The sequence below is a fragment of the Theropithecus gelada genome, chromosome 2, assembly GCF_003255815.1.
Source record: "Theropithecus gelada isolate Dixy chromosome 2, Tgel_1.0, whole genome shotgun sequence".
NCBI classification, from domain to species: Eukaryota; Metazoa; Chordata; class Mammalia; order Primates; family Cercopithecidae; genus Theropithecus; species Theropithecus gelada.
In genome coordinates, this window is record NC_037669.1 from 50,627,206 (window position 1) to 50,769,895 (window position 142,690).

General features: G+C 44.4%; 5 protein-coding genes across 13 annotated transcripts; 2 read left to right on the plus strand and 3 right to left on the minus strand.

Moving 5' to 3' along the window:
- Positions 1-20,704: 20,704 nt before the first annotated feature.
- On the minus strand, positions 20,705-40,377 carry LSM3 (LSM3 homolog, U6 small nuclear RNA and mRNA degradation associated). The gene is made up of 4 exons (XM_025375353.1): positions 40,112-40,377; positions 37,102-37,212; positions 34,725-34,820; positions 20,705-21,023 (listed from the first exon to the last, which is right to left on the minus strand). The coding sequence occupies exons 1-4, from the start codon at positions 40,130-40,132 to the stop codon at positions 20,943-20,945; spliced, it is 309 nt and encodes a 102-aa protein (XP_025231138.1). The 5' UTR covers positions 40,133-40,377; the 3' UTR covers positions 20,705-20,942.
- Positions 40,210-73,877, plus strand: XPC (XPC complex subunit, DNA damage recognition and repair factor). Of its 7 annotated transcripts, none has more exons than XM_025375345.1 (17): positions 40,210-40,521; positions 44,588-44,590; positions 45,972-46,167; positions 48,506-48,618; positions 50,627-50,750; positions 51,770-51,854; positions 53,439-53,596; positions 54,091-54,211; positions 59,471-59,560; positions 60,376-61,257; positions 62,730-62,890; positions 66,393-66,474; positions 70,078-70,212; positions 70,295-70,464; positions 71,008-71,101; positions 71,639-71,728; positions 72,856-73,877. In XM_025375345.1, exons 1-17 carry the CDS (start codon positions 40,422-40,424, stop codon positions 73,072-73,074), a joined length of 2,823 nt encoding a protein of 940 aa, XP_025231130.1. In that variant the 5' UTR covers positions 40,210-40,421; the 3' UTR covers positions 73,075-73,877. The 7 variants fall into 7 exon arrangements, with proteins under 7 accessions (XP_025231130.1, XP_025231136.1, XP_025231132.1 ...); XM_025375348.1 differs by lacking the exon at positions 44,588-44,590 and adding an exon at positions 42,356-42,358 and having other exon boundaries at positions 40,408-40,521; XM_025375350.1 differs by lacking the exon at positions 44,588-44,590 and adding an exon at positions 42,356-42,358 and having other exon boundaries at positions 40,408-40,521; positions 60,376-61,017.
- Positions 73,878-75,334: 1,457 nt separating this feature from the next.
- Positions 75,335-93,945, minus strand: TMEM43 (transmembrane protein 43). Its single transcript, XM_025374752.1, has 12 exons — positions 93,687-93,945; positions 89,380-89,529; positions 88,001-88,135; positions 87,289-87,383; positions 86,379-86,428; positions 86,039-86,108; positions 85,162-85,232; positions 84,110-84,231; positions 83,768-83,842; positions 83,094-83,195; positions 79,723-79,840; positions 75,335-77,440 (listed from the first exon to the last, which is right to left on the minus strand). The coding sequence occupies exons 1-12, from the start codon at positions 93,696-93,698 to the stop codon at positions 77,238-77,240; spliced, it is 1,203 nt and encodes a 400-aa protein (XP_025230537.1). The 5' UTR covers positions 93,699-93,945; the 3' UTR covers positions 75,335-77,237.
- A 68-nt stretch (positions 93,946-94,013) lies between these two features.
- Positions 94,014-106,762, plus strand: CHCHD4 (coiled-coil-helix-coiled-coil-helix domain containing 4). 3 transcript variants are annotated; one of them, XM_025376284.1, is made up of 5 exons: positions 94,015-94,228; positions 96,787-96,955; positions 99,555-99,723; positions 102,321-102,419; positions 105,630-106,762. In XM_025376284.1, exons 3-5 carry the CDS (start codon positions 99,651-99,653, stop codon positions 105,935-105,937), a joined length of 480 nt encoding a protein of 159 aa, XP_025232069.1. In that variant the 5' UTR covers positions 94,015-94,228; positions 96,787-96,955; positions 99,555-99,650; the 3' UTR covers positions 105,938-106,762. The 3 variants fall into 3 exon arrangements, with proteins under 3 accessions (XP_025232070.1, XP_025232069.1, XP_025232071.1); XM_025376285.1 differs by lacking the exon at positions 99,555-99,723 and having other exon boundaries at positions 94,014-94,228; XM_025376286.1 differs by lacking the exons at positions 96,787-96,955; positions 99,555-99,723 and having other exon boundaries at positions 94,020-94,228.
- Positions 106,763-140,158: 33,396 nt separating this feature from the next.
- On the minus strand, positions 140,159-140,716 carry LOC112619305 (putative protein TPRXL). Its single transcript, XM_025377343.1, has one exon. It carries the CDS (start codon positions 140,714-140,716, stop codon positions 140,159-140,161), a length of 558 nt encoding a protein of 185 aa, XP_025233128.1.
- Positions 140,717-142,690: the final 1,974 nt, after the last annotated feature.

Consider the following 142,690-nt stretch of genomic DNA (forward strand, 5'->3'; position numbering starts at 1 on the left):
CTTAAGCCCAGGGCTCAAGATCAGCCTGGGCAACATGGCAAAACCCTGTCTCTACAAAAAAATGCAAACATTAGCTGTGTGTGGTGATGTGCACCTATCATCCCAGCTGTAGGTGCCAGGGCAGGAGGACCACATGAGCCCAGGAGTTTGAGGCTGTGGTGAGCTGTGATTGTGCCACTGCTCTCCAGTCTGGGTGACAGAGCGAGACCTTGTCAAAAAAAAAAAAAGAAAGAGAGAGAGAGAGAGGAAGGAAGGAAAGAAGGAAGGAGGGAGGGAGGAAAGAAGGAAAGGAAGGAGGGGAAGGGAGGGAGGGAGGAAGGAAAGGAAGGAAGGAAGGAAGGGAGGAAGGAAGGAAGGAAGGAAGGAAGGAAGGAAGGAAGGAAGGAAGAAAGGGAAGGAAAGGAAGGAAGGAAAGAAGGAAGAGAAAGAAAGAAAGGAAGAAAGAAAGAGAGAGAGAAAGAAAGAGAAAGAGAGAAGGAAGGAAGGAAGAGAGAGAGAAGGAAGGAAGGAAGGAAGGAAAGAAAAAGAAAGAAAGAAAGAAAGAAAAAGAAAGAAGGAAAGAAAAAGAAAGAAAGAAAGAAAGAACCACTGTGAGATATCACTGCCCAGCCCCTCGGATGGCTATGATTTGAAAAACAAAAAACAAATGTTAGCAAAGATGTTGAGAAATTGGAGGCAGGAATGTAAAATGGTGCTGCTGCTGGGAAAAAGAGTTTGGCTATTCTTCAAAAAGCTAAACAGAATTACTATATGAGCCAGCCATTCTGCTCCTAAGTACATACCCCAAAGAACTGAAGACAGGTGTTCAAACAAAAACTTCTACAAGAATTTCATAGCAGCACTATTCACAACAGCCAAATGAATAAACGTAATATTGTACATACACACAATAGGACATTATCCAGACATAAGAAGGAATGAAGTACTGATTGATACTTCAATTTGGATAAAGACATTTTGCTAAGGGAAAGAAGCCAGACACAAAAGGCCACGACTTGTATGATCCCATTTATACGAAGCGTCCAGAACAGGTGAATCTATACAGACAGAAAGCAAATTAGCTGTTTCCAGTGGCTGAGGAGAGGGGAAAATGGGAATGACTGCTGGATGAGTCTAAGGTTTCTTTTGAATGAATGAAAATGTTCTGGAATTAGATAGTGGTGATGGTTGCACCATCCTGTGAAGGCACTAAAAGCCACTGAATTGTATATTTTAAAATGGCTGAAATGGTGAATTTTATGTTATATGAATTTTTTCTCAATAAAAAACAGTATAGCATGCCAACCTTGCCGGGTATCTCCCCTAGGCAGGCTTCTTAGCTGTGCTTCTAGCAAAAAGTCAGCAAGCAGCTTCTGGTGATGCCTTCCTTGGAAAAACCTGTCTGTTCTGTGGCTATGTGCCCATTTTCATACACCTTTTGCCATGCAGTGGGTCCCTTGGTGTAAGAAGAGGTGATATGGAATCCTAGGAAGGTAAATCAGTCCCTCTGTGAGTTCTTAGATGGTGGTGCTGGTCAATGCACTGTTGGTGGGAAAGTCAACCAGAAGGAGAAGGAGGGCCTATATGGCCTGAACTGTGAAGGCCTGAAGGGATAAGGCCAGGTGTCAACAGTGCAAATTTCAAAAAAAGAAGTTCGAACTCAAGAAAAATTTCCCGGCCGGGTGCGGTGGTTTACGCCTGTAATCCCAGCACTTTGGGAGGCCGAGGCGGGCGGATCATGAGGTCGGAAGATCGAGACTCATCCTGGCTAACACAGTGAAACCCCATCTCTACTAAAAAAAATTTCAAAAAATTAGCTGGGGGTGGTAGTGGGCGCCTGTAGTCCCAGCTACTCGGGAGACTGAGGCAGAAAATTGGCGTGAACCGGGAGGCGGAGCGTGCAGTGAGCCGAGATCGAGCCACTGCCCTCCAGCCTGGGTGACAGAGCGAGAGTCCATCTTAAAAAAAAAGAAAAAAGAAAATTTTCCTGAGATGCTCTAGGCCATACAAGCACTTTTGGGATGGGGCCCCTGGAAAAACAGCATGACTTTCCACCTCTGTTAAAAGCCAAAGCCTCTGTTTTTGGTGCAGGATGGTGACCAGTTTACGTATACTGTCTCTATTGATTCTTTCAGCAACTCTTTGGGATACACGTCCTCATGTGCAAATGGGAGAATTGTTTCCTGTAAAGCTAAGTAACTAGCATGTGATTGCAGAGCTGAGAGGCGGAGGTGTCTGTGAACAGGGCTGCTGCTTTCCGTGATCCATGCTCTTTCTGCAATGAAGTTTGGAAGATACACCACAAGTCGGCCACCACTGACTGCTCCAGGGCTCCTGGCAGACATTATTAATCAATCACAGCTTCTTTTCCCTCTGAGTCTGGACTTAGCTTCACCATCATCTGCAAAACAGCCCTCGGGCAGCTGCTGTTAACCGTAACTGGCACATCAGATGAAAACTCCTAGGCCATCCCAGCATCACACACGACTCTGTCTCCCTCTATCTGAACTGACATTTCCTAAATCTGCCTTTAAGGCAACGTAAGAGTTCAAGTCAACGCAAAAGGCCCCTGTAGAGGAGGTAGCCATTTCTTGCCAGAGGCCTAACTGAGGTGTGGTTTTGAGAGCCTGGGGAGCAGTGGGCCAACAGAAGACGAACGGACAAGAGTCAGGAAACTGAAAGAACGCAGGAGACCAGGGTCCCAGCCCCCTGTCTGCTTCATCTCCAGAACTGGCCAATCAGTGCCAGTAATTGGAAGGGGCACATGACCTGGGCTGGGCCAACCATAATGAATCCTGGGGCTTCGGTTGGCATTTTGGGAATGAGGTGGGTGACTGAGCTGCAGATGTCCACTAGGGGCTGCTGCGCCATCCTGTCACCAGGAGGGGAACGAGGGGAGCGTCTGACTGAGAACAGAGCCAATAGCAGGGTGAGCAGAGCCAAAGGACAGGGCAAGACTGATTCTTGGTGGCATGGCTTGAACTCCCGAATGCAGCCATGTCTACAATCAGCTCCCGCTGCTCTTTTTTTTTTTTTTTTTTAAGCCAGTTTGAGGTTTTATTTTGTTGTTGTTAATTGCTAATGAAAAAGTCCTTGATACTGTCATCTATTTGTCTCCCATAATTGTTCTTTGCCTCAATTTTCATTAAAAATTATGCCCTTGGCCCAGTGCAGTGGCTCACACCTGTAATCTGAGCACTTTGAGATGCTGAGGAGGGAGGATTGCTTTTGAGGCCAGGGGTTTGAGACCAGCTTGGGCAACATCGTGAGGCCCGTCTCTACAAAAAGTACACACACACACACACAATTAGCCAGGTGTGGTAGCACACATTCGTAGGCCCAGCTGCTTGTGATGCTGAAACTGGAGGATTGCTCAAGCTCAGGAGGTCAAGGTTGCAGTGAGCCGTCATTGCATTGTTGCATTCCAGCCTGGGTGACAGAGCGAGAGACCCTGCCTGAAAAAAATTTAAAAATGCCCTTCATCATTGTGGACTGAGCATCTCTCCCTTATCTTTACCCAAGTTATTACCCCTTTCTCTGCTCTTCCTGGTTCATGCTGGCCTAAAGGACCTCCTGGGCTACCTGCTCCAATCGCCCCCGCCGCCACTTCAGGTTTATGAGAGGGAGGCACCGGGTGAGCCTCTGAGTGTCTTTTAGAAAACCTCCTTCTATGTCAGGAACTTTGTATTTATTACCCCATGTTCCCTATGAAGAAATCATGGCATAAACTTCTCTGAGAGAGCAGTGCCAGGAAAATGTAGGTGCCATTATTATCCTATTTTCACAGTAGGAAGCTGGGGCCCTGACAGATTAAGTTGCTTATCTACGGTCATGCAGTTGTTCTGTTGGGCCAGGATTTAAGCCTGGAGTTTCACCGCTGCAGTATCCTGTCCCATTCAGTGAGGGGCCACCATCACTGTAGTCAAGCAGCCACTCCAGCGGGCCGATGTGTGATGGCCTTCTCGTCCCTGACCACCTGCCCTTCCCGCCTTCCCATCTTCCAGCAACCCCAAGTCTTCTTTATAAGGAGTCATCTACAGCTGGAGAAGAGGGAGGGTGGCCGAGGGAGGGTGGCCGTGTTCAGCCCCTCTGCTCTCAAAGGCAGGTGTGAAAACAGTCACCTGGGATGACTTGAAGTGAGCTTGCTCCACAGTTATCTTTTTCAGCACACTCAGCTTCAGAATCAGCAAAACCTGGTGCGATAAAACCTGGGTCAATCTGCACGTTACTCTCCTGCCATCTCTGTTAACAACCATTTGGCAGTCCTACCTGGGAGGTGTGGCTGAGAGGAATCGTGAACATGGAGTTAAGACACATGTCCCAGGCCTGACCTATGGACAACTTCAGGCCAATTTCTTCCCTTTCCTCCTCTGATCATCACTTTCGACAGCTGTAAAATTGGGAAGTGGAGGGGTGGGGTCTGATGAAAGTTTTATTTCCCAAATAATTTTCCATAAATTGAAAAAGAAAAATAAATCGAAAAAGAAAGAAAAAATAGAAGGCTTCCCCGTCCTGGGCCAGTAATTTTGGGAACACAGTGTAGAACACAGTTAAACAAAAGTATATTTCCTGCAGGACTTGGACACCCCAGTCTGCTCTGACGCATTGTGAGTCCTAACAGGGAGGTAGACCACATAGCAGTTCCCACACTTCCGCAACAAAGGAAACCTTCCTGGGTACAGTATCCTGGGGCTGTGTGGTGTGAAACAGACTTTGGGAAAAGTTAGATGTGGTGAAAGGATCCCTTTCAGCTCTGAGAAGTTACAACTCAAAGTGCATTATTCTGACTTAGGGCTCTCTGAGATGCTGAACTATATCCTGAATGATGAACAACCACAAAAATCATGGTCAGTAAAGTTAGATGAAGTTCGGTTGTAATTGTAGAATTGTAGTTGCTGTGTGGCATGGGTGGTAATGACCCAACAAACAGAACATTTAATGGACTTGGGCCTTGCTGGGCAACAGGGTGCTATGCAGTGAGCCAACCTCATGATTCCTTTTTTGGAAATCTGAGGATATACAGATGACCCTTTCCACACCCCCAAAGCCTGGGTTGAATATAAAGTCAGAAACTCATGGCTTAAGGAAAGTGCCTTAGAGACTCTGTGTTGCAAAATCAAAAAGGCTTTGAACTTTTGGAGAAGGACTGGACACAGAAAAACAAAGGTCTGTTGCTGTCCATGTTGTCCGCAGGAAAGCCAAAAAGCAAAATGAGCTAACAAGCATCTCTGTGAATCCTCCTGAGGAAGAAACCAATTCCACAGCAGCCCTGATTGCTAATTGTAAAAATGTGCATAATGTCATTGACACTCTATTTGGCGAGTTTTCTTCATTGTTTTATTTTGGTGAGTACAGAAAGTACCCATAAAAGAGAAATTAATGGATTCACTCTTGATTGAAGTCCTCCAAGTCAATTTTTACTCAAAATTGAATTTTCCCACCATGAGAGTTCCCAGGAAGCAGAGGGGTATAGGGCAAAGGATGTGGCTTTGGAGTCAGACATTTATTCAACAAATGTGTATTCCAGTGGCCACTATGTGTCTACCACTGGGAATACAGCAGCAAAAAAGAGTGAGAAATCCCAGCTGGGTGCAGTGGCTCATACCTGTAATCCTAGCACTTTGGGAGGCTGAGGTGGGAGGACCACTTGAGTCCGGGAGTTCAAGACCAGCCTGGGCAACATAGTGAGCTCCCATCTCTACAAAAAATTTTAAAAATTAGCCAGATGTGTTTGTTCATACCTGTAGTCCTAGCTACTCGGGAGGTTGAGGCTGAGGTATGAAGCTTGCTTAAGCCCAGGAGGTTGAGGCTACAGTGAGCTGTGGTGGTGCCACTGCACGTTAGCCTTGGCCACAGGGCTAGACCTTGTCTAAAATTAAAAAAAAAAAAAATCTCTATCCTAATAGAGCTGCCACCCTGGCTCTGTTGCTCATCAGCTGTGTGAGCTTAGGCAGGTCACCTGATCTCTCTGAGCCTTAGCTCGTTACAGCATGGTCACAGGATTGTTGGGAAAGCTAAATGTCAGATCTTATTTGTAGCGTGTCGGGCCCAGGGCCTGGCACATAACCAGCCTTCTAGTAATGGTAGTCAGAATTCTGACTCTTGCAGCCAGAGGAGGAAAAGGGAGTTTAGATGGTTTCAGGAGGTTTCTCTCCAAAGGCTGAGCCTTTAAGGGAGGTATAGGATGAGCAGGGGCATCTGAGAACAACAGTATGCCTCCATGAATAAAGCCCTGCTTTTGCTCTCTGCACCTCACCTGACCCCCCCTCTCTCCCAGGTTCACTAGCATAGACAGGTGCTGGGCTGCTGACCCCTAGGCCCCAGGCCCCTGTCCAGTTGGCTGTGTTTTCACACAGAGACAACTTCCCAATCACAAGGTCAACCCCACCTGCCCTGACCTCCTGGGTCCCCTCCAAGGTTGTAGACATGCCTCCATCCCAGCCTGGGGCAGGCATCCCTGCAAGGCACACAGAGGCCATCAGGAGGCAGGTAGGACAGATCTGTTCCCACTATAGCCCAGAGCAGCTCAGTCACACCCCTGGGAGGCTGAAGACAGGGACTCTGTGCTTGGCCTGCTGCTCTCTTGCCTCCTGCCATGAGCTGCTTACCTCTGTCCTGAGTCCAATTCTCCCTCTGTAGACAGAAGGGGTTTGATCAGGCCACCCTGTGGTCAGTCCCCCAGTTTCATCATTCTGCAAGGTCCAACTGCTCCTCACACAAAACGCCTGGCAGAAATGTGGAACCAGTCAAACCTCAGTTTGTTCAGTGTTATCTCCACTGTATGAGCTCAGTTTTTCTGTCTGCACAGAAGTGGGGTTTATAATCCCCACCTTTAAATCAAGACTATTGACACACTGGAAGGAACATGGGTCTTGAGTCGGATAGGCTTGAGTGTGAATCCTGGTTCTGCCATTTGCAAGGCAACTCACTTTCTCTCTCTAGTGAAACTGAAGCCTCAGTTCCTTCATCTGCAAAATAGGCCTGTGGCATCTCCCTTGAAGAATTGTTGAGGTAAATGAAGCAAGCCATGCATCACACCTGCACACAGCAGAGGATTAAGGCTGGGGAGCTGTTATTATTGTGGTTGTAATTTACTCTAAAATGAGGGCCTGGCTAAGCTGATACCATCCCCAATTTCCACCACTATGCTCACCCTCTCTGGGTTTTTGGTGCTTGGGTTCCTCCAGTCTCTCCTCAGTAACAGAGCTTCCTGTGGCTGAAGGAATTCAGAGGGATTCCAGGGGCTTCTGGGATTCCTTTCAGGCTACAGAGTCCATGGTCCATGCAGTCCTTGCTGTTGAAAGTTATATTCTCAAATACATATGATGTGTCCTCAAACATATGATAGCCGCCCTCCCTGTTCTCCTGGCTCATGTGCTGGAGCAGACATAAATCCTTTTGGTGCGTCATTCCAATCTCACATTTTCTCACCCCACAGAGCCCTTTGTCCCTGCACACTGCTGCACAGCTTGGATTGTCAATTCAGAAGAGGATGTGGCACCAAAAGGGACTAGAAGCTCTGAATCTTAGGGTTGGAGGAAAATGAGTGGTACTTAGTTGAACCCCTCTTCTGATTGAACTTTCTCTACCCCACTTTTTGACGAGGGTCTATTCAGTCTATTCTTACTTCCAAGGAAGGGGAACTCACTGAAGAGAAAGGTGGGGCATATCATCACCCACATAGTTGCCAGTTAGCTGACTGGCTTTCTTGGAAAAATGACATTCAACAGTGACAGAAAAGCTTCTATCATGGGCAAGCTGTCTGGGAACAATAGCTCTAGAGAACAATACTGTTTTCTTGTCCACCCTCTCCTCAACTCTGCACTTTGTGGTCACAAAAAAATGAAGATATGACATTTTTTTTCTCTAGAATAACACAACTTTGTTAATGTGTCTCTTTTATTCACCCACCCACTAAACATTCCCGTAAGGAATCTACTTCAGATGCCCACAGAGTATGCATTTCAATTCCCAACATAATGAGCCAGCTTCCAGAAGAAGGAGGAGAAGCATGTAGAGGCACGGATAAATCATACCCTCTGCCAAATACCCTCTTCCACCTTCCAGTGGGGAGCTCAGAACCATCCTAGGACATGACTCAGTGGGGAACATTGTTTTCATTGTGCAGCTTCAGAAACTGAGGCACAGAGAAGTGAAGGTCACGCTTGTGAGGCACAAGCATGCACTAAATCCCAGGAATCTAAGACTTCCCAGCATAGTAATTCAGCCCCTAGGATAAATGTTTGTCTTGCTAGTCAGGGAAATTTACTGTGGCCTTTACAGAAGCCTTCTTCAGGCTCAAGATTATAAACAGGGAAACAGGACCTGGCGATTAGTTGAGTGAGTAACTGGCAGAGAAAGCTTTCAAGTAGGGAAAGGATCAATGAGTTGAAAAAAAAAAAAGAAACATCTTTTCAGAAGTCTTGGCCTCCCACCCCCAACTCCCTTACATTGTTTTAATTCTTCATGCTCAGTGTCTTCATTAAATATTTTTGAAGTGGGTTTTTATTTTGTTACTTTGTTTTGCTTTTTCTGTCAAGGTTATTTGATCTCATCTCCGACTTAGATTACTTCTCAGGTTGAATTGAACACAACCTTTGCCCAGTGAAACAGACAGCCTTCTTGCTTATGGGAAGTGTAAGCTTATGGTGCATGCAACCCTTCTTGTTGAAAGTTATATTCTGAAATACATATGATGTGTCCTCAAACATATAATACCCTCCTTCCCTCTTCTCCAGGCTCGTGTGTTGGAGCAGACATAAATCCTTTTGGTGCGTCATTCCAATCTCACATTTTCTCACCCCCACAGAGCCCTCTGTCCCCTCCAAGAGGCTGTGAAATAATAATAAAACAGATAAATGAGATAAATAATGAATGATAAAATAATAAAAATGATAAATAATAAAAAAGAGATAAAACGATCGAGAGGCCATGGAATAATAAAAAACACAACCGGAAATGGCTGAGCTACAGCATGTTCTGTTTCGCTGCTGTGTTGAGGCCATGGACACAGGTGGGCGTGGCAGCTCCGAGGGAGCCACCTGAGGAGTGGCCAACTCAGCAGTTTCTCTCCTTTACTCCCCTTGTTACCAGCAGTGGAGATAGCATGGGCTTCCCAGTTCTGCCATGTCCTTGCTGCATCACTTCAGCAAGTTGGGCAAGCTTTCTGAGTCTCGGTTTTCTCAGCCAGTCCTGCTCACCCGGCAGGCTCCGTGGGGGTGGGGCTGTACCTGTGGTGCTCAGCACTGTCTTCTTAAGTGCCTAGCAGATAACAGGCATTTGACACGTTTCTGCTACATGAAGGAACGGAATAAGGATACTCTCACTGCTGTTGCTGGATCGTGGTGAGGATTAAATGGGAAATTGTAAATAAAAGCCTAGAGTGTTTTAGATGTGCATGACACAGTAGCTCTTCCATTGCCAGATGCCTTCCTTCAGTGTCAGCACGGGGAAAGGATCCAGATGTTGCACCGAAGAGCCCCTTGTTCTGCAGATGAGCAAACAGAGCCTCAGATCTGTAGATTTGTTCATTTGTGCATTCATTCATTTCACATAGAGGGGACTATCAAGACAGAAAGTCTCCATGCTTATGAAGCTTACATTCTAGTGGGAGGAGACAGTAAATGAGTAGACAAATATATAAACAAGAATCATGTCACATACTAACACAGTGCTATGGCGAGCAAGAACACAGGGGAATGTAATGGAGGGGGGCTGGGAATGGGGGGGTACACTGGATGGGGGAACTAGGTGTGCCTCCCTGTAGAGGAGGTATAGGATATAAAAGTGGACCTGAATGACCAGAGGGAGAGAGTCGTACCAAACTCAGGAGCAAGAGTGTTCTAGAACACTGCCTTTCGGGTGTTTGCTCTCATTGGTCTTTTTTGCAGGAAGGGGGGACATGACTTTTATTTTGACATAATTTCAGATGTACAGGAAAATTCCAAGCATAGTACAAGGAACTCTCATCACTAATTGTTTATGTTTTGCCTCATTCTCTGTCCTCTCTCTCTAAATATACAATATACACATCACACATACACGCACACACACACACACTTTTCACAGAAACATTTGAGAGTGCACAGTGCGAACATACTGCCCTTTCACTCTATACTTCAGTGTGTGCTTCCTAAGAATAAGAACATTCGCTTACATAACCACAGTCCATATCTAATCTACAGCGCATGGTTAAATGGTATCAATTGCTCCAACAATAACCTTTTTAAATTGCACATATTTTTCCAGGCTAAGGGTCACATATTACACTGAGACCTCATGTTTCTTTAGTTTTCTTTAGTCTGGAATAGTTCCTTAGCCATTCTTTGTCTTTCTTGACCCTGACATTTTTAAAAGAGTGCAGGCCAGTTATTCTGTGGGACGTCCTTTCATTTGGGTTTGCTGATATTTCCTGAGGATTAGATTCAGGTGACACCTTTGTGGCAGGAACACCACAGAAGTGATGTTGTGTCCCCCTCAGTGCATCACAGCAGGAGGCATGTGGTGCTGTTTGTCCCTATGTTGGGGACATTAACGTTGGTTAATTGGTTTAGGTGGTCTCCTCCAGGTTTCTCCATGAAAAAATTGCCTTTTCCCCCTTTTTAATAAACGAGTAATTTGTGGGGAGGCACTTTTAGAATATAAGTGCTCTGATCCTCAATAATTTTAGCATACTCCATCTTCTACAACTTATTAGTTGCCATTGTACTGTAAGGAAGAGCTTTTCCTTCTCTCCCATTTACTTTATTTATGTATGTATTTATTTATATTTATTTTTTTGACACAGTATCTTGCTCTGTCATCCAAGTTAGAGGGTGGTGGTGCAATCACAGTACCCTGCAGCCTTGACCTCCTGGACTCAAGGGATCCTCCCACCTCAGCCTCCTGAGTAGCTGGAACTACAAGCATACCACCACGCCCAGCTAATTTTTTGATTTTTTGTAGAGACAGTATCACACTATGTTGCCCAGGCTGGTCTCAAACTCCTGGGCTCAAGCGATCCTCCAGCCTCAGCCTCCCAAAGTACTGGGATTTCAGACATGAGCCGCCATGCCTGACCCTACCCATTTATTTATATAATCATATAATTCTTTACATAACTATGAACTCATGGCTTTTTATTTTTTTCACTAGGTTATAATCTACTGCTATCAGACCACCTCAGATTTGACCAATGAGAGCCCTTCAGACTGGGTTCTGTGTCTTTCTGACATAGCCCCACCATTCTTCAGTCATTTCCTTGCCTTCTGGCACAATAAGATGTTTTGGGTTCCTCTGGTACTTTCCCTGCCCCAGCCCTGGAATCAGCCCTTTCTCCAATGAGCCTGGTTCTTTTGGTGTTAAAAGATATTTAGAATCCAAGATCTGGGGGCTGGGTGGGTTCCTGCCACCAGGTGTGTTACCACTTCCAGGATCTCTCTGGGGATAGAGCTAGAAAGCTCCTTGAACTCTGATGTGCATATGAGTGACTAGGAATATTGGTGAAGTGCAGATCCTCATTCACTGGGTCAGATCTGCCCGTGGGGGTGCATTGAAGACTCTGCCTGTCTCACAAGCTTCCAGGGCGTGCAGATGATACTGGTCCACAAGGCTCATCTTGAGCACCAAGTATGTAGGACAATGGTTCTCAAAAGTTGGTGTGCTTGGGAGTCACCTGGAGGGCTTGGTAAAATACATATTCCTGGGCCCTACTCCTAAAGTTTCCAGTTCAATAACCTTGAGCTAGGACCTGAGAATCTGCATTTCTAACAAGTTCCCAGGTGATCCTGGTCTTGCTGATCTGAGACCACACCTTGGGAACCACAAGATCTAGGACACTGGTTCTTAAAAGTGACTACACATTGGAATTCTTGGGGAGGTTTTGTTTCTGTTTTTGTTTTAAAAATGGATCTTTAAGGCTCCAGAGATAATTTAACTGGTGTAAGATGTGGCCTGGGCTTTGAGAGTTTTATGACCTCCATGAGTAGTTCTGTTGCTCAACATGATTTGAAAAGATTGTTCTAGGAAGAGGTAGGAGCAAATGCAAAGGCCTTTAGGAAGAAATTAGCTCAATATTTTCAAGGAATGGCAAGGAGGCCAGAGTGGCTGGACAGAAGGAGTTGAGGCCAGAGAGGCCAGGGCGGATTGGATCAGGAGGCGGAGAGATGGGTCAGGATTGTGGGTGTTACTCTGGTGACACAGGCAGCCACCAAGGGCTTTACACAGGGTGATGTGATCTGAAGGCCTTCACCAGGGCCTTCATCCAGCAGTTTCAAGGCCAGCTCTCCTCCTGTCAGTCAAGCGCTTTCTACCCAGAGCAGTCTGGCTTGTGATGAGTAAAGGACGAAATAGCTTCACAGCCTTCTCTAAGTACTCCCCATACTTTAAATCTTGCCCATGGATTTTGTTCAGAGTTACTGTCCAAGGCTTTGAAATCCCTGAAGGGTAAGTTTAGGCACAGTAATAAAGTATTACATCATGGGAGAAGGACTTGCAGATGAGGGATATTCAGGAGTGCTTTGCTTTAAGAAAACTTAATATATGTTGCACAACTGTGAATATACTTAACAGTACTGAACTGCACACTTATAAAATGGTTAAGATGGTAAATTTTATGTTATGCATTTTTTACTATAATCAAAAATAAAAATTAAAAAATATATAGTCACAATACTTTTACAAATATCTACTATACTTCACTAACACGAAAGTGACAGAAAAAAATATGCTGATAGTATAAAGAAGCTAAAATGTAAGTTGATCAAATGATGCACATCATTTACATGTTGAACAATTCTCAAAGATGTCAAGGGGCAGGAATGATCCTTCAAGGAAAAGTAACTTAGACCAAGAGGATTTTAAAGCTTCAGTAAAGGCTGATGATATTCATCATGTATATGAAGATAAGCCTGCCAAGCACTGTGTTCTCCAATTTGTTCATTTTTCCTTGTTCTTCAGGAAAGTCAGCATGGGTATTTCATTACCATATGGAAAACTATGCCATACCATTAAGAATAATAAAGAATTTGGCAGGGCGCGGTGGCTCATGCCTGTAATCCCAGCACTTTGGGAGACTGAGGCAGGTGGATCACCTGAGGTCAGGAGTTCGAGACCAGCCTGGCCAACATGGAGAAACCCCATCTCTACTAAAAATACAAAAATTGCCGGGCGCGGTAGATCATGCCTGTAATCCCAGCACTTTGGGAAGCTGTGGTGGGTGGATCACGAGGTCAGGAGTTTGAGACCAGCCTGGCCAGCATGGTGAAACCCCGTTTCTACTAAAAATACAAAAAAAAAAAAAAAAAATTAGCCAGGCATGGTGGCACACGCCTGTAGTCTCAGCTACTTGGGAGGCTGGGGCAGGAGAATTGTTTGAACCTGCCAGGCGGAGGTTGAAGTGAGCCGAGATTGCGCCACTGCACTCCAGCCTGAGTGACAGAGGGAGACTACGTCTCAAAAAAAAAAAAAAAAGAAAAAAAAATTAGCCGGGCATGGTGGCAGGCGCCTGTAATCCCAGCTACTCGGGAAGCTGAAGCAGGATAATTGCTTGAACCTGGGAGGCGGAGGTTGCAGCAGTGAGCTGAGATTGCGCCACTGCACTCCAGCCTGGGGGATATGAGGGAGACTTCGTCTCAAAAAAATAAAAAGAAATAAATAAAATAATAGTAAAGAATTTAAGCCAAGCCTGAAAAAAACAAAGAATGTATAAAAGTACGAGCTTGGGAAATGGAAAAAGTTGGGGACAACGATTCACTTTAACAAAATAATTCTTTCTGTGAGGCTTTGCGCCTGGTTTCACCTATGAAATAGTGTCCTTCTAGAGCACAAAAGCACTCAACACACAGTGTTGCAGAAACATGACAAGCCTAGAAGAGGCCGGCTAGAGGCCTTCTGCAATGCCAGGTCCAACAGTGTGATAATAACTTGGAGATTTTGCTTATCTGCTTTATCTTCCAAAGGGCATTGCACAATATCAGTGTGCTTGGATTGGACAGGATTCCAGTGACACAGTTCATGTTCTATTTTGATTCTGGCAGTTGGTAACCTTTCTTCTAGGAAAGGGGAAATAAAACACCCCACTGGTGATATTCCGTTGTTCTGAGCATACGAGGGTGGTAAGGCTGCCGGGGGCAACTGACCAGAGGCAGGTGTGGTCCCTGGGTCATTTTTAGCCACACTCCCAGGCCCTGATATCTGGCGGGGAGGTCTGCAACTAGCTCTGTCAATCTGCCATGAGGATGACCTGCCCTTTCCCTTGGTTATTCAAGTCCCAGGTTTTTCCTGAGCAGAAGCTGACAGTGATGTCATTGTCTCGTGATGTTGTTGGGGTGACCTTGTTCATGGAGCTGGTTTCATCCATTTCTCTTCTACCTTGAAGCTGAACTGAGAAAGACATTGCTGAGAACCACAGAGTGGGAGGGCAGAGGACCCTGCAAAGGGGAAGCTCCCCTGTCCCCTCATCTGATTCCCAAACCCTTATCATGACCAGCTGTTATCCAACCCGGTTTCTAGCAGAACTCAGCCTGGAAAAGTCATACAGGAAAAACAATGCAAGGAGAGATGGAAGAAAACTTTTAAAAAAAATGTTGTAGTAGACTCAGCAAGGCAGAAACTATGGATTCATGAAGAATAGATTGGATCCTTGTTATAAAGACAGATAAATATTTATGGGTGGTCTTTTCAGAAAGGCATTCAGGAGGAGACAAGAAGCATCTTATTGAGAGCTGCTAGCCCCATTCCCAATTAAGGGAATCAAAGATGCCCTGAGCTCCAACTCCACGGCAGGACCTGAGCTCCATCCTTGATGGACATCTTTTCATCCTCAGCCCTTCTTCCTGAGGGGCACTGTCACTATCCTCATTTACAGAGGAGGAAACTAAGGGTCAGAGAGGTGGAGTCTGTTATTCAGTTGGGAAGCAGCAGTGCTAACGTTCACACGCATGGCTTTTTCACTCCAAATCTGTTCACTTTTCCTAGCACACACCAATGTCGGCTTTCAGATACTGCTACCAAGAGTTTTTCAAGAACTCCAAACCTAGGCTCTTTTAATCAATAGCAGTGATTGAGCCCTTTTCCTGAAACTCACATTGTTCAAGCTCAAAGGACACTGTATAGATGAGGACTCTAAGGCTATGAGCAGGAAAAGGGATCTGCTCAACAGGATGGCAGAATTCGGCCTCAGGCCCCAAAGAAAGCTCTCTCCACCCATCATTCAGTCATGTGCACAGAGCCAGCGCAGCAAAACCCACCACACCTGGATTGCGGCTTTGTTGGTGATCTCAGTTTAGCAGGATATGGGCACCACAAGAATGGTATTTTCCCTTACAACTTTCTCCCTGGGGCCTACATATTATGTAGCTATTGTAGGGTTGGAGTTCCACAAACGATCTGAGAGCTTGCTGGCCAGTATTAGTTCATGTTGATTGCAAAGCGAGGACTGAAGTGGAAAAGCAAAAGAGCACAGCACCACCTGGTGTTGCCAACTAAGACATGCAGGTTTAGGAGTAAAAACAACTCCCTGCATTTCCCTTCGTGTGAGGAGTGGAAGCCCAGAATGGGTGAGGAGCTGGCCAAAAGTCACAGAGCACACAGTGATCGAGCTGAGTCTTGCGGGTGTGATTTCCAACTCTGTGCTCCTCCCACGAGGCCTGGCCAAGGGGAGGGAAGCAGTCTTCCCCCTCCTGAATACCAGCTCACGCAGGGTCCCCATAGCACCTGTGAACTCAGAAGGAAGAACCTTTCCTTCGAAAAGAGAAAGGATGGTGAAATGCTGGCCTGTGATCGGAAGAAGGGAACCATGTAGCTGCAGGAGCGGCACACTGCACGGCTCCAGAGGCTACAGTATGAGCGGCACCACTGGAGCTGGGGCACACAGTGGCCTTTATTTAGGCTTTAGAACTAGATTAGCCTGGACTCACGGTGGCCTCAGGCAAGTCTATTTCACTCTTGGGCTCTTCATCCCCTTCTGTGAAATGAAGGTGCTGAATGACACCTGGACTTCCCAGGTCTCAGACTTTTGGCTCACTCTTCCCATGCCGACTGGCCTCCTTGCCGACCCTCCACCAGGAAAACCCTCAACTCAGAGCCTCTGCACGGCCTCCAGTTTCTGGAAGAATGCTGTTTTGCCAAATCCCCTCGGGGCCTGTTCCCTCCTGCTGTTCAGATGTCCACTCAAATGTTCTCTGCTGAGACAGACCTCTGCCTGAGCCCCATCCTCCCCACCCCCGACAACACCATGTCACCTCCCATCTCCTCACCCACTTCAGGTCCTTTCCAGCTCTTACATCGTGCACATAGTTGGTCTTGCTCAGGCCTCTGTGGACAGATCCTGGCACAGAGCAGACATCTGAAAATAACTTTCAATGGAACAAATCAAGTTATTTCAAATTCATCATTCTCCTGAAAACTATCTGGGAAAGGAAAGAGCAGGCACATTTGGAATAAGCTGAAGGAGTGGCCTCTCAGTGCCCCTTCCACCTCTGTGCCTGTGACCCTGGTGTCAGTGATTTGGCAGTAACATCCCAGCACCACCCTAGCCTGCTCCTAGGGCCACTTTCCAGCCCTTACAACTGACCTTAGGACAGGAGCTATTTGCCTAGCTGGTACGTGACACAGCAGGAACTCACAGCCAGGTTTCTCTGACCCCGCTGCACTGCTAGACCCTGTATGGTCAGTTCTGCACCTCACTAAGGGTCACTCTGGGGCTTGTGTCAACACTCAAGCCCAGATCCCTGCAGCACTGCAGGTGGGTGGGATGAGCACCAAGAAAACATTCCTCTGGAGTAATCAATATCAGAAACTGCAATGGGGCATGCTGCCTCCACACCCAGGATATTTCTAGAAGCAGCCAAGGAAATAAGAACCTACATGCTCTGGTTTATTAAAATTGGGCAATGCATCTAAAGGAATTTAAAGCATTTGGCCTTATCTTCCTTGTTTCTTCGTATTAGTTTTCCATGTAAATTAATAACTAGTTAGGTATCTGGAGTTGGCAAATACTGATATTTTCAGGTAAATGGTACTCGGGAGGATGGCCACGAGGGTAAAAAATGGGGAACATTGTCCTCTTGTAGGAAGGAAACCACAAGTGTCTGGAAAACAACGTGCAAAGTTCACCTTCTTTCAAACTCCCATTTGAACCTTCCATCCACAGTGCTGATCACAAAGCCCTGTTGCACTAGTCTTCTTGTCATTTAAATATTCATTCAACATTTATTGAAGACAAATTCTTGGTCAGGCCCTGTGCCAGGGGTTGTGAATATGGTCTCTGTCTGTAAGTAGCAATTTGTCTCATGGAGCTTAGTGTTCTTCAGTCCACTCTGTTCAAGTACCCTGCCCTCCCCGGAAGCTCTGAGGACCCCGATACCCACCCCTAGCTTAACAGCCCTCTTGTGTTGCCCATCTCCTACCTAGACCCCTCGAGAGGACTCAGGCCCAGTCAGCCAACAAATCTGAGCTCCACCCATACTGATCCCCACACAGGTTGCTCCAGAATCTCCCGGATTCCAGAGCAATAGCTTAAAGTCAAAGTGTCAGTCTGAGGTGTGTTCTAAGAAATTTGTTACTAATAGCAAAGTACCAAAGGGATTTATTTTCCTATAAGTTGGGGCAGACTAAAAGTTTTCCTCTGTAATAGGCATTGTGTCCAGCTCCATTCCCCCTTCCCTCTGGTTTCCTTTAGAGAACAACCCCTCCCTCTACACTCAGACCACACAGTTCAGGTGGGGATAACCTTGCTCTTAGTTCCAGGAATGGACGTGTGACTAAGGCCTGACCAATCAGAGTCCCACATTCTCAGGGCCGTAAAAACCAGCCCACAGCTGGGCACAGGGACCAAGCAAGGAGGATGAGCCCACTGCAGCTGGAGGGCAGGTAGGCTGGAAGTCTGCATCTGCTACAGGGAGGAGCTTGCCCATGAACGAAATCCACGTGGTTCAGCAGAGCTGAGTGACAGAGAAACATCAATTGTGCTTCTTGATCTAGCCAGGATGACTCCTGAAACTTTTATTAATTTTCTACATTGAACATAGCTGAGCATTACTCACACCTGACATCTGTTCAAACAATGGAACATTCCTCGCCTCCTGGCAGCAGGCTAAAAGCAATATGGGCAATAGCTAAGTATTATTTGAGACAGGGTCTTGTTAATGTTGCCCAGCCTGATCTCCAACTCCTGGGCTCAAGTAATCCTCCCGCCTCAGTCTCCTTAGTGGTTGAGTTTGCAGGTGTGCCTCACCGCACCCAGTTTAACTAAGTAATATACACAAAATTAAATTAAAGGGTGTGTGAAACCACTTTCTGCCTCTTAGTGTGTAGAGGGATAGTAGTCTAGTTTGGGCAAATCTTCAAAAATCACATTTGAAATTTGAAAATCGTCCATTTGTAGCTAATGATTAAGTTTAACTTGGGATACTCAAGTTACTTTTCATTTTGGGTACATTCCATCTCAAATATGTGGTCCCATATTTTGTCCATTTTTCTTTGTGGAAGGCAATGGCAATTCATATCAGCTTCTTTCATAAAACCACCAAGACAGGGATCCAGGCATGACACCTGCTGGAGAGGCTCCCCTTAGGCTAATCTGACACCTCGTTGCAGAAACCACCAGTCACCAGCTCGTGACCACGGCCATCCAGCTGGCTGGAGCCGAGTGCTCTGCAGACTCAGAAGCCCAAGGTGTGGCTCCCAGGGGCCCTCACAGCATAATCCCTCAGTGGACAGCACCCCTGCAGAGGAAACCTCAATGTGGACCATGGCAGGGTCCTGCTTGAGCTGTCTCTTGTGGATTGAGTCCTAGCTCTAAAAGGACTCACACATTGCCTCCCCTCCCTCCATTTCCTAACACACAGGTGGCTATTCTGCTGTTAACCTTTTATTGTCCCTCCCCCTGTATCTTAGCAGCTAGGAAATGAAGTGGGTTGGTATGTTGTAGTTGGATGTGCATGTGAGAGTAACAATGTCAGATATTAAGGTTCATGGGTTTTAGAAATGTGTATAATCAAGTCCTCATAGCCAAAAGTTTTAGTGTAAACCATCAGTTCCCAGAGAAAAAGGAGAAATGTAACTAAGAATGAAGAGAAGAAAGTGTCCAGAAATTCAGTGTGACTATCAGAAACCACTAAAAATGAATGTAGCGCTGGGGAGAACTGCAGACTGGCAGAGCGAGGCCAGATGGCCTGTCACACCACACCGTAGTGAACACTAGGAGCCAACAGACTGCCCAGAGCCAAGGCCTTGGCACCACACCCACACCACAGGCTCACACAGGTAGGAGGAGGCAGGCAGGTTCAATCTTGCTGCCATGCACTAATAACCACAGGTGGCTTGAGGTCTTTGAGGTTGTTTCTTCTAACATTCTGCAGGAGGGAGTTCATTTTTCAATAGTGAACGGGCTGCTGTAAACAGGTCACCTCCTGGGACCACTACAGTTTAAGGACAAAGTGTGGGGATAGCACAAGTGAAGGGAGGGTGTCTCTCCTGCCTCCTCACCTAAGATGAAACCTCCATCAGCTCACCCACACTTGTTTTTCTCTTCTCCATGAACTTGCAGGGGCATGTACCACTAGTAAGGAAAATAAAACCTTTTAAATATGTCTACTGAAAGCATCTTTCTTGCACAAGGCTTAAAGTACCGTGCATTTGTGAGCATACTGTGCTTGATAATGAACACACACACACATTCAGCTCATTTACGGACAAACCATCCACAAGTTGGATTTTCTACATTTCAAAATGGAATGACCATAGTGGAGAAGGCCAGGTTCTAAGTCCTGTCTTGATAAAGTTGGAGAGATTGTAACATGCTTTTCCTTTTCTCTTTAGGTTTTAAGCATTATGTGCTGACTGAAGCTAGAAATAAAAGTAACTTTGCTTTTAGCCAATTTCTGCTTTACTGTGCCACTGAGACATGTTGTTTGAGACCCCTCATCATTAATGGCCAATGATCCAAGAGTAGAAAAATGGTTTGAGTCATAATTATAAGCAGGTATGACCAAGCTGAACCACGTCTGACCTTAGAATTAAATCCGGCCAGAGAAAAGAGAAATCGTGGTTTGTTCTGTCTTCTATTGCAGGGTTAATGTTTACAATGTCCGTCTGCCCCTTTCTCCCATATTTGGGTGCTCTTCCCCATGCTCCTATGGCATCCTGCATGTGCATGATTCTATCAGCACTAATCTTACTGCCTGCAATTGTTGGTTTAAACATCTGCCTCCCCAGAAGATTTGAGGGCAGAATTTTTTTTTTTTTGGACACAGAGTCTCGCTCTTGTTGCCCAGGCTGAAGTGCAATGGTGTGATCTTGGCTCACTGCAACCTCTGCCTCCCGGGTTCAAGTGATTCTACTGCCTCAGCTTCCCGAAGAGCTGGGATTACAAGTATGTGCCACCATGCCTGGCTAATTTTTGTATTTTTAGTAGAGACAGGGTTTCACCACATTGGCCAGGCTGGTCTCAAACGCCTGACCTCAGGTGATCCACCCGCCTCCCAACTGCTGGGATTACAGGCGTGAGCCACTGTGTCTGGCCCAGACAGCATTTTGGTAAAACTCTGGTTGCCAGCACTCAAACCTGGTGCCTGAAACACAGTAGGTGCACTGCAAATGTGTGCTAAGGTAAGACGTGGGCTCACCTTAAATCATTCACAAGACAGAAGACGGCACTGAAAAAAATCTACGAGGAAACACCAATTTAAAGAAAAAAAAAATGAGAAAAATATCTGTGAGAATAATGGAGCAAACAAGTCCTGAATAAGAGTTCTGCATCTTGGTGGTCATATTTATTGGAAGAGCTTAAGAAAAATGAAAATACCATTTCACTTAAGAAGTTGTGAGTTATCTGCAAATCAACTCATTTCAGGCGTGGAAGAATCCCCATAATTATTTCTTAATATCAAAATGTATGCAGGTTTCTCTTTTGAATGTTTTGTACATTTAGAAAGGCCACTGTACAAAGTCTCCTGTTTTCCATACAGGACAAATTCTTTGTTTCAGCCAACTCTCAATGGAGGGGCAACCAGGACAACGCCATCTCCCCGAACAAAGAGCATTGGAATATTCCGTTTCGTTGACTAGAAAAGAAAAAAAAACAGAACATATTTATACAATTGTGTATTACTGCTTATTGTTTGTGACAGAAATGTTAAAAAATGGATTCATCATGACACAAAAAAATTGGATTAAAAAACCTGATCACTTACCTTGGTAGCACCAAGAACCAATTTATCAACTGCTTTCTTTCGACAGTCGTGGCAGAGACTGGAGCTACCCATTAAAACTCACTCTCCTCCTCCTGGGCACACAGCTGGACTATGTTTCTTATTCTTCCTTGCAACCAGATGTAGCCATCGGATTGCTTTAACCAATGTCAAGTAAACAGAAATGGCAGGACTATATCCAGACTGACCCAGAATGCCCCTCTGCGATCGTTCCTTTAACGCTAAATGAACTAAGATAATGGCGAGAGCTCAGGGATGGCAGAGCCACTGATAGGCAAAGCCTGGGTCCCTGACTTACCACCTGGAAGAAAGCTATTGTGCAGACCTAAACCCCACCAGGGCTGTCATGTGGACAAGAGATCAACTTCTACTTTGCTGAGTCATTATGTGTTACTTCTGTGTGCTATTGTGGTCACACATATGGAATGGATACCTTGACACGTTAGCTTAGTGGTCAGGCCTTGGGCAGCAGAGAAACACATCAATGTTTGAAATCCTAATATTATGCCTTGGCAAAATATTAGATAAAACTTGGAATGTAGCCCAAGGGGCTCCTAAACTTACGAGCTCTGGGAGAAGAGGCTGGAAAAGCCAAATGTTAGTAGGTGTTGCTGTTAGCCTAATGCATTTAGCAGGGCAGTAGAAAAAAACAGAAAAGCTCAGGCAAGAACTAGTTGGCTTTCAAGCAGAGATGAAAAGAAACAGGATTCACAGGGTTAGAAAACCCACTGACTTTTAGACCACAAGTTACAGAAGTAAGTATGAAAAAAGGCTTTGAGAAACAAGGCCCAGTAAAATTCCCCAGGTAAACAAACTCAGCTCTGAGGCAAAGATCAGATTAAGGGTGTTGTCTTTCCACCCAAACTTTTGTAGCAAATGGCCTCAAGGTAGTCAACATTAATTTCAGAAAGCAGAACAGGGGTGAGAAACTGAAGAAATAAAGCAGTCCTATAAACTATGCCTAGGGAAGAGCTTAGACAGGTTACTGGCCCTTTGAATTGTTTGGATGTAAACAGTTCAGAAACCTATGTTCCAAGTTTTTAAAGAAATTGCATTGCCAAAGAAACCATCAGCCTGGCCAAAAAACAAAAACAAAAACAAAAAACAAAAAACCTTTGACTCCTTGAGTCTTCCAGCATAATAGAAGTTGGCCCTGAAAGCTCTGCAGACCCCATTTAGGGTTGCCATATTTTGCAAATCAAGATGTAGGACGCACAATTAAATTTAGTATAAGTTCCAAACACCGGATGGGACATATTTCATCTAATCGGGGGATTTCTGCTGCTACCAGGACAGGGAGCATTCATGCCCTCCCAGTGGGATTCATCACTGTTAGGGACCAGTAACTGTCTTATGTTTCTCATTTCTTCCTTCTCTGAAAGAGAGTTGTTGTGGTGGATATCCTGTCCCTGCTGTGTTTATCATGAATGTTGGAGGGGTAAAATTATTCGTCTTCTTTGGGGTATGGGTGTCTGTACAAGTGACCACATGTAGTCTGACAGAGAAATGAAAGTCACGTGGCAGTCCTGCACCCTGAGCTGGATATCCTGCTTGCATCCTTTGGGGTAGAGATGTGTTCTGTTTGGGAAGTAGGATTCTGCAACACCCACTATCGTTGATCTCTGCAGCAACTTGGCCCTCAAACTGACAAAGCTCAAGACAGCCAAGGGCACACAGCTTTATACAAAGGAAACACAGCACATGCCCGCTGGGCAGCGGCAAGTGTCTCAGCAGAAGTCTTTACAGCATTCCAAGGATTCTTATCTAGCTACCCAAATGACTTCTTAGTTAGCAGGTAGGTGCAGGAGCCATCCTGGCTTAACTGCCCCAAGCTCCACACCAGAACCAGTATCTTTTATAACAGTTCCATAAATGTGGCTTCATAGTCACCAAGGAGGGGGCACACTCCACTCCAAGGGTTGCATTGCTCTCAGGAAAAACCATTGCTATGGGCTCCTAACAGTATTCAGAGCTCATTCACAGTTCTCTCAGTTCAGATGCAGTTTACAAACCAGGGGCCTCTTTTTAAAATATAGCAATATTTTTTATTAACACAGCTGATATTCCAATTTTATCTGTTTCTAGGGAAAATGAACTGGTAAGTTAACCCATGGTCATTTTTCCATAAAGAATTTTTTTTTAAAGCCCTTTGCTCACAGGGATATATAGACACTGGTTGCCACGGGGGCAGACTATGGCAGAAACTGCTAGCTGTTCATAAAAATTCCTTCTTCCTTCCTAGGCACACAATTCTACTGTATTTCCCAGGCTCCCTTACAGTTGGGTAGGGTCATATCACTGAGCTCTATCCTAAAAAATTTAAGAGGTGTAGTACTTCCAGGCTGATTCATAAACTTCTCATGTACACTCCTCCACTCCTTTTTGCTCCCGCTGGCTGGATGTGAAACGATGACAAAAGACTTAGGGGTTGGAGGAGCCACAAGACACAAGGAGTCTGGGTTCCTGAATGACTGCGCGCAGGAAACCTACCTAGAATAATTATGTCATTGAGAAACAAACTCCAGCAGTGCAGAGCCACTGCACATCTGTGAGTCTGCTGAGCCAGTACATGTTTAGGGGGTACCTGTTACCATAGTCTAGCCAACACAAACTAATATGCCCACAACAGTATACTTTCAACAACCCATGTGTGAGGACTCTCCCCTGGGCTGTCTGGTCATAACACCCAGGCAGGAGATCTGGCTACAGATAAATAATTCCTGAGAAAGAAGGGGACTCTAGTACAAGGAGTTCAGTGTGTAAACTTAAGTGCTCTAGGTTAAAAGAAAAAAAAAAGAAAAAAAAAGAAAAGGATGCTATAAACTCAATATCAGAGAAAAGTATTAAATGTTCTAGTACTGGTGATGAATTTCACCCAGAAATTTTTTTTTAAGTGTGCATGTGTGTCCGATAGGTGACAAGGCTTGGATCTGCAGTCCTTGCAATGAAACAGAATCCTCTGTTTAAAACTTAGAGTCAACCTGCAATGAAATCTGAAGTCCACTCATACAAACATTTGCAGTGCCCATTATGTGTCAGGTACTATGATAGGCATTAGACACAGGGAGATGAATAAAACATGGACTGTCCTCCTAGAATCCCCATTCCAGAAATAAAAAGAGAGAGTATGAATTTATTCTGCAGGTATACTCTCACATTAAGAAAAGGATAAAATTGAGATTTCTCCTCTCTGGACAGGCTATCTCTGTAAAAAAGGCAGCAGCCCCAGTCAGGAGCTTATAGCAGACTTAAACGTCTCTGCCTGATGGCTCTGAAGAGAGCAGCAGACCTCCCAGCACAGCATTCGAGCTCTGCTAAGGGTCAGTCTGCCTCCTCAAGTGGGTCCCTGACCCCATGTATACTGACTGGGAGATGCCTCCCAGTTGGGGCCAACAGACACCTCACACAGGAGAGCTCTGGTTGGCATCTGGCAGGTGTCCCTCTGGGTTGAAGCTTCCAGAGGAAAGAACGGGCAGCAATCTTTGCTGCTCTGCAGCCTCCGCTGGTGATACTCAGGCAAACAGGGTCAGAAAACTCCAGCAGACTGGCCACAGAGGGGCCTGACTGTTAGAAGGAAACAAACAAACAGAAAGAATTAGCACGTCCACCGAAAGACCCCATCCGAAAGTCACCAATATCAAAGACAAAAGATAGATAAATCCACAAAGATGGGGAAAAACCAGCACAAAAAGGCTGAAAATTCCAAAAACAAGACCGCCTCTCTTCCTCCAAAGGATCACAACTCCTCGCCAGCAAGGGAACAAAGCTGGACAGAGAATGAGTCTGACTAACTGACAGAAGTAGGCTTCAGAAGGTGGGTAATAACCAACACCTCCGAGCTAAACGAGCATGTTATAACTCAATGCAAGGAATCGAAGAACCTTGAAAAAAGGTTAGTCAAATTGCTAACTAGAATAACCAACGTAGAGAAGAACATAAATGGCCTGATGAAGCTGAAAAACATAGCACGAGAACTTCGTGAAGAATAAACAAGTATCAATAGCTGAATCGATCAAGTGAAGAAAGCACATCAGTGATTGAAGATCAACTTAATGAAATAAAGAGAGAAGACAATATTACAGAAAAAAGAATAAAAAGGAACAAACAAGCCTCCAAGAAATATGGGACTATGTGAAAAGAACAAATCTACATTTGATTGGTGTACCTGAAAGTGACAGAGAGAATGGAACCAAGTTGGAAAACACTTTTCAGGATATTATCCAGGAGAACTTCCCCAACCTAGTAAGACAGGCCAACATTAAAATTCAGGAAATATACAGACCACCACAAAGACGTTCCTCAAGAAGAGCAACCCCAAGACACACAATCGTCAGATTCACCAAGGTTGAAATGAAGGAAAAAACGTTAAGGGCAGCCAGAGAGAAAGGTCGGGTTACTCACAAAGGGAAGCCCATCAGACTAACAGCGGATCTCTCTACGGAAACCCTACAAGCCAGAAGGGAGGGGAGTGGGGGCCAACATTCAATGTTCTTGAAGAAAAGAATTTTCAACCCAGAATTTCATATCCAGCCAAACTAAGCTTCATAAGTGAAGGAGAAATAAAATCCTTTACAGATACGCAAATGCTGCGGGATTTTGTCACCACCAGGCCTGCCTTATAAGAGCTCTGAAAGAAGCACTAAACATGGAAAGGAACAATCAGTACCAGCCACTGCAAAAACATACTACATTGTAAAGAATATGGACATTATGAATAAACTACATTAACTAACGGGCAAAACAACCAGCTAGTATCATAATGACAGGATCAAATTCACACATAACAGTATTAACCTCAAACATAAATGGGCTAAATGCTCCAATTAAAAGAAACAGACTGGCAAATTGGATAGAGTCAAGACCCATCAGTATACTGTATTCAGGAGACCCATCTCACATGCAAAGACACACATAGGCACAAAATAAAGGGATGGAGGAATATTTACCAAGCAAATGTAAAGCAAAAAAAGCAGGAGTTGCAATTCTAATCTCTGATAAAACAGACTTTAAACCAACAAAGATCAAAAGCGACAAAGAGGGGCATTACATAATGGTAAAGGGAACAATGCAGCAAGAAGAGCTAACTATCCTAAATATATATGCACCCAATACAGGAGCACCCAGATTCATAAAACAAGTTCTTAGAGACCTACAAAGAGACTTAGACTCTCACACAATAATACTGGGAGACTTTAACACCCCACTGTCAATATTAGATAGATCAACGAGACAGAAAATTAACAAGGATATTCAGGACTTGAACTCAGCTCTGGACCAAGCCGACCTAATAGACCTCTACAGAACTCTCCACCCCAAATCAACAGAATATATACATTCTTCTCTGCCCCTCATTGCACTTATTCTAAAATTGACCACATAATTGGAAGTAAAACACTCCTCAGCAAATGCAAAAGAAAGGAAATCTTAACAATCTCTCAGACCACAGTGCAATCAAATTAGAACTCAGGATTAAGAAACTCACTCAAAACCACAAATACATGGAAACTGAACAACCTGCTCCCAAATGACTACTGGGTAAACAACGAAAAGAAGGTAGAAATAAAGATGTTCTTTGAAACCAACGAGAACGAAGACACGACGTACCAGAATCTCTGGGACACATTTAAAGCAGTGTTTAGAAGGAAACTTATAGCACTAAATGCTCACAAGAGAAAGCAGGAAATATCTAAAATTGACACCCTAACATCAAAATTAAAAGAACTAGAGAAGCAACAGCAAACAAATCAAAAGCTAGAAGACATGAAATAACTAAGATCAGAGCAGAACTGAATGAGACAGAGACATGAACAACCCTGAAAAAATAATCAATGAATTCAGGAGGGTTTAAAAAAAAAAAAAATCAACAAAATAGACCGCTAGCCAGTCTAATAAAGAAGAAAAGAGAGAAGAATCAAATAGATGCAATAAAAAATGATATAGGGGATATCACCACTGATCCCACAGAAGTACAAACTACAATCAGAGAAGACTATAAGCATCTCTATGCAAATAAACTAGAAAATCTTGAAGAAATGGATAAAGTCCTGGATACTTACACCCTCCCAAGTCTAAACCAGGAAGAAGTTGAATCCCTGAATAGACCAATAACAAGTTCTGAAATTGAGGCAGTAATTAATAGCCTACCAACCAAAAAAAGTCCAGGACCAGACAGATTCACAGCCGGATTCTATCATAGGTACAAAGAGAAGCTGGTACCATTCCTTCTGAAACTATTCCAAACAATAGAAAAAGAGGGAATCCTCCATAACTCATTTTATGAGGCCTGCATCATCCTGATACCAAAGCCTGGCAGAGACACACACACAAAAAAGAAAATTTCAGGCCAATATCCCTGATGAACATTGGTGCGAAAATCCTCAATAAAATACTGGCAAACTGAATCCAGCAGCACATCAAAAAGCTGATCCACCACGATCAAGTCAGCTGCATCCCTGGGATGCAAGGCTGGTTCAGCATATGCAAATCAATAAATATAACCCATCACATAAATAGAACCAGTCACAAAAACCACATGATTATCTCAATAGATGCAGAAAAGGCCTTCAACAAAATTCAACACCTCTTCATGCTACAAACTCTCAATAAACTAGGTATCGATGAAACATATCTCAAAATAATAAGAGCTATTTATGACAAACCTACAGCCAATATCATACTGAATGGGCAAAAACTGGAAACATTCCCTCCGAAAACCGGCACAAGACAGGGATGCCCTCTCTCACCATTCCTATTCAACATAGTATTGGAAGTTCTGTCCAGGGCAATCAGGCATAAGAAAGCAATAAAGGGTATTCAAATAGGAAAAAAGGAAGTCAAATTGTCTCTGTTTGCAGATGACATGATTGTATATTTAGAAAACCCCATCGTCTCAGTCCAAAACCTCCTTAAGCTGATACGCAACCTCAGGATACAAAATCAACGTGCAAAAATCACAAGCATTCCTATACACAAATAACAGACAAATAAAGAGCCAAATCATGAGTGAACTCCCATTCACAATTGCTACTAAGAGAATAAAATACCTAGGAATACAACTTACACGGGATGTGAAGGACCTCTTCAAGGAGAACTACAAACCACTGCTCAAGGAAATCAGAGCGGACACAAATAAATGGAAAAAGATTCTATGATCATGGATAGGAAGAATCAATATTATGAAAATGGCCACACTGCCCAAAGTAATTTATAGATTCAATGCTAACCCCATCAACCTACCACTGACTTTCTTCACCGAATTGAAAAAAAATACTTTAAACTTCATATGGAACCAAAAAGAGCCTGCATAGCCAGGGCAATCCTGGGCAAGAAGAACAAAGCTGGAGGCATCACACTACCTGACTTCAAACTATATTACAAGGCTACAGTAACCAAAACAGCATGGTACTGGTACCAAAACAGATATATAGACCAATGGAACAAAACGGAGGCCTCAGAAATAACACCACACAGCTACAACCACCTGATCTTTGACACAAAGATCTGACACAAGAAATAGGGAAAAGATTCCCTATTTAATAAACGGTGTTGGGAAAACTGGCTAGCCATATGCAGAAAACTGAAACTGGATCGCTTCCTTAAACCTTGTATAAAAATCAACTCAAGATGGATCAAAGACTTACATGTAAGACCTAGGACCATAAAAATCCTAGAAGAAAACGTGGGCAATACCATTCAGGACACAGGCATGGGCAAAGACTTCATGTCTAAAACACCAAAAGCAATGGCCACAAAAGCCAAAATTGACAAATGGGATCTAACTAAACTAAAGAGCTTCTGCATAGCAAAAGAAACTATCATCAGAGTGAACAGGCAACCTACAGAATGGGAGAAAATTTTTGCAATCTATTCATCTGACAAAAGGCTAATATCCAGAATCTACAAAGAACTTAAACAAATTTACAAGAAAAAAACAACCCCATCAAAAAATGGGCAAAGGATATGAAGAGACACTTCTTAAAAGAAGACATTTATGCAGTCAAAAGACATATGAAAAAATGCTCGTCATCACTGGTCAATAGAGAAATGCAAATCAAAGCCACAATGAGATACTATCTTATGCCAGTTAGAATGGTGATCATTAAAAAGTCAGGAAACAACAGATGCTAGAGAGGTTGTGGAAAAATTAGGATGCTTTTACACTGTTGGTGGGAGCATAAGTTAGTTCAACCACTGTGGAAGACAGTGTGGCGATTCCTCAAGGATCTAGAACTGGAAATAAAATTTGACCCAGGCATCCCTTTACTGGGCATACACCCAAAGGATTGTAAATCATGCTACTATAAAGACACATAAACATGTATGTTTATTGCGGCACTATTCACAATAGCAAAGACTTGGAACCAACCCAAATGTTCATCAATGATAGACTGGATTAAGAAAATGTGGCACATATACATCATGGAATACTGTGCAGGTATAAAAAAGAAGGAGTTCATGTCCTTTGCAGGGATATGGATGAAGCTGGAAACCATCATTCTCAGCAAAATATCACAAGATCAGAAAACCAAACACCCCATGTTCTCACTCATAAGAGGAAGTTGAACGATGAGAACACATGGACACAGGGAGGGGAACATCACACACCAGGGCCTGTCGGGAGCTGGGAGGCTAGGGGAGGGATAACATTAGGAGAAATACCTAATGTAGGTGACGGGTTGATGGGTGCAGCAAACCACCAGGGCACGTGTATACCCATGTTACAAAACTGCATGTTATGCACATGTAACCCAGAACTTAAAGTATAATTAAAAAAAAAAAAAGATAAAATTATTTACAGCAGAATAGGTTTAATTAGCAAAATATTGGAAATGGCTATCTGTCCATCAATAGGAAAACAGTTAAATTATGGTACATCTATACAATGAAGTACCATAAAGCTAAAAATGAAAGCACAAGGAAGCTATGTATGAAAGGGAAAGAGCACTGAGATAAAAAAACAGGGGAAGGGAGAATAATTAACATTCATTAGCATATGCATAAATACATGAGAAGATTCTCAAGAAACCAGTAACAGCGCTTATGTCTGGGGGTGGGGTGTAAAGATGATGAACAGAGGATAGGGTGGAAGACTTTTTACTACACTGTGTTCCTTTCTGCATTTTGTGATTTTAAGACTGTGTGAGTCTAGCATCCATTCAAAAAGTTATATTAAAATGGAAGCAACTTAAAATGAGTAAGAAAAGAAATATGTGTTAAGTACTATAGGGTGATATGGACCATGTGGTCTCAGCATGGACCATAAAGAGTTAGCTCTGTATAAGGGAGCAGGTCTAGAGCTGCTCTAATACAAGTGCCACTAGTCAAAGGTGGCTCATTAAATTAAAATTAAATAAAATTAAATGTTCAGTTCCTTAGTCACACCAGCACCCACATCAAGTGCCAAAGAGCCACAAGTGGCTCACAGCTCCTGTAATGACAGCTTAGATAGAAATTTTCACTACTGCAGATAGTTCTATTATTACAGTGCTAATCTACAGAAAGGTCTAGAAGAGCCATCTGATGCTGTAGAAGACTTTCAGGCAAGCAGAGGGAGCAGAGGGCTCAGTTACAAAAGGGTGCAACGTCCCCAAGAGAAACTGTCTGGTGAACCAAACTATGAGGTGTTTGGTGAAGGAAGGTAGTACACATGATGGACAGCCGAAAAAGTAGGCTGGGTCAAATAACACAGACTGTTCACAATCTGTAAAATGGAAACTCCAATTATGGAGGACCAAGAATCAGAAGAGTAAGACTGACTGCTTTCCATCTTCCCCTTTATAAGTCAGCAGTCAAATTAATTATTTAGAAGTCAATTATGTAAGTTATAGGTGGAAAAAAACCCAACAACCCTATGGTTTATGGGTCCCCCATACTGTTTTGGTGATAACGTTGATGTTCATTAGTTATTTCAATAGACGAGAGAGAGAGCAACATGTAAAATCGGTCAAGGTAAGAAACCATTTAGTCTGGTTTCCCATCTTGGTTTCCCATCTTGGAGATGAGTAACAAGAGCGCACAGGACAGTGAAGTAGTTAGTCTCCATGGCACTGAACCAGATGCAGACACTCTCCATAATATCACTGTCTTTCCTTTCTAAGTCTATTGTTAATACACATTTACACACTGAAGTATTCTCAGTCATCCAAAGATTCCATTTTAAATGTTTTACCCAATACATCATGGCAATGTGAAAAAAACTCATTAACTTAACAGACTTGGCTGACTGTTCTGCAGCTGCAATTCTAGGCACAAGAGAGATCACATGCACGCCAGCACACAGCGTTCAGGAGCTAACTAGTCCCAGTAGTAAAGGCAGCAATTAATCTTAATGGAGGTCAGTAACTACTGAGACTGTTATAGACACTCCACCCAGAGAAATGCACATGTGCACAGACACATAGCACCTTCAAACAGTTTCAGGAGGAACCGCACTTGGAGCAGACTACTAGGGATGACAGAGGTGGACCTTGCTGTTGGTTCACTGCAAACATGGAGTAAGTGGCAGTGTTCCCTTCTCTGTAAGAATAGACACCACAGTTGAAGACTCATTTCTGTCACAAGCAGAATTCAAGACAAGAGCATTAAAATGCTTATGAAGAGTCTACTCCCATGGTAAAATTCTTACGTTAATAATGTTACATGAATAAAGCAGAATATTAAAGCTGCACAGTCCATATTTTATCACATTTAAGATATCATTTGTAAGCTTAGTTGAACCGAAAAAGGAAAAATTTTGCCAATTAAATTATGACACAATTCTTTTTTTTATCACATCACCTGTAAGATGCAATCAGATTTTTGAGATGCTAAAATTTAAGAAAAAGTGCATCTTAGAATTGGTACTTATGATTGTGTCCATGTTAAGAAAACAGTAACAACCACCAAACAATAGTTACTAAATGAAATTCCTAAAGGGAAAAAAATGCAGATTTTAAAAAATACTATTCTTTCTTGGAGAAATAAGCCAGCAAAAATACATAAATAAATAAGTAAAAATTTAAAAAACAGAAAAAAATGTGAAATGTTTACACTTAGGAGAAAGAACACTAGCAAAGGAGTCAGGTGTGGTCAGAGAGGAGGAATGCCAGGATAAAGCAGAACTACAAAATCCAATGAAGGCTAACAGTTTAACAGTTACAATGTGCCTGTCACTAATCTGAAGGCTTTTCATGTAGCCCTCAATGAATCCTCTACGGTTATATGAAGTGGGTCCTCTTATTATTCCCAGTTTACAGACAAGGAAACACATTCACAGACAGGGTAGGTGAGCTGGCCCAATTAAAAAGGTGGTAAGCAAGGGAGTCAAGATTTGAATCCATGTAGTCTTGTACTCTGAGCCCACATTTTAACCAGTATGCCCCGGCAGGCTCAGAAACTGGCTTCCCAAATCTTAAAGATCTCTCTGCTACGGCCTGGCACAGTGGCTCACACCTGTAATCCCAGCACTTTGGGAGGCCAGGAGTTCAAGACCAGCCTGGCCAACATGGTGAAACCCTGTCTTTACTAAAAACACAAAAATTAGCTGTGCGTGGTGGCACATGCCTATAATCCCAGCTACTTGGGAGGCTGAGGCACAAGAATTGCTTGAACCCGGGAGGCGAAGGCTGCAGTGAGCTGAGATCGCCATTGCACTCCAGCCTGGGTGACACAGGGAGACTCTGTCCTAGGGGAAAAAAAAAAAAAAAAAAGACCTTTCTGACAAGATCATTGGTGATACTAATAAATGTGATTTTTTTTAAACATTGAACAAATAAAATGAATCTGCATAGCTCAGTGAACTATTTTCTAAAGAACCAGTGCCTGATATAACCAAATCATGCATGAGTAAAAGATCCATTTGAAGTGCAAGGCAGATTAATGAATTTTCACCTAACAAGAGTACAAAAAGTTTACTGTTATCGTTTCAGATTCCAGACTGCAAATAACCCTTGACTGACTACCACTTGTTCAGTTTGGGTGTAGTATCAAAGGTGGAACATCCACAAAACATACTTCTTCCTTTCCAACTACTTATCTGTGTGGTCAGATTTGCTTCATTTACAACATCTCATGATACATTTAATGCAGAAAAAAGATATAAGAATCTTCTAGCTGTCATTGATTAAGCCGAGCATTAAAGAGATTTGCAAAAACGTAAAACAAAGACATTCCTCATTAGACATTTTGTTTTAGAAAATATTTATTGTTCATAAAAATGTTACAGTAACATGTGATAGGTGTTTTGGTTTTGTTCTGAGAGAGTCTCACTCTGTCCCCCAGGTTGGAGTACAGTAGCACGATCTCAGCTTACTGTAACCTCTACCTCCCGGATTCAAGTGATTCTGCTGCCTCAGCCTCCCGAGTTGCTGGGATTGCAGGTGCCTGCCGCCACGGCCGGCTGATTTTTTGTGTTTTTAGTAGAGACAGGGTTTTGCCATGTTGGCCAGGCTGGTCTCAAACTCCTGAACTCAGGTGATACACACGCTCTGGCCTCTCAAAAGTGCTGGGATTACAGGTGTGAGCCACCGTGCCCGGACTTTTTTTTTGAGATGGAGTTTCACTCTTGTTGACCAGGCTGGAGTGCAATGGCACAATCTCAGCTCACTGCAATCTCCACCTCCAGGGTTCAGGCAGTTCTCCTGCCTCAGCTTCCCAAGTAGGGGGGATTACAGGCATATGCCACCACACCTAGCTAAGTTTTTGTATTTTTAGTAGAGACAGGGTTTTGCCATGTTGGCCAAGCTGGTCTTGAACTCCTGACCTCAGGTGATCCACATGCTTCAGCCTCTCAAAGTGCTGGGATTACAGGTGTGAGCCACTGTGCCCGGACTTTTTTTTTTTTTTTTTTTTGAGACAGAGCTTCACTCTTGTTGACCAGGCTGGAGTGCAATGGCACAATCTCAGCTCACTGCAACCTCTGCCTCCAGGATTCAAGCAGTTCTCCTGCCTCAGCCTCCCAAGTAAGTAGCTGGGATTACAGGCATATGCCACCACACCCGGCTAATTTTTTGTATTTTTAGTAAAGATGGGGCTTCACCATGTTGGTGAGGCTGGTCTCAAACTCCTGACCTCAGGTGATCCATCTGCCTTGGCCTCCCAAAGTGCTGGGATTACAGGTGTGAGCCTCGATGCCCAGCCAGGTTTTTTTAATGAATAAATATTTAAAAACTTTTTCAGTTTCAGTTTCTAATAAATTAAGTATTAACAGATCAAATCCATAGAAAATGAAAGAACACTGTCCACTATTACTGTTACACACTACTATACATAGCCACCTTGCATTGTTGTATCTCACTGAATCTGGGAACCCTATGAGGTAAGTGGTAGTATTCCTGCTTACCAATGAGAAGTCGGCTAACTTAATTCCCTTGCCCAAGGTAGCCCAAGTAGGAAGTGGTCAGGCCAGTACTGGCAACAACGTCTGTCAGATGCCAGAATCCCTGCATTTAATTGCTGTGCTCTATTGAGTCCATAAGTAGGTGTCAAAACATGATGCGCTTCCCATAAATATGAGTTAAGCTGTTTGAAAGAGAACAGGTGATATTTGCAAGCAATGAATAGAATTGCATGACTTACTTTATATATCTCTTCATATGTTTCTTCATCAATTTCTATAGTAGTCACAGTTTCTTCCACGTCTCCCAAGATCATATTTAAATGTTGATCATAAGCCTCAAGTGGGAGGGTAAAGAACCAAGAAATTTAATAATCAAATTATGAAAATGATCAAGGCTTAACAATATGCAAATTGCTCAATCACAACTAAGGCATTTGATACTTACATCACAAACTTTTACATGCAAATAAAAAGTAATCCTACTGTACTAATACACTGTTTCTTTACAAGTCATTTTAAATGATTACTTAATTGACCTGATAAAAATATAAAACTGCTCATATGGCCAAAAATAAATTTACTCAAAATCACTTGAAATTATTTTTAAAGTCTCCACCCCACTTGTTATCTAAGGCAGTCACATCATTTATAATATTTAATTATGAAAAACAGCAGATCCATCTTCATCATTTATCAGTAGACATCCTTCAAATTCACCTATAACAATGTGACAAGAAAAATACAGTAAAGAAGATAAAATCCTTTGTTTACTGGTAAGATGATGGCATTGCAGTCTTCTAAAGGCACACGGTAGACTACATGTTGCAGAGAGAAAGTAAGTAGAGCAACACCCTGCCCATTTCTAACCTATCCAAAACTTAAATGCACCTGTGGGCTCAATCAATAAATGTTGCAGCTAAGATATTCAATCCAAGCTCCAAAGTTCATTCATTTTACTAAAAGGTGCACTTTAAAGCTGGGACTTTGTTCAGAACTCAAGTTTACTTCTAACAACGTGTTACATGGTTCACCTGCTCACATCAAAATAAAAGTCACTTGTCAGCCACGTGGGGAACTGCTTTAAGCAGGGCACACTAACAAGAGCAAAAATGTATAACTGAGGGGCACAAAACAAACAGAAAGTTGGGGCCATTTAGGATAGAGACCATCAAGTTTACACAAGGAACTGAAGAAGCCTCCAAGGGCCACAGACTTAAGTAATTAAGCTCAATTCCATTTGTATTCCCGAAGTTACCACTATTCCTTTCCTGGAGTCTCTCTTCCTTTAAGGCCAACTGTAGATTGTCTCCCTGGGTCCCTATTTCCTTTCCAAGCCCAGAGGTTCTTTATCGTTAGGTTTTGTGGAAGGTGGAACCACAGTACTTAAGAGTGTGGCTCAGGTCAGACAATCTAGATTCAAATTCTAGCTCTCCCTTTACTGGCAAGTGACTGTACCTTTCTGAGCCTGAGCTTCCTACAGTGCAAAGCAGGAATAATTAGTATGTATCATCACAGGGTTGTTATAAAGATTAAATCAGATATCACACACAAAATGCTTAGAATAATAGTAGCTGGTCTATAACTAATGCTCAATAAATGTTAGCTATTTTTAATCACTTTAGGGTAAAGTAGCAACACTAAAAACAACACACTTAGGAAAGCAACAAGTCATTAAGGAGAGGCAAAACCTTGAGGGTACTCTATGAGCAAATGGGATTACTTCAAGGGACCAATTCTACAGATATTTTGCAGATATGCACAAATAAATATGTAAAAAAAATGCTTACTGCAAGTATTTATGTAAGTATTTGCAGCAAGAAATGAAAAAAAAATCGATCACTATCATATACAGAATCCTAGGGAGTCATTAAAGAGAACAAATGAGAATTAAATGCACTAATGATCAATAATCTTGAAGAAAGATTAAGTGAAAAAAAAAAGGTGCTGAAAAACGTGTATAGCAGGATCCACGTTTTGTAGAGGTAGGGTGTACATAGTGCAAGTATGTGCATATGTACATATATGAATGTATGTGTGTAAACATACAGAAACAGTAACCCAATTTTTAATTTTTTTATTTTAATTTTTTGTAGAGACAGGATCTCTCTATGTTGCCCAGGCTGGCAACACAGAGAACTCCTGGCCTCAAGTGATCCTCCTGCCCCAGCCTCCCAAAGTGCCGAGATTACAGGGATGAGCCACTACACCCGGCCAAGATAATCCAATTTTTAATAGTGGTTACCAGTAGAGGAAATGGGATTTCACTTTTTACTCTATATATTTTTGTGCTGTTTAACTTTTCATAATAAAACACATATTTGTGTTTTAAGTTTAAAAAACATTTAAGAATGGAGGACAAATAAATGTTATTTACAAATAAACAGAAGGGAAAAATGAAGGGAATAAAAATGTTCTATAATAAACATATTTCTATTAAAAGAAAAAATATTAAAAATGTGAATACATGCAGCTTCATCTGGCTTATGGAAACATGGGTGATTTTCCACTACCCTCTCTTCCTTCAAAATACCTTTTCACTCTGGACAAATTTTACATTTCAAGGGAGTGGGGGTGGGAAGGAATCTGATTTCAAGGTAACTTGATAAATTTACTCACATGTAATCTGCCTCGAAGCTCTCGGTCATTTCTCATCTTCACATAAATTCGCTCATCTAGGCTGAGCCTGATAAGATCCAGGGGCTCCTCTACAGTGTTGGTAGTTTGTTGCTGATAACAGAAACAGGTTTAGTAATATAGTACTAGAGATAAAGTAGTGCTTAAATCACTGCTATGCTGTATGACCATGTGCAAGTTATTTAACCTTTTTCTGCCTCAGTCTCCTAATCTGTAAAATGGAGATAATAGTGTCTACCTAATACTGTTTTTTTTTGTTTTTTTGTTTTTTTGTTTTTTTTTTTTGAGACGGAGTCTTGCTCTGTCGCCCAGGCTGGAGTGCAGTGGCCGGATCTCAGCTCACTGCAAGCTCCGCCTCCCGGGTTTACGCCATTCTCCTGCCTCAGCCTCCCGAGTAGCTGGGACTACAGGCGCCCGCCACCTCGCCCGGCTAGTTTTTTGTATTTTTTAGTAGAGACGGGGTTTCACCGTGTTAGCCAGGATGGTCTCGATCTCCTGACCTCGTGATCCGCCCGTCTCGGCCTCCCAAAGTGCTGGGATTACAGGCTTGAGCCACCGCGCCCGGCCCTAATACTGTTTTTATGAGGCTTAAGTGACATATATGAAGGCTTAGAACAGAACTTTTCACATAGTATGTGCTATATAAATGTAGATTAAAACACGCATACATAAGAAGGAGTTACACAGCAAAATAATCATGACTATACTTTGTTCCCTCAAAATCCAAACTGCCTGACCCGATTTCAGGGTATAGGGTCTTAGGAACTTTAGCTTTATCTCAAATATTATGTAATCATAGGAAAAACACTCACTTAATGCCTACCATGTACTAGTCAGAATGCCAAGTAGAGGTGTAGGTTTATGGGAAGATTATGAATTCAGCACAGGTTGAGGTTAGGCTGCCAACTGGCCAGTAAGATGAATATTTAGTAGCCAGAATAGAACACTGGTTCAAAGCACTGGCTTAGTCGGGCATGGTGGCATGTGCCTGTAGTCCCAGCTACTCCGAGGCTGAGGTGGGAGGATTGCCTGAGCCTGGGAGGTGGAGGTTGCAGTGAGCCAAGATGGTGCCAGCAAGCAAGCAAGCACTGACTTTGGAGTCAGGCAGTCCAGGTTCAACTCCTGGCTGTGACCTGACACTTATGAACTGAGATTAAAAATCATGCCATCTGTAATTCTCAGATTCTTCATTTGTAATTGAGAAAGCCACAACCTTCCTTCTGGATTCTTATGAGGATGAAACTAGTTAATGCATTTAAAACAGTGCCAGGAAAGCAGAAAATATTAATACTTAGAAATGGTTCCTATTGGCTGGGTGTGGTGGCTCACGCCTGAATTCCAGCACTTTGGGAGGCTGAGAAAGGCAGATCACCTGAGGTTAGGAGTTTGAGACCAGCCTGGCCAACATGGTGAAACCCCGTCTCTACTAAAAATACAAAAATTAGCCAGGCGTGCTGGCACGTGCCTGTAGTCCCAGCTACTTGGGAGGCTGAGACAGGAGAATCGCTTGAACCAGGAGGCAGAGGTTGCAGTGAACTGAGATCACGCCACTGCACTCCAGCCTGGGCGATAGAGTGAGACTCCATCCAAAAAAAAAAAAAGAAAAGAAAAGATTCCTACTAATATTATATTATTAAAGAACTGCTGGAAACACTGGTTTTAGAGGTCAGGGCTAGGATGACTTGGGGTCACCCACATGGAAGAGAGGGTTGCAGCCATTAAAGAGTTAGATGATTCAAGGAGAGCTTCTTTAGTAAGTACACAAGGCCAGTGGAGGAAGGTAACTGAATTCGTAACAGGCGCTAAAGATTCAAAAGGCCCGATGAGAGAAAAAAAAATAACCTAACTCAACTGGTCCCTATGTCCCTCAGTTCAACAGGTGTTTGTTAAAGGATCAGATAACCAACTGTTAGATTACAATGATACAGAAGTCACAATCTCCACCCTCAAGGAGCTCATTCTAATGTGGATAGGCATATGGATAATTATAATACTGTAAGAATATGCACATGACAGAGCTCTACTACTACCTAAGCCTCTGTCTGGGATGCCCACTTTCTGTTCTTTTCATCCTGTAGCTTTATACGTTGGCTTTTAAAAGAGGCCTCCTCTGATCATCTAACTCATTCACTCAAATATTTGTTGAGTATTTCCAGCACTGTTCTAAACCCCAAGGACAAAAGAATGAACAAAACAAAATCCCTACTGTTATGGCACTTACATTCTAGTCAGGAGAGATACACATTAAACAAAGATGCATACATTTAATATGAAAAAATAACGTTCTATGAAGAAAAATGAGGCAGGGTAAGCAGAGTAGGGGGAGTGCTATTTGGGCAGAAGTCCTCTCTGAGGAGGTGAGATTTCAGTAGAAAGTTTAAGTTGTAGCATGATCTCCAAAGATATTTGAGGAAGAAAAAGACCAGGTGAAAAAGCTTCTAGGACCATCTGTTATTCTGCATACCAGTTCCTTGTTTTCTTCATAGCACATCACAGTTCCTATAAATCTTACATATTTATATTTACCTGTTCTCCTCGCCAATATAAGCTCCAAGTCATGACAAGGATCACTTATATATCGATGTCAGTGTCCCTGGCTCTTAGAACAGTGTCTAACCATACAAAGCTGATGTTCACTTTCTCTGCTGAATGAGTAAATAATTGTTGTGCTCAGTAATGATAACAACTCCTAACTTTATTATCTGGCTTTCTATTGGAATCCTGACAGCTCCGTGAGGTAGGCACGCATAATAATTTACAGATTTAAAAAAACGAAGCGAAGAGTGTGATGAATAGTCATCAGGTGGCCTTCTAACGGAAAAGACCTCAGGGCCTGCAGCAAAATTCGGACAGGGGTGTTTACGGAAAGGATGGGGCGGATTAGGCCGTGTGACTTGGAAAGAAGAGGCGCGACTGGCCATTTTTCCTGAGTTTGGAAAAAGCAGTTTAGTACAAGAAGCGGCTCCGAGCCACCGCCTTAAAATTCACTCACCTGGTCTACGTCGTCCGCCATGTTTCAAACCCTGCGCCCTTTCCCGCCTCTCGCGAGAACACAAGAGCAACGCCGAGCTCCGGAAACGTGATGCTACAATACACCGGAAATAGAAACCTGCTGTGCTCTTGCCTGCTTCCCGCGGTTTTTTAGTGGCCACGGGTATGGGGCGGAGCTTCCTTTGGGGGCGTGACTAGGCCTCCAGCGAAGGGGCGTGGCGAGACGCGCCCGCCCCGGGGCGGGGCCTGCGTTCTAACGCATCGCGGCCTGGTGCGTCACTCGCGAAGTGGGTTTTTCCCCGACAAGCAATATGGCTCGGAAGCGCGCGGCCGGCGGGGAGCCGCGGAGACGCGAAACGCGCAGCCAGAAGTCCAAGGCCAAGAGCAAGACCCGGCGTGAGGAGGAGGAGGGTGAGAGCGTGGCCCAGCGGGCTTCGCGGGAGACTCTGCCGGTGGGCGGAGGAGGCCCAGAGGCAGGGGCGGCGGGAGTCCAGACGCGGAGGCCGGGTGGAGGTTGCTGCGCGCGTTCCGCGCAGTGGGGGCAGCACGGCAGGCCGCGGCCGGCCCTCCCCGCTGTCCCTGCGCCTTTGTCCTCTGCACCCAGAGCGGCTTCCCGTGAGCCTCGCCCGACCCAAGCTCCTGCGTAGCTTCTTTCCCGCTCCCCGTTGTCCAGAGGATACAGCGCAGATGTTCAGGGTTGAACGCGGAGAAGGCAGTTATTTGTGTCCCAGGAAAACGGACGGACGGACCAGGACGTAGAGTGATGCAGTGTGCTGACTCCCGAATGATAACTTCAGCTGAGTCTCGCCCAGAGTTCCACAGTGGGATCCCACCTGACTTCCCCTCGTGGATATTGGATAGGCTTCTTACATTTGTCATGGACAGTGCAGAGCTCATGGTCTTCCCCTTCAAATCCATGCTTTCCTCCGTTTTTCCAGTCCCAATACTTGTTATAAAGCAAAGTCCACCTTTTTCTTATGTGCACACATCCAGTCCCGTCAGCAAGTCCAGTTAGTTCAGCCTCAGACTGTATTTCAGATTTGTCCACTTCTCTTCATTTCCATGGCCACAACCCCTGTCCAAGTCACCATCACCTTTCAGTTGAGTGACTGCAGTTTCCTCTTGACTGGCCTCCCAGCTCTGCATCTAGCAACGCAAATAATCTTAAAAAAAAAAAAAAAAATCATGCCATGCTCCTGCTTTAAACTCTCCTTGGTTTTCCATTGCTCTTAGTTTAAAATCCAGTTGTCTTATCCTGGCCTGCAAGATGCTACGTGTTTTGGCTCTTGCTACCTCTCCTGTTTCTCCTACCACTTGTTTCCTTGCCAGTTACCCTCCTCATTGGCCTCCTTTCTCTTCCTCAAATATGCCAAGTTATTTCTTGAGCCTTTTCCTTTGATATTCCTTCGGCCTAGAGTGACCCCCCACCATGGCTTTTGCCAGGGCTGATTTCTTCAAATCTCAAGTCAGACATTCCTTGAGCAAACTAAGGTAGTCCTTCCCAGATACCCCGTGGATACTAAAACCTGTGATGCTCAAGTACCTTGTATCAAATGGCCTAGTATTTCCATGTAACCTATGCGCATACTCCGACATACTTTAAATCATCTCTAGATCACTTGTAATATCTAATACAATGTAGATGCTATGGAAATAGTTGTCATACTATAGTTTTAAAATTTGTGGGTTTTCTTTTTCCCGAAATATATTCATCTGTGGTTGGTTGAATCTGTGGATGCGGGGCCCGTCGATTGGTAGGGCTAAGTGCTAAATAAATATTTTTTATTTTTTATTTTTTTCGAGATGGAGTCTCACTCTGTCGCTGAGGCTGGAGTGCAATGGCATGACCTCTGCCTCCCAGGTTCAAGCGATTCTCCTGCCTCAGCCTCCTGAGTAGCTGGTATTACAGGTGACTGCCACCATGCCCGGCTAATTTTTGTATTTTAGGAGAGATGGGGTTTCGCCATGTTGGCCAGTCTGGTCTCTAACTCCTAACCTCAGGTGATCCATTCGCCTTGGCCTGCCAAAGTGCTGGGATTATAGGCATGAGCCACTGTGCCTGGCCAATAAATATTTTAAATAATTGCAAAATGCAGGCTGTAGAAGGAATTTCTGGGTCTCCTGAAATAACTGGGTAGATTAGGTAACCAACAAAGGCTATCACACTCGATTCTGTGTTTCTATACCGATTATAAGTTCATCATCCATTAGAAAATAGTCAAATGGTAATAATTCCTAAACTTAGAAGGTGATTTACCTCATATGTAGTATTTTGAGTTCCATTTTATTCATTTACTCGTTCATTCAAAAAACATATTTTGAGTACTATGTGCTGCACATGAATGAGGTGACATGGGAGATAAACGTATCTTGGAGGATCATAGAGTAGTGTTGACATGACATTTGCATGTAAGACATGCAAGGCAGAGTGTGCTAAATACTGTGGAAGAAGGTACAAGGCTTTGTAGCTTCCAAAGGATTAATCAAGTTTGACTAGCATGATCGGGGAACGCTTTCTGAAGTTGTTTGATCTGTGATTTAAAGGATGGTTGCTATTTTAGCAAGGGCTGGTATTCTAGTCAGAATGTAATTTGGATATATGGCAATTAAAAATTGTTGTAATCTGATGGAAATGCTACCTGCATTCCTCCCAGCTCAACACTTCACCTGGGTTCCAGCTTGGTAGAGCTTCAATTCTTAGTTATATGCACTTGGGTGAATTATTTTGGACAAGTATTTTAGCCCTTCTAAACTTCTTCTATGAACTATAATAACTGCCTTGCAGGGTGGCTGTAAGTTTTCAATGGGATAGCATATAAAGCCAAGAGCTTTAGCTTTACCCATGTTGGGTAATTAGTTGGGCTAGCTGGTGTCATTCAGCCTAAATGGAGGTAAGGATGCACCCAAGTTTACTCTGCTAGCCAGAGGAGCTAGCAGTCAGTTCCCAAGGCAGCTTCCAATCTGCAGAGTTACAGCTTTTGTTGTGGTTTGGTGGTTTGTTGGGGAAGCATAGACTTAGCAAGTGTGGTTTGGGCTGCAGGTGACAATAATTTGGTGACTGTCAGTGTAGTTTCTAACACTGTAATAGTGTAGGTTTTAACAGCACCCCTCTACATGCAAATGAAGGTGATACTTGGCTGCTTTCGACAAATAGGAAAAAAGAAAACAGGCTTCCACATGATTTCCTTTGTGTTACTAAAGCACCTCTTGTTTCTTTGCATTTCTTCTCTATGTTAACACCTTCGGTGATAATCCGTTAACTCCTTCAACAGCTGTTTATTGAGCGCCTACTATTTTCAGGCACTATTCCAGGTACTAGGATAATAGTGGTGAACAAGACAGGTGAGGCACCTGCTCTCTCTCATGATTATAATCTGTGGGGAGGGGTAAGTAGAACAGATAACAAGTTTAAAAAAAAAAACAGATTCACATAATGGTAAGAGCTATCACCCTGTGTTAAGACTGCTGTGATAAAACTTACTTGGGTACATAGCAGAAAATGCTTCTATAGATGGGGAAAAAAAAAAAACCCTCAAACTTAAATGGGGCTGGGAAGGGGCAGCTAAATGGGAATCAGTGTCAGGGAAGGCCTTTGTAAGGAGGTGGCATTTTGAGGCAGTTAGTGTAATTTTGAGCCATTCATAGGAAGTTCTGGGGAAAAGAGTTCTAGGCAGAGAGGACAGTGTTTAAACACTCTTAGGAGGGAATGAACTTGGCCAGTTGGCTGGACACAGTGAGTGAGGGGCTGGGTAGGAGAAGTGGGCAAGGGCCTGAGCTTGGATACCAAGCTAAGGAGTTGGAATTTTATTCTGAGTGCTGTGAGTTGCTCCTAGAAGGTTTACTCTGGTGTTCTTATTACATCCCAGTAGATAGGCAAGCAGACCACGGTGGTAATTCCTGCCCTACTGAAAGAACGCTGAGCTCGAGGAGGCTGGTTAGGCATATTAGATCACTCAAGATTTTGGAGAGTCCTGGAAAAGAGTCTCTAGGTGCTTAGGGACCAAAGAATAGCAAAGAATAGAAAGTCACCCATATTTCTGCCATCCAGAAATAGCCACCATGAAATAATGGTCTGTTTCCTTCTAGTCTGTTTTTTACATAGCAGAAAGCACGCTGTAAAATCAACTTTGCATGATTAAGATTACATCATCTATCGTTTTTCTTTATCCTAAAGGATGACTCAATTATATTTTGTTGTGTGGCTCTGCCCAAGTTACTTAACAATTATCTCATGGTTGTATGTTCAGATTATTGTTAGATGCTTTTGAATACTATGAACATCCTTTTGATTCAGAGTTTTGTGTTTCCTTTTTCCCCCCTTTCCTTTTTAACTCCTCTACCTTTCTCTTCAAACACAGAAATAAAAGCTATGCTTTTTAACCAACCAGAAAAGTTTGTGATGCCTCTGAAGTATCCTCCTACCTGCATTTTTTTTAGATTAGTAGAAAGTGAAGTATTTCGCATCTTTGCCTATTAGAGGGCTAAATACCATTGTAAGATCCAGAAATCTTAATTTTAGGGCACCCTCCTCAAACTGTCAAATCTTAAGCTTTATGCAGCCTCTGGCCTTGGAATCGGCAGTCTGTTCTCAGATTTGAAAAAATTAATTTTGAAATATTTTGCACTTCAAAATTTTTCCTTATTTTTTGGTTTCCACTAAAATGTTTAAAAATGGGAATACATAAATTCCTTTTTTATAAAACATTTAAAGAAACAACGGAATCAGTGATTTATCTAGCATTAAAAGAAATGCTCCTTTGATATGAATTTTATTAACATTTAATAATGATTTCATCTAGATCAGAGGGAGAGTCTTTTTTCCCTCATGTAAAAATTTATATTCTTGTGGAATATAAATACCTATCCAGAGAGTCAGCAAGGCAAACAATGAAAAGACTGAATTATTAAATAATTTTATATTTTAGGTTAACGTTGCAATCCCTTATGGAACCTCAATAAAAAGTAGAGTATTTTTATTTTCTAAAATTAATTGAAGCAGAGTCATGCAAAGACAAAAGAGGATTTATTTCGGATTCAAGATCGTTTGTGTGAATATATTTGCAAAATAGAAAACTATCCTTCCCTGCCATATTGTTATTTATTAAAACTAATCTATTAATATAATTATTATATGTAAATAAACCATAATTTTAGATACCCCAATTTGACTAAAACCAGCAGCTTATGCATTTTTTATTTCCCTTTAACAAAAAATAATTATTTTAAGAAAATACTTCTGAATTATTGCTGTCTTTTTCCAACTGTAAGTTTGCTGAGGTGGTTGGTATACGAGTGCCATTTGGGTTACATTGGAAAGGTTTCAGAGCAGTATGTGTTTTGAGCAGTTTGGTCTTGAAGGTTGGCAGAAATGTAGATTAATAGTAATGATGTTGTGGTAAAACTTGGAAATGTTTATGTACTTAATATTTTACTTAAGAGGAGTGCATTATCCCTAAGACAAACAATTAGTCTTGGCAGATGATAAATAAATAGGGTGCTAATTAGTGGATGTTGTATTTTCTTGGCAGGAATCGTGTTGTATTTTCCTTTCCAGGATGTTGTATTTTCCTGGCTGACATTTAAGATCTGGAAGTTAGGTTTTATTTGACTCCTGTGGTATTTTCTGTAGTCATAGGAGAAGTAAAGTGCTGATAAAGGAGAATGGTTTTTACTATAAACATAGACTAGCCGCAGGTGGGTAGAGGCTGAGAGCTGGTTGCTGACCAGACAGGGATGGTGAACAGGTGATGGAGATCGGGTTTGGAGACAGATCATAGAGCCTTTTCATGCCCTTGCCCATAAGCTGCTCTGCCTCCACCTTTCCTTCCACCCCTCACCTCATGTTCTGTATGGTCACCTAGATGCCTTTGAAGATGAGAAACCCCCAAAGAAGAGCCTTGTCTCCAGAGTTTCACAAGGAAAGAGGAAGAGAGGCTGCAGTGATCCTGGGGGTTCAGCAGGTGGTCCAGCAAAAAAGAAAGTGGCCAAGGTGACTGTTAAATCTGAAAACCTCAAGGTTATAAAGGATGAAGCCCTCAGCGATGGGGATGACTTCAGGTGAGATGCCTGCAAAGCTTTGTCTCGGGTCTTGATTTTTCTCATCAGAGAATTGTGAGTAATGAAAACCTCTATTCTTACTTGTCACTGGGGTCCATGGAAGATTGGATCTTTAAGCTCTTCTAGGTACAACTCAGACCTGTAAGAACTGGAAACTTTACAGATAAGAACGGTGACAGTGTGCAGAAAGTGATTTGTTCATGCTTCCACAGCCAGACAGTGGCAAAAGCAGGAGAACCCAGGTCTTCTGACTCCTGGTCCAGTGTTCTTTCTACTACACAAAAATATTAGATATATCACAAAATATTTACCTGCCATTCCAGCTTTATCTCATACTACTTTCCTCAAGCATGCTCTTCTCTGGCCCACCTGGACTTCTCATCATTCACTGAACACATTCTTGTACTTTCTGCACCTGCATTGTGCTCATGGTATTCCCTCTACCTGGAGTGCTTGCTGGCTTCCATCTTGAAGATGCAGATCCGAAACCACCTACTCTAGAGGCTTCACTGATTCCTCCCCCTTCTCTCCTCTGATTTCCTGTAGTGCTTCTAGGGAGTGTGATATGTCTGCCAGTTATTGTTACCACGCCACATACCCAGGCTTACCCTGTGACCTCTCAGAGAGCTGGAACCATGTGGGGTTCATTTTCATATGCCCTGTAGCATCGATTGCAGGGCCTTTTATTTGGCAGAAACTGAAAAAGTATTTTTGCAGTGAATGAGCATTTATAGTAATATGTTGTGAACAATAATTATGAGCCCAGGGAACACTTGGTTATCTGCCTCTTAAGAAAGTTGAGGGGTGGGGAGAAGAGGAAGAACAGAGGGGTAGTTGTTCCTTTGCTTCTTAAACAAATCCTCACTCCCAGTATCTGCTTTTCCAGCAGCCTCTAGTCCTGGCGTGAGAGAGTAGTCCAGTAGAGAGCACAGGAAGGGACACGGGACAGCATGCTGATTTTCTGCCATGGTTCATCTCTTCTTTTCTCTAGACTTTCCTTCCCTTCCCGTCCCATCCCGTCCCGTCCCGTCCTGTCCCCGTCCCTGTCCCGTCCCGTCCTTAATGGAGTCTCGCTCTGTTGCCCAGGCTGGAGTGTAGTGATGCAATCTTGGTTTACTGCAACTTCTGCCTCCCAGGTTCAAGTGAGCCTCCTGAGTAGCTGGAACTGTAGGCGCCCACCACCATACCCAGCTAATTTTTGTATTTTTAGTAGAGATGGGGTTCCACCGTATTGGTGTTGAACTCCTGAACTTAGGTGATCTGCCCAGCTCAGCCTCCCAAAGTGCTGGGCTTACAGGCGTGAGCCACTGCGCCCGGCCTCCCCTAGACTTTTCTGAAGAATGCCTCTGAGCTTACTACTTTCCAGTTGCGTCCCCTCACTAGTTGAATTGTATCTCCAGAGACATACACATAGAGATAGGCCATGATACTGCCAAGGAAAGCTCTGAGTTCCCCTTTCCCTCTCCTCTGAGCATTGACTGTGGTCATTTCTGCTATGTTCATTCTAAGGGGAAATTTTTATTGCTGTGGTGTTGAGGGAAAGTGGTACCCTAAAAAAAGAGCATATTACTAGAGCTCAAGATTGATGATTGGTTATTTTAAATGTTTATGCCAAAATCCTAGATAATATTCTCACTTGGTACCAAGTGCCAAAGTTTACACAAGTTAAAAGTAACTGGATACTCTGGACACATTTTGTATATGAATTTGCAGAAATATATTACGAATCAGCAAGTACTTAGTCTTGAACCGTTGTTTAGCCAACTACTTATCTATGTTATTATCTATTTAGCTAGCTAGCTGTCTATGTATCTTGTTATTTATGACTCACCTATGTGTAGTGACATCCCTGCTTGAAGTTAGAATGCTACGAACAGAAATATGATGTCTCTTTACATCATATTTCTTAAAGATGGAAAAGAAATCTGAGTAGGCTTATAGTAGGATAAGTAAATGTAAATTTTATTCTCTTCTTTCTGGCCTCCAAATGCACGTAAATCACACAGATATCACAGTTCTGGAACTCATGTTATTATTTTGGTGTCTTCTAACTTTTCCTTCTCATGTCCAGGCACAGCTATGTTTTCTTTCACACAGATCTAGATTGGAGGTTTTTTGACAGCACATCTGGTATGTATTAGATGATCAGAGCACGTCTTGATGAGATGTTGAGACACGTGTTGATGGAGGAAGTGAGGCTCAGCGCTTACTAATCATCTTTAAATAGTTGCCACAGATTCTCAATAAATAGGAGGGGTTTTAAAAATTCCGTTTAGCTTGAATGGAACTCTAGGATATCTGAGCCTTCTTCATCTTCCTTCCTGTGGTCTTTACACAGGGACTTTCCAAGTGACCTCAAGAAGGCACACCATCCGAAGAAAGGGGCTACCATGAATGAAGACAGCAACGAAGAAGAGGAAGAAAGTGAAGATGACTGGGAAGAGGTTGAAGGTGAAACATCTCTCTTTGTTTTTCAGAACTCTTTGGTTCTGTTTGTTTTTTTTTTGTTTGATTCTGTTTGGAGTCAAATCACTAATTGCAATCCTGTTGTTTCCTTTTGAGCTAATTAGACCACAGATAAGGTTGTACCAGGGACTTGCTTTGCTATATATGGAAAAACTCATGGCCAAGTTACCAAAGAAGGCTGTTTACTCTCTTTCTCTGGTGACTGTCAATGGGGTAGATATAAATAGAGAGGCAGCACTATTTAGAAGGAGCAGAGGCTTTGAAAGTAGTTAGAACTGAGTTCAGTGCTCAACTTTGCCACTTAGGTAGCAGTGTAAGTGAGTAGTTTAATCTTGAGCAAGTAACTTCACCTCTCTGAACTGAGTTTCTCATTAGTAACACTCTGTAAACACCAAATGTTTAGTGTGAGCCATTCACAGTACAGGCTGTAGGATTATTGTGGGGAAAAGAAAGTTTGCAAATGTATCATACACTCACAGTAAATACCAGCTAATGTTATCATCCTTGATTCCTTCTGTCTGACCTGACTTTTCCCCACCTTTTTCTTTTGAAAGTGTTCAAATTTATCAAAAAAGTGAAAAATGTAATATATGTCCTCTTCACCTAGGTTCATTAACATTTTGCCACATTGAATGTATGTTTCCCTCTGTAAATATTCATTGTGGAACCATTTGAACATAAGTTGTAGATATTCTGATATTCCACTGCTGAATACTTCAGCATGCATTTCCTAATAATTAGACATTCTCCTGCATGACAAAATGACCTCATCACACCTAAGAAAATGAAAAATAAGTCCCCAATTGTTACAAAAACATCCTTTATAACTGTTTCTTTTTCCACACCAAGATCCAACCAAGCCTTGTATTTGATCGTCATGTCTCTTCAGTCTCTTAATATAGAGCAGTAGCTCCCGCCCACCACCTTGTTTTGCTTTTCATAGCACTGCCTTTTTTGAAGGGTCGTAGTCTTTTGTTTTGTAGACTGTCTCATGTTCTGGTTTTGTCTGATAAACAGTCACATATCTTTTGATGTTGTTAAACTTGTTTCAGTATCCCTGTATTTCTTGTAAACTAAATCCAAAGATGTGATTTAATTTTTATTAAACTTTTTTTTTTTTTGCAAGAATCCTTCCTAGGTGATGCTTTAAACCTTATCTTGCATTGATTAAGCCACCTCTAATGTCAGATTGTTCCTCTTCTAGTCATGCTACCTTTAAGCTAGCTGTACTACCATGTCCTTTTGACATGGCCTCATTAGTCTTTGAGAACATTTTTGTTTGGCTTATACTTTTCTTGCTGTAGACTTGAAACCAGCTTTTTTTCTTCAAGAAGCTGTGGTTCATTTTAATAGAGATTCGTGTATAGAGACCAAGATCTGGCATTAGATGCATTCTTTGCCAGTGAGATGTCATGGCTTCTAGGCCCAGATCCTCTTTTAAGGAACTTTTGCTAATGAAGTTTTCAATTAGATCCAGTTCAGCAAGTTTAGTCCTTTTCAGCTACTGTATACAAGCAATATAGGGGGCGAAGAGATGAAAAGGATGTATTTCTTGTCACTTTGAGAATGAAAGACGGACACCTAAGTCATGGCTCTATACAAAGCAAATTGTGCTAATTGTTATAGTGATATAGAATGCAGAGAAAAGGAGATTATTCTCATTTGACTTTTTTTTTTTTTAAAGAGTTTTAAGTATATACATACATGCATGAGTATCAGCTTTTTAATAGAGGGGTCTGTATGCTTTAGGTCCCTTATCTAAAGACTGCCTGGGTCATGTGGGTTAAATGAGACACATGAATATATAACACTCAGCATAGTGCCTGGCACATGGTAGGACTCAGGGCAGGGCATGCCTAGGGGTCTCTGCGGGCTATCTCTCTCACATTCATGCCTCACTTCCTCCTTCCCAGCAGAACCTTGATTCTGTTCAGTACAGTAGGTTTTATTGTTGTTATTACTATTACTGATTTTTTTAAATGCTTGTTGATAGAACTTAGTGAGCCTGTGCTGGGTGACGTGAGAGAAAGTACAGCCTTCTCTCAATCTCTTCTGCCTGTGAAGCCAGTGGAGATAGAGATTGAAACGCCAGAGCAGGCGAAGACAAGAGAAAGAAGGTAAGCTTAGACCCTTGCTTGTAGGCTCCTGTCACATGTAGTTGGCAACAGCTGCTGCTTTAGGAGGACTTTGGAGAAACTTGTAGGGGACCAGGACTGAGTATCAAAGTTTTTGAGAACCTTGGGTCAGGAACCTGATTTACCTTTAGAGACTTGAATGAGACACCTTCGTGTCCTGGCTGGGGTGGGGGAGGAGGAGAGAGAACTCCTGTGTGCCAAGGATTGAGCAGGTCATCCGTTATCTTACCTAATCCTTAGAAAAGTGTTATGAATGAGGAGCCAGAGGCTCAGAGACACTAAGTAATGTTTCAGGAGTCACTCAGCCAGTAATTGAGGAGCTGAGACCTAATCCTTCTCATTGACTTGGGATTCACGTTTTCCCTACCATGTCATGCTGCAGGACTTGAGGCAGCGCCCACCGTGGTAGGGAGCCCCTATCCTTCCCAGCATCCTGGAGTACTTCTGCAGCCTCTGATGACCTGGGAATATGGAGCCTCTGATGGCTTGGGAAGTACACTGTGCGATGGGCATGTTACTAGGCACAGAAGAGGGAGATAATACAAATCATTCAAGAAGTGTCAAGTTGTCTTGAAAATTTATGGTATATAGACTGAAAGAGATTTTACACTAGAACAGTGTCACGTAAATGACGGTGTGTTAATTTAACATTAATAAAGGTAATGGCTGCTAAGTAGAGTGTCAGTAGTCGGAAGAGTTGGACAGCCAGAGAAGACATCCTGGAAGAAGTGAGCTTTGAGGCATGTAGGTGAGGTGTGGTCTGCTGTTGGTTGAGAGGAGGGTTGTCTGGGTACAGAATGTCCCAGGCCAAGGTTTGCTGATGAGAAGGAGCCAAAGAGCCTACAGGAAATAGCTGGGTTGCAGATGGACTTGAGTAGCACAGCCTTGTGTAGGGAAACAGGGAGAGTGATTCACTGTCATCCAAGAAGGAATTGCCTGGGGGAGTGGAATCTGGTTTCAGTTCCCCACTTCATTCCCAGATTTTTCACTATGTGTTGCAGTGAAAAGATAAAACTGGAGTTTGAGACACATCTTCGGAGGGCGATGAAACGTTTCAATAAAGAGGTCCACGAGGACACACACAAGGTAAGGGCAAGGGATGATGGGGAAGGACTTTTCGTTGTTGGCGGTAAGAGCTTGTGCTCACCGAGGCTTTATTTCTGGCTTTGCTGCTCACTCTGTGGCCATGGCAAGTTTCTTACTCTCTCTGAGCATTTGTGTCCTCGTCGGGGAAGTAGGGGTAGTAATAGTGTCTGCCTGGGAGGGTGGTTGTGTATTATAGGTCAGGTAACTTACAGCACAATGCCTGGCATGCAGCAGAGGCTAAATAACAAGTACTTGCCTTCCATCTCTCCTTTCAGCCATTTAATATCATTAATTCTAATCCAGCTGCAGGCACTGGCTTTTAACTTTACCTGATAATTATTGAACACCTATACACACCTAGCAAGGTGCTTGGCGTGGTGGGGATAGAGACTTGGATAAAGCTTATTTCCTACAATTGAGGAGTATCTGATCTCTAGATGGAACATGGACTTCCAAACAGAGAAACTCAAGACTATGCCTAAAACAGTGAAAGAGATCAGCCTGGCTCTGTGGAGCTGGGCAAGGCTTTATGTAGGAGAAAGGATTAGAGCCGGGTCTAGGAGAAAAAGTTGAAGACTCTAGCCAAGTTGTGGAGGGGATGGCAAGGTGCCCAGCTCACCTGCGTGTGTGGAGTGTATAGGATGGGGGGTGGGGGTGAAGGGAGGGCAGGCTTTGGTTTCCCTTTGATGGATGGTGGGCTGCCAGAGAGGATAGCGATGGGGTGGGGGAGATGCTTTATGTGCAGCTGCTCCAGAAATCTAGAGGTGCAAGGACGGTGATGAAGTTAGAGAGGGTCGCCTCCTTCATCCAGGCCTGGGGCAAGAAATGAGACAGCTTTGTGCCTTTCACCTCTTGTTGGGTGCTGGAGGTGAAAGAAAGGGAAGATGACTCTCAGGTTTGAGACCTGAGTGAGGAAAGAGAGGCAGCACTATTGATTAAAATAGAGCGACTGTTAATAGGGGAGGAGGAAGCCAAGGCTGAAGGGAAAATGACGCAAAGCAGTGTGTGAAAAGAGGGGAAGAGGCCATATAATCATTTTAGTAGGTGGATGAAGGGTGGGGTTTGGGGTCAGAGGAAGGGTGAAGATGTGGAGCCTGTGACAGAAGGTTGGGCTCAAACACCCAGGGAGGTGGTGAGAGCAGCCCAGTGAGCCCAGTGAGGTACATCCCACCACCGGCTTCCACAGGCTTCCAGCAGTCTCGCCAGCTCCACCTCACTTGCCTTTCCTCCTGATCTCGTGGAGCAAACCCCAGTTATGACAGCATTTCATCCAGAAATCTTTCAGTATGTATCTCTAAAAGACAAGACCAAAACAAAAACAGTTTGTATTTTGAAAACAAAGCAGTTTGTATTTTGAAGCTTTGAGTTTTGATGATTCCTTTGAAGGAATGAGTATACAGAGAGAAAAAGAGAAGGTGAAAGACAGGCTTGGGAAGTGGCCAATACTAGTATTTTTATTTTCTTATATGTAGAAATGGCAACACATATTTCTTGCCCACAGGATGTCTTGATTTTGGCAGGTAAAGTTCCTCCTGGTCTCTGGCCTGCCTTCCATGCTGCCCCTTCCTCCTTTCCTTTTTACAGGTTCACCTTCTCTGCCTGCTAGCAAATGGCTTCTATCGGAATAACATCTGCAGCCAACCAGATCTGCGTGCTATTGGCCTTTCCATCATCCCAGCCCACTTTACCAGAGTGCTGCCTCGAGATGTGGACACCTACTACCTCTCAAACCTGGTGAAGTGGTAAGGCCCTCCGCCTGTCCTGCAGAGCTGGGGAGTGTAGGATTTGTGTTCCTCTCAGAGGCTGTGTTCAGATCACTTCCACAGACCTTCCCTGAGGTGGTAACTATGGATCAGGTGGTGGGCTTGGCATTGAAGATAGAGAAATGCCAGGCATGATCTTGCCCTGGTGTAGCCCCCAGACTGGTGGGGAGACAAATACATACCAAGTAATTACAGGGTGGCATGAGGAGTGCCCTGAAAGGGGTGTTCTGGGAACTGCATGCTCACAGTGCAGGGGCGCTTTTCTCAGCTGGGAGGTCTGGGAAGGCTCCCCAAGGAGGTAAAGTCTGAGTTGGGTTTGCAGTGATGAAAGGAGTTAGCAAGACAGGCTGGGGAAAGTAGGACAGGGGCAGGCGGGTCTCACGATTCACTCCCTCTTTTGATTTTCTTGGCTGTAAATGAAGATTCCCATTTGCCCTGACCTCTGACACAAGGAATGCCTGCTTTCTCCCCAGGTTCATTGGAACATTTACAGTTAATGCAGAGCTTTCAGCCAGTGAACAAGATAACCTGCAGACTACATTGGAAAGGAGATTTGCTATTTACTCTGCTCGAGATGATGAGGAATTGGTCCATGTAAGTGATTCCTTCCAGATCACTGTTTTTTATCAGTACTGTTAACTAATGATAATGGCAGCCATGTGCCAGATGCCATTCCAGGTGTGTTACCAACACGACCTCAGTCAGTCCTCGTAATGACGATAGCTGCTGAAGCTCAGAATAGCTACTTGATGCCTCTAAGATCTTTTCCTTGGTGAGCCTGAGAATCAAGATTGGGATTGGAGTCTTGAGTGGCAGGCCTGCGTGCTTTCCTCCCTGTCACCTCTAGTGCTGGTGTACCAAAAAGCCCATAATTTTTGGTCAGATGTGCTAGAAATATTTTCATTAATTATTCCAATTTTGTCTTCAAAAGTCCCAAGGAAATGTTTTTTCAAATGGGATGCTGAAGTCCTTGAGAACGTGTTTTTGTATCTCACATTTGGGTGATGATACTGGCAGGCAGCAGTGCAGTGAGGAGGGTTCTGTCCATAAAAAAGAATCGTGATAGCAGAGTGCTCCAGGGACAGGCAGGCTTTATCAAATGCCTACGGGCACCTGTAGGGAAGGCTCTGTCTGAATAAAACAAAAACAGAGATCGAAATGTGGTTTTATCCCTAGAAGATTCCTATTAATCCATACAGTTCAATCTGGAAGTCCCAGATTCTCTGGAGAAAAAGACCAGATTTTTCATATCTGTAGAGGCCAAATGGTTGACATCTTTAGTTCTCTTCTTCCATATTGCTTTTAAAAAGCCTAAGATATTTGGCAAGGCTGATAATGATGTTATAATATGCTGCCCAAAGAAAACTTTTTTTTTTTTTTTTGAGACAGAATCTCTCTCTGCCACCTAGGCTGGAGTGCAGTGGTGCGATCTCAGCTCACTGCAACCTCCACCTCCCAGATTCAAGTGATTCTCATTTCTCAGCCTCCCATGTAGCTGGGATTACAGGTTCGCACCACCATGCCTGACTGATTTTTGTATTTTTAGTAGAGATGGGGTTTCACCCTTCAACCTGTTGGCCAGGCTGGTAACTCATTAATATTTTAGTATTGTCCTCCCAGACTTGCTTCCTGTGTATTTGTGTACATCTGTATTTGTTTTATTTGTTTAAGCAAAATGGGATCATATAGCTTTTAAAGAGGGGGTACAATTCAGTGACCATTTAGTACATTTACAGTGTTGTGCAACTACCACCTCTATTTCCAAAATGTTTTTGTGACCCCCACGGGAAACCCTGTATGTACCCATTAAATACCCCGTTGTTACCCCCCGTCCCCGCTCATGGCAACCACCAATCTGTCTTGTGTCTCTGTGGATTTACCTATTCAGGATATTTAGTATAAAATAAATTATACACTATGTGGCCTTTTGTGCCTGTCTTTTGCGTAGCATGTTTTCAAGATTCATGTGCATTTTAGCATATATCAGTATTTCATTAATATTTATGGCTGAATAAGATTCCATTACATGTATATATATTTTCTCTATCCATTGGTGGACATTTCGTTAGTTTCTACCTTGTGGCTGTTGTGAAGAGTGTTGTTAACAATGTCTGTACATATATTTATTTACATACCCTGTTTTCAGTTCTTTTGGGTATATACCTAGGATTGAAATTGCTAGGTCATATGTATATTCTATGTATAACTTTTGGAGAAACCACCAAACTGTTTTCTATGGTTACTCTACCATTTTACATTCCCACCAACAATGAACAAGAATTCCAAATCTTTGCCAGCACTTGGTTATTTTCCAGTGTTTTGATTATAGCCATTATGATGGGTGTCAAGTGATACCTCATTGTGGTTTTGATTGCGTTTCTCCAATGACTGATGATGATGAGTGTCTTTTCGTGGGCTTCTTGGTCATTTGTGTATCTTTTTTGAGGACATGTCTATTCAAGTATTTGCCTATTTTTTAATTACGTTGCCTTTTTCTTGATGATTTGTAAGAGCTCTTTATGTATTCTGGATATTAGTTACCTATCAAAATACATGCTTTGCACATAGTTTCTCCCATTCTGTAGGTTGTCTTTTTACTTTCTTGATGAAGTCCTTTGATACACAAAAGTTTTGAATTTTGACAAAGTCTGAGTTACCTATTTTTCTTTTGCTCTTTGTGCTTTTGGTGTCATATCTAAGATTCCACTGTCAAATCCAAGGTCATAAAGATCGACCCCTGTGTTTTCTTGTAAGAGATTTATAGTTACTGCTCTTACATACATTGAATATTTGCACATATCAGGTAGGTGTTCAACATCATTCTTATGCATGTGGATAGCCATTTGTCCCAGCATTATTTGTTGAAGAGACGATTTTTTCAGTGGGGCTTGGATGGTGTGGCATCCTTTTCAAAAATCAACTGGCCATAAACATATGGGTTCTATGTTATTGTTCTTACGCCAGTACAACAGTGTTTTGATTACTATAGCTTTGTAGTAAGTTTTGAAATCAGGAAGCCTCAGTGTAACTTTGTTCATTTACAGTATGCTTTGGTTATCTGGGGCCTCTTGCAATTCCATATGAATTTGATGATCTGTTTTTCCATTTCTGTGAAAAAGCTGTTGGAATTTTGATAGGGACTGCTCTGAATCTGTAGATTAATTTATGTGCCATTACCATCTGGTTATTAGGTCTTCTAGTCCATAAGCATGGATGTCTCTCCTTTTATTTTTGTCTTTCTCAGCTGTATTTTGTAGTTTTCAGTGTACAGTCTTTCATCTCAGTTAAATTTTTTTCCTAGGTACTTTATTCTTCTTGATGCTGTTGGAAATGGCATTGTTTTCTTAATTTCTCTTTTAGATTGTTCATTGCAAATGTATGGAAACACAACTGACTTTTTTGTGTTGTCTTGTACCCTGCAGCTTTGCTGAATTCATTTATTAACTCTACTAGCTTTCTTGTTCGTTTATGTATGGGATCCCATATTGTACCTATAAGTAGATCATTTTACTTCTTCCTATCCAGTTTGCATGCCTTTTGTGTCTTTTTCTTGCCTAATTGCTCTGGCTAGGACTTCAAGTACAGTGTTGAATAATGATCATGACATCAGGCATCCTTCTTTTGTTCCTGATAATTCATGGGGAAAGCTTTCAGTCTTTCACCATTAAGTATCATGCTGGCTCTGGGTTATGATGTTGACTCAGTTTCCTTCTATTCCTAGTGTTTTGAATGTTTTTTTTTTTTCTCATGAAAGCCTGTGGGATTGTCTCAGATGCATTTTTCTGTGTCAGTTGAAATGGTCCTCTGGATTTTCTTTCCTTCATTCTTTTAATGTATATGTAATTGATTGATTTTCTTATGTTGAACCATCCTTGCATTCCTAGAATAAGTACTACTTGGTCATGTTGTATATGTCTTTTAATATGTTGTTCGATTTTGTTTATTAGTATTTTATTCAGGATTTTTGCATCTATATTCATAAATTGGTTTATTTTCTTGTGATGTATTTGTCTGGCTTTGGCGTCAGGGTAATGCTTGCCTCGTAGAATGAGTTAAAAAATGTTTCCTCTTCTAATGTTTGGAAGAGTTTGAGAAAGATTAAGGTAAATTCCCCTTCAGATGTTTGCTAGAATTCACCAGTGAGGTAATCTAGTCCTAGACTTTTCTTTGTTGGGAGGTTTTTGATTTCTGACTCGATCTGTTGTTACAGATCTGTTCAGATTTTTCATTACTTCTTGAATCAGGTTTGGTCATGTGTATATTTCTGGGAGTTTGTCCGTTTTCTATACATTATCTAATTTGTAGGGATCATACAGTTCTGTAACCTGATTTTTTTTCCTCAGCAATGTACATTGATAGATTTCTTATTAAAGGTGGTGACTGTGTATGCTTGGGTAGCACTAGACTGTTTCCAGAGTCCTGTCAGCTACATTATCTTGTCTAATCCTCTTTAGAGTCGTGTGAGGAAGCTGAGGCAGGGATTATTCTAGATGCAGAAATCCAGGTGTAGGGAAGTCGCTCAGCTAGTGGTGAACACTTAGTTATCCAGACTTCTGGACCTGTGCTCCTGTGCCATGCTGTACAATAAGAAACTGAGAAATTAATGTTGGTACAATGCCATCAGCTAAACTACAGACATTATTTGGATTTTCCAAGTTTTCCTGCTGATATCCTTTTTCTATTCCATGATACTGGTTTGTATTTAGTCATCATGTCTCCTCCAGTGTGTGACAGTGTTTTGATCTTTCCCTGTCTTTCATGATCTTGACACTTTGGAAATTTTTAGCCGCAGAAGAAACAAGGCAAAAGCAATCATTTATCTCACCATAACATGGCTCCTCACACTGGACTTTCTCCTGAGGCTGTGGCAGTAATCAAGGAGAGATGCTGGGACCTGGAGACCCGTGTAGGAAGGCCTTGCCTGAGTACATTATCACTTGCCGCTGAAGGTCAGGTCCCCTGAGGGGCTCCCAGACTTCCAAGTTAACAGTGTTCAAAGCTGCAGACTCAGTTAAAGATTCAACGTGGGGAAAAATGGAAAACAGGGAACAGACTTAGGTGATCTGATGATAATGATATTTTCTACTACTTCTTCCCAAAGTGGTACTTCATTTTATTATTTTAGTCACAAACGTAACACATATTGACTATAGAACAATCAGAAGATAGGTAAGCAGAGAAAAAAATCCTGTAAACACCCATAACCCAGTATGTGGATGCTTTTTCAAATATCCATGTATGTCTAAATTTATATTTACGTTTTTTTTTTTTTTTTTTTTTTTTTTTTTGAGGTGAAGTCTCGCTCTGTTGCCCAGGCTGGAGTGCTGTGGCGCGATCCCGGCTCACTGCAAGCTCCGCCTCCTGGGTTCACGCCATTCTCCTGCCTCAGCCTCCCGAGTATAGCTGGGACCACAGGCCCCTGCCACCACGACCGGCTAATTTTTTGTATTTTTAGTAGAGATGGGGTTTCACTGTGTTAGCCAGGATGGTGGCGATCTCCTGACCTCGTGATCCACCCACCTCGGCCTCCCAAAGTGCCGGGATTACAAGCGTGAGCCACTGCACCCGGCCGTATTTTTTCTTATAAAAATGTAATCACATCATACTTTTTAAAGGAAAAATTTTATTTTCCTTTAATATATGACGAGCATGTTCCTGTTCTTCTATGAAGATAAACCTCTGCATCATCATTTTTAACAGTGTCTGGAGTTTCCATTGCCCATCGCGTACTGTTAGAAAGTCTGGCTGTCCAACTTTTCCCTGTCTTGAACAAGCACCATAACAAACAACATTGAACTCATTACATCTTTAATTACTTTCTTAGGATAACTATGTTATTCTTTTTCATCATAGATATTCTTACTGATTCTCCGGGCTCTGCAGCTCTTGACCCGGCTGGTATTGTCTCTACAGCCAATTCCTCTGAAGTCAGCAGCAGCAAAGGTGAGGTGCTCAGGGCTGCCAGAGAAGAGCAGCAGTTGACAGGAAATTGTCACACTTAAAAAAACTGATCATTATTGTATTTTTAAGAGCTGATATTCATGGAGTGTGGGTTCTTTCGAGCCTTGCACATACCCTGTGTTAGGGAAGACTCGGGCACATGAGTGGGTATCTGGCAGCCTGAGCTTCATGTGTGCAGAGTGCTGCTTTTGTTTCTGTTGTGTAAATTGGGTGGAATGGTGCCTGTCCTCACTTGCTCCGTGAAGTGCTGATGAGTGAAGCACTGAGTTTTGAGGTGCTCTAGGTTAGCTTCAAAAAGCTAAATGCTATACTCATTGGGGTATTGGCATTATCTGAAGCCTGATGGTCTAGAAGCTGATTTTCATAATATCTGTATTCTTAAAACTACAACTGTATTAAGTTCGTACGTATTTGTTTGCAAAATGCGTATGTCTGAGGTGGGTAGTAGTACTGCTGAGGAAACTGAAACTTGGAAGTTAAATAATTTACATAACCAATAAGAGTTAGAACTGGAATTCAAACCCATGTTTGACTGTTCCAAATCCCATGTTCTTTTCTCTTTACCGTTAGGGTGAAAATAATTATACTGTGGCCTTATCTAAGATGCTACAGATTTTAGCCATACATGCATACAACCCTGAGGGATAGCTGGTTGATCACTGTCTGAGCTGGGGACATCTTGATGTATTGGTTCTCTAGCTAGTGAATTAACCCTGTTAGATTACAGGATTTCTATCATATCCTTAGCAAAAGAGGGAAAAAAGGAAAGCAAAGCAAAATTTCTTACTCTGTTTAAGGGAAAGAAACCTTCCAAGGAGAGACTGACTGCGGATCTGGGAGGCTGCTCAGAAACTTCCAGCCAAGTTCTAGAAAACCACACCAAGCCAAAGACCAGCAAAGGAACCAAACAAGAGGAAACCTTTGCTAAGGGCACATGTAAGCCAAGTGCCAAAGGGAAGAGGAACAAGGGAGGCAGAAAGAAACGGAGGAAGCCCTCCTCCAGCGAGGAAGACCAGGGCCCAGGAGACAAGCAGGAGAAGGCAACCCAGCGACGTCCGCATGGCCGGGAGCGGCGGGTGGCCTCTAGGGTGTCTTATAAAGAGGAGAGTGGGAGTGATGAAGCTGGCAGTGGCTCTGATTTTGAGCTCTCCAGTGGAGAAGCCTCTGATCCCTCTGATGAGGATTCCGAACCTGGCCCTCCAAAGCAGAGGAAGGCCCCCGCTCCTCAGAGGACAAAGGCTGGGTCCAAGAGTGCCTCCAGGACCCAATGTGGGAGCCATCGTAAGGACCCAAGCTTGCCAGTGGCATCCTCAAGCTCTTCGAGCAGTAAAAGAGGCAAGAAAATGTCCAGTGATGGTGAGAAGGCAGAAAAAAGGAGCATAGCTGGTGTAGACCAGTGGCTAGAGGTGTTCTGTGAGCAGGAGGAAAAGTGGATATGTGTGGACTGTGTGCACGGCGTGGTGGGCCAGCCTCTGACCTGTTACAGGTACGCCACCAAGCCCATGACCTATGTGGTGGGCATTGACAGTGACGGCTGGGTCCGAGATGTCACACAGAGGTACGACCCAGCCTGGATGACAGTGACCCGCAAGTGCCGAGTTGATGCTGAGTGGTGGGCAGAGACCTTGAGACCATACCAGAGCCCATTTATGGACAGGGAGAAGAAAGAAGACTTGGAGGTAAGGCCTTGGCTGCCAGGGGCTCTTAAGACCCAGTCAGGTTATTAAAATTATTCCTGTTTTTGAGCACCTTATATATGCCCAGCACTATGTTGGGTGTTTTTAGTGGGTTGTCTCATTTAATTGTCTCAGCAATATAAAGCTGGGGCAGTTGCTGCCTTAATTTTAGTGGTAAAAGTTGTGGAGATGAGAGATGAACTGCCATGGTGTTTGAGCCCAGGTCTGTGTGGCTTTGGAGCCTGTATACTATTAGTTATTGCCCAGTTATAAATTTGGAGCTTTAGAATAATTTATGCAAGTAATATAACTCAGACTGAGTGAAAGAAGGAATAGCCCATGGATATATTCTCCCCCTTCCCCCATCATGCGTGCATGTAAAGATGCATGTGCAAACACCCCTCATACATAGAACACTCACCTCCTGGGAAAGGGTGGTCTCGGAATGAGACAATATCTTCAGTCTATTGAGAAGGCAGATTGGGAGGCAGAGACTTCTAGAACATAACACAGCTATGTCACTTGATCCTAGAACCAGCACTTAACACCAGGAAGAGTGCCCGAGCCGCCTGTGTGTACGGCAGTGGTGGTGTTGGGTGGAGCTTGCCATTTCTACACAGGAACATGCCCAGATTTGTCACAGGTTTATTTCCAATCACTCAGGATAGGTAATTTGCAGATTTATTAATCATTTCCTATAGGAGTGCAGTGCATCCCACATTGAGTGTTTGCTCCAGGGGTGTTCTTGGTTCATTTTACCTAGTAATGACGGGTTAAGTGGAAATTATGCAGATGGTATTGTAACTAATGTACCTAAAGCTTAGTGGAAGCTGAACATGCAGCGTCCTCTCCTACTATCAGCAACTCCACATTGCCAGTCCTTACTAGTCTGTTGGGGTTTTTGAAGAAATGCCAAGGGCAAGCCTAAGAGAGCCTGGTGAACAGGGTGACTTAAAGCAGTGAATTGCCTACTGAGCAATGAGCAATCTTAGAGAAGGGCAGAGAGAACACTGTCAGAGTGGACCAAGAGAAAAGTCGCAGGGTGAGAACCACTGCTCTCAATTTCCTGTGAGAGCCGGCAGATAAGCTCACGCTCTTCTTAGAAGAGGATTGTCCCTTTGAGATAAGACCTTCTTACTGAAGAGCACTGTGTGTTTTTCTTCCTTGCAGACCTTTAACAGAGCAGGCGCTGATCTGCTGGGGCTGGGTTAGGCATCTAAGCATTCAAATAGGTTAGACAACTTTTTGAAGTTGCCACAAGCCACAGATTTATTTGATTCTTTTTAGCTTTTGATTCATCTGTGACCGACTTACTGGCCGGAGCTACAGATGTGATGTTACAAAAATCATTAGTGTTCATGAAACCTTGGATCCACCATCTGTTGTCAGAACAACTTAGTCTAAGGATCATCTCCCTCAAACTTCATTTCCTCTTCTAAATAACATGCTCAACTTTGTCTGTCTGGCCTTTGCAGTTTCAGGCAAAACACATGGACCAACCTTTGCCCACTGCCATTGGCTTATATAAGAACCATCCTTTGTATGCCCTGAAGCGGCATCTCCTGAAATATGAGGCCATCTATCCTGAGACAGCTGCCATCCTTGGGTATTGTCGTGGAGAAGCGGTCTACTCCAGGTGCGTGAGGCAGCCTGGTTGGCCTCAGGGGCTTCCTGGTGGTGTGGGATTAACAGCCTTCTTCCTGGGCAAAGGGTGCTGATGGGAGCTCATCTGACTTATCAGTGTTCTCAGGCTAAGCCAGTGTGCGTGTGCTGTGTGTGTGTGATGTGTAGGAGAGAAGAAAATTTGAAAATTAAAACAGGGATTAAAAGAATGGCAGGGGAAAAACAGTTACAAAGGAAAAGAAAATACAAAGTAGGAAAAATAAAATTTAAGATAGGGCAATATAAAACATGCCCCACAAATACAAGTTAAAAACATACAAAAGGAAGGAACAAAGGATTTGATTATGGAAGTTAAAAGTGAGTGGATTTTTCATGGGTACAGAGCTCTGTTTGGCATGAAAAAGTTCTGGAAATGGATGGTGGTAATGGTTGTACAGTGTTGTGAATGGACCTAATGCCACTGAACTGCACACTTAAAAATGGTTAAAATGGTATATTTTATGTGACTGTATTTTATACCACAGTAAAAAGAAATAGCTAAAAAAGGAGTGGAATAAGAGCAAAAAATGAGTAAAATATATATAAAATTAAAATTGAAAAATGTTAATACAATTTTGAGGTAAGAAAAAAATAGATACAGGAATTTTGAGAAATGGGAATAAAAAGCAAGTAAAATAAGTGATTTTAAAAGACATGGGATGTACAAGACCAAGAAATAGGAGATGTTCTTAAATGAGAAAACAGGAAGTAAAGAAAAGAGAAAAAGGAAGCATAGGGAAACCCACATGAGAGTGGGTGATTTGAGTCCTCCCACTGGGGATGACTTCCTGCTTGTCAGCCCCCTGTGGGAGTCATACTGGACCCTCTCTTCAGGGCTCTGCCCTGTCTTGGAGCTTTTTGTTTGATGTCGGGGGCACGCCGCCCTGGGCAGGGGCAGGGCTTTGTTGTTCTGGGACTTTAGCACCCAGCAGTCAAAGGCAGCAGGGGGCCTGGGCTGCCCTGATAGAGGCTTCCTCTTGTGGGTATGTATAGTAGTTGGGAGAAAGACTGTTGGGAAGAGAGTGCTGGCGTCGTCCAGGGGCACCATGTCAGTGATAGAAGGAAGCATTAGAGGTGCATATTTATTGATTTTTTTTAATTGTGGCAAAATATATGTAACATAAAATTTACCATCTCAACCTTTTTAAGTGTACAGCCTACAGCATTAAGCACATTCACACTGTCATCCAGCCATCACCACCATCCATCTCCAGATTTCTTTTCCTCTTCCCAAACCAAAACTCCGTCCCCATCAAAAACTCCCCATTCCCCTTCTCCAGCCCTGCACCCACCATTCTCCTTTCTGTCTCTGAGTGTGCCTACTATAGGGACCCATGTAGGTGGAATCATGCGGTATTTATAGTCATATTGTGACTGGCTTATTTCACTTAGCATAATGTCCTCAGGGTTCATCCATATTGTATGTAGCATGGGTCAGAATTTCCTTCCTTAAATTTTAGGCTGAAACTCCATTGTGTAGGCAGACCACATTTTGCTTGTGCCTTCATCCATCAGTGGGCACTTGGCTTGTCTCCACCTTTTGGCTGTTGTGAATTATGCTGCTGGGAACATGGGTGTGCAGATGACTTTTGAAGATTCTGCTTTCAGGTTTTTTTTTTGTTTTTGTTTTTGTTTTTGTTTTTGTATATACCCAGTGCAATTACTAGGCCAGATAGTAATTCCCATCATTTTTTTAGGAACCACCTTACCATTTCCACAGCAGCTGCACCCATTTTACATTTTCACCAATAGTCCACAAGGTCTCCACTTTCTCCACATCCTCACTGACACTTGTTACTTTCTGTGTTTTGGTAATAGCCATTTTAATGAGTGTGAAAAGGTTAGAAGTTCACATTTATTCCAAGAGGACTGTGACCACTTCCCTGCTGTTTTCCTTAGGAAGATGTCCAGATGCTGCCTGTCAACCCCTAAGACCCCTTTTTTACCCGCTCCTGTCTGAAGACCACACCATTACATAATCACTCCTCTGGGCAGTCAAAGATGTTCCCCCCCCCGCAGTGGGAGCATGAGTGGAGCTTTGAGCTCTGGCAGGTTGATGCTACTGGCAGAAGCGCTGCTCTGGCACTCAGGAAATGTCCGGTCCTCCCAGCAACCATGTGTGGTAGAAAGGACAAGCTCACTGTCCCTAGTTGATAGGCGAGGACACAGGTGCTCCTTGACTTAGGATGAGGTTGGATCTCCATAAACCCGTTGGAAGCTGAAAATAGGATATCCTAAGTTGAGAATGCATTTAATATACCTAACCTGCCCTAACTGGACCTCATGTAGGTGGAATCATACGGTATTTATGGTCATTTTGTGACTGGCTTATTTCACTTAGCATAAAGTCCTCAAGGTTTACTCCTGTTGTATGTAGCATGGGTCATAGCTTAGCTGAGCCTCCCTTAAACGTGCTGAGAACACATTAGCCTCCAGTTGGGTACAGTTATCTAACACAAAGCCTATAATGAAGTACTGAATATCCATGTAATTTATTGAATACTGAAAATGGAATAGTTGTATGGGTACTTGAGGTACAGTTTCTCCCGAGTGTATATTGCTTTTGCATTATCATAAAGTTGAAAAATCTTGAATCAAACCATTGGACATTGGGCACTGTCTGTACTGAGGCTCAGGAAGGTAAAGTGACTTGTCCAGATGGCCCAGCCAGGAAGTGGCACAGGTAAGATTCAACCTCCATCCATTGTGCTGTGCTGAAATTCAGCCTCAGATTCCCTTGTGGGTAAGGGCCTGAACCTGCACTAGGAGGAAATGGGGTGCCCTTGCTCATTGGAGCCGCTCCCTGGACAGAGTGAAGGGGTGCAAACTAACTAGATGGGCGTGCCCTATTAAAGATGGCTTGGCAAGGGAGGGGTTGAGCCTCACTGGAAAGTAGACTTGCACGGCTTTGGTGAGCTCTTAGCTCTGGAGGAAGAGTGAAGCCAGAGGATCTTTGCCTGCAGGGATCATTTGACTGTTCCATGTGCATGTGTCTTGATTCTGTGATAGCTTATTAGCTTATTATAGTTGGTTTCTCTGCAGCCTTCCTTTGGGTTCACTGTCCTCTCCTCTGGACACTTCCCCCCACATGGTGTTAATAGCAGATCAGAGCCTCAGCAGGTACTTGGTGGTGGTAGTAAACGTGAGTAACTGCCTGCACACAGTGGCCTTTACCCCATCCTGATAGGCTGTAGCTGGAGCTCTCACAGGCTTTGGACACCAGAGGAGAGGAAAACCTATAAAGGGGAGGAGTGGTGGAGGCAAGGCACGAAGGCTGCAGAGTAACTCCATGCAGATTAGGGTTTGTAAGTGGACACATCCCCCAAAAGACAGGCAGTCCACATTCAAGGCTGTTTGGCTAGCACAGCTCCTTTGGGCCCCCTAGGAACCTGGCCTGCTTCAGGGTGGCAGAACCTGAGGAAGGAGCCTGCAGGGCCCCTCTGAGTTTGCCTTTGTGTCCTGTGTTGGTTCCGCAGGGATTGTGTGCACACTCTGCATTCCAGGGACACGTGGCTGAAGAAAGCAAGAGTGGTGAGGCTTGGAGAAGTACCCTACAAGGTAACTGGAGCTGGAGGGTCCCAGCGGGGAGTGGTGACGCAGGACTGTAGCTGAGTGGGAGAACTGGGGGCAGAGAAGTGATGAGGAGGAGCCTCCCAGTGTCCTGCCCAGGATCCTGATCAGAAATGTCTCACTTTCTCGGTTTGAGCAGGATTCAAGGAGGAGAGAAACATATCTTTAAATTGTCTTATTAATAAGACATTTGTAAGAAATTGATCTTCCAAAACAGAAAAGAAATCTAGGCCAAATAGTAGGCCTCAGACTCCTTATGTGAGTTCAAAGGTTCTACAGGTTGGAATTGAGTTACTGGATGGTCCTGGGAGGTCAAAGCCCTGCTTTATAGCAGCACGTTCTCCAGTCAGATTATCCTTCTGTTTGGCAGTTCTCTGAGCATTTTGCATGTGTGTGTTCTCTGTTGCCTCAAAAGCCATAGGAATTGGCATTATGATGCCCATTTTACAGATGAGAAAACTGAAGCTCAGGGCAAGTGACTTGTCCAAGTCCCCACAGTTAGAAAAATGGCAGAGCAGAGCCCAGGTGAGAATCCCAGGGTCTGCCTTGAAGCCAGTGCTCCTTTCACACTGTGCTGCGGTATTGTTAGACTGGTTGCTCTTGAGGAACACGAACCGAGCGAGGTCCCACAGAGACTATTCACAGGACACACAGCTCAGTATGACCAGCAGAGTAAAGTGGCCGATCACAGAGACCATTTACTTCTCATCAGACCCCAGGAGTCCTTGGGGGTTGCAAGACTCCGGGAAGCTGGGTGGGGAGTGGAGGGGCCTCCGCTTAGTGGGAAGGGCTGTAGGTGCTGGTCGCAGTCACTGCCAGCAACAGGCTGGAGTGTGTGATGCCCCTTGCCCGGGCCTGCAGGGCTGCTGAGGATTTTCTCTGCACCATCTCACCTGTCTTTCATGCTGGAACCAGCATAGCACTGTCCAGTTGAAATGTAACATGAGCCACACATTTAAATTTTTTAGTAGCTACGTTAAAAACCAAAAACAGTTGGAATTTTAACATTAAAATATATCCAGATATATCTAAAATACTATTTCAGCAGTAAGAAATATTTTAAAGTGTTGAGATACTTAAATCCATTTTGTTCCTAAGTCTCTTTAATCCTTTGTGTTTTTGACTTTCTAAATCCATTTTGTTCCCAAGTCTCTCTAATCCTTTGTGTTTTGACTTTCTGTACCTCAGTTCAGACCAGCCACATTTCAGGTGTGCAGTGGCCACATGTGACTGGTGGCTGTCATGGTAGCACAGTTCTGGAATAATCCCAAATCTCTCAAATTTACCTCTTGTTCTGATCCCCACCACCCCAACTCCTGCCTCAGTATCTTTTGTTTGGGCAACAGCCACAGCCTCCATTCCAGCCTGAATCCATTCCCCTGTCAGTCACTAGGCTCTTTCTGTGCGTTCCAGCCGTCCTTGCCCCACCCTGGCCAGCGCCTTTAGTCCGAGTCCCGCACCCTCCCCATGGTGCAAAGTGATGTTCTGGTGCTTACTGCCTCTGCATTCCAAAGGACTTCAGAGGCCCCAGGTCCCAGTGTTCTCCCACCTCTGTGTCCTTTGGGGTCTAGCCCTGTTCTCTTGGGCAACTCCTTGCCCCTTTAAGCCTCTGCTCAGGCAGGACCTGTTCTGAGCAACCTTTTTGCCTCCACTGTCCTCAGGGCTGGGCAAGGGCTTGCCTCTGAGCTCCCGTTCCACCCTGTACTCTTCACGCTGAGTTGTAGCTGTGTCTCTTCCCCTGCAGGAGCCTGAGCTCCTAAGAGAAAAGACTGTCCCCGCTCTGTCCCTCCTTCATGACTGGGTCATGGCCTGGTCTCCAAGAGATCCCAGTGGAAGTTTACTGAACAGTGCTGGGTGAATGGCTTCTCAGAAAGGGATGGTTGTCGGAACTCAGAGTCCCTCAGTCCCTGAAGCGGTGACAGAGAGGGTGCGCCCAGAGACAGTGGCAGGAACGGACATGAGAGCTCACAGGCCACCCCCAACCTGGGGAATGGTTTTTCACATTTTTAAAGGGTTATAAGAATGAGAAGAATAGGCCGGGCACGGTGGCTCACACCTGTAATCCCAGCACTTTGGGAGGCCGAGGCGGGTGGATCACAAGGTCAGGAGATCGAGACCATCCTGGCTAACACAGTGAAACCCTGTCTCTACTAAAAATACAAAAAATTAGCCAGGCGTGGTGGCGGGCGCCTGTAGTCCCAGCTACTCGGGAGGCTGGGGCAGGAGAATGGCATGAACCCAGGAGGCGGAGCTTCCAGTGAGCTCAGATTGCGCCACTGCACTCCGGCCTGGGCGACAGAGCGAGACTCCGTCTCAAAATAATAATAATAATAATAAGAAGAAGAAGAAGAAGAATAAAGAATATGTGATGGAGGCCACACATGACCCTTTACAGAACAAGCTTGTGGGCCCCTGCACTAGAGGAAGTCTGTACGTCCAGGCCCAGGGGCCAGCCCTCAGCTGCATGCCCATGCCTGCCTCCTCTAAGAGTTACGTGACTCTGTCCTTGCCGGTCCTGCACCCCTCTCACCACGTCACTCCCCAGGGAAGATCTTGGCCTTGGCCACTGCACGCTGTTGGGGAGCACACTGGGGGTCCCGAACTGTCAGTGCTTTCCAGGGCATGTGAGCAGACATAGGTTATATGTTGAGACATAGGCTCTTCTGATGGCCAGTTACCTAAATTGTAAATCCTGGTTCTTGTCACTTACCAGCCATCGGCTCCTAAGACCTAGCTTGTGGGTTTGTTGAAAAAATTAAATAAGTTAATGACATATAAAGCACTGAAGATAGGCTGGGCGCAGTGTTTCATGCTGTAATTCCAGCACTTTGGGAGGCCAAGGCAGGTGGATCATTTGAGGTCAGAAGTTTGAGACCAGCCGGGTCAACATGGTGACACCCCATCTCTACCAAAAATATAAAAATTAGCTGGGCATGGTGGCAAGTGCTTGTAGTCCCAGCTACTCAGGAGACAGGCATGAGAATCACTTGAATCCGGGAGGTGGAGGTTGCAGTGAAGTGAGATCACGCCAGTGCATTCCAGCCTGGGCAACAGAGTGAGTCTCCATCTCAGGAGTGGCGGCGGGGGAAGCACTGAGAATAGTGCCTGGGACAGAGAACGCTCTATAAATGTTAGCTAGTGCTTGTAGTAAGAAAAGGGGAGCAGCTGGACACAGTGGCTCACGCCTGTAATCCCAGCCCTTTGGGAGGTTGAGGCGGGTGGATCACCTGAGGTCAGGAGTTCAAGACCAGCCTGGCAAACATAGTGAAACCCCGTCTCTACTAAAAATACAAAAATTAACCGGGCGTGGCGGCAGACACCCAGCTACTTGGGAGGCTGAGGCAGGAGAATTGCTTGAACCCAGGAGGCAGAGGTTGCAGCGAGCCAAGATTGCACCACTGTACTCCAGCCTGGGTGACAGAGTAAGACTCCATCTCAAAAAAAAAAAAAGGGAGAAAAAGCACCCCAGCTGGTAGGCGTGTTGTGAGGGTTCACTGGGTACCAGGCATGCAGCACTGAGCATGGTGCCGGGCCTGGTGCCAAGGAACTGGTCACCTTTGTTGTCAACTGTGGCCGTGTCCTCTGGTGCAGATGGTGAAAGGCTTTTCCAACCGTGCTCGGAAAGCCCGACTTGCTGAGCCCCAGCTGCGGGAGGAAAATGACCTGGGCCTGTTTGGCTACTGGCAGACAGAGGAGTATCAGCCCCCCGTGGCCGTGGACGGGAAGGTAAGGGCAGCATCAAAAGGGGTCAGGACCAGGCTACCTTGTTCCCCTGCTGGCCAAATCCTGACGTGCTTACCCGCCACAGGTGCCCCGGAACGAGTTTGGGAATGTGTACCTCTTCCTGCCCAGCATGATGCCTATTGGCTGTGTCCAGCTGAACCTGCCCAATCTACACCGCGTGGCCCGCAAGCTGGACATCGACTGTGTCCAGGCCATCACTGGCTTTGATTTCCATGGCGGCTACTCCCATCCCGTGTGCGTGAGGGGCCTTCGATGGAGGCTAAACAGAGGGATGGGGAGGGGTGGCTCCAGAGATGGGGATGGAAAGCTGGCATGGGGCTACTGGGAGCGGAGGCCTGGTGGCTCCAGTTTTCAGGATGTTACACTGGATTTGCAAAGTCAGTGCTTTACCAATTCTGGCTTGCCTCCAGAGGGAACAGAGCCAATGAAACTGGCATCCTAATGCTGAATTAAAACATTCTTCCCAGGTTCAGGGACTCACAGGCTAGTGAGCAAAAAACAGTCAGTGTCCTTCCTGGGCAGCTGGTTAGTGAGCTCTGTTCTCTGATGGGCAAGGCTGGATAGGGGCTTTCACCCCAGTTTTCTTAGGCAGAATCTGGGGAGGATTTTCCACAGGCCTGCCTTCTGCACGGAGGGTGTGGGACACTGGCTGACCCGGGACATCCTTCAGGACCCTTGGTGCTCAGATGTGGCCCACTGTCTTCTGCAAACCAGGGAGGGAGGAGAGGCAGAGCAGGCAGCAGGCTCAAGGGTTGACATCGCGTTGTGTCCCCACAGGACTGACGGATACATCGTCTGTGAGGAATTCAGAGACGTGCTCCTGACTGCCTGGGAAAATGAGCAGGCAATCATTGAAAAGAAGGAGAAGGAGGTAAGCACGTAGGCAGGACTGAGGGACAGCAGAAGCAGGAAGCGACACTCAGCGAGTGGCTTCTTCCCTCCCCAGGCCGCGTCCGTGTTCCCAGGCCCTTCCCAACCCTCTCTGACATCATGACAGGCACCGGAGGGAGCGAGCACTGAATACAGCAGGCTCCTGCCCACCCCGCAGACTCACTGTCACTGTCCCTGAGGAGCCTGGGTCCGGGCTCTGGGATCTACTGCCCCTGCTGCCCACACCTGCCTCTGTCTTGAATCGCCTGTGTCCAGGTTCTGGAAGACCTCACCTACTAAAGATTTTGGAGTCAGTAATGATTAAAAAGTTTTCTGTTTTTGTGGCTTTCAGGTATAGTACATCACTTGGTAAATCAGATCAATTTTTTGGAAGTGAGACTTGGTTAAGGAGAGGCTATATCTTAACTTAAAATCGTGTATATATCTATCTGTCTTTATGTTCACAGTTTCCATCTTAATATTTTTCCTGAAAATGTCAGTGCTTAAGACTTTTCTCCCACTTCATTTTTGCCTGCAGAAAAGGGAGAAGCGGGCTCTAGGGAACTGGAAGCTGCTGGCCAAAGGTCTGCTCATCAGGGAGAGGCTGAAGCGTCGCTACGGGCCCAAGGTCAGTGCAGGTTCTTTGCAGAGAAGACAAACCCAGGGTCAGTTTCCTGGAGATGCAGCTCAGAAAGGCCTGGCCCAGATTCTGCCCCAGCATCACGTCAGGGATAGCTTTGTGTTAGGACACCTCCGTCCTCTGTCTCCAAGTCCCCTTGTTTTTACCTTGTTGGGAGAGGTGTCCCTGGAGTGAGGCCTCAGCTGGCTCTTCTGCCCCAAGCCCTGTCCCAGTGTCCCTGTTTCTACTGTCCGCATGAGCGTTGCCATGGGTCTGATTTGGTGCTGAACACATAGGGAGAGCCAAGTGTCCTGCATTTGGGGCACCCTTCCGCCTTCCAGTGTTCCCAGTGCCTGTGACCATCCTGCAGGCCTGCAGTGGCCTGCTCAGTACCTCTCACAGCACCTGCCATGTCCCAGGCCAGGCTTGGATACAGGTGTGAATTTGACATGCAGCCCTCAAGGGGGCCCCTCCCTGAGGCAGACGGACCCGAGGCCCAGTTACATGGTATAGTCAGTGCTGTGTCAGACACAGCAGAAACTGCTCTGGCATGTTTTGTTCCCTCTCTCCAGCCCTCTGTGCTGCCTGTTTGCCTTTAAACATTTTTTGTCACGCTCCTCATTCCAGTCCCTCTGGTGGACAAAAAGCCCTTCATCTGGCTTTATGTTCTGACTAGCTCCTTGCCACCTTCTCCATCCAAACCCTCCCCAGCCTTCCCAGCTGGCAGAGTGCCGCCTCAGATCTTAGGGCTCCGAGGGCTGAACTGTGCATCTGGCCCGTTCAAAACATCATGTGCTTTCGTCCAGAAATGAGATAGCAAATGCAAAGCACGGATCACAGGCATCCCCAGATGCAGCATTGTGCTCCTAGAGGGCAGCTTCCTGCCCGGCCATCATCCTTGTGTTCCCCAGCACTCAGCTCATAGCAGGTGCTCTGGTGTCTGCTTGGATGCACCCCAGGCTAGGGAAGGCTCAGTAAGAAGAGTCTGGGCTCTCTTCCTGCCCCGTCCCATGCCCTCGTCCTCCCAGAGTTACAGAGTTTAGGGCAGGCTGGGAACTTGCTGCCTCTTCATGGAGCTTCCTGGTATCTGGTTACTGACCCTGGCCTGTGTCCTCCCACCACTGCCACCTGACCAGAGTGAGGCAGCAGCTCCCCACACAGATGCAGGAGGTGGACTCTCTTCTGATGAAGAGGAGGGGACCAGCTCTCAAGCAGAAGCAGCCAGGATACTGGCTGCCTCCTGGCCTCAAAACCGAGAAGATGAAGAAAAGCAGAAGCTGAAGAGTGGGCCCAGGAAGACCAAAAGGGAAAAGAAGGCAGCAGCTTCCCACCTGTTCCCATTTGAGAAGCTGTGAGCTGAGCACCCACTACGGAGGCGCCCACCACTTGCTGCTGCCCCGCTACAGGCCCCACACCTGCCCCAGGCATGCCCAGCCCCCGGTGGTGGGGGCTTCTCACTGAGAAGGCAAACTGAGGCAGCATGCACGAGGCAGGGCCAGGGGAGAGGAGACCAAGCTGAGGAGGTGCTGCAGGTCCCGCCTGGCCCCAGCCCTTGTCAGATCCACCCAGGGTGAAGCCTTCAAAGCTTTTTGCTACCAAAGCCCACTCACTCTTTGAGCTACAGAACACTTTGGCGGGAGATACTGTCCTTCCTCCTAGACCTGTTTTTTCCATCTTTGGAAATATCAGTTTTTGTATGGAAGCCACTGGGAGATTTCTGGATGGTGGTGCATCCATGAACGTGCTGATCCTTTCTTCCAGTTAGTCTTCATCTGTCCGACAAGTTCACTCACCTCGGTTGTGGACCTAGGACCCTTTATCTGCAGGCCGCTTACCTTCCCCTGAGTCAGGCTTACTAATGCTGCCCTTGCTGCCTCTTTGTAGTAAGGGAGAGAGCAGAGAAATACAGGTCATCTCAGATTATGGAATTACTGGGATCTAGTTTTCCAAGTAACATTTGCGGTGGCAGAAGCCTACAAAAGAGCTAAAATCAGGAAAGAAAAGGAAAAATACGAATTGAAAATTAAGGAAATGTTAGTACAATAGATCAGTGTTAAACTAGATTCTATTCATTACTAGATAAAATATAAAGCTATCTGTACTAAGGAGAAATAACTTTTATAACATTTTGAGAAAAAAATAAAAGCGTTTATCTAAAGATTTGGCTCTATATTTTCTTTCAGATTTTTTTTTTTTAAGATGGGGTCTTACTGTGTTGCCCAGGCTGGACTCCTGGGCTTGAGTGGCCCTCCTGAGGGCTTTACCTCAGCTGGCCCTCACAACCACTGTGTGTGGTGGAAAGGCATTGTTCGGGAAACAGTCCCAGCTCCCCAGGACTGCAGGCACCCACACACCACTGCCTGTGCCCACCTTCTTTCAGATTTACATCAGTAAGAACACCCAGGTAACAGAGCAGTTTGTTCATACGTTGAGATAGCATGAAAGATTCTATTTTGTTTTCATGTAGGCTGGGAATTCATTACATATGGAATTTTTCTGTGTTTAGTGAAGAGATCTTAAGAGGAGCCATTAAAAATCTGAGTCACTTTTATCCAAGGGAAACAAACAAAACACTTGGGTTATGACTCATATGTGGCAAGAGGCTGGCTGGAACCTCTTGTTGAGAAACAGACTGGGGTTGCTATGGAAACTAGTCTCAGACTTCCTCACCAGAGCTCGGCCCTCCTAGAGGCAACTTGTTTTCTGTTTTTTTTTTTTAATATTATTTTTTGAGACAGGGTTCCACTGTGTTGCCCAGGCTGGAGTGCACTGGTGTGATCTCAGCTGACTGCAGCCTCCCCCTCCAGGCCTCAAGCAATCCTCTCACCTCAGCCTCCTGAGTAGCTGGGACCACAGGCATGCACCACCACGCTTCCCTTTCTGGGGTTTTGGATGATGGCATTGCCATGTCTCTGCAGAAATAACTTCAGGCATGTGTCAGCTACTAGGAGGCATTATGGAAATGAAATAGTAGGTTCTGAGAAACAGAAGAGTAGGTTTGGGAAAGTTACCACTCACCTGCTTGTAAAAAATAAAGCACTCAAACTGCTAGCATCAGAGTGGGCAGTTAGCAGCCTGCCTTCAGAACAGGAAGCAAAATGAAAGAAAAATGAATGCCGCATGCGTCAGGCATTCTATTGGCTTTGTCTCATTTGGCCCTCACAACAACCTTGTGAGGTGGACAAGTGTTGTTCCCATTGTATTGTTGAGGGAACAGACTCAGATCTTTGATTTGCCCAACATCACAGCCAGTATGTAGCAATCTTTGGCTCAGAACTCAGGTCTGCATGCCAACTCAGGATGCCTTTGGCAGTGGAGCACACTGCTGCCCCTTCCACTACTTCTAGCACATGCTGAAGATGCATGAAACCTGAGTCATTCATTTTAAATCAAGCCAAAACAAAGTGGGCTTCAGTATGGAAGGCATCTGAGTGCGAGAGATACTGAGTTGCCCTTAAAAAAGAAATTAACCACTAAAAGCTCCAATTTCCACAAAATTCAGTTCTCAATAAATCCTATGGCTGAATTCTTTATAGAAATTTCAGAAAGAATGCCAAAAAAAAAAAAATCTGAAACTAAAAACAGGATGTTTGTCAAAGTCCCACACCAGAAGATATTTAGAAATTTATTTCAAAATTTTTAACCAAAAATACAATGATATTACAAATTTGGTTTTCCAAAGCTTTCAAATTTTTCTTAACATTATTTTTCGCTTTAAGAACACTTTTGAAGTTGGCAGTAATTTAAAATCCTTATTAGAAAAAAATTAAACCAAAGCCCAAGGATTTTGCATTTAGTCATCATCTAGGTATACTGCGTGTTTTCCAAAAGCATCCTTTAAGAGTTTGGAGATTTGATGAAATTGTTCACGTAATATTGCTCACGTAATAAGCAGTTAGTGAATACTACTATATCCTAAACCCAGATAAGTCATCTTGGGCTGGCTGTGTTTTTCATGTGAAGAAACTCATTTATAGCACAGGCACCCCAGGCCAGTAGAGATGATTACAGATCACTGGTTTCAGAAGTTCTGACCCCTTATTCAGCTACCAAATACTTAGTTGCTAAAGGAATTACTTCCAGCAGGCACAAAACGGTTTCTGAATATGACAGAAAGGGTATACAAAGAATCATTTAAGGCATCTTGGTTACAACATACTTTAACAGGGTGCGAGAGTAGTTGGGGAACTCAGAAATTCTGTGACTTAGGTGTGGGTGGATCTTATTTAGGAGGACTAAAGCTATGGACACAACACATGAAAGGACCACTCAGAAGCAGCCATAGGAGGCCCAGGTGCCCACGTCGAAAGTACTCCCGGGTGAAAGCAGCCAGGCAGCTATGGGCACTGTACAGCAAGCCTCAGGCCTCAGTTCTTGATTGTGGTTGACTGGGGGTCACCATGAAGGTGCCCATTTAGTATAAAGCTTCCAACCTTTTGTCTTAATCTTTTCTTTAATCTTTTAAACCATCTTCAAGTGCACAGGGGAGTTCCTGATGCCAGAGGATGAAAGCAGCTGCCTTCTCCACCCTCTCCTCCCAGAGTGAAAACAAATCCTTTCGCTAATACTTGTTTCAAAAGCATCCGTTGTAAAGCTTCTCAGTGACACAGAATACTGAAAGGTAATTTTTTATCAGTCAAACCACATACCCAATTTAACACCTTTCGGTGCTCTGAATTCAACTGACAGACTGAAGGGTGTTTCCTGGAACAGTCTGAAATATTAATCATTCAAGTGTTTTTTTTGTTGTTGTTTTTAAATCTTATTTCAGAAAACTTCCTCTTGGGGTAGGAAAGTACATACAAAGCAGCAAAGTAATAAAGAAAACCTCAGATAGGACCTTCAGACATCCCACACACTACAAAGATTCTACCAAGCCATAAGATAAGTGTGAAGCCCAACGTACGTCCAGCTTTTCTCCTCACGACATCTTCAGTGTTTCTTCTCTTTTAAACACCAAACCAGGTTCCAGCCACAGACTATGTTTTGGGTGTACCTGCTTTGTGGGGTCCATGCCCAGTGTGTCTGCTGGTGACGCAGGACTCAGCAGTAATGACTAACGGCCGCCCTTCAGGATCACAGAAGTGCTTGGTGGTGGTGGCAGCAAAGCCTGGCACTTGTGTGCAGTGATGAGAAGCAGCACACGGCAAGGCTGAGCCCTTTATCAGCAGGCCTCCGTAGAGCGTGTCTGCGTCGTCAGCTGCCAGTGGGCTGAGTGGCTGGCCATACGCCCTCAGTCCAAGAGAGAGGAAGGAAACAGCAGAAGCTGTCAGGTGGCCATTCATGAGCTGCTGCTGCCCACCAAAGCTGCTTACTGGCAAGAAGAGGTGTGGGGAAGACATGAGCTGGTGAACACCAACCCAGCGCACATGCTGCCAAGTCTGGCCCCTGAAGAGGAGAGAGGGTGCAGAGTCCAAACCCAACCGGAGCTCCTGCTCTGGCATGGAGCTGGGTCAGAGGTGAGGGACGACCTGGATCCTAGGGCTCACGCAGGTGTCGGGCGGGTGCCAGGGTCTTTTCACTCCAACTTTTTGGCCGACACCCGTGTCCGAGCAACAATGATGGGCACCAGTGCCAGGCCGGCAATGAGGAGGGCCCATAGGGGCCGGTAGAAGAGCCAGCCAGCCGCCACGGTCAACAGGGTCAGCGAGGTGGCCATGCAGAAGGCAAAGGCTTTCAGGCCAATGTTGACCAAGTCTCGAAAGACAGGAAACCAGTCCACTGTGGAAAGGAGAAAGGTGATGAGGTGCCACCCACTCTACACCTCACCAGCTCAGCATATCGCTCCTGTCCCTAGGTGAGGATGGGCCCCTGTTGCTACGTGCGTGAAGAGGGGAGCGGGTCAGTGGGGTGGAAGGCAAGGAGCCTCGTTCTGAGAGCTAAGGGAGCACAGGAGCCTCTGCTATGAGCTGCGTGGCTGGGCACATTGAGCCACCCACTCTACCCTGCTCCGGGGAGAGGATGTGGCAGTGCTTTGTAAACTTTAATACTATATGTGGAGAGTAGTCTGAGGCCAGCATAAAGACATTTGCCTGTAATGCTGGAAATACACTGGGTCCTGCACATTCATACAAGAGGCTGTGGATGGAGCCTCCTGTGCCTATTTGGGCCTCTCAGCCATTCCTAGAGGTGTTGGTTCATTCATGCAGCAGGATGTTACTGATTATTTATGTGCCCAGCACTGAACCGGCAGGTACTAGAGGAAATAAATGAGCCTAAGCATTGGCCTCTCCTCAAGGATCTCACAAACTATTGGTCCAATAGGAGAAAGCCCAGAATCCAGCTAAATTCGTAATTACCCTATTCTTGCTTTGTATGACCTCTCCAGGTTGGCATTCCATAGCTGATGTCCACTCAGGGAATCTTTGCTCAGTTCCCGGGCCACCAGTGGTCTGGAATCACTGGGTTTGCAGAGCAAGCCCTGGTGCCCACCATACCTGCAGCACACCCTGCAAGCCACCACCTGGCCTCATCCTGGTCTGTTCCCATACAGCACTGCTACTCAGCCCTTATAATAAGCAAAGTTCATGTTTCTGAATGTTGCCTATGTGTTAGACACCACGCGCACCATCTCACGAAGCGCTCATGCCCACCCCGTAAGGTAGGTACTCTTCTTAACTCCATTTTGCCCACGGGGTCACTGAGGCTCAGGGAATTAAGAAACTCACCCCAAGTCCTCCTGTTAGAAAGTGCCAGAACCAGGATTTGAACTCAAGACTGTCTGGGCCCAGAGCCTGGGCTCTGAGCCGCTGCTCTAATCCTTGTCTGTCTCTCTTGCTGTGGAGTCTTACACGTGGCGGTCAGTATTTATGAAACGCATGGGGGAGTGTGCGCTTCCCTGCTGCACCAGCGACTCACCCCACCCACCCTGGGGGTCCCTCCACGCTCTAAGTCTGTCCTGAGTCTGGCTCATTCCAGACATAGAGTGAATTGGGATCACAGACGTCAGAGATCCAAAGAAGGGCCCACTGAGACAGACACGAGGAAACCAAGGCACCAGAAGGGAACTGGTCTGCCCAAGGTCACATAGGCAAGAAAGAGGATTCCGCTTAAATGCTGATGTCTCCCTAATGTGCCCACCATGTCACTAGTCTTTCTGAGCACAATTCAGCTGTCCAAAGAAAGGCTCAAGGAAAGAGTCCTTCCCTTCCCGAGCCTGTTTTCCCAACTGTAAACAAAGGAGGTGGTCCCCCCGGCTCAGACAGCCCGAGATGTGCAGCCAGACCTCTTCTGACTTGTATATCCTGAGTGGGGAAGAGGTTTCTGTTGGCACCCAGAAAAGGCGTGACCCAAACATGTGACTGGAAGGGATACACACCAGGGAAAGGCTTGGATGGAGAGTCCTCTGAGGAACCCCATCCTCCTGGGCCCAGAACGTACTTAGTCACCCTGGGCACTCAGATCCCGAACCACGCTGGGCCACAGGACTCCTACTGAGCTCGCTGGTGCCAACCTCAGGCCAAGGAGCGGCCCAGAACGCTCCTTCATGCTCCGGACTTGCTGGCTGCCCAAATCTAGCCCAGGTTTTAGAGTGAGGAAGGAAGCATGATAGTTTTGGGTGTTTCCTATTTGCCACATTCATAAAACTCTGCATGTGAGGGGTGAGGTGACTGAAGCTGAGGTGGGAAGGGAATGGCCAAGCACCCAGAGCTTGGACGTGACAGATTTCAAATGCAGGTCTGACAGGCTCCCATGTGGTATCAATTGTGGATCAAAGGAATGAGCAAATGAGCGAGCCAGGGATGGACGAACCTTCAGGCTGTGGAGTGAGACCAGTGCCCCAGAGTCAGCCCCACCCAGCCTCACCCCTGGCAGCTCCTGCCCTCAGCCTGCCTTCCTCTGCTCCCTCATCCCAAGGCTATGGAGCAGAGATACAGAGATGAGCCAAATGCTTGGTCTCTGTGCAGGGGCCATCCCATCAGGCCGGAAGGGCTGAGATGATGCGACAGGCAGAGGCCAGTGGGGGTGCAGGAGGGAGGGCAGTGACCCACCCTGACACCTACCCAGGGTGTAGAGGATGCGTGTCATAAGGTTGAGGCCCATGAACATGGCCATCCAGCCAGCTGCCCGCAGGCCCCAGGTCTTCATGGAGTTGCTCCTTAGTTCTCTATGAAACACCTCCTGCAGGACAAGGTGGGGCAGGTCAGGATGCTGAGGGCCAGCGGTGTACCCAGTCGGCAGGGCAGGTGCTGAGGGGGCTGGACCAACTAGGGAGCTGTTGGCCATTTCCGAACAGGCCAGAGGGAGGTGGGGCAAGCCTCCTATAGGGCTAAGTCATTCTGCCCATCTGGCAGAGCACAGGGCAAGGCATGAGATCTCTGGAAGGTACTGGCCCTCCTCAGCTCAGAGGCTGCCAGCACCTGGAGCCCTCAGCCCACAGTCTCACCTGGAATGAGCAGGACCCTCCCCACCACCCCTGAGCAGGTCTGAGTGTGCCTGCTGGGCAGCATGCTCCGTGCTATGTGTGTGATCTGTTTAATCGGGACTCTCTGCACATGGCCTGGGACACCGCACCCGCCTTCTCAGGCTCCATCGCTGTCGCTGCCCCTCTTCCTGTCTGTTAAGACGCTGCAGTTCTTTAGCTGCTTCAGTCCATACTTTCTCCCCGAACATCCCATCTGCTTCCTTGGCCTCCATACGCTGTGACCCTCCAATTTAAAGCTGGAGCTCTGGCCCTCTCCTGGGCCTCACAAACCTGTGGCTCCCACCACCTCCTCGACATTTCCACTTGACATCTCGGCCTGTCCAGCACTGACACTGGTGCCTTCTCCATCTCAGCACATGGCATTCCCACCCACCCACTCACATCTAGGGGAAAAGACATGGCCCGCTCCTCCCCCATCACCTCATCCAGTCCAGGTCACATATTCCCGAGTCTCTCGCCACCATCTGCCTGCAGGAGCCTTACTGGCCCTGCTTCTATCACTCCACTCCGTGTTCTCCACAGCCACCTGCCAGAGCCCTGCCACATCCCCCCAACACCAACCCTGCTGCTGGTGCCCTGACCCCACTGGCTGCTGTCCCCAGTTCAGGTCGAGCGTCCTCTCGCCTGTGTATCTGTGCATGGGTTTGCTCTGCCTACAGCGATTGCCTGCAGTCATGCCTGGCCAGCTTCCTACATAGTCTTCCAGCTTTGCTCGAACCCCATTTCTTCAGAGGGCTTTCCTTGACCCTCTAATCTGAATCGGGCCCTCTCTCAGAGTCCATAACAAAAACAGGTCACACTGATCCTTATCTGATACTGTCCTAAGTGTTTTACAAGTATTATTTAATTCTCAGATTCACTCAGTGAGGTAGGAATACTTACCTCCAATTTATAGACGAGAAAACTGAGGCTCTGAGAGGGCACATAAGTCATATGCCCAAGGTCTCACCTCAAGCAGTTAACTAAACGCTACATTTCCAAGAGCAGGGAGCATGTCTGTGAAGTACCTGGTGTTCAATGAAAACTTTCTGAATGAATGAATAATCCTCAACAACCAAACCAGTTAGGGATGATGTGACTATTACTAATAGTACTTAAACATTTTCCCCTTCACGAATGAGGAAACAGGCTGAGAGATCAGCACCAGCTCAAGGTCCTGTAGCAGGTGGGAGGCAGCGCCAGGGCCATCTGCAGTGTGCCTGCTGGGGCAGCTGTACTCTCCTGCCCCTGGGACTGGAATCGGGGCATCCTGATTTTTGCCCTGAGCTGTCTGCCTGGCTCTGGGCCTTTTCTTCCACTTGACAGAGACCCCAGACCTTGTGTGGGGGTGGGGTCCGGGCTGGGGGAAGACAGGGCTTTGGGATGCTAAGCAGCAGGAGGCCCCAGGGGTGAGGAGGCCACCTGAGCATCTGCACTGCAAGGCCTTCCTTTCTGGGGCATTACCTAAGCCATGGGCCCTATCCACTCCTCTCTGGAGGGGTGGCTCTGTGAGCTGGGCCTCAGCCCTGGGAGAGAGCAAGGCCTGGACTGGGCCTCCTAATTTTAGAAACTCGCTGGGGACCCTCAGCTGCTGGTGAAGGGTGACTCATGGCCTTTTAGGCTGGGAGGTGGCAGCCCTACCCTGAGGCTGGTAACTGGGCTCCTGGGCAACAGCCTGACCACTACCTAGCCCTGGCCAGGTACCAGGAGTGGGTGAGGCCCAAGCACCACCGCGGGCTGGAGGTTAAGGGGACAGATGGCTACTGACGATCTAATAACAGGAACAAAAAGTCACAGCTAACCCCTGATGCCTGGCTGCTGCCTTGCCCCTTTCTCGCCCTTCTGGAATGAAAACTCCGACAGTCCTGGTTAAGGCAGGTATAGAGTGCCCCACCAGGGATATCTGTGTTCATCAACAACAGAAAAACTAAAGACTCGATTTTTCTGCTGCAAAGAAGGATTGCCTGCCTAGAGAAGACAGGCTAACTTTTAAGACACAGAACTGAACTAATCAGCACATCTTGGCACCCCTTCTCCTTGGGACCCGGGGAGGTATAGCCCTCCCAGTGTAAATACAATGGGAGAGGGATACTGAGGTAGCTGAGGCCCAAAACCCTTCCCTGCCCTCCTGATGTTCTGGAAGGACACAGACCATGGTGGAGCCCCCCCACCCACTCCCTCTCCCTGCTCTGGGCTGTGGCCACAGCACTCCAGGTGCCCCCTGAAAAGGTGAACCCTTTCGTGCCTGGACTGGGCTGTTCTTGCTGGAACTACTGACTGACCACTGATTCTTCCAGGGTTAACCCCTTCTTGTCAGCAAAACTCACTTGTCAGAGGCCCTGCTTGATCACTGTAGAAATGGATGTCCTATTCTGATGTCCACTGGTATCAGAGCACCTGTTCTCTTTCCAACACTCGGCACAATGCATCAGTACTTACGAGCTTCTGTCACTCTCACTCCTCTACTGGACAGTCTGTGAGGCAGAGTGAGTTTAGTGCCTAGCACAGTCCTACACACTGAGGGTTCATGACAGACTCAGCATCCCCAATCCAAAAACCCAAACGCTGAAATGCTCCAAAATCCAAAACTTTCTGAATACCAAAATGACGCCACAGGTGGAAATCCCACACTTGACCATATGTGACGGGTTGCATTGTATAAAATCACCTTCAGGCGATGTGTACAAAGTACACATGAAACATAAATAGATTCTGTGTTTAGACTTGGTTCTCATCCCCAAAAGATCTCATTATGTTATACAAATATCTGCAAATCCCAAAAAATCTGGAATCTGAAACACTCCTGGTCAAACACTTTGATGAGGGATACTCAACATTCCGCTATTTCTTCTTCTTGCCTCATTCACTGGCTATGACCCCTGGTAGTGTGATCTTATTAAATAACCACTGGAAGGAAGGAAGGAAGGACATGCTTGTTCCCCCACCGTACGAGTGGGGCACAGTACTCACCTCTGCTGAGAAGTCCCCATGGTGCAGGAGCAGTAAGGTATCCCCAGACTTGGTGGAGAATGGGACTAGCTGGTCACCCCGCTGTCGGGCAATCACAGTGACCTGGACAGAGGACTTGGCGTTAGAGCTGAGGGGTGACCAGCAGGAGACGCACCCCCAAGAGCCATGGCCCACCCTCCCAGGACCGGGTGCCAGCTGGGGAAGTGAGAGCACAGAGACCCTGGGGCTTCTCTCTCTATATGTCCACCTGGGGTGCATCAGCCCCGCAGCTCTGGCTGAGCTGCTGCATTCAAAGCTCCAGGCAGTACCCTGGGCAGCGGGCAGAGCAGGGGCTGGGGCGGGACTGCACACAGGCCAGGAACGTAAGACCAATTACTGACAGATCAAAACGGGCTTGAGGAGAGGGTCTGCATGTGACTGGAACACCTGTCATAAGGCGCAACTGTGAGACCCCTTTGGAGCTGCCCTTCTTAACGTGGGGTCCATGGATGGCTGTGGGGACATGGAGCTCTGAAACTGCTCAGAAGCATGCCTGCCTGGCTGAGAGTACGTGCAAGCATGTGCTTTCCCCAGGGGAAAGGGAGTCCAAGTGCTCCTGACATTGACCAAGCTGTCTTTGTCCGGGGCAGTCGTGAGGCTCTGACTTAGTGTCTGCCCCTGGGAAGCCAGGTTACCATGTGAGCCGGGCCCAGGTCAGGGTCATCGCCGCTCAGTCCAGCATAGGAAAAGGAGACGCGCAAGTCTCCCACCTGGGGGTGGAAAAGAAGCAGGGAGAGTGAGGCAGGGAGTAGCTGACCCGGGCCCAGGTCCAGGATGCCTCGGCCACGCCCCTCAGGCTCTTCTCCCACCTCCACACCCATGCCCAGGCTGTGCTGTCACCCAGAAGGCCTCTCCCACTCCAGCTGCACTTGGCCAAGTGCAGCTGTGCATGCAACTGAACTGAATCTGCCTGGTGCAGGAACCTGATCCTAGGGCCCCGACTCTCCTATTTGGAGAGCCCAAGCCTCTCCGCATACCTCCGGATACTTGGGATTTTCACTGTGGTAGAAAAAGTCTCCACGGCGAATGATGTCCACGTGAGGGTCCTCCAGCTTAGACAGGCTCAGGGGCTTGAAGTTGTCAACTTTGTCGATGAGGCCTGAGGGGACCAGAGTGGTTAGAAACCCAGTGGACTAGGTGAAAACCTCAATCTGCAAAGTCCCTGGCCTGACCCCCTTCCCCCGGGCCCTTGAAGCCTGCACACGTGGCGCTCCCGCCTCCGGTGCCTCTTTCTTATCTGTCTCGTCCACGGCTTCCCCTGGGTTAGACCATCTCCTCCAGGAAGCTTTCCCTGTGCCCTCTCCCACCAAGTCAGAGTGACCACAGCACTGGGAGTGGCCTTAGCCCTTTTCCCTTCCATCAAGGTTACGGCCATCCATGTCCAAGCCTGACTTGCCTCCTGGGTTGAGAGTTACTTGAGGGCAGGCCCAGCTGGCACAGCAGGCACCATCCAGCAACAAAGCAGACCCAGGCCAGGCTCAGGATCCCCCAGCCTCCCCAGGGCTATCTGGGCCCTTGGTATCTTCTCCCACCTTCACGGGTCAGGCCCAGGAACAGACCCCAGGGTTACTCCGGCCCATGGTGCCACCTTATCCCTTGCAAGCTTCTCTTTGGAGTCAATGGGGGGTGCCTGTGATGAGCTAGTGCCTTCCTGGCACAGGTGGGACTCAGAGGCGGAGGCCTAGACCAAGAGCACTGAGTCGCCCCATGTCTACTACTAGCCGGAGTCTGCTTGAGGAAGGAAGGCAGACACCGGCACGCAGCAGGGTGAGGATGCATGCCTGAGTCATTCTCTGGAACAACCCAGGTTTCAGAGGAACCTGGTAGGATGGAGTGGGGAGGGGGTTTCTACGTCAGCCCTTGCTCCCTGGGGATTCGCCTTCCCCTGGCCGCCCAAAGCATGGTGGTGGGAAAGGTATAGACTGATCCTGTGCCTTTAGCCATCTGAAGGCTGAGTGCTGGGAGCTCCGGCTGTGGGAGGGGCCTTGTGCTTCTGGCACAAGCTCCTCTGGAGAGGTCTGAGACTTACCTGGCGAGAGGAAAAATCTGCCAATTTGGACAAAGGGGGCTGTTGCCGTGAATGACTCCACTGCCATGGCACTGTGGGAGAGAGGAAGCTGTCAAGAGATGGGCACCAGTGTTGGAGCTGCCTGGGTCCCTTTGGGTTGTTTGTGCTGGGCAGGGTCCCCACCTGGGGGTTCCTGCAAGTCCAGATTAGCCCAGGCACAGCAGACATATTTTCTTGTCCACCCCCAGGGCCCTTGTGCCCCCTCCCCCGGGCTGAGTGCCCTCACTCTGTCTCCTGTTCCCTGGAGCTTCCTACCCTCTTGCCTAGACCCCTGCCAGCCTGTCGTGCCCCACCCACCGCTGTCAGATATATCTTGCATGGACTTTACACCCCTCACTAGCCCCTCCCAGAGCATCCCATCCCCTGACCATCTTACTGGCACAGCCCAGACCATTGCTGAACAAGGCCTGCTCTCTAGCCACACACAAGTGTTATGCCCACCTCACCACTGGCATGCCACGGAGCTAACCTCCCTCTGCTGAAATCCTGAGAAGCCTCAACAAATGCTGCTGCCTCTGGAAAGCCTGTCCTAATTGTCCTCCTACCCATGGCAAACCATTAACAAAATGCTTGCCTGGCTCCGTGTGTGCAAATCCCCTTAGATGCTTAGTGCAGGCCATACATTTGTGACCTGTTTGTGGGGAGCTCGTTGGGGGTCAGGGGAGACGGGTCTCTGTGTTCCTGGTGCCCAGCACAGGGCTTGGTCTCAAAACCATGTCCCACATTTTCAACCCATGGAGCAGGATTAACTCAATCCTGTTATTCAGATAAAGAAACTGAGGCTGGAGACCTGTCAGTATAGACAAGGATGCACTCAGGCCTGGGGCCTGGCTCTCACCTGGGGTTTTTGTGGCCAATCTCTCGGTCGAAGTTTCTGCTGTTGATGATTTCTGACCTCCATTCGGTGTCTGCTCGGGGAGAGGAATCAACTCAGAGCCTGGGTAGGAGTGGCACGTGGCTGATACCCACCAGCCCAGCTCCTCCCATCTCCCAGCCAAAGGGGTGGGTCAGGGAGCCTCACTGGATGGGTGGGAGAGCAGGACTCTGAAGACTGGCACCCAGGGATTCTGATGCCTGGTGCTGAATCCTTCTCATGGCCCAACCCACAGCCCTGCTGTCCAGCCACTGCTGTGGGCCCCCACCATGGGTAGAGACCACGTGAGGGGCCCAGTACTCACTGTAGGAGTACCTCGTCTCCTTCTTCACCTGCCCATCCTCAGTGTACTCCCTGCAGGGAAAGCAAGGCAGCCATGGGGGTTAGCCTCGTCGCCCTGGACAGTCTAACCTCTAAGCATCTGAGCCAGAAGCAACCTCAGGGCTACCAGATGCAGACTCCCCAGATGGTGGCAGATGCCCTCTCTACATCAGCCCCAAGATAGGGCACTCCCTCCTGACAGCCAGCCAGCTCCCGCCCTCGAAGGCGCTGCCTGGAGGAAAGCGCGCTCCCATCCTGAGCTGAAATCTACCCCCACTGGCCTTACACCACCAAGGGGCCCAGCCCTGCCCTTTGGGCTCAGAGATCTGGTTGCACCCTCTGCTCTGGGACAGCCCTGCGGGGGCTCCTGAAGCTGCCCTTCTCCTGCTCCTCCCGCCACCTCCCCACCCATCGGTCACAGTCCATGTGATTCAGGTGGGGCTCCAGGTGACCCCAGCCCTGGTCAATGAGAACCTGCCCCGGGACTCCTGTCAGAAATGATAAGTTATAAGTGGAGAGAAGATGGGACCAACACAGCTGATGGGAAGGCGGAACACAGAGAGATGCAGTGGGGTCTCGGGGGTGACATGCTGATCCCAATGACAGTGTTTCACGCCTGCTCCAAGTCATGCTTCAAGCTTGTGCATCTCTGGAACTTCCCAGATGTTGGAGTGACTCGATCCCCTTTTCCTCTTGGAGCCACTCTTCACTGGGTTGTTGCCACTTCCAAATCACTGGCTATTAATTTGGGGATAATTTCACACTTTTCTGATAGGAAGATGTTATCCTTGAATTTCAAAGGCATCAAAATAAAAGGTATCTGCATGTTATCCTGACACCTACACCTCACTCCTCCTTTACCCCAACAGAGTTTTCAGCCCCTGGCGCCTCACCTGGACTCCTCAGTTTCTACCCACTGGTACATCTCCACGTGCCTCCGCAGTTTCACAGCCGGAAGATGAACCCCATAGTTTGGATCAGTCAAAAGCTTCAAACAGAATCAAAGAAACCAAAAAAATAAAAGATAAGATTCATGTCAGCCCAGAAAGCCTGGCTGAGGGGAAGCTGGACTGGAAGAGGAAGAAATAGAGAAGGGGACAAGGGTGGAGAGCCCTAGGCTGCTTTGCAGGGGAGGATCAAGGACACTGCCTATCCCAAGTTCTTCACACATAGCGCCTGTGACCCTCACAGTACAGGCCTGGGCTGCATGGCCCAATGGCATGGTGCCAACAGCGTACAGGGTGTTCAAATAACACGAAAGCTCTGGTGCCCAGGGTTGTTTTGTGGCTTTGCACTGGTCACACACGGTCATCACAATCATGAGAGCACCTCCTTGAGTGCCACCCACTGTATCAAGATGTTAGTTATCTCATCTCACCAAATCCTCAAGGCTGGCCACAAGCTTGTTACTATTACCATCCCCATTTTATACATGAAGACACTGAGACTCAGGATAGACAAGTCCACACAGCTGCTGAGTGGTGGAGTCGGGAATCACACTCACGTGTGACCATCTCCAAGGCCCATGCTTTCAAATCCTCAGCCAGACAACATCCAGGATGAGCCCCGAGCCACTGGCAGGTCAGCATCCCCTGCCAAGCCTACCTTGGATGTCCGCAGGGCGCCAATGATATGCACCAGCCTTCCTTCATTCTCTGGCGCCACACTGTGGATGCTGTCAGGGGACACGACAAGCGAGAGCCCCTCGGCCAACGAGGTTGCCGTCTTCAACGCACGGCCCTGGGAGCAAAGGGGAGTGGGGATTTCAACAACTCAGGGGTGGCTCAACATGACCGTGCTTTTTGCAAAGTATCAGGGTAGGATGGGGCCTCAGGGAGCACTGAGACCCATCTCCCCACTGTACAGTTGGAAAACTGAGGTCTAGCAAGTGGAGAGTAAGGACTGGAACCCAGATTCCTACTTTCCCAGGCAGACTTCTTCCCACTGCCCCACTGGTTCCCACTAGCCCCCACCAGTCTTAGCACTGCCCCAGTGGTGAGAACAGCTGGTGTTTCTGCTTGCCTGTCTCTTTCTCCCCATTTTTCTCAGCCTTCTTTTTCTTAATTTTATTTTTATGTTTAAATTTTTTGTAGAGATGGGGTCTTGCTATGTTGCCCAGGTTGCTTTTGAACTTCTGGCCTCAAGCGATCCTCCCTCCTTGGCCTCCCGAAGTGCTGGGGTTATAGGCCTGAGCCACCATGCCTGGCTCTCCTCTCCCCTACTCAGTCCATGTGGTTTACCTAGGTAGATCTGAACCCCTGTTCAAATCATGTGACCCAGACCTTGCCAATCAGAACATGTGAGTGACCCCTGGCCACGGAGACTGATTCAGAGGACTGACAGCCAAGCCAGGACACTGAGAGATTGCCCTGTAACTGTTGCTAAATTGATTTAGAAATATGCTGTTGCATCATGAGGTCTTATTTTAAAAAAAGGAAAAAAAGAGAGAGGAGAGGGAGACAGGAGAGAGAGAGAGAGAGAAAAAAAAAGAAAAAGAGAAAAAGAAAGAAAGAAGAGAGAGAGGAAGGAAGGAAAGAAGGGAGGAAGGGAGGGAAGGGAAAGAAGGAATAGAAGGGAAGGAAGGGAAGGAAAGGAAGATAAACAAATGGTTTTTCTCTTCCCTGGGCTAAGTGGTTGGATGTAAGCCAGTTGCTGGGGCCACATTTACCATCACAGAGGAAGTGCCTGCCCAAGAAATACACCATAATAGAGAAAAACAGGCTAAAGATGAAGAAATGGAGACTCCTGGTGACCCAGCATGAACACCTGGATCCAACTACGCCTGAGGCAGGTGCTAAGCCCTTTTTTCCTGCTCACATCAGCTGTGGGATGCATCACAATGCAAAGAACTGTGATTAACTCAGTATCCTTCTTTCTCTTTTGTAAAATCTAGGCCCTTTATTACCAGCCTCTGGGTTCATAGCCTTTGCTCTCTGACATGATGGGGACTCTCACTCTGCACAGGAAGACCCCAGACATTTTACCTCATTGGTGAAAATTAGGTAGAAGGAGAGCAGGAAGGTCATGAGCCCCACGACCATCCCACCCGAGGTCTCGCTCAGCCGCTCCAGGAAGCCTGGCTGGGAGCCGGTTGTAACTTTGACATGTTCTCTCCGGGTACTGGTACTGGAATACTGAAGAAAAAGAAACATAGTCACAGAAGGAAAATTAGTTTTTTAAAAATAAATGAAATTTGCTATTTATTTATACTCAGTTTTTTTTGTTTTGTTTTGTTTTTAGTTTTAACTGTATGTGGTAAAAACACACAGATACTCAATGTGCAGTTTGGCTAGGTACAAAATATTTCCATCACCCCAAAAAGTTTCTTTGTGCCCCTTTCCTGCCAACTCTCCCCCTCTCCACCAACCAGAGGTAACTGGTAGGGATGGGGAGAATCTGAATTTGAATTTCTCCCACTGTAGATTAGTTTTGTTTCTTCTAGAACTTGAGAAAAATGGAATCAGGGCACCAACTCCTTTCTGCCCAGCTTCTTGGACTCAGAGCACTGCTTTTGCAATTCATCCACGTTGTGGTGTTTATCAGGAGTTTGTTCCTTTTCAGGGCTGAGTAGTATTCCATTTATGACTATACCACAATGTGCTGAATCATTCGTCAGTGGATGGGTATCTTGGCAGCTTCCAGGTTTTGGCTATTATGAATAACGCTGCTGTGAACATTCATACATGAACCTTTATGCAGACGTGTGCTTTCATCTCCTGTAGGAATATACCTAGGAGTACAACTGCTGGCTCACAGAGAAGATGTGTGTTTATGAAACTGCCAGGCTACTTTACAAAGAGGTTATTAGAGAGGTATTTTTAATTAAATTCAGCAAACAGTGGCTGAGCTTTCTGAGGGCAGTGCTAGCCCTTGTGGGGTCAGAAGTAGACAGTCTTAGGGCAGTGAGGTCACAACCATAAACAATACTAGAAGGTCATACAGAGTGTCCTGTGAGAGGGGTGGACTCAGTGCTCAAGGAGTGACCTCTTCCAGCTGGGGTATCAAGGCAGGCTCCCTGGAGGAGGGGGCATTTGAGTGGAATCTTAGACACAGACCTTAGGGGAAGAGCATCCCTAAAGGGAGAACCATGTCAGCAGTGATGAGGAAGTGGGAAGTGGTCCTGGGGGAGCAGCTGCCTATCTGCTTTGGCTGGGTTGTGGGAGGGATGGAGGAAGAAAGGGCTTGGAGCTAGGCATTTCTGGGCAGGTTCACAGTGGGCCTCAAACTCAAGGGTGAGTGGATCAGGCTTTGGTCAATAACACAGGCATGATTTGGGGTGCATCCACTGCTGATCAAAAGCGTCATCGTCTAGGGCAGGATTCTGGAGCCAGAAGAACTGGGTTTGAATCTATGCTCTGCCACACACCAGCTACAGGGTCTTGGGCAAAAGCAATTTCACCACTTTGTGCTTTCCATTTCCTCTGTGCATAGGGTTGTGGTGAGAAGCAAAGAACATAGTTATTGGGGGGCTCAGGGCTGAGGGCTTGGTAAGCACTCTACACATGTTAGCTAGTGGGAATGTTACCAGATTTCTCTACAACTGATAGTGGGCTGGCACCAGGCTGGGGGTGAGCTGACAAAAGTCACAAAGATATAAAGTGGGGCCCAGCTAAGACAGTGCCCCATCCTGGCACTAGGGGCCAGAGGAGTGATTTGAGTCAGAGTCTCTGCTTGGACAAAGCTGATGTCACGTTCTGATTGTCTTTGAATATCACCAGCCAAGGCCTCCAGTGACCAGATGTCCATGAATCCAGAAGTCATCTTGACTTTCTATACCATTTGGAAACATTAGGGGAGGGAATCACCACAGGCAGGCAGGTGACCATCATAATGATGACAATGGCAAACACACCGGTCTATCACAGGCCAGCCCACAGGCAAGCCCAAAGAGCTGGATGCCATAACCACCCCATTTCACTGATAAGAAAATCGGGCTTGGGGTTAAGTCAGCTTTCCAGATCACACAGCTTCTAAGAGGAAGAGTTAGGATTCAAATCCGGGCAGACTGGAGACTACTCTCCTATTACTCATTCCAGTCTGTGCTCCCCATCTCTTGGGCTACAATGTGAGTTGAATGTTGGGTGCCAGCTGCAGGCAGCAACAGGAAAAGGAGGCGTGGCTTCCTCTTGGGCCTCCCCTCAGCCAGCATCAAGATAAGGGGCTCAAAGACAGCCTTGGAGGGAAGGAAGAGAGGTACAGGAGGGTGCCCCTCAGGCTAGGGGAGGGATGAGGTAGGCAGTGACATGACATACCCAGCCCACATTCTGAACCAAAATTCCCAGTAAACATGGAGGATCATAAAGGATCTATATATACACACATATTTATATATACATATATATTACATGTATACACACAAATATAAACACACACACACACAGACATCCCCAGTGACACATCCCCTCCCAGTCCCAGCACTCAGGACTCAGAAGAAATAAGCAATGAGTGGTGGGAACAGAGGCTGACACATAAGCCCTGGAAATGAACAGAACTGGGTTCGATGCCCAGGTTCACCAATCACTTGCTGTGAAGCCTGGGTAAATTGCTCTACCTCTCTGATTCTGTTTACTCACTTATAAAGTGGAGAGGGGAATAGTACCTTCACCATAGGTACTGCTGCTGCTATACTGATTGAGAATTCTGTTGCCTCCCTACTCCATCCCACTATCTTCTTCCTCACCCAGCCTAGTGGCTGCTGTAAATGTATACCCAGCTACTGGATGAATCAACAAATGCTTGGCAGCAGAGGATACTCAAATGCATGTATGTTCCTTGGTGAGGGGCCAGGTGTCAATGTACCCAAGACGATCTCTATTCACTGGGACCATCTGTGCTCCCCTCTGCAATGACAGGCTAGTTTTCAAGTATTAAGTACCTACGACACACCAGGCACTGTGCTAAGCAGTCTCCCTTAAATGTCACAGTAACTGATCCATGAGGCTACATAAACCTGGAGAGATGAAAGCCACACATCTACTGGGTGGAAGAATCTGGATTGCCCCCAGGTCTCCCTAACTCCAAAGCCTGCCCTTTGCAGCATGCCAAGCTGGCCACAAGAGTTTGGGCAGGTGCCTTCCCCTGCTGGGGAAGTTCACCATCTGTAAAATATGGTGGTGGTGGTGATGGGAGCAGGCAGAGTCCACATACTACAAACAGGCAGGTCTCCTGTCTGCCCTCTCTCCTGGCCGAGCCTGAGTCTCTCGGAATACCTCTGAGGCCTTTCTAGGTACACCATTCAAGGCTTCTAACCCTCCTGTGGGCCCAAAGTGTCCTGGGAGTGTAGATGATACTAACCCGAGACAGAGCGTACTAGGGCTGTGGGTGATGCACACCCTGGCCTCTCAAGGGGTGTGGGAGGCAGAGAGGACGCTTGGGGACAGACGCGGCGTCTGGAAATAGGGTGTGACAGGCAAGGGGAGAGCTGCTAGGACACTCTACCAAAGCAGGAGGGAGGGTGTGTCTGGGGCTGGCTGGGCTCCTAAGCAGGCCCTAGAAGCACTTTCACAGAGGAGGGGAGAAGTGAGTCACCAGCTTCTCCCACATCCAGCGCCCTGGTAGGAGGCGCTGCTTGGTGTGCTGAATGAATGTTGGGCTTAAATAGTTTCCCGAGAAAGGCTAGTTGCAGGGAGAAGAGGCCTTGAAGGAACAGCCCTCAGCCAGGCCTTCTCCAACCAAATCCTTGCTAGGAGGAGGAGGGGCCCCGACAGTAGAGAAATGCTCCCTCTCCCCCTAACGCCTTCGCTCCCAGCCCAGCCTAAGCTTTTTGCAGCATCACAGCCTCGGTTTACACAGCCTCCCTAGAGCGGGGAGCTCTCTGTCCGCCTGGACAGCCCTATCCGTCCATTGCTGGACAGCTCCACTTGGGGCTGGGTCGCCTTCCTCCCTCCCAAGGGAATGGCCCCCTCTCTGAGCTCCCGTCCAGCTCTCATAATGTGCAACCTTGGAACGGCTTCAGGGCCCCAAGATACAGGAGGGAACTGGGAATGCAAGGAGGAGCCGCGGAGAGGCGTACAAGCAGATCGTAGTGCGGGAGCAACACCTCCGAGTCCGCCTCCGCACGAACGCCGAGGACTAGGCGGACCAAAGAACACGGACAAAAGAAGTCTGGACGGGTCGAGAGATTAACAGAGGGATGAGCTGGCGAAGGCACCGACACGGCGCGCAGAGGGAGATGCGGGCCCAGCCGCAGGGAGGAGCTCCAGACGGCGAAACGGACCCAGAGGCCCCCGGGGAAGAGCCCCAGGGCGACGGAGAAGCCTGGGTGTGGCCCGGGTGGCCAGGGGACACTCACATTCGCGGCCATGGTGGGACCCGGCTCGCTGCCGCCGCCTCGCGCTGTTCAGCTAGGAAGTGGGCTGACGACTGGAGCGCGGAGTCCAGCGGCCTCTTGCCAGCCCCAGCTTCGAAAATCCGCTTGGACTCCAAGACCAGGCGGGACTTACTGCAGTTACCGCCCCGTGTGCCTAGTGTTTCTGCGCATGCGCGCGGCGAGACCCGGAAACGGGTCAGGGACATTGCAGTACCTCATTGATGCGCCTGCGCACTGCAAAGCTTTCTGGGAAATGTAGTGTCTACTGCCTGGCGAGCTGCTCTGGGGCTCGCGACCTGCTGGGAAATGTAGTTTCCGGCTGAGGTGGGCCTGGCCGCGGTTAAGAGGGCGCCGAGGCAGGCGCGCGGCGGGCAGGCCTGGAGGGGGCGGGTCCGCGCGGGCTTCGGAGGCGCCCGCCCTGCCTGAGGAGAGGAGGTCACGGCGTAAAGCTGCAGCTACCGCCACTACCGCTTCTGCAAGGTCTCAGGGACGGGCTGCAGCCATGTCCTATTGCCGGCAGGAAGGTAGGGAGGGCGGGCTGCCATGGAGACCGGCCTACGAGGGCCTGCGGGAGACACGCGGGCCCCGGCGCCGCGCTACCACGCCGCAGGCGCGGGCCACCCGAGGCGCGGCCCGGTTGCCCACCCTGGGACACTCGGAGGCGGGCAGGCTGGGGAGTCGCCACTCGTGTTTTGCGAATGAGAAAACCGAAGCTCTCGGGGAACGGGACTGGTCCAAGGTCACAGTGAAGCCCGAACCCTGACCTCAGAGGGGCCTGTGCGTGGGAAGTCGTAAACTAGGCCGGGTTGGGGCACGGGAAATGCCGAGCACGTTGCGTGTGGCTCGTAACTGGGAATGTATGTTAATTATTATTACCGCTCCTGCCATACCCCACGTGTTGCCATTTTGCACGCGCCTTTAAAAGGCGGGTCCCGAAAAGTTGCTACTGGGGGTAGCGTGTGCTGTGCTGGGGTGCTGGGAGTTGTGCTAGGAGTTCTACTAACGGGAATGTTTTTGAGCCCCCTGCTACCTATCAGGCACTGTTCAAGGAAACTTACCTGGCTTGTCTCATTGATCTCGCTGCGCCCTTTGTAAGTCAGACTCTGTTACTGGTCACATTTTACTGAAGAGTAAAGTCTGACACAGACTTGGCTAAAGCCACTCAGCCAGCAAATCGTGGAACCGGGGTTTGAGCCTGGGCATTGTGACCCCAGAACAGCCTTTTCCAATCTAGTGCCCAGTGGATTGCAGGGAGAACCCTGCCTACCTCCCACCCCAAAGTTGAGCTCCAACCACCTAATGCTTCCTTGATGTTACTCTACCCAAGAGCTCAGAAGTACCCAAGCCACAGGTCGGAGGGCCTCCCCACACACTGCCACAAACTGACTCCTTGGCCCTGAGCTCCTACCTAACCCCTCCAGGCCCTGGTTTCCAGTGTTCTAAAATGAGATGTTGGGCTTCACTGATACAGCAAATATTCATGAAGCATCTTCTCTGCTCCAGAGAAGGGGGATGGATGGTTATAAAGCTACAGAGAGAGTTGGAAGTCACCCAGAAATTCTTTGGTGAATACTCCAGCTCCATCAGTTAATTCAAGCAATCTGAAGCCCAGAGAAGGAGGTGGCCTACCTTAGTTACACATCCAGTTAGGAGCATAGCTCAGCCTAAAATGCTGAGCCTTTTCCCTAGTAGCCCTGTCTGCTTCTAGAACCTCTCCTCCTCTGGGTTGTAAAGCCATAAGACTCACTCTTAAATGAGTACTATTATATTTCCGCTGATTACTACTTAATGTGTGCCGTAAGCAAAAGTCCTCTGCCCTCACCACTGTTGTTTTTAATTTCAAGTCTCTCTCTAATTTACTTCATTTAGCAAATAATTTTTGAGCCTTTGGGTATAATGAGGCTGTGCTGATAAACAAAACCCTCCTTCTCTTTGAGGATTTACAGGAGGCAGTTTTCTCTGGAAAGGGAGGCTAGGTCCATCTGCCTTCAAAACATGGAGCCCTTATCTTTTCCTGGTTCAAAGATCTCTCTTAGGAGATGAGTGAGAATTGAAAGCACTCACTTATAGGCCTTCCTTAGTATTTATCTTATCCATACCACTGTCCCCCTAAGAAGTCCCTAACTTTTTTTTTTTTTTTGCCCACTGATCCTTTATGCTTCCCATAGGATTTTTAAAAAAATGATCCCAAACTCCTTACCGTATCAGAGCTTATGTGATCTGGCCCTGTCTGCCTTTCCAGCCTGGTCTCTTCCCACCTTTTTGTTGCCCAGCCTCTAACCTCTTCGCTATACCCTTGGTTTGGTATATCCTGCCTTCACCTCTTCCATGGCTGACTCCTCATCCTTTAAAATTTAGCCTCCTGACCCTTTGTGTCTTTCACATCCTGAACTCTCTGAAATTACCTTTTTTATTTTTTGCCATCTTCCTGCCTGTCTTCTCCCACTAAGCTGAGAGCATCAGATGGGCTGTGGAATCCCCAGCATCTGGCACAGGGCCTGGTATACAGTGGGTGCCCAAATCTTTATTGAATCATGCGTGTACCTGCCCTCTGTCCTGAGTGAATCACTTGCCTGTGCAAGTTTATTTCAGGGGTCCACCTGCTACCCAGCCTTCAGGTTAAACTCCTTGGTTTGGCATTCGAGGGCTCTCAGCCTGGCTCCCTGGCCTTGGGCTAGCCACACTTCTCTGTGTCAGCACCATAGTGTTTCTTTCTTAGTTTCCTCTTTCTAATGCAGAGCCTGCCCACTCGTGTTTAGTCAACATTTATAGAGCACATGTGATGTGCCAGCCATTGGGCATATAGTGGTGAGCAGTGTGACACATTCTCTGCCTTCCTGGCATGGTGGAAGAGATTGCCATTAAAACATTGCCAGACCAATGCATGATTACAGACTGTCATAAGTGACATGAAGGGAAAGCCCAGCATGCCATGATCATTTAGTGAACGGCTCTGTGGGGTCTGAGAAGGCTTCCTGAGGCTTCAGAGATCCTTTTAAATGCCACTTTTCTTAAGAAAACCTTTTGCAGTCCTCAACGTGTGTGAGCGAACACTACTTAAAACCCTCCTTTTGCACTCCAGGCTTTGCCCAGGTTGGTCCCTTCTGGAATGTCTATTCCCTCCTTCCCTCCCTGAAGTTCTTTGTCAGGGACAAAGGTAGGATCCCTCCCCTTCCGTCTTCTCCACTGGATGCCTGTGTCGTATTCATCTGTGACCACCAGGTACTACCACAGAGCTGGAGCTAAGGAAGGTTTGTTGAGCTAAACTTCTAACACTTGCATTCTTCTTACACTCTGTCTGAAAGCTATTTGTGTGTTCTTCACAGATACTTGATTCTGTACGCGGGATTTATGTCTTTCAAAGGGGTTAGATTCTAAACATGAAAGTCCTCAGCAATCAGATTTATCAAACTCTTAGAAACCCCTTACTTCACTCACTCAAAATACACCACAGGCACCACTCCCTCTGGCTTTAGATCTCTTTCTTGGGTTGAGTGTCAGAAAGTAGTGGTTGGAATTGTATCACAGGTGTATTGAATCAGCTTAGCCAAAAATGAAAGAAGACAAGTCCGTAGTGCAGGTTGCCATTCTCAAACATGATCCTGGTGAGTCAGCATCCATGGGAGACAAGAAACTGCTTCCTCTGCAGGACACATGGGCATTCCTTCTGGGGTGGATATGCTGAGAGATTCTTGCCTGTAAAGATCTTCCCCTTTCATGGGGGAAATCAAACTACTCGTCCAAGGGATTTTTTGGTCTTACTCACTTAATGGTGATAACCATTCTGTCTTCCTGCTTTCTGCTGGGACTGGGTGACAGAGCAGGAGTAGCATCATCTCGGACAAACACTGGCACTTTAAGTTCCAGCTCCCTTTCTAGCCTCATGCATTTCAAGGAAATCACTTCTAACTACAAGCAGCCAGGAAGAGCAGACAGTAAAACACAGATAAGACACCTTGGTCATAGAGGGAGGTGGGGGAAAGTCTCTTGGGTAACTGCCAAACTTCACCCTCATACAGTGGACCCCAGTAAAACTGTGGGCGTTAATAAGAACATTCCTTTCCCTTTAGGTGCACTAAGATAGGGAAGCTAAAAGCAGTCCTGGGGGAGATACGCCTGCAGCTGCAGAAAGATGTGTGGAAACAGACATACAACTCTGCCTCCCAGATAAGCACAATAAAGAGACACAGAAGCAGTCCAAGCCTCTGATAAACTCTCTCACCCTGAATCCTTAAAAACTCTTAGTCTGTAATAGAATGTGGCTCTGACCTAACTCAGCCAGCAGCCCACCTCAGGTTTGTTTAAAATAAACCTGTCCCTGTTGACTGAAAAGCCACCGTTCGTGTTTCTCTCCTCTTTCTTTAATTCTTACACTAGGGTCTTCATGCCGTAATCCAGAGTTGTTTCTCCATTCACTTTTTTCAACAAATACTGAACACCCACTTTGTCATTGGCACTATTCTGGGCTCTCAGGATACTGCAATGAACAGAATAGACAAAAATCGCTGCCTCTGAGGAGCTGACATTCCAGTGGGGGCATGAAGTGGTAAACATACATAGTATGTTGGGTGAAGAAAAGCACTTTGGAGAAAGATAAAAAAGCAGGATAAGGGAGATGGGCGGTGGTCAGGGACGGTGGCATGTGAGCAGGAAGTGAAAGCAGGGAGAAATCGCTGCGAGGGTACCTGAGGGAAGGGAAAGTGCTCCTGGAGGACAGAATACCCTGTGCAAAAGCCAGAGGTAGGCATGTGCTCAGCATGTTCAAGTAAAAGCAGAGGTCAGCATGGCTGGAGTGGAGGGAATGATGGTGGGAGATGGGGTCCAAGAGGTGAGAGATGCAGCTCTTTCTGGATATATTTGAAGATCGAGCCATTCTAATTTGCTGATGGAGATGTGAGAGAAAGACGGGTTGGGGTGGCTCTACCAAAAGTAAAACTAAACAGCTGAGGGTGGAAGGTGTCTTGGTATCCGACTGCTCAGTCAGTTCTGTTCTCAGCCCCACCCTGAAGTCCTGTTCACAGAGTAACCCGTTCACAGAGTAACCCGTCGGGCCTCCAGTTCCCCACTCTGACCAAGGTTCTGGGGTGAGGACTGAGTTGATTCTGGGGGACCTCCTCCTTGTGCACTTTGGGTTCAGCTTTCTTCACTGGTTAAGTCAGAGAGCACTCGACCATCAGCTCTCCCATTTCCAAAATATTATTGACATCTCTGAGCCTGTGATTGTCTCTTTTCCTAGCCATGTACCCTTTAAAACTTACTGTTGAGTGGGATTCTAGCTAACAGCAGAAACACATTTCACCTCCCCAACCATGTGAGGTAGGTAGGTGAAGCTGGTGGTAAGGCCTGGTTTCTGAGGCCCAGAGGGTACCTGAGCTCACACAGTGGGAAGTGCTTAAGTCCAGCTTTGAACTCCAGTTCTCAGACTCTCTGTGATATTGAAGCCACTGTGAGCCAGAAGGTTTAACATAGTTATCCACCTCCTTCAGAACATGCATATTCAACTGCTTTTAAAGCTTATCTTAGAAATAAAAACACAAGCACTTTTAATTTTATTTCTCTGGAGAAATTGCTGAGAAATGTCATAAGAACTACTTGTCTAACTGATTGTCCCACTGGTTGGCATCTTATGACTAGTCTGACCAGTTCTTTCTTTCACACTTAGATTTGTTAGGAATAGGTAAGCCTTGTCCTTGCATCGGTTCTTGAATTGAGTTTTAAATGTTCCAGAAAGCAGAGGCCCTCCAGGACAGGCATGCAATGGACAGTTTGCAGGAGACACACTCTGGATCTTTCAGACCAGAGTTCCTGTTCTGCCTTCATTTACTGCATGTCTTTTGGTCCGTTTCTCAGCTCCTGTGGTTTCTGTAAAATGGAGATAAAGTAATACCCACCAGTGAACTCACAGATATAATAAAACACATTGCATGGGACAAAAATGTATAAAAGATGCAGCTATTACTGTTCTACCTTCGATCCAGTGTGAACTGTGCTGCAAGGGAAAATGTCCAGGAAGGCACATGTGAGGACTTGGCCCAGTGGGAGGGACCTGGAATTCTCAGTGGGATTGTGCTAGGCTGGTGTTTCCTAACCTGGCTGTGTGTCAGTCACCTGTGAAGCCCGTGAGCTACATGGATGTGGCAGAGAGCTCGATTCAGTTTTTCTTGGGTGAGGCCTCGTCTCTCTATGTATGACAAACCCCAGGAAGGCCTCATACTTTACCACATTTGGACCCTTTGCTTTGTGTGCCTATGGCTGGGCCTCACCATTGGGCTGCACTGAGCTGCCATCTTGGTCAACAAAACTGCCAGAACTGAGTTGCGAAATTTGCATCAGCTCATTGTACTTAGCGTTCACCATTTTTACAGATTGCTTTTGAGTATTTTGGAAACTGGCCAGAATTACTAAGATTACTAGGTACTTTAACAAGTCCTGGCTGCCTGGTCCAAAAGCTTTCCCAAGTCAGCCACAGGGCAAAAGCAGTCTTCTGTTGGATGACATGCAAGGTGTTGTGGCAGAGACCATCTCTGGGAGCAGAAACCTCCAGTGTGTTGGGGGTCCTGGCCCTGTGTGTGCTGAGGGTTTTTTGTTGTTACTCTGTCCTAGCGTAAGAGACCCTGTGCAGTGTGGGCATGGCGTAAGGCACCAAAGTGCCCTCCCTCTGTCCCCTGAACTGTCCTTCTCACTGGAGATGTCGCTCAGTTTTTGTTGTCACTGCCCCCTGCCTTCCAGAAGCCTCTTCCTTAATTACATCAGTCCAAGCATGGGCCCAAGCCTTTTTCCTTGCTTTCCCCTCAGCATACCTGTGACTGAACTTGTCTAAATATAAAGAGAAAACAAAAAGTATAAAGTAATCAGAGATGCCTGCAGCTTTCACAGAGCCACGTTTCTGCAGGTCAGGCCTCTGTGCCCACAGTAGCCGCTCACTCAGAGCCACGCACTTTTGGCCGTAGCTGAAGAAGTCTTCTTAAATGCATGGCACCTCCTATCCCCTTCCAGATGAGGGTCCCTGTACCCCAGATCTCCTGGGATCAGAACGCATGGTCAGTTGCTCTGTAGAATTTGTCATTCATCTTCACCAGGAAGGTACAAGAAAGATCTTGTTCGTTTACTTGGCAAACATTTCACTTGATTCTAAGCTTTTTGAGGCAGGGGTTGGGTCAGATTTTATTGTGTTTATTCATTGCCCAAGGTGCACAAGCTCTCAGGCAGTGCCTAGTCATGCTAAGTGCTCAGTGTCAGCTATCATTATTCTTGTGCAGATGTTGGTGTGGGGCAGTATGGGTGTGTAGAAAGGATCTCCAACAGTGTAGACTTCAAAGAATCCTGTCCTGTGTGGCCCAGCAAGTCACTACTCAGAGCCTCAGGCTCACCACCATTAAAAGGGGGTGCTGCCACCTCCCTCTCAGGGTGGCGATAGGATGGAGGAATGAGCTCACACGGAGGACCAAGAGATGGACTGGCTCTGTCTGTTCTCCGGGTACTGCTGGAGAAACTGATGATCCACCATGCAGCGTGGGCTACTGAGGACAAGGTGCTTCTTGCCCACAATGAGAATATCTGACGCATACCTGTGGTGTGGTTAGCTGATGGCCGAAGTTTTTAGGAAGGTGAGGTAAAGTGTTGACAGCTACAAGGTGTAGTGGAGAGGGCTGTAAGGACCTACCTTCTGCTTACATAGCCACTCAGCCTTGGTTTTCTCCTGTACTCGATGGGGGCTGAGCGTGATAATACTTCATAGGGGGTCACTGTAATGCACCCACCCTGGTTTGGCCAGGACTGATATGCTTTTCTGTGCTCACCCAGCCTCCAGTGAGGAGAAGCTCCTAATATAAAATGCATTTGACTCTCACTGGTCTGTTTTCCTGTAGTCCTCAGACCTTCCAGCAGCCAGGCCCCAGGGTGAGGGCTCTGGTTTTGAACAAGGTGCTCTGCACTTTAGGCCTGCTGACTTTCCCATGCTGGTCCTCACAGGACCACAGTCCTGACCCTAACCACTGTGGGGTTTGTCCTAAAAAAATCAACTGCAGATGGTCACAGTTAAAAAGATCTGAGAAGTGCTTTTCCTGCTGTCCCCCTCCAGTTGTTATCCTTGTTGGGAAATGGTCCCCAGGCCTCTCGGACTGTGGGAATGGAAGGGCTGCAGTGTTCCTCACCTTCATGACCCTTTCTTCTTCCAGCCACGATTAGGAGCCCAGAGGCCTAGTGGGGGTGCTGACTGTGGGCACTCTCAGACTGCCTGTGTCCTCAGCCTTTCAGAGGCAGGGGCCTGTGGGCTCATCAGCTGTGTGGGCTGTAGTGATCTGTAGGCTGAGGACCCACATCACTGCACACTCACTTTGCCAGTGTGCTCAGTCTTCCTCCAACTTTTTATGCATTCTGAACCCTGTGGGTAAGCCCCTAGGACACTTTCTTGAGTGCTTTTTTTCCTGCCGTGCCCCTCATCCATCCCCTTTTGTTTCCTACCTGTAGCATATGAGAGCAGTTTGATGGTCACCTCACGTAGGGATGGCATATGGGACGGTCTTCAAACTTGGTTTGTATGGCGACTGCTTTGGGTTTAAAGCTGACTCACTGCTCTTGAATGAAACATTTCTTCCTGTGTTCTCCAAACACTAGGGAAGGATCGAATCATATTTGTAACCAAAGAAGATCATGAAACTCCAAGCAATGCAGAACTGGTGGCCGATGACCCCAATGATCCATACGAGGAGCACGGTGAGTGACATGGGGCCTCCCAGGGACCCACATCAGGGCACTGGGGGGAAGCTCAGTGTTCTTAATTCCTTTCCTATGTTTTCCTAGCCAAGGCCGAGTTTTCAGGTATCTATTCTCAGCCATAGACTATCTCTGAGGGCAGTGGTTTATCTTCCTCGGAGGTTTGAGGGACTGTGCTTGCCAACCTTGTTCTGATGTACTTCCCTGGCACAACAGTTAAGTTTTGGGAGAGGGTGTTAGTAGATTCCAGCAGTTATAGGTAGGTTAAGGTGACAGGGCTCGTGCTCAGACAAGTTGCCAGATTGAATTCTGCCACATCTAGCAACTTGATTAGCAAGTAGACAGTCATGTACCTTGTTCTGTAAGGTTGGTGAAGTCCCTGCTCTCTCTAACTGCTCCAGCAAGCACCTTACATGAAAAGGTCACTTGACACAGACAGCTTTCCAGCAGCAGGATTCAACTAACCTAGTCAGAGCTGTTGCACACTCCTTGGTTAATGGCTGAATATAACAGTGGTTGCTTAGGCCTAGGACATTGTTCCAAAAGTTTTGGGCTGCTGAACTCACTAGATACTTACTACTGCAGCCTGTGTGCGGTGGATGTGTGTGTGCGGTATCCATGAACAATCTACGTATTGTACAGTACTCAGTTCACCAATCAAAAACCACTTCTAGTGTCCATGATGACAACTAACCTTCTAGTGCTAATTGGTAATTGAAGAGCATGAAGCAGCCGCATCGGGAATATGGGCTCCTGATTGGAATTTCTCAAATGCTAACTGATGTGTCTATTCCTTCTGTAGGACCCTTTACTTGTTGCCCTGACTGATCCTAGGGGTCAAAGCATAAAGTATATATCCAGCACCCAGTGGGAGCAGCGGGAAATGCAGACATTATACAAAGTGTTAGCATTCTGAGAAAGACAGCTGCAAGGGTAATCTTGATCAGGACTTACATGTCAATTCTAGTACCTTGCTTATCTTTAGATCCATATTAAGCACATTTCATTAATTGATCAAGACTATGGAGGCCTGCAGTACAAGTTGGGCCTTGTTTTGTTTGCCTCACAGTGTTATTAAAAACTGAATATATCTGCCTTTAGACTGGGCTGCTCCCTCCAGATCCCACCATTCTTTACTGTCCCTGTTGTTTTTTTACCTGTTTCTGTCACTTGCAATGTGTCTGCTTGGATTGTAGGTATCCCATATGATGCATTTAGCTTTGCAGCCCCTTATAGTGATACTTTGTACAAAGAAGCATATAAAACACAAAGAACTCTGGGACCCAGGTTTCAACCTCTTAACTGCAAAATTACTAAGTGGGCCAAGTAAGTCACCATTTTATGCCATCTACCTGCCTTCCAGCACCCAGCTGTGCAGCTGAGATGGTGCTTGTAATAGCTAAGAGTACCAAGAAGAAAAGGTGGCAGAAGTAATTTTCCTAGAATCAAAACATCAAGAGGGCCTTAAAGATCATCTGATCCAATGAGAAAACTGGGGACCCAGGAGGGGGCCAGAGACTGGAACCTCAGGCCTTAGACTGCATGTTTGACAACACACTGCATCTGAGCTTTATGTAACATGCCAAAGGTACCCTCTGTGTGGATTTATATTGTGTTCCTGAAATGCAGATTGGCACCATGTGCTTTGTGAGGAAGTATCTCATTCCAGCTCACCTGCCCCTAAGAAATAATGAAATAAGGACTCCTGGAGACCTAGGATATAATTTTTTTTGTTATTTTTGATCAACCACCTGGTCAATTTGCACTGGGTTGTAATTTTTAAATGTCAGTATTATCTCTTGGAAACTGGTTATGCAGGTTTGTGAGCAGGTTTGAAACTCCAGGGGGTAGCATTTGCAAATGTTTTTCCAACACTGAGGTCCCTGTCAAGAAGCAGTGAGATGTAGGGGAAGGGGCATGGCTCTGGGAATCCTGCCAGCTCAGTCTACAGTCCTCACTTGGACCATGAGCCCCAGAGACTGCGTGTGCAAACTGGGGTTAGTAGCACCCACTGCAGAAGGTTGTCAGAAGGCTTATGTGAGTTACCAAGCATAACTTAATGCAGGAGAACTTGATCTGCAACTGCTGATGGTCCTGGGGGTCTGCTGCCTGCTAAGGGGGCAGCACTAGTTGGCATCGTCCATGCTATCCCCATTTTACAAGTAAAGGACAGGAATAGCTACAGCAGATCCATTGGTCAGTGGAGCTTCCCAAGCTGGAACTGAGAGGCAGGCGAGGTTTCGTCTAGGACTTTGGACATTAGTGCAGTGCACCAGGCCTCGGTATTGCCCTGGAGTGAAGAATCATGTGTAATTTCACAGGACATTTTAGAGGCTCTCTTAGAAAGTACTTTCAGTCTCTTAATAAGACTCACGTAAGAAACTTCTATATGAATGATATGTCTGTCGCAAAGCTGAAAATGAAGCCATCATTTTGAGAGCATTTTGGAAAACCAAGAAATACTATTTAGATGTGAATAAAGTTCAGTGATAAGAAAAGGTATAAAAGTCAAAAGTAAGAGGCCTATTAATAATAGTGAAAATGAAAACCCATTTATAACCTTGTTTCCTCCCCAACACATATGTGCAGTTTAACAGTTTGGTTGATTTTCACAAGAATGCACTCACACTAATGGTAGGCCACCAGCTTCTCATTGTGCCGCATGTCTTGGACATCTTTCCTCATCAACCTCCTCCTCTTCACCACTCCCCAGGCTATGCTGAGCTTCTGAGAGCAGCTGCAGGGCAAGCTGGGTTCAAGGGGCAGGGAGTATGGGGGGTGGGGTGGTCATGACCATCCATATGAGGAGGGGGATTAGAAAGAGGAGATCAATACCTCGGTTCCTTAAAGTGTTTGGGCTTTCAAAAAGCTCTTCACTAACCATTCAAGTGATCTCCTCCTCTTTGGGTTAGATGGGTCCCGGTATTTAATTCTTGGAGCACAGCCTCAGAGCACTGGGAGGTGGCTTAGAATAGACTAGTGTCACACATGGAGAAAGATGTCATTGGTGGCTTCTCTCCCAGCTGGGCCAAGGAATGCTGGATATGTGCTAGGCTTTAAATGTAATCCAAATCGAGGTGTGGGTCCATAGGCAACAATAGTTCCTGTTTTGCACCACCTGAGTAGCCTGTGAGGACTGGACTAGTTTTGTATTTTCTGAAACTTTAGAGAACATCTCTCACATTGTCCTTGCTTATCTTCCTGTTCTAGGATTGATACTGCCAAATGGAAACATTAACTGGAACTGCCCATGCCTTGGGGGAATGGCCAGCGGTCCCTGTGGAGAACAGTTCAAGTCAGCCTTTTCCTGCTTCCACTATAGCACGGAGGAGATCAAGGGGTCAGACTGTGTAGACCAGTTCCGGGCCATGCAGGAATGCATGCAGAAATACCCAGACCTCTATCCCCAAGAGGATGAGGATGAGGAAGAGGAAAGGGAGAAGAAGCCAGCAGAACAAGTAGAAGAAACAGCTCCCACTGAGGCCACTGCAACCAAAGAAGAGGAGGGGTCAAGTTAATGAAGGCCACAAGGCACTGGGCTCCAGTCCTTTTGGAGTGGACCTTTTGCAAAAAGGCCTTGTTGTCACCTTCCAAGAAAGTGTCTTTCCCTCTGTTGTCCTGTGCACTGTAATATACAAAATAACTTATTTTGATGATCAGGGGTCTTGACCTCTTGACATATACACTGAAAAAAATGGGGGTTGTATGTATGTGTGTCCTACCTAAACCTGTAGCTGCCACTTTTGAATTCTCTTCTCAGATTGCCCTGAATTTTGCCACTTTTAAATAACATGCTGAATAAGCTCAGCAACTAAAAACCATTACCCAGGAAGGTTTCTTGTGAGTGAGCTGATTTATTCTGATTCATTATATTCCTTTTGGTAGATTTTGTACCCCTTGGGGAAAATAATACAAGTATAGAAACAAAAACATACTCTCTTAAAAATGCTGGGGTGGGGCCATATCTACTAGCAGAGGCCAGATGGTCAGATACGATTTCTGCAAACCCATCTTGACCTTGAGTATGTGAAGGTGTACTGCACTTCATTCCTGATACATTTTGGTTTCCATGTTGGTGTGGAGCTCCTGGTTTTCTGTGTTTGGACGGTGAAGATTTGGACCCTCGCATTCACAGTCCCTTTCTAAGTGAAGGGAGAGGCTGGCTTGGCTGTTCCTTGTTATTCCGAAAGTCCTGGTTTGGGGCCCATGTTCACACTGGCTCTCAGTCTGGCCAGGTGCAATGTTCTTGAGAGGTGGGGACCTAATTATTACCAGAGTAGCAGGAAGAGAGGAAACATTGTGAATTAAGTATTCAATTAAAAGGAAACATGATTTCTACCTGATTTTGAATGTGTCCTTTGTTTTCACTAGTTAAAAATGTTTTCAATATAAAAAAGTATAAATTATGAACAATTCAATTGAAATTCCTCTGGAAAGATATTGGTAAACCAATTAGTCTGTTAAAATTTTCTGTGTTGAGTTCAAAGGAAGCTCACTTTTTTGTATGTGAGCAGATTCCTTCACACAGACATTGCAGTTAGTCTGTGAGGTGGGGAAGGCTCTTGCTGTTTGAAAATAGATTAACTTGCCTAAGGTAACTGCGACAGTTTTCAGGCTGTGGCATAGTAATGCCTCATTTGTCTCAAATGTGTTATTTATGTAAAAAATTACCTTAAAACTTAGTAGCTTGAAACAAGGAATCTGGGCATGCCTTACCTGGGTTCTCTGGCTCAGTGTCTCGTGAGGCTGTGATACTTGCAGTCATCTCAAGGTCTGCCAGGCCTTTCAAGATCGCTCAAAGTGGTTTCTGGGAGGGTTCGGTGGGTTGAATTTTGTGGGTTGTGGATTGAGGTCTCAATGCCTTACTGGCTGTTGGCCAGACACCTCCTTCAGTTCCTTGCCACATGGCCCTTGCCTTAAAGGGTCAGCTCACAACATGGGAGGTGGCTTCCATCAGAGCAAGCAAGAGAGCAAGCTGGAAGCCAGAGCCTTTTCATCACCTAATCTCAAAACTGGCATTCCATAACTTTACCATAGTCTGTTTGTTAGAAGTGAGACACAGCCCACACTCGAGAGGGACACAAGGACATGAGTAACAGGAAGCTGCCTGCCACACTGGAGAATGAGGCACCACTATGTTAAAGCTTGAAAGCTTAAAGGCATGGTTAAAATGCAAGGATTTGTGGTTCAGAGGTGTATGGAGGTAGAGAACTGCTTTCTATATCCAGAGCTTTTTAAAACCTTGCTTGATTAGGAGCTAAGAACCTGGAGCTGGCCAAGTATGGAAGACGTGACAGACCCTAATGACTTCTTTTAACAGAGTTTTGCACATTTAAAAACCATATTTCTTTCGTTAAAATTTTGGTCATAAGGTGTTACTGTTTTGTGACCATGTCATGTACCCCATTTATTTGATGCATTCACAGAACCTACAGTTCCAAGCCTTAGGGTCATAGAGTGAGTCATTCATGGTACTGCCCATGAAGCTACAATCTAGCCAGGAAGTCAACATTTACTAGAAAGCAGAAAGGAATGGATGAGTGTTACATAATGGTGCTGGATTTTCAGGGCTGGGTTCTTCCAGCCATGGTAACTTACAGCAGAGATTCTCAAACTGTCTGTCCAATGCGACTTGGGTTAGACAAAAGGTTCCATCCTTTTCCACTTTTCAGTGGAAAAACAAATTGGTGATAAGGAATTGGCACTGTATAAGCAGTTGGAAGTGGGTGGAGATTATGCTTTACTACAGGGGGTTTGGATAATTCATATTTAAGTTGCTGTGTATCTTTAAATGTAAGAACACCAACAGATCAAAGAGTTAATGATTCAGATAAATGCAGGTTGATGATTTTTAAAGAACAGCAATAATTGAAACAAAGGGCTGCTCAAAAAAACACTGACTTGGGAATGCAATTGCTAACACACTGCTTTATGTATCTTTCGTTTTGTTTTGTTTTGTTTTGTTTTAGGAGTTCGCTCTGTCGTACAGGCTGGAGTGCAGTGGCGTAATCATGGCTCGCTGTAGGCTCAACCTCCTGGGCTCAAGCAATCCTCCTGCCTTAGCCTACCAAAGGCTGGAATACTTGGACTGTTTTGTTTTTTTATGATATAGGCAAGTGCAGCATATCAACCAAGCTTCTTAATAGAGCACTACATTCTAGTCCTTAGTTCTAGGACTGTACAGATTTTAACTTATTTATGTATTTATTTTAGAAACAGGGTCTCGCTCTGTTGCCCAGGCTGGAGTGCAGTGGCACAATCATAGCTCACTGCAGCCCTGGACTCCTGGGCTCAAATGATCCTCCCACCTCAGCCTCCCAAGAAGCTGGGACTATAGGCGCGCTCCACCATGACTGGCTAAGTTTTTATTTTTATTTTTGTAGAGATAGGGTCTCACTATGTTGCCCAGGCTAGTCTCAAACTCCTGGCCTCAAGCAATTCTCCTGCCTCAGCCTCCGAAAACACTGTGATTACAGGTGTAAGCCATCATGCCCAGCAGAGACTCATGTTCACATAAGGGCTGCTTTCTTGTAGTTTTGAGACATTATGGGTTACTAAAATATTATGAAGTTAAAATCTGAAGTCTTTGATATAAAATGGCATAGTAATTGCACATGAACAGGCTGGCTACAGCTAAAAGCAGCTCTTAGATTTTCATAGTGGAGCCAGAAAAGCAGAAATTTCATTCCTTGCATTTTTCATGAAATAAGTAGCCCAAGGTTACATTGTTAATGGATAAGATTATTGTGAGGGATAACTCAAATGAGAAATGATGTTGCTGTCTTTGAGAGTCGTGGATTTTGGTGTGGGAGAAATGAATAAAGATGTAAAATTGAGGCCGGGCGCGGTGGCTCACGCCTGTAATCCCAGCACTTTGGGAGGCCGAGGCGGGCGGATCACGAGGTCAGGAGATCGAGACCATCCTGGCTAACATGGTGAAACCCCGTCTCTACTAAAAAAATGCAAAAAATTAGCCGGGCGAAGCGGCGGGCGCCTGTAGTCCCAGCTACTCGGGAGGCTGAGGCAGGAGAATGGCGTGAACCCGGGAGGCGGAGCTTGCAGTGAGCCGAGATCGCGCCACTGCACTCCAGCCTGGGCGACTAAGCGAGACTCTGTCTCAAAAAAAAAAAAAAAAAAAAAAAAAGATGTAAAATTGATAAAGTGTAGTAAAATCCCTTAGTTCACAGTTTGAGTTTGGATTATCAATGTAAACTCAATGTATTTTTTTAAATAAGACTTTAATTTTTCCATGGAAAATGCCTAGAAATAAGTCCAAACCCAGTAGTAATGCATTTCACTACTACCCATATTGTGGTCTCCACCATTTTTATTAAATGGTCCCAAGATGTCTTCAAGTCAGAGAGACATGTACGCGATGAGCTTGGAACTTCTTATACTGGGAAGTGTGGATGCTATGCTATCAAACCTATGAGGGTCATGTCAAAAAACTCAGGACAGATTGAACAGACTCCCATTTGGCAAACACAGGACAGTCTGATCATCAGAAAGGATAATAATTGCAATATACTGAAATACATTAAGTATGTTTAAATCCATGAGCTCCTAATGCTGCAGAGATAACTCAGGTCATGTTGGATAGTGCTGGGAAACATAGTGAAATGGTGACAACCAAGACTGCCCCAAATACTTGGGATGCATGGACACCCTTTCAAAAGACATATCAACCTATCATGATGTATGTGCTGTATTTGGACCTGATTCAAACAAACTTATGAATATATATATATATATATATATATATGGAAAATGTGAACATTGAATGCAATGTATCTAATACTGTTAAATTTTCAGGTATGGTAATGCCACTGTGATTATGTTCTTTTTTTTTTTTTTTTTTTTTTTTTGTTTTTTTGAGACGGAGTCTCGCTCTGTCACCCAGGCTGGAGTGCAGTGGCCGGATCTCAGCTCACTGCAAGCTCCGCCTCCCGGGTTCACGCCATTCTCCGGCCTCAGCCTCCCAAGTAGCTGGGACTACAGGCGCCCGCCACCTCGCCCGGCTAGTTTTTTTGTATTTAATAGAGACGGGGTTTCACCGTGTTAGCCAGGATGGTCTCGATCTCCTGACCTCATGATCCGCCCGTCTCGGCCTCCCAAAGTGCTGGGATTACAGGCTAGAGCCACCGCGCCCGGCCTGTGATTATGTTTAAAAAGGAAAATCCCTATATTTCATAGAAATATATTGAATTTTGTTGATGAAGTTATGTTACTAATGGGATTTGTTTCAACATAAGGTGAAGAAGTCGCAGGTATAGAAAAAAAAAGATTGGCCATAAGTTCATGACTTTTGAAGCAGGGTAAAGAATGCAAAGCTAATATTATACTGTCCTTTCTGTTTTGTGTGTATTTCAAGTTTTTCTATAATAAAAAGTTTAAACCTTGGAAAAAGATACCATAAACAGGGTAAGAAACAGTGGCAAACTCGGAGAAGGTATTTGTAGCACATATGATTGGCAAGAGATTAATATATAGAATATCTAAATGGACTCCTAATAATAAAACTACAGATAACCCAATAGGAAAATGGGCAAAAGACACGAACAGACTATTCACAGAAAATGAAACAAGAATGTTTAACATGCATTTGGAAATATATTTATCCTCATTATTAATCAAGGAAATACAAAATAGAAAATAAAACAAGTTACAATTTCAAACTTAGCAAATTGGGGAAAATGAAAAACGTTGATTACAGTGTTGGCTAAGATGAAAACTCTTACACATTGCTGGTGTGGGAGGTAAATTTATAAAACTATTTGGAAAACAATTTAGCATAAATGAATGTGAATAAACACAGGCATAATTTAGGAACAAGCAAATTCTGTGGTATGGACCGTAGAGAAAATATGGCACATATGACCAGGAAATATCTTTAAAAAAAAAAAAATCCCCAAAACATTTATTCACCAAACTTCCTAACTCAATTTTAAGCAAAACATAACAATGAATTAATAATCTGTGCAAGTGCTGACAGGCATGCAGACTGGTGTGACCTTCATGGAAGGGATTTTGAGAATATCTAACAACAACTACAGATGCGCATTTACCTTTTGAGTAAGTGAGCCCACTGCTAGGAATTTACCCTGAATCCACATCTCCACAAATAAAAAACAAGATATGCACAAGATTATTCACTGCAGCATTAGATGTAATAATACAAGACTGCAAACATCCTAAATGCCCATCTACAGGAGACTGGTTGAATAAACATGGTACATTACACAATTGAGTACTATGTAGCCATAAACAAGAATAAACATCTCCATGAACTAATATAAACCAACTTACAGGCAATGTTAAGTGAAAAAGTAGATATGGTATGTCCACTTAAAAGGCCTACAAGTTATAGCACTCAGCAAAATTAAGTATGCCTATAGTCCAGATCTTGGTTTCCAAAAACCAATCTCTCATTAAAAGAGCTCCTTGGAAAAATGGCTGATTCCAGGTCAAAGGCAGGGGAAATGCGAGATGAGCCTGGAACATCTTTTTGTGCCAGAAAGTAAGAAAATGCTCAAAGATGAATGGGGGCATGTCAAAAGGATGCAGCTATATCTGTTAATAGTATAGTACCCAGAATACATACAGAACCTTACAACCCAACGATAAAAAGTCAGATAGGCTGGGCGTGGTGGCTTATGTTTGCAATCCCAACGCTTTGGGAGGCCGAGGCAGGAAGACACTTGAGCCTGGGAGGTCGAGGCTACAATAAGCCTTGGCCACTGCACTCTAGCCAGGACAACAAAGTGAGACCATGTTTCAAAAACGAACACAAAAAACACAAAAGGTAAATAACCTAATTTAAAAATGAGCAAAGAATTTGAATAGACATTTCTCCAAAGATATATAAATGGCCAATAAGCACATCATAAGATGATCCTTAACATCATTAGTCACTGAGATACCTACCACCTTCATACTCACAACGATGGCTGTAATTTGAAGACACTCAAAAAAACAAAAAGCCAGACTGTGTGTGATCCTCACACCTTTAACTCCAGCACTTCGGCAGGCCAAGGTGGGAGAACTATTTGAGGACCAGGAGCTTAAGACCAGCCTCGGCAACTCCTGTCTCCAAAAAGTAAAATAAAAAAATAAATATGTCTTTACAATGTTATTCTTTCTAGAATTTCTGATAATTTCAAGTGAGAGAGGTAAACATTTTTAGTTACATGATCAGATACCCCATATAATTTGCTGACAATTCAATATATCTCCAGTGGGATGATTTACCGTAAAGAAAGTCACCAAAAATTGTAAGCAGTCTGGATTCGTGTTTATTGCAACCAGTAATTAGGGACATAGTTTTTTCCCCAGAACTAGAAAGCAAGGTTCCACATAACTGCATACTGCACCTGCATACAGCCACATCCCTGGACTAAGGCTGTGGGGGAGAATCTGCCGTCATAATTTTAAGTTAGAAGCACCCATAAATTTAGTATCTAGACGACAGTGAACTTTCACTTACAGCATCAACATTGTTAAGGTCATGATGTACAGAGCAGTCACTTTTAACTTCATTAAATTAAGAAAACATGACAATGCCTTCAGTTTAAATACTGATTTTAAAATGCCCATAAAAAAGTGCAAACAACATAATCTAGCAGCATATCTGTTGCAGTTTTAGCAAAGACCAATTCATGGTCTTTATCTCGGCCACATAGTCAAAGTTGGGCTTTTCTTTGATTTTTTTTTTTTTATTTTAAAAACAAACAGCAGATGTAACCATTATACTGTGTATAAATAATCATAAAATTGTCTTTAACAGTCTACCACACAAGTGTACGCTGCAAATAAAATGAATTTTACCTTAAAATGTAAATGCTGTTTAGTATTTGGCCTTTGGTTTCAATGCTTGAAAACCCCAAAATAATAAAACTCATCTCCCTTCCTCCCACCTCCCAAAAAGACTCCTGCAGCTCCCCAAAGTTGGTAGACTTTGGCAACCACTAAGCACATGACGCTATGTGTCAGTGTCTTCTGATACTAGGAGCATCCACTTGTCATGTGTAAATAAAAGTGGTCTCCAAGAAACCTTCCTTCACAAGACACGTGTCTTAGTATTTCATTAGTTTTAGTATATTTTATATTGATACAAAAAGTGCTTAACAGTTCAAATGATAAATAAACAAAAAGTAAAATTTTGCATTAAAATTTACACCGTATCCCTCTTAGGCATGTGCCTTTCCAAGAGTTCTTGTTTCTGAGTCACTCATGTTACTCCCAGAGACTAAGTGACCTCACCTTTAGTGTGACCATAAGCTGCCTGGCATCTATTGATGACCAGGAAACATCTGAAATATATTCAAAGGAGCCTTGTTTATATGTTCCTAAAAGATTGGGTAAAGATATTTTGTTTGATTCATGCAACGTCATTTTATAAGAAGTGCTGATGAACTACAGCTTCACATGTCAACAAGGATTATTCTCAAAACGGAAGGCTTAGTATAGAAAACAACTTTCCAGGAACGAATCCAGAATGATTCCATATATATATAAACGGTGACGTTCACAAAAATCTTTATGATATATTCATATAATATATAGCAAAAACTTTAAAATGAAAAGGAAAATTATAACGTGATTTATTTAGGAGATTTATGTTTCAATGCATTCAGGAAAAGATACATAGAGGCTTCAAATACATCAATAAACTCCCATATTGTATAAGCTAAGTGGTAGCTTTGGTAGGGTTAATTCTATTTAATATAATAATTATTATTCTTTAGCATCAATTTCTCAAATTAAAAGATAATAAAGAGAAATATAACTTCAGAGATCCCTTGGAATATTTTGGGGGCATTTGCAAAGTAGGAGTCTTTTTTGTTTTTCCATGTGGATAGTCAATTGTCCCACCATATTTGATAATTGACTTAAAGTGCCGCCTCTGTCAACACTAAGTTTACATATATGGGTGGATTAGTTTCTCGACAGTCTGATTCATTGGTCTAATTGTATAAACCTACATGAACACTACATGGTTTTATTTACTATAACTTGAAATTATACTTGATATCTAACAAGCCAAGCTCTCTGTCCTTTATTTCTGTTCTTCTTTTTATCCTCTTCCTTCCTTCCTTCCTTTCTCTTCTCTTTTCTTCTTCTCTCTCCAATTTTTATTGTTCTTTCGGCTGCTTGTTCTCTAATATTAATTTTAAGATCAGATTGTAAATTTCTAAGAGTAATCCTTTTGAATTTTGATTGTTTATTAATTTGGGGGCTGTTATTCAGGGGATTCTGTCTCTTCCTATCCATGACTATAGTATAACTCTTCTTTTATTTGGGTCTTCATTTGTGTTTTTATTAAGTTTTTGATGTAAGGTTGTATACATTTGTCCTAGGTACCATGTATATTTTCATGTTACTATGAATGGTATTCTTTTAAAAAATTGCATTTACTGTTATATATTTGCTAGAGAATAAGAGTACTGTTGGTTGAGTATGGACTCTATATATAGCCATCTTGCTGAAGTAACTCCTTATTTCTACAGGTTTCTCATGCATACTGTTGAACATTACATTTTGAAAATCATATGATGTGAAAAAGGTGATTTTCCTTGCCAATAGACTTAATTTTTTCCTTTAGAGCATCCCTTACAATTCTGAATAGCAGAATTTCATATCAGCACATGGACATACTAATAACTCTAAAAGGAATGTTTCTGCTTCCTTATCTTTAAAAATGTTTCCAAAGATATGTTTGTAGACCATTTAAAGAAGTTGTCTTCTCATCTCGATTGCTAAAATATTTTATTGTGAATGAATACCAAACTTTCTAGATTATATTCTTCTGCATATATTGATATGATCATATCTTCCCTTTAATATAATAATGTGGTCATTTACTTTGACAGATTTTGTGATACTGAACTCACCTTACATTATTGGGATAATCTTTTATTATGTAGTCTTATGATTAAATCATTGCTGATTTTATTTTCTGACATTTATTTAGGAAAAGTCCATCAGTGTGCACAATACAATTGGTATATAATTTTCTCTTATTTAGCTCTATTTACTCTGTTTTGGTCTTAAGGTTATTCCAGTCTGATAAAATGAGTTGAGTATCTTTCCATATTTAAAAATTATTTTAATTTTATTAATATTTTTATACTTTAAGTAGGGATTATTCATTTACAACATTTAAAAAATTTTCCTACAATCCTATTTTACTGTTCAGAGGGATTTTTACTAAGGGTTCAGTCAGTTGCTTTAACGATTTGGTTTATTCAGACTTTTTTTCTTTAGTTACTTCAGAAATGAATGATATAATTTAAAAGTTTGAACTAATGAACATATATAACATTGTCTCTCATAAAAAGAGATTGCACATTTTTTTCTGGCACCCAAAGAGTATTTCAATAGTGACCATAAATTAGACTAACCAATTAGTAAATTATGTCAAATCAATATATAATAGGCCATGATCTCTATCTTCATTATGATTAAGAAAATTATGATATAAAATATATAATATATAAGATGTTAACAACAAAAGGATAGTCTAGAAAAATTGCCTATCTACTTTAAGCATGTTAAACTCCAACCTAAACAACTTTGGGATTGTGAAAGATATCAAAACTGAAGTTTGGGACAGGAACAAATTTTCTGTGAAGGAAGTATTAAGGATAAATATCCTGAGTTCAGTTCCTGAACTCTAGGAACTACTAGCTTTATAAACACTGGATATAAATAATTCAATTTATACAAATATCCTTTTTGTTAAAATGGGGACAGGAAGTCCTAATATTATGAAGCACAGAAAGTAAAGTATTCCATTTTTGAATTAGAAACACAGCATAAAACAATGCTTATTATAATAACAGAAGGAGCGTAGGACCTCACAAAGTCAGTATTTCTCATGAGACCCTGTGGCCTAACATAAACATCTTAGATGCTTTTCTCTTAAATGTACAGTAGTGGCTTTTCTGCTGACACAACAGACTAGAGACACAGAAAGACCTTCTGTTACAAATATGTTATAAGCCATTCAGTTAATAGGGTTGCTCCTAGAAAAAAGAATATGTTATAAGCCATGTATAAAGTAACCTTCTTTTAACTGTGTAACTGAGTTTATAAAATAGTGTGGGAAATTCTCAGGGGATTAAAATGAAGAAGAATCTGGAACTGGGAAACCAGGTTCCTCTTAGGCTTTTTTTTTTTTTTTTTTTAAAGTAATTTTAACTTTTAGATTTAGGGGCTAGATATGTAGGTTTATTACATGATTATATTGTGTGATGCTGAGGTTCAGGGTATGAATGATTCTGTACCCAATAGGTGGTTTTCCATTAAGTCCTTGCTGCCATCTCCCTCCCTCCTCTAGTAGTCCCCAGTGTCTATTGTTCCCATCTTTATGTCCCTAAGTACCCAATGTTTAAGTTTCCACTTATAATGAGAACATGCAGTATTTGGTTTTCCGTTCCTGTGTTAATTCACTTGGGAGAATGTCCTCCAACTGCAACCATGTTGCTGCAAATGACATGATTTCATTCTCTTTTATGACTGAATAGTATTCCACGGGCAATATGTACCAAATTTTCTTTATCTGGTCCACCATTGATTGGCACCTAGGTTGATTCCATGTCTTTGCTATTGTGAATAGTGCTGCGATGAACATACAAGTGGATGTGTCCTTTTTGTAGAATAATTTATTTTCCTTTGGGCATACACCCAGTAATGGGATTGCTGAGTCAAATGGTAGTTTTGTTTTTAGTTCTTTGAGGAATCTCCAAACTTTTCGCAGTGGCTGAGCTAATTTACATTGCCACCAATAGTATATAAGTTTTCCCTTTTCTCTGCAGCCTCACCAGCATCCGTTATTTTTTGTCTTTTTAATAACAGTCATCCTGACTGGTGGGAGATGATATCTAATTATGGTTTTGGTTTGCATTTCTCTAATGATTAGTGATACTGACCATTTTTTCATATTTGGCCACTTGTATGCCTTCCTTTGAGAACTATCTGTTTATGTTCTTTGCCCACTTTTTAATGGGGTTGCCTTTTTTTCTTGTAAAATTGTTGAAATTCCTTAGAGATGGTGGACATTAGACTTTGTCAGTTGCATAATTTGCAAATTTGTCTTCCATTCTCTGGGTGTCCATTTACTCTGTTGATAGTTTATTTTGCTGTGCAAGAGCTCTTTAGTTTAATTAGGTCCTACTTGTCAATTTTTGTTTTCGTTGTAGTTGCTTTTGGGAACTTAGCCATAAATTATTTGCCAAGGCCAATATCCAGAATGGCATTTCCCAGGCTTTCTTCTAGGAATTTTATAGGTCAAGGTCTTACATTTAAATCTTAATTCATCTTGATTTTCGCATATAGTGATAGGTAAGGGTCCAGTTTCATTCTTCTGCATCTGGCTACCCAGTTATCCCAGTACCATTTATTGAATATGAAGTCCTTTCCCCCATTGCTTATTTTTGTTGAAGATCAGATGGTTGTAGGTGTGCAGTTTTGTTTCTGGGTTCTCTATTCTGTTCCACTGATCTATGTGTCTGTTTTTGTACCAGTACCACCCTGTTTTGGTTACTGTAGCCTTATAGTATGGTTTGAAGTTGGATAATGTGATGCCTCTGGCTTTGTTCTTCTTGCTTAGGATTGCTTTGGCTATTTGGACTCTTTTTTTGATTTCATATGAATTTTAGAATAGTTTTTTCTACTTCTGTGCAAAATGAAATTAGTAGTTTGATAGGAATAATGTTAAATTTGTAGCTTGCTTTGGGCAATTTAAATGATATTAATTCTTCCAATCCAGGAGCATGGAATGTTTTCAAATTTGTTTGAGTCATCTGTGAATTCCTTCAGCAGGGTTTTGTAGTTCTTATAGAGATCTTTCATATCCTTGGTTAGATGAATTCTTAGGTATTTTATTTGTTTTGTGAATGGGATTGCCTTCCCAATTTGACTCTCAGCTTGAATGTTACTAATGTATAGAAGTGCTACCGATTTTTGCACAATGATTTTGTATCCTGGAACTTTACTGAAGTCACTTATCAGGTCTAGGAAACTTTTTGTGGAGCCTTTAGGGTTTTCAAGGTATAAAATCATATCGTTGGTGAAGAGGGAAAATTTGATTATTTTCCTTTCCTATTTGGATAAATTTTACTTCTTTCTCTTGCCTGATTGCTATGGCTAGGACTTCTAGTACCATGTTGAATAAGAGTGGTGAGAGTGGGCATCATTGTCTTGTCCCAGGTCTTAAGAGGAATGCCATTTGGTATCATGTTGGCTGTGGGTTTGTCATAGACAGCTCTTATTTTGAGGTATGTTCCTTTGATGCCTGGTTTGTAGATGGTTTTTTACCATGAAGGGATGTTGGATTTTATCCAAACCTTTTTCTGTGCCTATTGAGATGATCATATGGTTTTTTGTTTTAATTTCATTTCCATGGTGAATCACATGTATTGATTTGTATATGTTGAACCAACCTTGCATCCCAGGAATAAAGTCTACTTCATCTCCGTGAATCAACTTCTTAATGTGTTGTTAGATGTGGTTTGCTCATATTTTGTTGAAGATTTCTGCTTCTATGTTCATCAGGGAAATTGGCCTGAAGTTTTCTTTTTTCTTTCTGTCTCTGCTAGATTTTGATATCAGGATGATGCTGACTTTGTAGAATGAGTGAAGGAGTCCCTTCTCCTTGATTTTTTGGAATAATTTCAGTAGGATCTGTACCAGTTCTTCTGGGAGGTACTTTAAAAGCCCTAAGTAAATAGATATCCTCTGTTCAGTATAGGGAGTCACAAAGTTTCTGAGATTTCAACTCTCAGAAACATATCAGTTTAAACATTCATTGCAAACCCAATCATAATCTTAGCAGCATTTTCTATAGAACTTGATAAACTTAATGTAAAATGTATTGGGAAGGCAAAGATTTCATTACCTAAAACAATCCCGAAAAAGAATGAAACTGGAGGACTTATACCATTTCACTTCCTGTCTTATTGCACAGAGACTCTAATTGGAACAGTGTGATATTGTCAGAAGGACAGATACATATATCAATGGAATCAAATAGTTACCAAAGAAATATACCTTCTATGTATATGGCCAACCGATTTCTGACAAAGGTACAAACCAATCCCATGAAAAGGAAAGTTTTTCAACAAATGATGTGGAAATAACTGGATATCCACATGAGAAAAATGAATCTTGATTAGCACCTCACAGTATACACAAAGTTTAACTCAAGACAGATAATAAATTTACCTACAGAAGCTAAGAATATAAAGATTTTAGCAGAAAAAATAGGATACTATCTTTACAATTTAAATAGGCAGAGATTTCTAAAGACACAAAAAGCAATAGCCATAACAAAAAATGATAAATTAAGTTTCATAAAAATCACATTCATCAAAAGTCACAATTTAAAATATTTAATAAGAGCCATATGCTGAGAAAATATTCAGAAAGCACTTACTCGCTTTAGACTTGTATGTACACTATACAAAGAACCCCTTAAACTCAAGTATAAAAAGACATAAATAGAGACTTTACAAAACAAGGCAAATAGGTAGCCAATAAATGAAAAATTGTTCACTACCAAAAGTCCTTAGAGAAATGCAATAAATACGCCAGCGAGATTCCATTACACAATCACTAGAATATCTAAGATGAAAAAGGCTGAAACAACAAAAATATTGGCAAGAATGTGAGTCAACCATCATCTCACATATTGCTGGCGGGAATGTAAAATGATACAATGACTCTGGGAAAAGTTTTAGCAGTTTAATTGAGTCTAATATACACTTGCCCTTTTTTTTTTTTTTTTTTTTAATTTAGACAGGGTCTCGCTCTGTCACTCAGGCTGGAGTGCAGCGGCCCAATCTCGGCTCATTGCAACCTCTGCCTCTTGGGTTCAAGCAATTCTCGTGCCTCAACCTCCCAAGTAGCTGAGACTACAGGTGTGTGCCGCCACACCCAGCTGATTTTTGTATTTTTAAAAAACATTTTCTATTTTTATTTCTATTTTATTTGTTTATTTTTGAAACAGAGTTTTGCTCTTGTCCAGGCTAGAGTGCAATGGCACGATCTTGGCTCACTGCAACCTCCGCCTCGTGAGTAGCTGGGATTATGGTTGCACACCACCATGCCCAGCTAATTTTTATATTTTCAGTAGAGACAGGGTTTCGCCATGTTGGCCAGGCTGGTCTTGAATTCCTGGCCTCAAGTGATCCACCCTCCTCGGCCTCCCAAACTGCTAGGATTACATGTGTAAGCCACCACACCCAGCCTTACACTTACCTTTTTATTCAATTGCACACTAATATATTTATCCAAGTGAACTGAAAACATCACCATAAAAAAAGACTTGTGCATGAATTTCAAAGCAGCATTCATGATAGCCAAAAACTGGAAAGAACCCAAATGTTCTTCATGTTAAGAAGCAAGTGAATGAGCAAATTGTGGTATTTTAATTCAATCGAATACTATTAAAAAATAAAAGCAAAAATAACACTCAAACACATGGTAACATGGATTAATTTCTCAGACATTATTAGACATAAAATAGTAAATAGTGCCATATTTTAGTTCTATGTCCTAGAAAACTAAAAAATAGTCTAAGGAGAAAATGATCATAATGGTGGTACTTCTAGAAGGGGAGGACTTGACTGGCAAGGGATATGAGTGAACTTCCTGAGTCAATGGAAATGTTTTATATTGTGATAGGCATGTGAATTGTACAAGTGCTTCAATTATCAAAATTGTATGGCTAAGGTTTGTATATTTAAATACAAGTAGATTTTGATTCTACACTGAATTATAAAACAATGATGAGGAGGAGAATGAGGATGATTAACAAAGGGATTATAGCGAGTGGGTGGAGAGATAGATGATAAAAGAATGGACAATTGATACATAAGGAACTCATACAGCCCAATTGAAAACAAAAAACAAAAAACAAATAACCTGACTTAAAAATGGGCAAAGGACCTGAACAGACATTTTTCCAGAGAAGGCACACAAATGGCCAACAGGAATATGAAAAGGTGCTCAACATCACTAATACTGGGGAAAGGCAAATCAAAACCACATGAGACATCAAAAAGACAAAAGCTAACAAGTGCTGGTGAAGACGTGGAGAAAAGGAAACCCTGTACCCTGTTGGTGAGAATGTAAATTAGTACAGCCATTCTGGAAAACAGTATGGAAGTTCCTCACAAAGTTAAACCTAGAACTACCATATGATCCAGCAATCCCAGTTTTGGATATATATCTAAAGAAAATCCGTATCTTCAGTATATATCTGCACCCCCATATTTACTGCAGCATTATTCACAATAGCCAAGATATGGAATCATCCTAGATGTCCATCAGCAGATGAATGGATAAAGAAACTGTGGTATCCTGTATATATACAGCAGAATGCCATTCAGCCATAAAAAATAAAGGAAATTCTGCCATTTGCAGCAACATGGATGAACCTGGAGGGCATTATGCTAAGTGAAATAAGCCAGACACACAAAGACAAATACTGCATGATCTCACTTATATGTGGAATCTACAAAAGTCAGACTCATAGAAGCAGAGAGTAGAATGGTGGTTTCCAGGAACTGAGGGATGGAGGAATTGGGGAGATGTTAGTCAAAGGGTACAAATGTTCAGCTATAAGATGAGCAGGTTCTGGGGCCCTTGTGTACAGCATGGTGACAATAGTTAATAATGTATTCTGTGCTGGAAATTTGCTAGAAGAGTAGATCTTAAGGGTTCTTTCTACATCAAGGAAAAGATAACTACCTGAGGTGAGGGATGTTTTAATTGGCTCAATTGTGGTCATCGTTTCACAAAGTAAATGTATATCAAATCATGTTGTATACCTTAAATATATACAATTTTTGTCAATTATACCTCAATAAAGCTAAAAAAAAAAGAATGGCAGAAAGTTTATAATTGCTGAGGCTTGGTAATGAACACATAGAGATTCACTAAATTATTCTGTATATTTTGTATGTTTTTAAAAAATTCTACAATGCAAGAAGAATAAAAAAAGTTAAAACCAATAATGATTTTTTTTTCATGTCCAATGCACTCCTTTAGAATGGTCTTGGTTAATTGTACAAAGTGATAAAGAAAATTTCTTTTCAAACCTGGGGACATAGGCATAACTAGGAGACTTGATGACTTTCTTACTTGCTGACAGATCACTGCTTGAAGAAGAGCTGAACTTAGCGGGCTGCTGTGTCTGCTAGATGGGGCCTCTCCGCTGCCCTCTGCAGGAGACAAACTTTGTTGCTTGGCATGTGTGGTTACCACCCTTTATGCCCCTCCACCTGCTGCTCAGCCTGTCTGACTGGCAGCCGCAGATTAAGTGCTCCAAATTTCTGATGAGGGGCGGCGAAGGCTGACCTGGGCAGTAGACCCCACATGCCATGGACTGGGCCAGCTCATATTACTTACAGACAAGTGATGGCTTATGGCACTTTTTATTAAGCCAATAACCTCGGTGGTCTGTATTTTGCCTAGAAAGGTACATATTAACGTATTTGCCTCAGCATTTTACTTTTTCCTCTTTCAACCTCCTTGAATGGGGAGAAGTTTTGGCCCCCTTCTTGCTTTCTCCCTAATGATTTTTTTTTTAATTGAGAGTTGTTCAAGATCAAGTTGTATAACATTTTTGCTTTTACAGTATGATCACATTTGAAGCCTGGGGGTTCCTGCACTGCCAGAGAACCTTTTGTTCAGACCACACTGGTCCATCATGATGTACTTCTCCTTTGTTGCCCTGGAAGTCTCAGGGATTGGGTTTCTCAGTATCTCAGCCTCTGAATGCAAAGCTTCCCGCCCCTCCGCGTGTGTTCCCCATCTCCTGAAGGGTCTGGACCGCCAATAAGCAGGGCTGCACATTTATATCACGTTAGGGCCACTTTAGGGATTCCTGGAAAGTGGGGAAAAATAGGCTCCAAAGGGATTTCCTCCCTTCCCCCATGGCCGTAAGAGGTATTTTACATTTTATTTAATCTGAGAGAAATCTGGAAACCGAACTGAGAGAATGGAAGTCATGGGATACACAACCAGTACCACCTGGAAGCCACGTGCTCCCTGTGAGAGCAGCCGCAGGGATGAGGGTGCCTCACACACTGCGGGGAGAGGACACGCAGAGTCCCTTTGAACTCGCGGGAGGTGGCAGGAACCTCTCACTCCAGAGTGGAGACATTACAAAGTGTGAAGTGGCGTTGGACTAATTTGATTTTGGGATTGAGATTAGAGAATTTGTATTGTCTACATGACTTTGACCCTTCCAATCCCTCCACACGATATGACAAGGGAGCTTAGAGCAAGTTTTGAGCACAGCTCTTCCCAGATTGGTTTGTTTGTTTGTTTGTTTGAGATGGAGTCTCGCTCTGTGGCCCAGCCTGGAGTGCAGAGTCACGATCTCGGCTCACTGCAAGCTCCGCCTCCCGGGTTCACGCCATTCTCCTGCCTTGGCCTCCCAAGTAGCTGGGATTATAGGCACACACCACCATGCCCAGCTAATTTTTGTATTTTTAGTAGAGACGGGGTTTCACCATGCTGGCCAGGCTGGTCTCAAATTCCTGACCTCAGGTGATCCACCCACCTTGGCCTCCCGAAGTGCTGGGATTACAGGCTTAAGCCACTGCATCTGGCCACCCAGATTATTGTTATCCTGGAGAGAATCCAGTAAAATTAAGAGGCAGGTACATTTTCTTTCTTTCTTTTTTTTCTCCTTCCACATCTCTTTTAATTTTCACATATTTGAGTGTGGCAAAAGTCTCAAACTTTACCATCAGCACCATTCTTAGCTCAGAAAAGCAGAAATCAGGTCACTTATAATGCCTTAAGGTTTGTCCCTTGTGGCTATCCCCCTTCTGCCCATCACCATTTTTCCTGATTATATGTTCAAATGGTATTTTGGATATATGGCTTTAAATAAAATACATTTTAAAAATTAATTTCACCTGTTGCCTTTTGCTTTTTTAATGTGGCTATTAGAAACTTAAAATTACGTATGTGACTCCCATTATATTTCTGTTAGATGGTGAGTGTCTAGAGTATAAAAGCCAGTCAAAAAGGAGAAGCAGGGGATTCTTAATCGATTGACTTTCTTCTTTCTACTCCTATTGATGACAATAAAGCTCAGGTCCTAGCTGGGCATGGTGGTGGGCACCTACGGTCCTAGCTGCTCAGGAGGCTGAAGTGGGGAGAAGGCTTGAGCTCAGGAGTTCAAGGCTGCAGTGAGCTATGATTGTGCCACCGCACTCCAGCCTGGGCAGCAGGGAGAGACTCTGTCTGAAAAAATTAAAAGAAAAAAAGAGCCAGGCACAGCAGTTCACGCCTGTAATTCCAGCACTTTGGGAGGCCAAGGCGGGTGGATCACCTGAGGTCAGAAGTTCGAGACCAGCATGGTAAACATGATGAAACCCCATCTCTACTGAAAATATAAAAATTAGCCAGGCATGATGGCAGGCGCCTGTAATCCTGGCTACTCAGGAGGTTGAGGCAGGAGAATTGCTTGAACCTAGGAGGCGGAGGTTGCAGTGAGCCAAGATCACACCACTGCATTCCAGCCTGGGTGATGAAGTGAGACATTGTCTCAAAACAAACAAATAAACAAACAAACAAAAAACAAACCACTATGTCCTGCTAGCCTTATGTAATACAAATCAAGTCACTAAGTTGTCCATGGCTAAAAAACATTCCAGTTAACTTTAATTTTAGACAAAATATGTATTAATTAAATATATAAATTAAACATATGTATATTGGCCTGCCTTGTGATGAAAGCTAACGATTTACGACTATAGCATATATATATTCACCTCTGTTCCCAAAATATCTTTGTATAAACAATGTGTTTATACTTCAAAACTCAAACTCACCAAGGACAGCATCTTTTAAATCTTACTGCAGTTAGCTCATTTTTCTAAACTGTTACTACACATAGGACACCTGATTTGACAGTTCCTATAAAACACATTATACATTTTAAATTGTATGTGGTTTTTACCTTAAACTCTAGTGATGGCAAAACCATTTTCCTCAAAGCTGATCTGGTATGCAGGTCTATAATAGTGCTTCAATGTCACCTCGCTATGCCAAGCTTGCTGACAAAGAGGAATCCTTTTATTTTGAGACTTTTTGGTATTGAACATGGTCTCTGCAAGAAGAATTTTTGTTTTACTATATTATTAAGAAACAACTGCATCTTGCTCCTTAAAAAAAAAGTTCAGTCCTAATTGCTTCTCACCTAAGGTCATTTCCTTTTTTCTTTCTTTCTTCCTTTTTTTGGGGGGAGACAAGGTCTCACTCTGTCTCCCAGGCTGCAGTGCAGTGGTGCTGTCTCAGCTCACTACAACCTCCACCTGCTGGGCTCAAGCGATCCTCTCGCCCCAGCCTCCCAAGAAGCTAGGACCACAGATGTGCACCACCATGCCTGGCTGATTTTTGTATTTTCTATGGAAATGGGCTTTTGCCACATTACCCAGGCTGGCCTCAAACTCCTGGGCTCAAGTGATCTACCTGCCTTGGCCTCCCAAAGTGCCGGGATTACAGGCACAATCCCAGAGCCACCGCGCCTGGCCTCACCGCAGACCATTTCAATGGTTCTACTGGTCCCTGCCTACATGGTGGGCTTTTCATAACCTACCCTATTAACCATATTCACCTTTCTAAAGCACCTCATCCCTCCGCTGCTCACTTAGGTTTCCTTCAGGGTTCCTGCAACATTTCAAATTGAGGAGTAAAGCTGCCTGGCATTCCGTGGCTTTCCACAGAATGAGTCTAACCTGCATCTGAGGACGACTTAGGACTGCTCCCCTTTATGTACCCTTGGATGCACCAAACTGGGGGTTTCACCTCCACGGGACCCACATCTCTCACCTGAATCCCTTCTTTGATCATCTTCCCTCTGCTTAGAATGCCCTTTCCCAAACTCCTACTCACCAAAATCTTACTACATAATAATGGTATTGTGTTTACATGAAAAAGAAAAAAGCATATAGAGGCGTAAAGTAAAAATTTAGATATATAAAGTGAAAAATTTAGAGATAAAAACATTTTAAAAATCATACTAGGACTTTAGGTTCTATATCACATACCTATGCCTTCATGAAACTATTACTAATGACTCCAAACCTTCAACAAACTCCCTGGTGCTATGTGCTATGCATTACTGTAGGTGCTGGGCAAAGTACACAGTTAAGTCTGAGTCCTGCTCTTAGGAATTCAGTCTCACTAGAGACAGCAGCATAAACCAACAAATACCACAAAGTGTGATTCAGGATCTGACGGAGGTGGGACCGCTGACAAGTCCTAATCCAGGCTGGTGGTAGGCAGCAGGAAGCATCCTAAAAAATTATGTAGAAGGCCCTAATGCTCCTTTTATAATGCCCAAGACGCCATTTACAGCTTTTCTGGTTTCTGATTGTCTTTCATATTGTCATGAAATGTATATAAATAATGATCTTCATTATTTACATATGCCATGTTTACAAATATGCCTATTGCTAAAATTTATTTGTAACCCCAAAATCAATGTTCATTGCCATTTCTCAGTCATTCACAAACATGCCAAGTGGTGAAAAATGTGAGTTGCCCAGTGCTCACTTTCCCAGCTGAGATAGAATGAGGTGATGCCCGGCCTTCTTCTTCCACTCTACAAGCAATCATACTGTCAACAAGTGTCACAGTCTAGCTAGTGTCACATTTTCCATATTTTGTGCTTTTTGTTGATGATTCTGCTGTTTAAAATGGCCCCAATCATCGTGCAGAAGTGCTGTCTAGTGTACCTAAGTGCAAGAAGGCTGTGATGTACCTTATGGAGAAAATACATGTGAGAGAAACTTCACTCAGGCATGAGCTATGATGCTGTAGGCTATGGGTTCAATGTTAATGAATCAACAATATATATTAAATAAGGTATTTCTATACAGAAACATCAACAAAACAAGGTTGCGTAATGATCAATTCATGAAAATGTTGTGACCCAAGGCTTGCAGGAACCTAACCCTGTCTTTCCCCTAGGAGCAGTGGCTCAGTGTTCCCTAATTCAGGGTTAGTGGCAACTTTATAGAACACAGCTACAGCAAATAAGAATTAACTGCACTTACTGTTCCTTTGAGGGTAGGATCTAACTTGCTCATCAGTTTATCTTTTGTGTGAATGCCTTTGCCACAAAATTAAATAACCTTACAGTTTAACAAAGGCAGGATCTTAAAACAAAATAATTTTACACAGCATTAACTTCACTTTATAGCTTCAAAATGACCAACAATGGCTTTCACCAGCATGTTCTTCAGATTAGGGTCTGCTCCACTTTTTAGAAATTCTAAGGCACATTGTTTATGGGCTGCAAAGCTGCACAAAGCAAGGGTGTATTTCCCAGCCGATCCAAACAGTTAACATCAGGAGGATTGAGCCTGTTGAGCTAACAATTAAAGAAATGTGGCCAGGCGTGGTGGCCCATGCCTGTAATCCCAGCACTTTGGAAGGCAGAGGTGAGGATTGCTTGAGGAGTTCGAGACCAGCCTGGCCAACACGGAAAAACCCCGTCTATACTAAAAATACAAAAATTAGCCCGGCGTGGTGGTACGTGCCTATAGTCCCAGTTACTTGGGAGGCTGAGGCATGAGAATCACTTGAACCTGGGAGGCAAACGTTGCAGTGAGCAGAGATCACACCACTGTACTCCAGCCTGGGTGGCAGGGACAGACTCTGTCTCAAAAAAGAAAAAAAAAAAGGAAGAAAGAAATGCAATGCAGTTATATATCAAAGATAGACTTTCATAATCCACGGGAAGGTGGAGCCTGAAGAACAGCCAGGCTCCTAGGCATTGTGGCTGTTAGTGCTTTCTCGCTCACTAAATCGGTCAATCTTGCCACTCTCAATGCTTGTTCTCAGATGCTCTGAGATACATCACAGGCCTGTGTCCAGGTCCCACACTTTCCTGACAGCATGCACCATGCACTGTGCCACTGCCATCCTACTCACCCCAGACATTACGATTTCACAACAGTTTACCCAAAGAGGCCTTTTCGAATGAGCTGAAATAAATTCAAAGCAAATGGTAGTGCTTCGGTCATGAATTCAGAACAAATTTAGAGTTTCATGTTTAATGAGACCGTGCAGGAATGGAAACTGGAAGGTAGGTCTTCTAAAGGGAAAAACAGTGGGTAATGCTTTGAGTCTAATGTGGTATAAATGTTCCAAAATTCTGTCCCTTCTTTGCATGTTATCTTCTAAAAGTATAGCATTCCTCTCAGAAATTCCTGCTGATCAAAGCTAGAAAAACTTAATTCCTTTATGGGGTTCTACATATTATATCTCAATTTTCAATTGGCTTAATCTCAAAAAAATTAAGTTATCCTTGTGTTAACTATTTACCATGAAAATTCAGATTCTTATCCATCAGGTTTTCAGGGGACTTGGGCAGGTGTAAATCAGAAATTCAGGAAAAAAAAATCACCATTTAAAACATGTCCTGCTTCAACTATTACCATACTAAGTGTGTGTGTGCATGTGTGTGTGTGCGTGTGTATGTGTGTTTAGTTATTTAAGAACTTTTGTTCTATTATATGATTTCTGGAGATTTTTGGTCCCACAATTCATAATTTATAACTAAATTATAAATTTAACAGTAAGTAAAACTTTCCCTAAAATATAAAGAAATAATGCTTTTTGTCTTTGGGGTTTTTTTTGTTTGTTGGTTTTACCAGGGCTGTGAGTTCTGTTGTTTTGTCTTCTATTGCTGCTGCTAAAAGTCATTCTTCAAGTTTTCTTTGTTGAGTTCTTTCTATAGCTGCAAAAGAAAAGGACATATTACTCCATTGCTAGTTAGGTTCTGATTACAAATTCATGAAAAACTTGTATAAAAATACAGTGATCATGATGAAAAAAATAAAAATGTTTTGGATTATAATTAAAATGCAGTTATACTTTATTATTATTCTCATGTACTTACATTTCAGATTGCAGAGTTCAATTTATTTCAGATTTGAATGAATTTAAGTTTTTAATTCATAGGTCTTTAAGTATTTTATTCACCACAACACTCATCACAACCAATTATGGATTACTTTTACATACTGAAATACTATTACATATCTGCCTTGGAAAGGTAGGTAAGTGGAGTTCATACCTTCCAGAACCTTAGAATGTAAAAGTAATAAAAAATAGCATTGATAAGAAGATGTACATGCCATATAAATACATGCATATTTATGCCAATTTACTTATAAATTGCCACATAAGAATCGACTGATTGATTGATACGGTCTTGCTCTATTGCCCAGGCTGGAGTGCCATGGTGTGATCATAGCTCACTGCAGCCTGGATCACCTGGGTTCAAGCAATCCTCCCACCTCAGCCTCCCAAGTAGCTGGGACTTCAGGTATGCACCACCTTGCGTGGTTAATAATTTTATTTTTTTTAGAGTTGAGGTCTGTGTTACCTGGGCTGCTCTCGAACCTGAAGTAGTTACAAGGTTTTTTATTATACTGATTTTTACAGATTGTTAAAGCAAACTAAATATGGCCTGAGTAGGACTCTGTACTTCTATATTTGAGTCCTTATGGATGAACAGTAACCTAGCTTAATAGTCAGACAAAATTGAAAACATAACTTAATAATATGCACTTGCAACAATAGCAGAGTGCTGGCCAATCCCAGTGGCCATACTTCAACCACCCATAGACTGCTGAATGTTCAAACTGCATTCAAATAAGGCAAACTCTGAGCTGTAACCAATCTCGCTGTTTCTGTACATCATTTCTGATTCCTGTCCTTTTTTGTCTACAAATTTCTTCTGGCCACGAGGCATCCCTGGAGTCTCTCTGAATCTGCTGTGATTCTGGGGGCTGCCTGATTCATGAATTGTTCATTGCTCAATTAAACTCCTTTAAATTTAATTCAGCTGAAGATTTTCTTCTATCAGTTGGTGTCAGAAGCGGGATCTGAAGCAGAGGTTTCAGCAACTCCCAGGAGCACTGAATGAACATGCAAGGTAGCTGCAGGACCCGCTTGTGTCCACTGATCTCTCAGAGTGGCTGGGGACCGTGGGTAGGCTCCCTCTCGGATTTCAGAGCTCCGCGGCTTTGCATTTTGAGCTGAGTTTCTTTGAGCAAATTTCTGATCCAAACTGGGTTTGGAGTTGCAACAGAAACTGAACTGGGCTCAGGAACAGATTTGACCTGGGAATTAACTGGCGTGGATCCAGTTAGAGGCCTCTTACCTCTGACTGGGTCAAAAAGGAACTGGTGGTAACCAGATATATTGTAGGGGTTATAAAATTTGGCTTTTGAAAATTCATTGGGATTTTTGTGTTCTACCCCTTTGTTTCATTTTTCTGGTGTGTTTAGGTAGGAAAAAAAATCATTGGTTAAATTAATCAAGAGAACCTGAGAGTAAAGCCAATATTTTTGGTAAAAATGGCTTCCTTAATTTCTGGAAAACTGTTCCTTCTGGCTTATACATTAGTCCTGGGAAGCAGTGAAGTTTTACAGAAATGGCAAAATCTTACTAAAGATAACTTACAGTGGAACGTTTGGAATGAACAACAATACACTGAAGTACATTTAAAAATGAGGGCTCTCGGTAAAGTCCGTTTTGGCTAAGAATGGATTTGGCACTATGGGATGCCAATTGCTCTTCTCTTTGGAATAATCTGCCTTGCACTCTTTGCTGATGGCTGTGGGTGACAAAATTAGGCACAGAGTGGTGGGACACGGGGAGCTTTTTCCTCCTTCAAAAGGGGAAACTTGAGAGCGGATGGGACTGCTGGAAAAGATCCCTTGGCTACCAAGCAGCAGCCGCCTGAACTTCTCAGTGTTGCTGCAATGGGTGGGTCTTTCTCTGGTCTCCCTGATCATTTTGCCTTCCCCGCCCTGCCACAGGCAATGTTGTTCTCTCTCTCCTTTGCCTTTCTTACCTTTTCTATTATTCAGGGTGACCATCTTGCCCAGAGACCACGTGTTGAAACTTCTGGTCAGAGGTTGGATTAACCATGATGGGGCCCAACCAGGGGCAAGTTTGAGCCTTGCCAGTTTGATATTGGGCGCTAAGCAGAGTGGCTAATGTCTATGTTTTGTCACACATATTTTTCTCTGGCCAGATGAAAAAAGGTAATTTTCCTTTATGATGCTGCTTGGCCCCCAGCACGATGGTGCAAGCTGGGTCACTGGGGCTGCTCAGGGACAGGGAATCCAGAAGCCTGGCATGCCGGCAAAAGGGTAAGAATTTATTACCAGTCAGATTTCTGGCTTCTCTCTCTCTCTCTGGCAAACGGTTGTGAAGTCTTACAGAAATGGCAAATCTTACAGAAACAGTAAAAATCGCTGTATTTCTCTTCTGTATAGTTTTGATTAATGTGAAAAATAATTCTGAGGCTAGTCTTAAACTGATGCATTTGTGCTATGAATTTGTTTTTCTGTGTCGAAGGGTACCTTAGGATAAAATATGGGCTTAGGACTCCATAAGCTCGCTGCTCAAGACAGCCCTGCAAGCCGGTCAATAAAAAACTTTCCTACAGGTCCCTGAAACAAACAGAAAAGCTGGATGGGGTCTCCATCTTGCTTTCTGTCAGTGGGAGCTTGACCTTGTAACCAGGTTGAGGCACTTTCTCTTGGTCTCCGCTTTCCAAGGAATGGGAATTTTTGGGTTTATGTCATAGTTATCTCTAAAAACTATCTTGAGTAGTTAAAAGCCTTTACAAGCTCAAAATTAACTACTCTAGACTCCTTCTAAAAAGCACAGTGAAGACCGCCCTGTGCTGTAGCTCAGTAACTTAGGCTTTGCCCTTTCATGCTGGCAGTCCAGGTTCAATTTCCTACTTAGAAGTAAGTCCTTTCTGGTTTAATATCCGCATGACCTTGTCTAGCCTCTTCTCCATGGACTATCTTACATTTTTCTTTCTCTGAGTACCACCTGGTAGGTTACCTTTGGTAAAGTTCAAAAGCCAGAAATATCAGCCATTTGGCCTGGCTGAATTGGGTGATAAGAAATTTTAAAAGGACTTTATTAAAGAGTGCTATGGTTAAAAGTCAGCTTAATTAAAAGTAGATATTCAAGCTCTAACAGCCTGGACTCCTTGGGAAAAACAGGAGGCACCAGAGATCCATTTCCTGGCCCTGTTCTTCCAAGGACTCCACCACAAAGCCAATAACCAATTAAGAAACTTAAAAATTGGCAAATGAAAAACCTTACAACTTCTGTAGTACTCTTCTTCTGTCTGTGTAATTAAATATGTGTTGTGTGTAATATTTATCTAAAAGAGCTCTAATTAATTGGCTTAAAACAAAAATAAGTCCTTAAATCAAATATTTTGAAAGCAAAATAAAGACTATAATGCCTTTTAGTTCATGTAACTTTAGTAGTCTTTGGGAAATAAAAACAGTTTTAAAGATCATTGATAAAATAAAGACATTTTATCTAAATGATGCAGGGCAGATATTAGGTTTACTAAATGCTTTAAGGTCAATAAACTGCTTTGACTCTTAAAAATTGTTCAATTTATTTTTGAGACATTAAATTTTAAATAAGGCCTGGGGATATATGGAATTAGCCATGCCCCCTAGCTCTGCAAAGAAGGTTATAAAGAAAAGAGATTTTATATAAGAAAGGATGCTGTATGGTAAATTCTTTTCCTAAAGTAAAATGACTGGTTATTTAAAAAGAGGGATGTTTAGGGCAAGTCAGAAAATCAAAACATGACATACATGATCTGTGTAAGTCGTGAAAGAATTTATGAAAAGGAATTTATGCCAGAAATGTTACACAATGTAAAGGTGATTAAGCCTCCTAAATGATTCATAAAATGCTACTATGACTCAAATGTACAGCCTGCCTGCTTTATAGCTAGGCAAGGCCTGGGACAAGAGGAGTTAGACACTGGAAAGGGTCAGACCTTATCTGCATTTCTGTCTGGGTCCTAGGCTCCACACCTAGTACATAATTAAAATCCCTTACTTACCAAGGTTTTCACCAAAAGTAAAAGTCGTAAGAGTTAACATTGTAATATGTAATTGAGACTACTGAAAAAATAGGTTTACATGCAAGACGTGTAAGGAGAATGAAATGTTTTTTTGTAAGAGATTATAAGAAAGTATGGTAATGTAAATTTTTGCCTAGGTTAGAGGGTTAAAGGAGTGTTTTTGTTTTTGTTTTTGTTTTTTTTGAGACAGAGTCTCTCTCTTTTGCCCAGGCTGGAGTGCAGTGGCCAGATCTCAGCTCACTGCAAGCTCCGCCTCCCGGGTTCACGCCATTCTCCTGCCTCAGCCTTCCGAGTAGCTGGGACTACAGGCGCCCACCACCTCGCCCGGCTAATTTTTTTTTTGTCATTTTTTAGTAGAGACGGGGTTTCACTGTGTTAGCCAGGATGGTCTGGATCTCCTGATCTCATGATCCGCCCACCTCAGCCTCCCAAAGTGCTGGGATTACAGGCGTGAGCCACCGAGCCCGGCCTAAAGGAGTATTTTAAATTAAATAAGTTTGAATAAGTTGTGGAAGGTTTATAAAATTGTAAGATACAATTATATTAATTGTAAGAGGCTGGGCACGGTGGCTTACACCTGTAATCCCAGCACTTTGGGAGGCCAAGGCAGGAGGATCAGGAGGTCAGGAGATTGAGACCATGCTGGCCAACATGGTAAAATCCCGTCTCTACTAAAAATACAAAGAAAAATTAGCTGGATGTGGTGGCGTGTACCTGTCGTCCCAGCTACTTGGGAGGGTGAGGCAGGAGAATTGCTTGAACCTGGGAGGTGGAGGTTGCAGTGACCTGAGATCATGCCACTGCACTCCAGCCTGGCGACAGAGCGAGACTCCATCTCAAAAAAGAAAAAGAAAAAATTAATTGTAAGAGATTCTATGCGTAAACATATTGGCTAAAGGTAAAATGGCATTGCTCAGTTTTTTCCATAAATTGGACATTGGAATAAAATCACAACAGAGTTTTCTTAGAACATTGTTCTGCTCTGAGAAAAAAATTGTAAAGGGTTACAAAATGTTTATAAAAATCTTACCTTATGGTCAAACTAATTAAAACAATAGATTTATAAAATATTATTAAAAGCTAGCTTTAACATTTAAAATACACAAATGGAAACATAAAATTTGGTTTTCTCTTTTAAAAAGGATTTTTATGTAATATTAAAAGATAAAGGTTTTTGTTTACCTTTTAAATAAAGTGCAAAAGAAATAGCGGAGGGAAGGAAAGAAAGGAGACAGAGTCAGTTGGCCTCATGCTATCTTCACTGGGTCTTGTTTGAATAGCTGAGTCTCCTATCAGACTAACGTTTTTTCCTTTAAAAAATTTTTGAGTTATTTTGGCTAAATGAATGACTTATGATAACTTAAGATTCTATTTTGTAATATCTAATGTTTTAAACCTTTGGTATTTAACAAGCCTTTCAAAATCAAGTTCTAGATTATCATGCTAAATCAGCCAATTCTAAGGTTGTTTAAATATAAAATTTGAATGAACTCCATGGTCTAAGTCAAATTACCTATGATAATCCGTTATCAATGCTATGCACCTAAACTGGAGAAACATAAGTCCAATATTAAGCATGGATTCATAAAGAAGCAGGACTTAAGAACCTTAAGATTTTGTTGTTGGGGGTTCTTCATTCCATAACTTGTCATGGAAAAGATAAAATGGTCCAAGTTGAATATATTGATGTGGTGACTTATAAATGGTGGAAACAGTTTAAAACCAATGTTTGGTTCCATTTTCCTGGAAAGACAATCAAAGCTTCAGTTACATTTGGTTACCTGATGGGCCATTTAAACATTTATAAAGGTATTTCATTCAATTGTCATTTTTCAATGCTTGTTATCTGGTGGTGTAGGGGCTTTCCCATGCAAGAGGGCATATGTAACAGTGAATTGTTATGCTACAGTGTGTTTTCACCTGGTGGAGAAAGCTTCTTATGGTTCACTGAGGACAATCCCTTCACAATCTAGAACCCAAGGGTTGGATCTTCTGGCAACCTCAGAGAGGGCCTGTCCTTGCCATCCACCACAGCGAAACTTTGGAGCCTGGAATCTTGGGTTTATAATCTCACAACTGAGAAGGGTCCCTCCACACTCCTGGAACTGTACAGCCATTGGAACCCTTAGGGTAGAGCTACCCAGGAAAGTTTCTCCCCAGAAGAAGATGGCATCCTTGATGTGAACGGCTTTTCCCAAGATTACAGATCAAAATTTCTTCTATCATGAGACTCTTTTTCTTTGAATATTTTTTCCTTGTTTATGCCTCTATTAACAACAGGAATGAAAATGGGCTCTATTTTGTGCACTTCTAGGGTATACTTTTATTTGTGAAGGATTTTGCAGTCAGCCTTATACATGAATAAACTTATACTTCAATAGATAAAAGATGAAGGCCCAATGTAGGTGAGAAACTTTAGTGGTATATCTGTTGCCTCATAATCAGTTTTCCCCTTAACCCACATCATGGATTAAAGAGAACATTGCCAGGAGGCCTTCACTCTGTAAGAAGGACGTCATTTGTTAGGTCCTTTTCCCAGGGTTTAGAATAAAAAAGGCAATAATTAGAAATGTCGCCCTCACAATAGGCTCTACAGCAAATTCTATTTTAAAGGCTGTCGTTACACAACAGACTTTAAATTCTCTTGTGAAAGTTGTGCTAAGTAATAGAATTGGCTAAACAGAAAAGTACCTGTGCAGCTGCTGACACTTGTGGCCTACAGAGAAATACATCAAATGTAAATTATAAAAATTCAGTTGTAGGGGATTAGTGAAGAGACCCTCTAGTCAAGCAAGTAGACTATCTAGCACATTCTTTAATCTATTTAATTTTAGGTATTTTGGTTTATGGGGACCCTGGGTAAGGAGCATATTCCAAACTCTTGGTATTATCATTCTAATAGTCATAATAGTCTCCCCGGTGTGCTGTATTCTCTCAGAGGTTGTAAATGCTTGCCAGACATCTCTAGGACATCAAATGGTCTCTCTTCAACTGGAATGACAAAAGCTGAGAGAAATGGGTGACCATGAGGACACTGCAACTTATGAATGACATGCTGAGACCCAAAACCCAAAATGATGGCAACTGAGTGACCCTAAGTTTTGTTCACACTCTCACCTAAGTGAGAACCTGGCCAAAAGGGGGAATTTTTGAAAACAAAATTATGGGAAGCCATTATTTTGGACTGAGCTCATGTGCTAGGCCCCAACAAACCAAACCAAACTAAAATGGAGTGACTCATGCTAAAGATGACATAATCAAGCCAAGGCTTTAAGAAAACACTGATCCTAGAACAGACCAGGTTTTGTTTTTCTCTTGTAAACAGGATGTTCCAGCATAAGGTACTCTCTACTCAGTCCTTATTCTCTCCTTGCAAAACACACGATTCTGTTTCCCAGTAGGTTTCAAAATCATATAAGTACATTTACAACAGTAATAGTAACATCAATGACTGAGGTTTTGGTCAACCTCTCAAAATTGAGAAAATGACAAAAAGGGGGGAATTGTTAAAGCAAATTAAATATGGCCCGAGAAGGACTCTATACATCTATATTTGAGTCCTTGTGGATGAACTGTAGCCTAGCTTAATAGACAAAATTGAAAACCTAACTTAATAGTATGCACCCGTAACAATAGCAGAGTGTTGGCCAATCCCAGGGGCATACTTCAACCACTCATAGACTACTGAATGTTCAGACTGTGTTCAAATAAGGCAAATGCTGAGCTGTAACCAAATCCCGCCGTTTCTGACTTCCAATTCCTGTCCTTTTTTGTCTATAAATTTGTTCTGACCACGAGGCATCCCTGGAATCTCTCTGAATCTGCTGATTCTGGGGGCTGCTCAATTGGTGAATTGTTCATTGCTCAATTAAACCCCTTTAAATTTAATTCGGCTGAAGATTTTCTTCAAGAAACAAAGGAACTGAGACACCAACAGTTTCTGGAACTTACCCAAGGTCATGCAGCCAGAAGCGGAGCAGCTGGAATTTGAACTTGAGCAGGCTAGTTCCAGGGTCCGTGCTCTTATCACTATGCTGCCTCTGAAATCAGACTAGCAGTAAGAGACTGGAATATGTAAGTAAGGTCTCATTTCTGCTGGATTTGAATTCTGCTTTGGCTTATCAAAAGGCTTAGTGGGCCGGGCGCGATGGCTCACGCCTGTAATCCCAGCACTTTGAGAGGCCGAGGTGGGCGGATCACGAAGTCAGGAGATCGAGACCATCCTGGCTAACACGGTGAAACCCCGTCTCTACTAAAAATACAAAAAGTTAGCCGGGCGTGGCAGCGGGCGCCTGTAGTCCCAGCTACTTGGGAGGCTGAGGCAGGAGAATGGTGTGAACCTGGGAGGCGGAGCTTGCAGTGAGCCGAGATCGCGCCACTGCACTCCAGCCTGCGCGGCTGAGCGAGACTCCGTCTCAAAAAAAAAGAAAAAAAAAAAAAAGGCTTAGTGATCCCACTTAACACGCATATACAATGTGCTGTGCAAGGTTGCAAAGGAGGAACTATAAAGGTTTTTCAGGTGTTCCTGGCCAAAGTAAAGTTGTGGACAGAGAAGCAGATCAAGGAGCCAGGTGACTGGGGAAACATGAGCATTTATTAATAGTAATTACTATGCATTTAATGTTGAGACTACGTACACCATTGCATTTAACCTACAGGGAACACATTTATTGAATACAGAAATTGCTGAAACTAGTTCAGCTTTGTCTTAAGAAATGACTAACATTACTATTACTATAGACCATCATCCTTTTTCCCATTTTTTTTTTCCACACCCAGCCACTCTACCTCAGAAGACCAGGCCTCTATGGAGGCTGTCAGTGGTGTCTTCTGTTGCTAGGATTCATTATCTTCAATCTTTCCTCTCACTGGTTCTATGGCCACTGAACTGCGAGCTCTTTGAGAACAGTGACGTTGCCTATCCCGCTCGTATGTCCCTCCACTACTGCATGTATCCCCCTGAGCTGTGATTTATCCCCTTGGTCATTCTTGAAGTCAGGTACCAGTATGCCCACCAGTGGCAGGGTGAGTAAATGGTGGTGCATTCACCAGTGGTGTTCTTATCTGTCTGTGTAATCTAGGCATTTATGACAGTGTCTGGCACGATGTGTAGTTGGTCAAAATATTTATTGAATAATCAAATACTTAATCATGTTTGTTCAGATTTTAGGGAAGCAAACTAAAAGATATCCAAATGTTTCTAAGTTTTCTAGGCTCATCAATGAAAGAAAATAGACAGGAATGTGAAGTTGAAAATACTAAATTGCTCTTAGATTATGTTTCTGGACATTTCCTGTCCTGTATTTATTCAGAACACTGAAAGAAGATTGTTGATTATGCCAGATGAAAAGCAAATAGTCCATTTGGGGTGGTGAGGCTGCTGGAGAGCTGGTGATGTTCTGTTTGTTGATGTGGATGCTGTTTACAGAGATGTGCCCTGTGTTTACAGAGACTGTAAAAACAGTGAGGTAGACTTTCCTGCATATATATCTCAATAAATGTTCTTAAAGCAAATATTACAAATCCAAAAAATATTTTTCCTATGAAATTTAATATTACTTTAAACTAATTATCTTTCTCTTCAATCAGAATCAAGTTAGTAAGGATCTCAGAGGTCATAAAGTCTACCTCGGCCCTGACATGCTTACATACATGCACAGAGTAGGCTGAATAGGAGTACCCTTGAAATGCAAGAGAGAAGCTGGAAGGCATAGTTCATTAGTGATAGAAAATCATTACTTTGCAATCAACATAGTAATAAATGATTAGGGCAAGTATTTTTGGAGGGTGTTTGTAGCACTTTAATTATCAAGAGAATATAAAAATGCATTCAAATAAATGAAGAAAAATGGGTAAACAAATGGACACATTATGAAGATTTCTAAGGTTCAATTAACATCTGAGAACTTCTCAACCTCTCAGTTATCAGGGAAGCCATAAGCCATTGGATCCACAAACATTAAAAAGTCTCACAATCCTGTGTCAGGAAGAATGCTGACTATCAGAAGTGCTGGGAGAAGCTCTGGAAAGAGCTTTGTAAAAAGCTCTTAAGCAACATCCACTAATGCCAAACACCTCCATGAGCAGCAACTCCAATCCCAGCTGCGAAATGCTCAGGCTGAACTCAAACGAGAGGCAGGTGCATTCATAGCAGAGCCAGTCGTGATGGTCATACAGTGAAGACAGCAAATGCCCACCAGTGGCAGGGTGAGTAAATGGTGGTGCATTGACCAGTGGTGTAGACCAACCAGCCACTCCAGATCCACTGGGATCCACAGGACTTTGCAGACACAGGCCGCCTATAAATTCATTAATCACCTGGGGCCCGAGTCTTTTTGTCTGTAGAGTCATTCCCATCTTGGTACTGAGATGTTGTGGTGGAGACCAAGGATCCCTCGAACTGGTCCAGGGGTGGGAGGAGCTCTGCGAAGTCAGGGAATGACTGTGTCTGGCAAGAAATTGGAGCCATAAGGGCTCTGAGGTAACAAGGAGACTAGGGCTGAGTCTGGGAGTGATCGTAAGTTTGGGATTGGGCCAGGACCTGGGATTGGGCTAGGACTAAGCCTGGGCCTGGGCCTGGGCCTAAAATTGGAGTTGGAGCTGGAGCTGGGGCTGGGCCTGGGAGTAAGCCTGACTTGGAATCGGGCCAGGGGCTAGGATGGAGCCTGGACCTGGGATTGGGCCCTGGCTTTTGAGTGGGCCTGGAATGGGGCTGGGATTGGGCCAGGGGCTAGACCCAGGGCAGCCAAACGCCCTCCTGGGCTCTGCACCCAAAGATACTTCAGGCCTGGTGGAGGCTGAAGATCATGAGTTCCACCACTGGGAGAATTCCCAAGGGGCCAGGCTGACTGGAGGCAGAGGCGGCGGCTTCAGGGAAAGGGGGCACAGTGCGAGCTCTGCGGGCTGTGGCCTGCCTGGGGCTGCCCCTGCTGCCCGGGCCGCTGCTGCTGGGGCTGCTGCTGCTGGAGCTGCTGGGGTTGCTGGGGCTGGACCTGCTGCCGGGGCCGCTGCTGCTGGGGCTGCTGGAGCTGGAGCTGGAGCTCCTGGGGCTGCTGCTCCTGTTGGGGCTGCTGCTGCTGGCGCTGCTGGGGTTGGGCCTGCTGCTGCGGCTGCTGGGGCTGCTGGGGTTGGACCTGCTGCTGGGGCTGCTGGGGCTGCTGGGGCTGCTGGGGCTGGACCTGCTGCTGGGGCTGCTGCTGCTGAGGATGCTGCTGGAACTGCTGGAGCTGCTGCTGGAACAACCGCTCCCGAGAGCGTTTGGCCCGGCGATTCTTGAACCACACCTGCACTTGGTACTCCCCGAGGTTGAGCATCTCCGCCAACTTTTGTCGTGTGTCATAGCCTGGGTACGGCTCCTTCTTAAAGTGATTTTCTAGCACTTCCTGCTGTTTCCAGTTGTAGACTGTGCGGTCTTGCCGCTGTCTCTTTGGAAGGCCTGGGGACGGTGGAAGGCCTCGGGGATGCCTAGGGTCTTGCATCCTGGGTCCTGCTCTGTTCCTGAACATAATTAGAACAAATATTATCAATGAATGCTGAAACTACTGACTAGAAGTTTATTGGTAAACAGGATATTGACATTGTCTCAACTTTTCTTCCCACACATTTATTCATTACAAAGGGAAAAGATGCCTTACAGTACACCACAAAGTGATCAGAGCTCACATCACCAATAAAACAGACATTACGTGCTCCCTAATGTGTTACACTAGTATGGGATACGACTTCACCTACATAATATTCCTGCCAGACATACATATCCTGAACCTAATCATATGAAGAGAGAAAAAACAAAATCAAGGGACATTCTACAAACAATTCCACAATTGCTTTCCTCTTAAAAAATGTCAGTATTGTCTGGGTGTGGTGGTTCATGCCGGTAATCTCAACACTTTGGGAGGCCAAGGTATGCGAATCACTTGAGGCCAGGAGTTCAAGTCTAGTCTGGGGAACATAGTGAAACTCTGTCTCATAAAATAAAATAAATAAATAAAATAACATAACATAAAATAACATGACATAAAATAACCTAACATAACATAACAAAATAAAATAAGCGAGGTGTGATGCCACATATTTGTAGTCCCAGCTACTTGGGAGGCAGAGGCAGAAGAACTGCTTGAGCCCAGGTGGTCGAAGCTACAGTGAGCTATGATCACACCACTGCACCACTGTACTCCAGCCTGGGCAACAGGGCAAGACTCTGTCTCTAAAATAAATAAATTAATTAAAATTAAAATTAAAATAAATGACAGTATCAAGAAAAACAAAAACAAAGGCTGAAGAATTGTTTCAGATAAAAAGAGACTAAAGAGATGATTAAATACAATGTGGTATTCTGAATTAGATCCTAGATGGAAGGGAAAATTTACAAGGAACATTATTTGGACAACTGGCTAAATTTGTATACAAAATGTATATTATATAATATTAATGTTAATTTCCTGAAATTGATTATTGTGATTATGTAAGAAAATAATCCTTGTTTTGTTCTTAAAAGATCTAAAACTTTTCTTTTTTTCTTTTTCTTGAATCAGTTTCACTCTATTACCCAGGCTGGAGTGCAGTGGTGTGATCTCAGCTCACTGCACCTCCAACTCCTGGGTTCAAGCTATTCTCATGCCTTAGCCTCCCGAGTAGTTGGGACTACAGGCACATGCCACCATGCCTGGCCTGGCTAATTTTTGTATTTTTAGCAGAGATGAGGTTTTGCCATGTTGGCCAGGCTGGTCTCGAACTCCTGACCTCAAGTGATCCACCTGCTTCGGCCTCCCAAAGTGCTGAGATTACAGGCGTGAGCCACCACACCCAGCTAGATCTGAAGTATTTAGGGGTAAAGCATCACTATATCTGCAAATTATTCTCAAATAGCTCAACAAAAAATTAAAAGTAAATAAATAACATCAAATAATACGTAAAAGTCTAAACCAGATGTGGCAAAATGTCAATATTTGACAAATGTAAGTGAAGGACATACAAGTGTGGATTATTCTTGAAACTTTCCCATAGGTTAGAAATTTTTCAAAATAAAAAGACAAATGAGATATAGAAGAAGAAAATATCTTACAAGTAACAGTCTATACTTTCCCCAAATACCTCCAATCTTAAGAAACTTACTGCATCTTTCAAGGCAACTCAAGCCATTATTACAATACACTGGACCCAAAGACAAACACCCTGCTACTCCATCACCTGGGCCATCAAGTGGCCCTGGTTCTGCCACAAATAAAATCATCCCTCCTCCCAAATAACAGCTCCTTAGGTACTTGAGTATGATATCATTGTGCCTAGCTATTTCTTTGTTTTTGGGGTCAAA

Excerpts from the sequence above, each read along its gene's own strand:
- CHCHD4 (XM_025376284.1), top strand. The coding sequence starts at position 99,651 with ATGCAGCTATTACTGTTCTACCTTCGATCCAGTGTGAACTGTGCTGCA. Across the intron at positions 99,724-102,320 it reads AAATGTCCAGGAAGGCACAT|GGAAGGATCGAATCATATTT; the intron begins GTGAGGACTTGG and ends TCCAAACACTAG. Across the intron at positions 102,420-105,629 it reads TGATCCATACGAGGAGCACG|GATTGATACTGCCAAATGGA; the intron begins GTGAGTGACATG and ends TTCCTGTTCTAG.
- XPC (XM_025375345.1), top strand. The coding sequence starts at position 40,422 with ATGGCTCGGAAGCGCGCGGCCGGCGGGGAGCCGCGGAGACGCGAAACG. Across the intron at positions 46,168-48,505 it reads AGCGATGGGGATGACTTCAG|GGACTTTCCAAGTGACCTCA; the intron begins GTGAGATGCCTG and ends GTCTTTACACAG. Across the intron at positions 61,258-62,729 it reads AGAAGAAAGAAGACTTGGAG|TTTCAGGCAAAACACATGGA; the intron begins GTAAGGCCTTGG and ends TGGCCTTTGCAG.
- LOC112619305 (XM_025377343.1), bottom strand. The coding sequence starts at position 140,716 with ATGACACACGACAAAAGTTGGCGGAGATGCTCAACCTCGGGGAGTACC.
- LSM3 (XM_025375353.1), bottom strand. The coding sequence starts at position 40,132 with ATGGCGGACGACGTAGACCAG. Across the intron at positions 37,213-40,111 it reads TGGCGGACGACGTAGACCAG|CAACAAACTACCAACACTGT; the intron begins GTGAGTGAATTT and ends TTCTGTTATCAG. Across the intron at positions 21,024-34,724 it reads CATATGAAGAGATATATAAA|TCAACGAAACGGAATATTCC; the intron begins GTAAGTCATGCA and ends TTTCTTTTCTAG.
- TMEM43 (XM_025374752.1), bottom strand. Across the intron at positions 83,843-84,109 it reads AAAATCCCAAGTATCCGGAG|GTGGGAGACTTGCGCGTCTC; the intron begins GTATGCGGAGAG and ends TTCCACCCCCAG. Across the intron at positions 83,196-83,767 it reads ACCTGGGCCCGGCTCACATG|GTCACTGTGATTGCCCGACA; the intron begins GTAACCTGGCTT and ends TCCTCTGTCCAG.